General features: G+C 36.3%; 1 protein-coding gene across 1 annotated transcript; it reads left to right on the forward strand.

Annotated features, from left to right (window-relative positions):
• The first annotated feature begins 16,703 nt into the window (after window positions 1-16,703).
• On the forward strand, window positions 16,704-61,796 carry LOC134670641 (FK506-binding protein 5-like). The gene is made up of 6 exons (XM_063528450.1): window positions 16,704-18,511; window positions 39,887-39,954; window positions 44,159-44,317; window positions 47,474-47,638; window positions 59,166-59,267; window positions 61,452-61,796. The coding sequence occupies exons 1-6, from the start codon at window positions 16,864-16,866 to the stop codon at window positions 61,635-61,637; spliced, it is 2,328 nt and encodes a 775-aa protein (XP_063384520.1). The 5' UTR covers window positions 16,704-16,863; the 3' UTR covers window positions 61,638-61,796.
• The last annotated feature ends 63,762 nt before the right edge of the window (window positions 61,797-125,558 follow it).

The following is a 125,558-nucleotide window of genomic DNA, read 5'->3' on the forward strand; positions in this document are numbered from 1 at the left end:
TAAGAATATACCTATATAATATGTATTTAGAAATGTAATATTTAAGTATCACTCTATCAATAATACGGTAAAACATATTTCTTGTTCTTTCTAAAGCGCCGAAATTTTAAAACGTAACAAATATAAGAGCCTCGGTAGAGAGTACCATTTTGTACCATTTGGAGTTGAAACTCTAGGTCCATGTGGTCCCAGAGCGCGCATAAGTTGTTTGCAGTAATCGCGAAGCGTCTGGTTGACGTAACTGGTGACCGAAGAGCTGGCGGCTACCTCGCACAACGTATCATTGCGATACAGCGGGGAAATGCCGCCAGTATCCTTGGAACAATGCCTCAGGGGCCTATTTTAGATTTAAGCTAGTTATTGTTTTCGTTTAGTAGTACCACTGTATATATATTGTATGTAAATAAATGATTTGACTTTCTTGAATTATTTTTTGAAATTACACATACTTGAAGGACCCGTCAGGCCGTCATAGGGATCATTATGGTGTCAAGGTCTACTGACAAACTAATTTTACCTAACTAACCAATGCCAGAAACAGTTGCCAATATTTGTTAAAGTAATTTTTAATAGGTATTCAAATTGGAGTCAATAACTGTTTCAAATCGTCAGATTGAACGCGCAACTCTTGCGGGTGGCGCGTTGCAACATTATTTACTTACTTACCCGATCAAGAAGTTCATCAACTGCATTTAAAAACTCGGACGATTCTACACCTTATCGTTATACAATAAGGTGCAAAATTAAACGAGTTTTTAATGTAGTTGATGTATTTTTGTTTAGCGAGCGAAGTTGCATCCGACACGGCCTTCTAAATAGATGCTTGTTAAAAAAAGCAATAGTGTGTAAGTATAGGTATTTCATGTCAATCACAGTGTAAATATGGCGCAAGGAACATTGTAGGTGACACAGTAGAATATTGGAAGCTTATTTGGCTCGTCAAAGGTTGTATGTGATGCTCATAACAATAAATAGTTTTCGTTTTAGGTACCCAACACAATTTCTTGTACAAAATTTAAATTTCTTATATCTAGTATACCGATCATTCTTATCGTGCGTGGTTCAGTCAAGTGGTGGTCAAAAATATGTCCCATAGTTCTTAATTCGCTTGCATAAGAGCTATGGGATGGGACATATTTTTGAGTAGGTATGATGTGTGCACCCATATTTTTACACTTGACTTTACGTCTTAAAACGTCGTCATTGGCGAAATCCCTGCTGCCAAAACCCACAAGAAAGGAAAGCCATAATAAAAATAATTTGGCCAAGCCCGAGATAGCTCGAGGCATTTAGTGTTCCGTACGGCTACCATGAGTTTGGCATTGACATAAACGATATCGTGAACGTAATTTACTTCCTATAGGTACGAGTATATCTCTTTCGCACTAATATGTCAGTACGAGCGAGATGCATACAAAGTAAATTACGTTCACGCCCACGGTAGCGTTTATGTCAATGCCAAACTGATGGTAGCCGTACCGCTCGCATCGTTACATTTTACAGAGGTTGTTTGCCTGTTTTTAGGATACCGTATTCAACTACACACACAGAACAATAGTACAAAGTGTCTAAGTGCGAAGGCGAAGGCCGAGCTTTAGCAAAATGTCATCGCTTTAGCACAGAGCAATAGTACAAGTGTCTAAATGTGAAGGCCAAAGGCCGACCTCCGTGTAGCCCGAAGGCCCGAAGCGTCCAGGATGTCAGTGCTTTAACACAGAAAGTACAAGTGTCTAAATGCGAAAGCCGAAGGCCGAGCTCCGCGTAGGGCCGAAGGCCCGAAGCGTCCAGGATGTTAGTACTTAAACACAGAACAATAGTATAAGTATCTAAATGCGAAGGCCGAAGGCCGAGCTCCGCGTAGGGCCGAAGGCCCGAAGCGTCCAGGCTGTCAGTTCTGTGTTTAACCACTGGCATCTTGCAGGCTTCGGGCCTTCGGCCCTACGCGGAGCTCGGCCTCCGGCCGTCGCATTTAGACACTTGTATTAATTATCTGTGTTTAGAACTGACCTCCTGGATGCTTCGGGCTTTCGGCCCAATGCGACTTCAGCCTTTGGATCTTGCGACTTAGACACTTGTACTTAAAAGTACTTGGAAAAGTTACGGGAGGCGCGCGTCTGTCGGACGCTTCGGATCTTCGAATCGCTCCTTCGGCCTTTGCATTTAGTTAGATTCTTGTACTATTGCTTTGTGTTTGAATACCGAAGTCGAGCATCTCGCGAATGCTTGATGTATTATAATAATTTAGAGTAAGGCCAAGCGCGTACCACGATTTTTTGTCCTGCGATAATTTTGTCGCAGAAATGCAACGTATGTGTTTATATGTTAGTGCGCGCATATGCGACAAAAAAATCGCAACGATTTTAAAATTGTGATTTGTCACATTTTACCGCGATTGTTCGCGACGCGATTGTCGCAAAGTGAATTGCAGCATGCGGAGTTGTATGGCCCCGCGCGCACTATGATAATAAAATCGCACCCCGGCCGGACCTCAGTCGGCATTTCGCTCTCCAAACCCCAACATCTCGGCACCTGCATCTCCAATGGAGTCTCAAAATGAGACGCTAGATGTTGACCATTTAATTATGGAAATAGACGGGGATCACCTTTGTGTTATAAATGCTCAAAGTCATACAGCAATCGCATATTAAAGACACGTTTCATGACAAGCGACTGGTACGAAATCCATGTTGAGAATGAACAAATCGTCGACTTTTTCATCGCAGTGCGCGCAGTGAATTTTCTGCGATATATTACAGCGCGATTCTAAAATCGTGTCGCAAAAATTAAAATCGTGGTGCGTGCTTGGCCTATAATACCTTAAATGTATACTCCTTCAATTTGAATTTAGAACTCATTATTTTTTTTAATTTGATTTTGTTTCTAGTTCTATGCCATATAGACTTTAATATTATTTAGAACTGCTAAAAAACAAGATCGGCTTACTCTAAATATTTCGTCAATTTTACCTTTGTTTCTAAAAACTGTGATATTTAACTGTCATATACTATTAATGTCTCCCAAAATTATTTTCTCGTAACAGGACTGAGGGGCTACCGCGAAAACCGAAATTCGCAATTTGCGGGGATCTTTCTCTTTTACTCCAATGAAGGCGTAATTAGAGTGACAGAGAAAAATGCTCGCAATTTGCGAACTTCTATTTTCGCGGTTATAGCCCTGAATCTTGTTGCTCACCGATCCGTTCAATAATATAGGTACATAAGTACTGAATATAATTAATAGATATTATAATTATACAATTAATACAGAAATGTAATGGTACTTAATGAAAAGGAATATTGTGTATATTGTTTCGACGAATCAGATACTCTCAATAAAATCTATAAGTACATGAGGCCAAACCTGTTCATAAATATTAAATGACTTTATTTTCTCTATACGCCTTACTAACTCTATGTGTCCTATTGTGAAAAAAAAACACAACGACAATCAAGAACGGAACTCTTAATTTGAATTTTTCAGATTTTTGAGATGCCTAGTCCATTGGTTGGAAAGCCCGTTCGAAATTTAAACTTATTTGCAATGTAATAAAGTCGTATTTTGTAGATCTCTCTCATACTTATAGTAGGCTATTGAGATAAAATTAAATATCCCACAAAAATAAGCAAGCAGAATTAAACTTTGTGTCAAAGACATAAGTCATAAATTTCAATGCCAATAAAATTACTGCCTAATATGAATTGACCAGTGTAAGCATCAGTTAGCTAGCCCTAAGCAACCAAAGGTCAAGCTGCAGTTGAAAAACTAATAAAGATAAAGTTAAGCTGATAATTTTCCCGCCGTCTCCATGCTTCTTTAAGTTGGGTATTGACTGGTCAGCTGCCTGTTAGCTATAGTTTTCGCGAAAATCGCCAGGACAGAGGTGAAAAATTTTGTATGAAAACTTGCAACTTTAAATGCATTTTTTGACCAAACTATTGCAGTCTAAAATGAAGTCAAAATCAGTCCATCGACTCAATTTTTTGCAAGCTTTCTAATGGTACCCCACACGATTCTTACAAATGAAAAAAGTTTCAGCCTACCCCTCTCAACCCCCTAAATTTCCCCCTTTAATACGAAATAAGCAGTTTTGACTTATTTACAATATGAGTGGTGGTAATTGCTATAACTGTTCCAAATTTTAGGTATCTATGTCAAACGGTCTCTGAGAAAAACGTATTTAACTGATTTGCAAGACCGAAGTGATCCCATAAGTGTTCCGTAAACAAAGTTTTGTACGGAACACTAAAAAGTAAGAGAGCGTGTGACTTGACCACAATATATTATTGTACCCTATAGAATAGTTTAGATTGGTCGCTTAGCCACGTCACTCTTATACAGTCAGCAGCAATAGTTGCTAAGCGGACCAGGTATTCAAAATTATCTTGACGCGACTTTATTGTTAAGAGAATAAGAGCGCGTCAAGGTAATTATGAACACCTCGCCCACTTAGCAATTTCTGCTGCTGACTGTACATCCAACGAGTCGAATAGGCCCCTATTATTTAGTCCCTTTTGTAGGTACGATTAATGTCAAAGTAGGTGTATTTAAAGAGCAGAATTCGCTACCCGTTGCATAACAAATAAAAACTTTCATGTTAAGTTGACGATTCGAATAGGCCCTCCGAAGTACGAATAATGACAAAGGTAGACGTATTTTAACCTCCTAAGTCCCTACGTACAATTTTTTGTACATATTCCAAAATCTATTTTGAACTTTTATTGTGTAACTAAGGGTTCAAATTTCAAAAACAAAACAATTGTTTCTGGGTCTCAGGAGGTTAGAGTTCGTTGCCTGTCGTTGCCAAATACAAATGAAACTTACCTTATCTCCGGGTAACAAATGTTTACCCTTTTTACACTCGCTCCTTATTAGGGGAAAGACGAAAAAAAAGGGTGACGGGCGCAAGTTTGTAATTGAAACTATTTCTCAGTAACAATGTATAGATGTATTTACCTAGTGCATATTTTTTTTCCTTCGCATTTCCTCGGAAACGTTCGTATTTGTCACGCTTTTTCAGTCAACGCCAGTACTGTTTGTGCCGAGACTGGCAGAAATAGCACGACACGTGACACGTTCGTACGTTTACGTAAAAATACGAAGGAAAATAATTACTTATGCACTACACCTACTTGCTGGGCCACTTGCACCATCCCACTAACCCGGGGTTAAGCGGTTAAACCGTTAACCAAGTGTCAAATTGTACTGGTAACTATGGCAACTTCAGGTTTAACCGGTTAACCCTGGGTTAGTGGAATGGTGCAAGTGGGCCACAAAACATAGGTTAACGTTACGTTGAATTTGACGCTATTTATTAGTTTTGAGTGATGTTATAAAGATAGACAAACAAATTACTTTATTTAATAATTTGATGTGTTATTCGAACGTCGTAATAGCATTATACAAAGGATGACCCACGCTAGACCGGGCCAGGCCCAGACCGAGACGTCCGAGATGTCATTTTCCATGACGGCTGATAGAAAACTCCGGCCCAAATCCAGCCCGGTAAATACTCGTATGAAACTTAAAACACCGCATCCGTAAACAGCATGTGATAACCGCCTTTAAAAGACTTAAGAAATACGATGGATGAGTACTACCGTGATTGGGTGGCTAGGTTATGGCGATGGCCGCGAATGCAGAAGGCGCAGATTTTAATCGGGCAGCAAAAACGCCAACTCCACACCGTTTGACCTAGAAAGCTGAATTTTTCACAATAGGCTGTTTATATAACGTAAGCAAACATTCAAGTGCGCATATTGAAATATATTGTTTAAATATATTTTTTTCGCGATTAATGCAGCGTTGAACGCATGCGCTAACGGAACGGTATTAAAAATTACAATGCGTTTACCCCGTAAAAAATATATTTTAATTGATTTATTTAAAAGACAACATTGCCCCATAATGGTTTACTAACCATGAAACTATATTATAATATAATAGGCTAGATGACAAATTTTCATTAATGGTATCAATCGATCAGGTTTGTTTTTAGGATCAAATGTCTATATGGGACCCATTGCATTAAAGCAATACAAAAGTCGGAAATGATAGTCAAAGTCCGACAGTCGTACTTCTGGATCAAATGTCTATATGGGACCCATTGCATTAAAGCAATACAAAAGTCGGAAATGATAGTCAAAGTCCGACAGTCGTACTTCTGGATCAAATGTCTATATGGGACCCATTGCATTAAAGCAATACAAAAGTCGGAAATGATAGTCAAAGTCCGACAGTCGTACTTCAGGATCAAATGTCTATATGGGACCCATTGCATTAAAGCAATACAAAAGTCGGAAATGATAGTCAAAGTCCGACAGTCGTACTTCAGGATCAAATGTCTATATGGGACCCATTGCATTAAAGCAATACAAAAGTCGGAAATGATGGTCAAAGTCCGACAGTCGTACTTCAGGATCAAATGTCTATATGGGACCCATTGCATTAAAGCAATACAAAAGTCGGAAATGATAGTCAAAGTCCGACAGTCGTACTTCAGGATCAAATGTCTATATGGGACCCATTGCATTAAAGCAATACAAAAGTCGGAAATGATAGTCCGACAGTCGTACTTCACTCGCGAAACGCTCCAAACAAATCGATATGTGACCGTGACGTCACGGTCACTGAGAGCCCATCTTGAAGTATGGACAAAACAAGAAAATTGCGTTTTTGTCGGCGAAATATTGCGTTTATGTAGGTATATATAGTAGTATACCCTATAATGGGCGTGGAACCAGTAATGGGACAAAAAAACATAATTCCTCTAAAATAAGTATCTAAAAGTAGTTTATAAACACTGGCTGTATATTATCATAAATAAGAGTCCTAGAGCTGTTTCAGTTTGAAGTTTCATTAAATTAGGTTGCTTTTTAAGAACTTGGCGTCAACCCAAAAGTTGTCGTGTCACTGAAAAAAAATACCACTACGAATTCTTAACAACTTCGCTAAGAGAGGTGAGTTAATTTATTAAATTTCAATTAATTAATACTTGATGAAAACTAGAATGTGTTTTGCTAATTGAATTTACCAAGAGATAAGGTATACAACACACTAAGTATGTTGTGACTCCACAGATGTAAAAAAAATAGTGGTATTTGGCCCAATCCCATTATAGGAGCTGTAAAACTGCGTACCTCCTATGATGGGACAATTGACAGAATGATGCTTGCCATGCCATAATTTCATGTTTAAACAATACAGAAGTAAAATGTAGTTACGAAATATGTCAATCAGGAGGTATTCTCGGACTTCGGATAAATTAATATCGTTTTTCCAAACTTTTATTTAACTTGCCCTGTTAGTTAGTGTGGGTCCAATCTTGGTAGCTGAATTTGAGCCACTTTTCGATTTCCAATTCAGTTGAAATTTTGTGTAAGTACGTAATTAAGTATGCAAATCGGATGATAATGCAATATTATGATAACATGGACCTAATCTGATGATGGAGACAGGAGGTGGCCATGGGAACTTTATCGCAATAAACCCTAACTAATTGTGTTTGGGTATATTAGAATTGTCTCGATGGATCTAATACAATAATAATTGGCTGTGGAAAGAAAAATACATTCAGCGATAAAAGCTTATACCAAAAATTGATTTTTTTGTCGTAACTTATTCCCCATTTCAATATTTTATACTGATAGAGCAATGTCCATTATAGGGGGCCCATTACTGGATCCACGTCCATTACCGGGGGCCCATTACTGGAGCTTTGGTGTCCATGACTGGAGAAAAAAAGCATAGTTTTAATTTGTTAAATATGTGGAAACTAATTGCTGTATCTTTCATACTACACGCCTAAAACATGAAAGACGGATAGGACTTTCATCTTTTAACACGCTAAGCGGTAGACCATTTACATGTATACGGGAAATATCATAAATACTCCAAATTTTCTCTTAAATGTCCCATGACTGGTGCTGTTACTATAGTTGCCCTACAATTTTTTTGGATAAAATATAAGGAATCGAATGTTATCCTTACTTTTTTCCTTTTTGGAATTTAAAAAAATACTTAAATATTTGAAACTTTCAGGTTCTGTATTTTGGTACTATTTTCATATATTATTTTACTATCCACATTATTGTGATAAATTGCTATTTTACTTGATCATGTTATAAAATTCAACATGTGTCATCATCCCTATTATTGTTACCTACTGTAACAATTATAATATTCATTTTTCCTTCATTCCGTCAACGACGCGTTTATCAGTTTATCACAATACAACAACCGCGCGCTGTTGGTTAATAGGGAGATGAATGTTTGTGTTTTACAAATTTTATTTTAAGACGTCTCGCTAACGGAAGCGGCTCCTAAAACTAGTACGATAAGGACAAGGCGAAAAATCCTGCGTAAAAATCTCAAAAATCGAGGTTTCGTACTCGACTGTTTCCTCCTCCAAAACTTAACCAATCGTGACCAAAAATTTGAAAATCTAAATGATTATGAAATTATCCGTATCGGACTGTTTTGCTTTTTTGGCTAATTGATATCAGTTTTGAATACTACGCCTCTAATTGCGGCATAGTCAAAGAGGCCATTTTAGCCATTTTTGAAGGGTTCTAGCGCCTTAAAAAACAAAAATAAAAAAAAGCAAAACGGTCCGACACAGATATTGACAATATTAACCTGTGTTGAAAAAATCACTGCTCTAGCATTAAAACCCCCGGAGGAAAATAGTCGAGTACGTTTGTATGGAGAAATGACCTCCTGTTGGCTCTTAAGCTGGTAAAGTATACTAATGAATACCTAATATTAACCGCACGACACAGAAATAATATTATTTCAGATTAAATTAAATTAATAAAAATACTAACCCGCAAAACTGCGAGCAACAGATTTTATGAATATATTTTTTTATGAACTGGTAACGAAATTTTTAAATATCCGTCAATTTCGAAGGCAGGCCTTTATTTTGTCTGAGGGCCTACCGCGAACCACGTTCGAAGTGTTGCCTCCCTGTCAACCTTACGGACAAATTTACAAGTGCGATAGAGAGGCAACACGTCGAACGTGGTTCGCGGTAAGCCCTCTGTATCATAAGGTATTTATTTAAAAACGTATCACTCGCGTAATTAAGAGGACACCTCTCTAGGGAATTTTCTTGGGAAAGATGACAGTAAATTATGACTACAAAATTTACTTTGACAATACGCCTCTATTATCCCCCGTGTACTTGTACAAGTAAAAATTAAATTCGAGTTTTGAACCTACATAGAAATAAAAGAAAGTCCCAAATTCAAAAGCGCCAAAATTGTCCGGGGTCTGAGGTAAATTCTTTTTGATATTACCAAAGACATATGTAACTTCGTATAAGATGAATAAAGTCTAAGGAAAAAACGTGCCTCGAAAATCAAGAAAAAATCATTCTCGGATAGATGGCGCACACACCTTTGGCCTATGGTCGGCTAGATGGCGTGACGACACCGTTTCATATTTAACAATTTTAACACATAGATATGAGTGAATGAACATGGGTAAAAATGATATAAAAATAATAAAATCATTTATCCATATATACACATTTTTGATAATTGTATACGTGTTTATTTTGAGTTTTAGTCGTGTGTCGATAGATGGCAGAAATTTTACGGTGACTACAAAAATTACTATGACAGGACCCCTCTACACTATCTATTCTCTTTGGATGTAGTGAATATTTTTTTACTTCGTATATCCTCAGAATCGCTCGTATTTTTCATACTACTTCAGTCAACGTCAGTACTGTTTCTACCGAGACTGGCTGAAATAGCAAGACCGAGGCGTCCGACATGCGATTTACTATGATCAAAATGATATCAAAATATATGTACACATCCATATACACCGTGAAATTTTAGTGGTTGTCTTCCCGCAACGAAATGATTCTGCTATCGATATACAGTCGATGTGTAATCTTTTTTTTAAATAATGTTAACACGTTCGCGGACGCGGATTGCATAGCATCCGTTTTTGCACTACTCCTGGTGACGCGTATGCTATAGCATCCGTTAATCGTTTTAAATTTCTGCGTTGAAATGCTTATCAATCCGCTTTACCACAGTATAATATTATTCACCAACTTTTCCTCTACCAGTCACCAGAATCAAAGTTTGCATACTGCCATATTACATAGTTTTATCGAAGTTAAAAATTATCCTGTGACGTCTCCAATTGGGCCCCCCTTTCTGTGACGCACCTGTTATAGCATTCGTCTTTGTATGGGAGCTCCCTTAGTAGCCCGGCAGGTGCGTCTGGGAGTAGACACATGAAATTTGGGTGATTTTCGTGCGCGATAGCAATTTTGACGGATTTTTATAAAATCGTAATTAATGTTTTTCTTACAATTTCTTTAAGTTTTTCAATGTGTTTTAATAAACGAACATATTTACTAGTGGTTTATTGTGCTACAATCAAATTTTGATAACGGTGAATGTGAAAAAGTGAGGCATGAATGTGTATACCTAGCATTCAAGTAATTACGTTACTAGTCATAGTTTTGATGGTATAATTGTGAATTATAAGCCTGCTGGCGCTCGATCATCACCTCTTACAAGGTAAGAACCTTTCTGACAAGTATTGTGGCATAATTCTTGTATATTTCACGCCTTATGTTTGGTGCAGATGCATTCGAAAAATAATATAAAGTTGGGTGAATCATCGCCTGACAGGAAAAGTGGTGGACGCTTTACGTCCAGAACTTAACGCGGCGGTGCCTTACAGGGAACTCTAAAAGTGTAATGCGGACGAGATTGACGCTTTTGAGAAGTGGTGTTGGCGTAAAATGCTGCGTATACCTTGAACAGCTAGAAAAACAAACCACTCTATTTTAGAGAGCTCAACATTGCCCTTTCGGCTCTCTGCAATATGCCATGAGTGGGCCTTTAGATTCTTCAGACATATGATGCGGTCTCCAACGCAGGATGTGTAGTATCACATAATTTTAGGTCGAATGAATGGCTAAGGTGCTTGGGATGGGGCATGTATGAGATGGACTCAATATGACAATGATAAGCAATGAGGGAACAAAACAGAAGTAGAAAAATGTTTGAAGACGCCAGCAATGAGTCTTTAGAGCAAAGATCTTGACTCTAGGCAGTCAGAATTCTCAGCCATCAAGTTCATCGACCACGATGAATGAATGCTATAACATGCGATGTCACATAAGATCACATCTTGACTACGTCATGTGACAGACATGCTTATGCATCCGAATTGTAGAGCATTTGTTGTCATATAGCGTATAAAAAATATACTTCATATTGACGCGGATTGCATAGCATTCGCCTTGCATAGCATTACGCGTCATATACAAACCTAAAATATATATTTGCAGTGACAGGAATGCTATAACAGTCCCAAAATCTCCATACAAAATTTAGGTGTCCAAACGGTGTGACTGAGCGTCCGCGAACGTGTTAAGAAATGCCAGATTTATAAATGTGTCGAATGAAACTCGAAAGTGACCTAACACCAGTAGTAGCACTGCAGTAGTACCTACCTAATTCTTTTGAGTGAATGAAACAAAATAACCTAAAAAGTAGTTCCATTTATTTTTCCTTCACACTTTTTACGTGCAGTTAGTTTGCAGATCCTTAAAAGTAAACATAACAAGTTAAGATCAAGCTTTTAATGATCAAAAACTTACACAAACACTTAAACTTCCCGATACCGCAATAATTGTTCGAACTGCAATCCGTCACGTTCAATACACAATCTGGCACGTTTAATTTGATTTTATTTCAATGATATTGGTGTGTCTCTGTCACGTCTAATAACATCGAAAGCGTCGGTTATTGCCACTATTAACGCTTCTTGATTTTCGTATTCCCGCTGGTACACTAGGCGCTTTAGCTCAAACCACAAATAAAAGTCCAACGGAGTAAGGTCCGGGCTTCTCGCTGGCCAAGGCACGGGCCCAGCACGCCCAATCCAGCGCCGGGGAAACACGGCATCAAGGTGGGCCCGCACGGCGCGCTGATAGTGAGACCGGGGACCCGTCATGCTGGTAGTAAAGATCTACTAACACTGCTAGCGGAACGTCGTCTAATAAGTCAGGGATAACGTTCTGTAACTCCAAATAACTTCCCCCGGTCAAGTTTCCAACTATGAAATGAGGGCCAATAACGTAGCCATTGACTATCCCAGCCCACACATTTACACTAAACCGCACTTGATGAGTACACTCGCGGATTACATGTGGGTTATTAAAAGCCCAAAAATGTTCGTTGTGCTGATTAAAAAGTCCCACTCGCGTAAATGTTGCTTCGTCTGTCCGCAAAATGTTAGCATTCCTGTTATCGAGCAACCACCGACTGAAAACTACCCTAGCTGGCCCATCGTTTTCGTGAAGGGCTTGCACTTTCCGAAAATGATAAGGATGTAGTCCCTCTCGGTTTAGCACTTTCCACACGTAGTATTGGTTTACGCCGAAAAAAGCCGCAGCGATACGTGTACTACAACGAGGATCTTGTTCGAAGTACTCGATGATCTCTTCGTCGAGTTCTGCATTGTAAGCAGCCGGCCGACCTCTGCCCTGTGCATGTGCTGGCGTTTGAAACTGCCCGTGGCTAAGCAGCCGCTGTATTGCGGCGACAATTGTTCGTCCGTGTGGAACTTGGGGGTTTAAAATCCCCGAAGACGCAGCGACTGTAAATGGTCCGGTTCCGCGTAAAGTCGCCGGGCGGCGTGGGAGTCGTAGTTAGCCCGTAGCGTACAGCTGCACCATCGCGACGTACTCTAAATTAGAATATTCGTAATGTCGATCTATTTTACTAGAAATAGCATTGATGACATTGACAGGCTCTGTTATAACATTAGTTTAATAAGCGAAGAGGATGTAATTATTCTATTTACCAAAGTTGACACAACGTAATGGCAAGATCAAACTAATAAAAAGGTTTTATTTCAACTGTTAATCGTGAAGGAACCAAGAAGGAACAGTCTAAAGTGTGTTACTATTGTTTTTCGCTTGTTCGAGTTTAGGTTATTTTTTTTGTAATTTTTTTTTTGGAAAACAGTTTATTTATTAGTTTGTCTATCATAATTCGAAAGTACTACCGATAGCAAATCGCCCTGCCGCGGGAAAACAACCATTAAAATTTCACGGTGTATATACATTTTTTTGATAATTTTATACGTTTTCATTTTGAGTTTTAGTCGTGTGTCGATAGATGGCAGTAAATTTACTGTGACTACAAAATTCACAATGACAGGGACCCTCTATACTATCTATTCTTTTTGATATTACTAAACATATCCGTGTATGCGGTTATGCGAGTGGCTTAAAGAGCATACATACGCTGTCTCGTGTGTCCTTGTGTTGGCGGGAAAGCCGTGAAAAGAACAAGGCCCCTACGTTTTCTGTTCTCTTTGACGGCGCAGCAACTAGTATAATTTCTCTCTCCTCGCTCTTTTAAAATGCCATTTGTCAAAAAAGGACAACCATACTGTTGACAAGGTGAACTTCAAATCAAGTGTTGCCTTTTTTGATGCATCCACGCTGTGTATGTGTGCGTAAAAACGTGTATGTGTGCTCTTTTAGGGATGTGAAAAGTCGATTTTAATCATGTTATATATCGATAAACGCTACACAGCGGAACGAAATAGCTATTAATTGAAGCTTCAATATCTTCGTTAAACATATTTTATTATACATAATTGAAATGCTAATGAATAATAAATATATTAGAATATAATAAAAAAATATTTCAATTATTGCGAAACACATATCTTAGTAGGTATTTATGTATTTTAATTAAATATCTGAACTTTCCCTTGGTTCCCTGCTGGGGCGTGACGATAAAATTGTGATCTGATAACCACAATAAAGAATAAAAGCGTTTTTGTTCATTTTAGATATCGTCAAACCTTTGAAGTAAAATTAAAATTGTAAGAAATGTCGATAGTTTATCGATATGACTTTATCGACATGGCTACAGCAAGGTGGTGTTAAATTGTTAATCGTACAGTAAACAAAAGTGGCAACAGTGACAGCTCGCTGAGACACCGTCTCTATATATTATAGGTCTATGGAAAAGGACTTCACTTGTCTGTGGTACGATGGCCGCTGGCTACGTTTACTATCAAGGAATTGTGCGAGGGCATTGTCGAGCCAGTGTTGGTGATAGGAGTTATCAAATTACGGAATTAACATACACTATAATATCAGAAATATCTTCAGAGGTTAACCTATGACCGCTTTGAAATGCAACAGATGACACAGAACCAGGGGTCATTGGCATCTCGAGACGCGCGAATCGGTTCACTGGGCATGGCACTCCGTTTCATGCAGCCTTGACGGCACAGACCGGCAGAGATGCGGCGTTTAAAACGCCGCGTTTTTATGTTAAACTGCAGTTTATGTTAAGGAGTTCAGGCCTACTGCCGCGAAAATCGAAATTGGCAAATTGCGAGCATCTTTCTATTTTACTCCAATTAAGACGTAATAAGAGTGACAGAGAAAAATATCCGCAATTTGCGAACTTCGGTTTTCGCGGACTGGTCCTTCTTTTCGGTAAAAAAAAAATACTATTTTTAAAAGCAATTTTCATGTTAATAGTTAAACTAGTTAGTTAGCTAGTCTTTGGTGCATAAATTGATACAGAACTTTTAAGGTGCGTTTTAGATCTCGGGGCCGATTTTTGAAATGCGACCACTCGATTTCGTGTATTTTGTTAAATTATATCTCCACCACTAGGCATTTAAATTCTACTAATAAAATTGAAATCGCGTGGTCAATGCCAAAAGATTCCAAATTTCGATCGCTCGTATTTCAAAAATTAGCATTTCATCGTTTTCCATCGATTTTCGAGTGACGAAATCGAGCGCTCGAAATTCTAAAATCGGCCCCCTGTTTGTGACATTTTTCCTATAGAATGATAATTGTTCAATCTTGGGTTTGAATTCATTAAGTTACTATAAGGCCACAAGATTTCTATTTACGAGTATATATTTTGGCAACCGTATTATGATCTAATAGCGTTTCAAATTTTCTAAAACTCTGCTGGCTGAACCCATTGCACCTTAAGGCAATAACAAAGGGATCTTTTGAACTTAAGCCTTTATCAATAAAGATGACAGCCGGGTGTCATCTATTTGGCATTAGCATGTCGAGCACTAGGAGATTTACAAACGCTGTAAAATGCTAAATGACACGATTTAAAAGTGCTTGTTGGCAGGCCTATTTGAATAAAGAATATACTGACTTTGAATTTGATTTTACTACCCAACGCAAATGCTACACTTCCTTATTCATAAAACTCCCTCTCAAACCTCTTCAAACTTCAGTTAAATTTTGTCTCTTTCTAACAAACACAAATGTCAAAATGACAGATAGGGACAAATGATTATCAACGCATTTAACAGACGTTTATGAAATTCATAATATGAAGGTACATTGTCATTATAATAAGTAGTAAATTATGTAGTCACTAACAAAACTTATACAAACTATTATTAAAATTAAGTATAGACTAAATAAATTAAAACTAAAACTAATAAAATATATAAATAATATGAATAGGTGTTATGTCAATCAATAAATATGTTAATAATAGAAAAGTAAACGCCCGTCTACGTTGGAAATCGCCAGAGTGCTGTCCATTTCACGGAGCCTTCTCGTTCCGATTGAAAGACATAACATGGACAAGACAAATAGTCTAGTCTAAGAACAAATTAAATTACTTTCTATGAATATATATCAGTATAGAGGTATTTTAATATATTTCAAGTAGACACACTACTATTTTAATTACAAACCATTCAGCGGGGGTTTTGTTTTTGGGGGGGGGGGGGGTCGATTCGGCTAGAAGGTCAAACTATATTATTGTTCTACCTGAGGGATGGCCAGGGGGTCCCACAAGCGCTCAGGAAATTGTCATATAGTACTTGGAAAATATTGGTTTCGAGCCACATATTTTGTCTAAGTTGTAGAGTTTGTGAAGTTAGGACTTGTAGAGTTAGAAGCTTGGCTCTACAAGAGATCTGATAACTTTTTGGCTGCGCGAGCCTTGTGGTTTCGTCTTGGCAATATTTTACATGAAAATATTTATGGTGGGATTTATGTTTTCTTGAAACCAATTTTTATTAAAATCTGCCACATAGCTGATATAAATAGTTGTCTATGAAATAAAAGGGATTCCCACATAATTTAAGTTGTCAAAGTTCAAAGTTTTTATTGTATTTTGTAAGTACGGATATGATGGTCCTTCTTGTCTACGTGACAGCGTGATAAAACGGTGTCCGTCACTTTCTATCCCACTGTGTTAAAAAGTGACAGTTATTTTATCACGCGGATAAAGATGGATAAAGGCATCTATAATGTTTCGCTCCATATTGAGGAACATCCTTGGGGACAAGCGTTGGTGAACCGATGCAGACTGGAAATGAAACCCGTTGAAGATGCTCCTCATTATGGTGCGAAACATGTCGAGTAACTGACTTAAAATACGTGAGTGACCCGCTTTTATATATTTAACATGTCTGTGTCGCACGGAAATTTTGTTATTTTTAAAGGATTTTTCTCGCAGTCGATTTATTTAACTACCAACTTAAGATTGTCCTACAAGTGCTACACTTACCTAAGTTATCTTGGAAGAAAATTAAAAACCAATACAAAACAATTTGGTTTATGAGTGTCAGATAAACAAAAACACTGAATCCGAACAATAGAGATCCTATAAGTCTAAAAACACGGTGAAATTAGCCTTTATCTCTTTCACATTTCAGTTCTCAAAACACGCTTCTCAGATCGTATCCACTTGATTCAACGCACGCGCAGCCAGCGCGTCCGATCGTTTTGTAAACAATATAAATAATAGTCGTCATCTTGGCTGCGCTAAGTTAGTACGTCGCGAGCTGCGCTAGTGGTCGGATACCATGATACGCGCCATACTCCTCTGTGCCGCCATCGCCGCCGCCGCCGCCGGCGGTGACAACACACAAACAGACAGCACCGACAATGTCGCCAAACGCGAAATCCTGGAATTTTATCCCGACTGGGTCCCGTTCAAAAACAAACATGGTGATGAACTCGGTGAATTCGATGACGTTACTAAACCTAAAGCCAAAGTGAAAAAACGACTCGCATTACCAATGAATTTCTTAATAAAAGCCGTTGCCGATGATGAAGATTATCCCGGACAAGGAGAAACTGATACTGATGAGTATTATGATAAGAAGGACTGGTCGGACTTGCATAGGCCGGTGCATAATGGGAACGAAACTGTTCCCGAAGAACAACAACAAAAACCACAACAAGAACAACAAGAAAGCACTAATTCTGATATTGAAGGATTAATTAATATTATCACCCAATCATCTCCCAGTTTAGCAGATGATATAAATAAGTCCATAGCTAATCAAGAAGATGTAAACCAAGATGAAGATGAAAGTCAAGAAAAAAAAGCTTTCGTGGAAGATAGTAGCACGACCAAGCCTGAACCACAATTAAGCATTGTACTAACACCTAGACCTAATTTACAAGAGTATGTCGACGACGAAGAAGATTCGGAAAAAAGTCAGCAACAATCTGAAGAGGAGCCGCAAAAACTATCACCCGAAGAACAGAAAGAAAATGAAGAAAAGAAAAGAATTATTCTAGACAGTGTTGATCAGTTGAAACTCAGACATGAACAAGAACAAAGAGCTATTTCAGAAAAACATAAGCAAGACGAATATTACAACGAATTACGTCATAGAACTTTACAGAAAAAGAAAATTCGAAATAACAAACGATATCATATGAAATCTACGCCTCCTCCAAACTACGACGAATACGAGGATATATCTTGGACGGATAAATATAAAATAAATGTCGAAAAGAAGCCCAGTACAGAAGATTCAGTTATTATTGAACCAACTACAGAAGAAACAACGATTAGGACGACGACGTATAAACCAAGAGATCCTGAGCGATTCAAATATTCGTTGTTCAGAAATCCGGACCTTTACAGAGTTGATGATCCTGAAGATGTGAAAATATCACCCAAAAAAACCCCAAGCGCACCACGGCGTTTCTCTTCTAAATACAATAGCGCCGAAAACTCTATAGCCCTAGCGACCACGACAGAAAAAGAAGCGCCGATACTTTATTTCCCTAAACGAAAACTGAAGAAACCGAAGACCAGAACCACAACTGAAGCCTCAGATTCGTCCGTGGCAGAAACAGTGGAGGACAAACTAACAAATAAACAAACTACACAACCGGTCACGTACCCGGATATTACTTCTCTTGCTAATGATGATTATAAGACCACAGCTGTGGGTTATGATTACCCTACGACCCCTACGACTACAGTGGGTCTGTGGAAAGATGACACGTCCGCTGAAGATAATGGGAGCAGCATTAAGAACTTGCACATCGTCCGAGATACCACTCCGCGGTATGACACGACTGCTGCAGACGCACCAACCGGACCTTCAGGAGAAGCACAGGCGAGCAATAGTGAAACCGTGACTGATGCAGTGCCGGCGTCCAGCGACCACAAGAAGGAAGAAGGACCCAAGGATTACCATGTAGAGAAAGGTTAGTGCCTTATCTAATTACTGTAGGCCTAGGTCTAGCACATGACTGGCGCGAAGCGAAGTCGCTACAAAAGAGGGACGCGTAGTCTATCTCGCCGCAAGATACTGTCGCGCCAATCATGTGCTAGCCCGGCTGCATTGGTGCTATTTTACTTTACTTATTTTATTGCGATGTTGGTAAGCAAGAACGAACACGCAAGAATCGCACCAAGCTACTCGTAACTTCAGATGGCATTTATAAATAAATAAAATAAAATAAAATTAGTTTATTTGAGACCTTTAGATTGCAATGTTGTAATGTCATTATTAATGTTAATTTCTATGTAAATTCATTGTTATTTGTTCGTTCGTTGTTGTTATTCGTTGTTATTTTCGATTATAATGGCATTCACTCACTTTGCTGTCAGTCGCGGCAAAGTTTGCTTAAACGGACTCTTGTACTACTATTAGCAAGCCAATTCGAGTTTTAGTTAACTAGATGATGTTTGTCAAAATATATACCTATTACATAGTTAGACCAAGAAAAGTCTGCAACGATTTGTATAGCACACGCAGTGCATGTGTTATTTTAAACGTCTAACTTCTATGAAAATATGACGTATTAAATAACACTTGCACTGCGTATGCTATCAAAAGCGCTGCAGACTTGTATCCAGTTTTATCCAGTTTTTCACCTTACTGCATTGTAATAAAGTGTAAAAGTGGATACATCTCTTTGTACCGTAAAATGGGGTGAGTAGGGTCAAAACTGAAATTCAAACCTCGATAACATTTTATTTTTACATATGAAAACTGAATCGTGTATATAATAAGTGTTCGGGACGTTTGTATTTTAGTTTTTTATTTTATTTTGGGTAGTTCCATTTCATAACTTTGACGATAAAGAGGAAAACCCACCTCACCCCTTAGTGCCTCGTATTTGGAGTGAGAGGGGTTTTCATACAAAGGTGATTTTAGAAGATTGTTGGATCGATTTTTTTTATTATGCGAATTACGATAGCTCCATTTTAAATTGAAATATATTATTTTTGTAGCAGTAGCCTTAAAATCCCTTCTCACCCCCTTCTCAAACCTTCTCTCCCCATTCATAACCCACCTCTCCCCGCGAAACCTACTCACCCCGTTTTACGGTATTTGTAGATGAATGACTGTGTAAACATACCTACCATATTGGGAAGTGAAATCTCTTACGGCATAATCTAATAGCATGCTCATTTATTTAAATCATAATAACATGATGTCAACCTAAGCATTTTCTTTACAAATACTATAATATCTGAATGATCTCATTTAGTTATCATGCGCAAGCATTACGTACATAGATTGGTGATTGATGAATGAGAATATAATAATGTATGTTTTTACGCCAAATAAATATTTTCTATTTCTATTTCTAAATATTTTAGATATCATATTGATGTCGAAATGTAAGTTTCATTTGGTCTCCTACGGCCAGTGAAATTAGATCCAAAAAAAGCGTTTTGAGGAATTAATTCCCAGCAAGCTGGAAATCATTTTAATACATTCATTTGGTCCTAAATGCGTAGCATCTGAGTTTGTTCTATCCCAGGAGGTGTGGATAAATTTTGCGAGCCTTGGGAGATACATTTTACCATGAATTGACAAAACCACTCGATGTAGAAGGAACCCACCATCAATATCAATGCCAGTACCAGTGTTTTTGAACTATAGGTACAAGCATAAAACTGAAAAAGAGAAAATAAAATCCACAACTCCTGGAATGGAGCAAACTCGGATTTCACTAATTTAGAACCAAATGAAGGTATTAAGATGATTTCCAGCTTGCTGGAAATAAATTCCTGAAAAAAAAATCTGAGTAAATTGGCCTACCTACTAGATTTAGACCAATAAAAGTGTGCGGCGATTTTGATAGCCGCAAGTGTTATTTAAACGTCATAATTTAATATAAAAGTTTGCCGTTTAAAATAACACTTGCACTTCATGGGCTATCAAAATCGCTGCAGGCTTTTATTGGTTTAACTCTAGTTTGATAGGTACCCAGGCATTGAGATTGCTGTTTTATTGTTATGAAATTTAATCTGGCCGCTAAATACTTGCGTAGGATGCAAATATATATAAGAGTCCTTCAAAGGCGTACCTCAGCACTTTATTTTCGGATAGGACGCCTGAAGGCCAATTGAGGCTTAATCCCGATCTCTTGGACGATAGGCGATCTGGCATTGATAGTGGTTATCGCGGATACAAAATTACTATGATAAGTTATCATTCATCATCATCATCATTTCAGCTTATACACCGTGTTTTTATTGAATTCCGTTAACTTCGGGGTATGGTTAAGTACGTTTAAGAGAACTAAATGGCATAGTTAATTTTTAGAAAAAAAACATTTGTTTTGTTTTTTTTTTTAATATAAAATTAAGTTTAAAAAGTCATTAAATGTAGCATACAGCGTTGTTATAACACGGGCATTACATTTAACTTAACGAAACAATTGAAATCTGTGACATATCAATGTCATTTCGTACATCGATCGACCGAGATTGTACTTAAGTTTAATAGCAAATGTATGAACTCATTCTAAACACTAATCAATATGTAAACCGGCCCTAAGTCAAGTGTACAAGCTTGTAGAGGCCATATATGAAAAAAAAAAAATATTGGTTATCTCCGAAATGGAGTTAATTACAATATCGGTGTCTTTGAGAAAGTTACTAGATTTAAGCTCAAGAATGTACCCTTGAAATTAACGGAAATCAAAAAAAACACGGTGTATACGTCCCACTGCTGAGCACAGGCCTCCTCTCATGCGCGAGAGGGCTTGGGCTATAGTCCCCACGCTAGCCCAATGCGGATTGGGGACTTCACATACACCTTTGAATTTCTTCGCAGATGTATGCAGGTTTCCTCACGATGTTTTCCTTCACCGAAAAGCTAGTGGTAAATATCAAATGATATTTCGTACATAAGTTCCGAAAAACTCATTGGTACGAGCCGGGATTTGAACCCGCGACCTCCGGTTTGAAAGTCGGGCGTCATATCATATCCACTCGGCCACCACTGCTTCTATGGTATGATGAAGTTATCATTGATAGCATGTTATTTTTTAATTTTTTTGGATGTAACCCATTTTAGTTGGTTTTGTACTAAAAAAAGGTACAGTTCTATTTAGTAGATCAGGCAAAAGATGTCATAAAATGACATGTACCTCCCACCAATGGAAATTTTATGCGGTTTTTGATTGTTTATGTTATTTGTCTATAACAACTAAAGTGTTAACACTTTGTTACTCAATCACTTAAAAACGGCTGAGCAGGTTTGGGTCAAAATTTGTATAAAATAGTTTACAACCTATATTTTATTATTTATTTTATTTCTCTCAGCCGTGGGCGATAAAGTGCTGATATGATGATGATTTTTTTTCAATTTATTAGTTCTCAGATAATTTTTTTTATTTATTAAAATATAAGTAGGTACATAAGGCTAATGGTATATAAATAAACATACAAAAATAACTTAATAAGTGCTCAAATTGAATAAATAATATATTAAAAATAAAAACACTAGGTACATATATATTTTATAAGACTATGGATCCCGGAAAGGGTCTAAATCTAGGTAGGAATATTTCATACCAATAAATTATGTGCCTATGTCTATGTCAAAATAGGAATTCTAAGGAGAAAATTTAGCGATTGCCTACCCGTATCGACAGTTTGTGTAACGTAAAACATCCTTACAACCCACAAAAATTACGTAACGCGATAACTCACATCAACAAAAGAAAAACGCTTTAAATGTTGCTGTAGCGATATTTATTTTTTATCGATAATGGCTTAAAGCTGTTCCCGGAATACTTAAAAATTTTCAAGAATTTTCCAAGATTATACGTCGAAAATATGATGGATTATTCTCGGAAATAAGTCTATTCTAGGTTGGCTGAGGCTCAAGGGATCTAACACTTTATTCCAATAAGCGGCGATTAAATCTGCCGGCCTAGCCAAGGTGAAAATCTTTATTGCTTTGACAACGAATTTTGGGTCTCTCTATCACTCTTTCAAATTAGTGTGACAGTGACAGTTGAGTTTCGATCGCTACGGAGCCTTATGGTAACATTCAATTTTAACCGCAGCTGCACTACCGGTACTGAACGCGTCGCTGTCATTGTCAATTTCCATAGTAAAATTGACAGTAATGCAGCTGCGGTTAGAAATGGAATGTTACCCTTAGCGATTGGCATGTTGCAGGCCCCCTAGAGAGACGCCAAGCAATTCGATGGCGAAGCGCAAGCGATTGTCACCTTGGCTAGGCCGCCTGATCTACTCAAGGGTCCCTGTCAGCTTGATATTATCGAAATCTTTTACGTAAGTAAACGTCGGTGACACACAAAAACGTACTTAGTATACATTGTCTAAAGTCTAAAGTAGAATGGCAGATTTCATGCCATATGAAAACCAAATTCCTTGTACAACCTTGCCGGCATTACCTACTCGTTAATATTGCTTTGACCTTTGTTCCACTGGATTTAGATATCGATATTGTTTGGTGTGGCTTAAATGTGTCGCTTAGCTTCAAACTCGGGTAAATCCATTCGACCCTCTCAGCAAATATCTACCCTGTTACCTTTTCCTAATACCAAAATCGCATAATCTGACAAATGGATTCACCGATTTTTAACCCACGCGCCTGCCTGTGCGTTAAAGATGTCCCACTCGCTAAATCTTAGAACTTCGATGCTTTTTAAGCTAATATTCCTAGGTCTATGATATTGACACATTATGGGACATAAGTATGGTTATAGGTATGAATAAACTCTTTATCTTTATTTTTAGGCAATAGCCAAATCATTGTAAAAATACAACGCAATTGATAAATCGATAAGGACCAAATTAGGCGTTCTAAATAAACTTCGAGTATTGACTAATTTCTGGGATTCCGGTTCCTTTAAGTAATTTATGTAGAGATACTTATCTAGTTGGTTCTTTCTAAAATTTGACTTTCACAAATACCTATTATGTAAGAAATATGACGCCTATTTTTTACACTTTTAAGCAACTCCATTTTATCTACACTTTGCTATAAAAGTTAGCTATTTGTTAATCTGTCACGTTATGTCAAATTTCTATTGATTGAGCAAGAAACCGCCAAAATTTTACAATTTAATAGACCTAATCATTTTTAGTGCTATTTAGGTAACATCTATTCAAAACCTCTTGATGAATCTAAATTCAATTTTCCACCCTAATCGGCCACACAAAAACATGATCGTATTCAGTGCTCAAATTTCATGATAGCGAGACTAAATTTCAAATAAATTGCAAACAAATGGCGGCAATCAATCTAAAAGCTATTTGACGGACAATTGAAACTCACGATAGTTACGTAAAACCCACGTAAGTTAGTTTATTTAAGTTTATAATGCGTTGATAGCAAAGAAGCATATACAGCCTGCATGGAGTGCATGGAGGACCGCTTGCTATTCCAGGGGTGTCAAAAAATGTGTGCACACCTTTTTAGGGTTCCGTACCCAAAGGGTAAAACGGGACCCTATTACTAAGACTCTGCTGTCCGTCCGTCCGTCCGTCACGGACGAACGAATCTCACGAACCGTGATAGATAGACAGTTGAAATTTTCACAGATGATGTATTTCTGTTGCCGCTATAACAACAAATACTAAAAACAGAAAAAAAATAAAGATTTAAGTGGGGCTCCCATACAACAAACGTGATTTTTGACCGAAGTTAAGAAACATCGGGCGGGGTCAGTACTTGGATGGGTGACCGTTTATTTGCCTTTTTTTGCATTATGGTACGGAACCCTTCGTGCGCGAGTCCGACTCGCACTTGCCCGGTTTTTTTGACCTGCGAAGTTTATTGTGCTCCCACATTAGTGTTATAAAATGTTATATATCTAACGTTATTGACTTTTATGAAACATTTGTTGTACCTAGGTACTATATACAATTTTATCACAAATTGTAAACAAAGGTAACACTTTGTTATCATGTTATGTAACGTTGTATAACATTTAATGTTATTCAACAAACGCAACACTGTAACAAATTATAACTTTTGTTGTAATACGTTTTATGTTTTATACATATACATATTATGTGTAACATGAGGAAACCGAATAATTTTAACAGCGTATTCCTGATCATATTTAGAGACAAAAATGTCCTATAAACTTTTTTGAAATTCGCCTAGTTTCAGAGGTATTATTAATTTAAAAAAAAAACAAGTTTTTATTCTTACATAGTGTAAAAGGCCTTTTTGATGGTGATGTCGCTGCTATGGGACGTAGTCTAAATATCCTTATTGATAGATGTCAAAAAGTGACAAGTAACACTTTGCAAAAAGCAGGTTTTACGAAAAAAAAATGTAAAAATACATTTCAAGTGAACCACACCAACCACATTACCAATAACATTTATTTTTTATGTACAAATACATTCAAAGAATTAAGGATTTATAAAGGGAGTTTATTAATTTCCTGTGAGACAGCATACTAAAAGGCAATGCGGGCTTCCAGATTTGAACTAAGTATCTTTCTCTTTGACCGTGTCCATCGTACGCAGACTAACGGCCCAATTCGAACAATTATAATCATCTCAGCTATAAAGACACTGCTGAACATAGGCCTCCCCCTTATGGGGGGTGAATGCCATAATCGCCACGCTTGGCAGGCGGGTTGGCGATCGCAGTCGAGTACACTGAATTTGAGGGACGCTGCTGCCCGTCCACCGGTGGTCTTGGACGTAGTTTAAGGACATACCCGGGTCCGATACCGATTCGAACAATACCGACCTGTCATCTGTCAGTGTCAACAGATTTTTGGTTGAAGAAATGTCACCTTTGACACTGACAGATCGGTATCTTATCGCTGTGACATCTTATAAGTATAGTTCGAATTGGGGCCGTAAGATTTTGATCAGATAAAATTCGTAAGCGTTCCAAGCTTCAGATTCTGAACATTTTGCTTAGTGTGCGTCCAATCCAGTGTTGAAAGGAACTCGAGACTTTTGAGTCTAGTCCCGAGTTGAGTCTTTTTTAAGCGCAACTCATACAAAATCGAGCCTCCGAATAAAGACTCCATCAACAATTTTGTAGGTTTTATCTAACTACTAGTAGCAGTCAAGAAAATATTAAAATTGTGTATATGGTGTACCTAACCCACGAATTTTACATAAAGACAATAAATTTTGAATTTTATTGTTTTAAAATGGTATGTATAGTTTGTCAAGCTGTTTCCGTCAGTAAAAGCAAGCGGCAAATTTTAAAAATGTAGGCGCCCAGGATTATCGTCACATAGAAAATTTAAATTTCACGCCTTTTTCTACTGACAAAGTTCCTTGACCGGCTATAGTTCTCTGAAAAATAATCGTCTCTGTAAAAGACTCAGGTCTCTAACACATTGAAAATAACACCAGCACACCCGACTTTCGGCTTAGTTATAAAACAAACATTTTGTGTGAAATCACCGGCGCGCTCATTCTTTCTTCCGTGTGTGAAATAATTAATGAATGAATGAATGAGTGAGTCTGAAAAACACAGTCGATTCTTAAAGCAAAAGACTTAAAGGACTTGACTCATAACCAACACTAGTCCAATCCAAAATTAATGTAATGTAAGGGGTAACGATAAACTGCCCACTCGGCCTAAACCTGATAAGGTCAAGCACCCTCAAAAAAAAATTCCTGATAATAGGTACATTGTCATCTCTCTACACCATCTTCATGGCTCCTCTACACGATGGGCCAACGCCGGCCACTCCGGCCACGCGTTAGAGGGAGCAGGTGATATTGCTATCTCATTCTACCGCATGGCTGCGTCCCTTGGAGTGGCTGGCGCTGGCCCATCGTGAAGAGGAGCCATTAGGAGGTTTTAACCTTATAGCACTAAGGTTGACTTTTCTGTCAAAGTTGGGAAAGGTCAGGCGGGCTAGCCAAGGTGACGATCGCTTGCGCTTCGCCATCGAATCGCTTTGTGTCTCTCTATCACTCTTCCGTATTAGTGTGACAGTGAGAGTTGGGTTTCGTTCGCTACTGAGCGTTAGCGATTGGCATGTTGTCTACGGGGTCAGGACCTTGGTAGTAGTTATAGCTGTAAAAAAGTAGGCATTTAGCTGAAAATTTCAGCAGTAAAACGCATAATAAATAAAAGAGAAAGCGTAAATAACATTATAATAATGCCTGAGCTAAACTGGGTCCAGGCCAGGTCGAAATATAAAAACATTTTTCACAATGCAATTCGTTCTTTGGCGCATAAACTGTGGCAATTAAAGGATGACTCACGCTATATAGGGCCGAGGCCGGGCCGGAGCTTCCGGCGCTTCGTTTGTATAAAATTACATGCCGGACGCCTCGGCCCGGGCACGGCCCGGTCTAGCGTAACGTAAGTCATCCACAATTCAAGTATTTTCGGGACAAGCTCGACCGAAGATGAGTATGTAGTAGATGCATCTACTGGGTTATTTGTCTCCAGATATCACATAGCCCTTTTCACGGCGATGTATGTATAGTGCTTTTCTCAAACATGCAATGAAATAAACAGAGAAATCTCCACGAAATCAAAGTTTTATTTTTAGAGAAACAGTAAACTAGACACAAAATATTCCTAAGTATCTTTATCACACGTACCCACAGACAAAACATCCTCCAGACTGAGCATAGTCGCACCACCCCCTCTGCCACACATATGGTAATTTTACTCCATGTCCGAGTCGAAAGTGTCTTTGTGTGACGTCCGTGTCTTTAAACGGACCAATCACGGCACGGAATTTCGCTCACCTCGTCCCGCGCCCCGCATTTTTGGCATCGTCGGTTGCATGAAATAATTGCTCTAAACTCGGTGTAGATGATTCCTAGTATAGACTAGGTGCATAGGCACGTACCTATGTTTTACACGTGTAGTTTTTAGGGTTCCGTACCCAAAGGGTAAAACGGGACCCTATTACTAAAACTTCGCTGTCCGTCCGTCCGTCCGTCCGTCCGTCTGTCTGTCACCAGGCTGTATCTCACGAACCGTGATAGCTAGACAGTTGAAATTTCCACAGATGATGTATTTCTGTTGCCGCTATAACAACAAATACCAAAAACAATAAAATAAAGATTTAAATGGGGCTCCCATACAACAAACGTGATTTTTGACCAAAGTTAAGCAACGTCGGGAGTGGTCAGTACTTGGATGGGTGACCGTCTTCTTTTTGCTTTTTCTTTTTTGCATTATGGTACGGAACCCTTCGTGCGCGAGTCCGACTCGCACTTGCCCGGTTTTATTCAATTTATAAACGTGGCTTAAGCGTCCATATACTTCGTCTTTCATTTTGACGGCAGCAAGTTATTTTTAATCAATTCTGCTTTCGCTCTCATAATCGTAGGAGTACACTTAATAGGTATTCATTTCTTATTTTCGTCAGAACTCATATTAAATAACACAATCAACACCGCACAATAAATGCAATAAAATAGAATTACGGAATGAAAAATGTTCTTCTTCAGAACGATTCAAAAAATACCTGACGCGTGTCGCGTGACATTTTCACCGCTGATATTTAAGTGAAATATTTTAAAAAGTGTATTTGCAATTCACATTCATTGGCATTATTAATTTTATTATGTTCATGACAATTTTATATAAATGAAACTGCAAATACTTATCGTTTTTAAAAAAAAATAGGCGTAGTGGCATAATGTCATTACGAACAAAGAAAATACTGCCTATTTTTTATGGCCGAATGCGATGATGCTGTAGGTATCACAAATATCTGTGATATGGAAATTAAAAAAGAACACTTTGCCGGCCTAGGCCTGCAAGATTGTATGAAATTTAATTAAATTCTCTAGTCTAGCCGCGCCTAAAACGTGATACTACTTCGCAGCCATAATATCAATATTTCATTGCATGGTTGAGAAAAGAACACTTGCTATCATACTAATAGCTCCCATGTAGCCTATTGTGACGGAAGTGTAACTACGGAACCCTACACTGAGCATAGCCCGATATGCTCTTGGCCAGTTTATTTTAAATGAATTATTATAATTAAATTTTAAAACTGTTAGAACTATTTTAGACACTTCCAAGTTTGCGGATTACCTATAATCTTTAATTTCCGGGATCCTGCTACCTTAACTAAATATTAAGAGGAAATATAAATTAAATTTTGATGCATATTTATTACTTCGTATGCAACGTCCGTCCAATTAAATTATGTTCTCAAGCGAGATCATCAGTTTCCATCGAGATAAACTAATCGTTCGTCAGTCATATCACATTTAGGATACCGATATCACAAACTGACATAGATACGTTAAAATATCTAAGTCGGCTTTAACGTATATTAATTTGTTGAAGAGATAGGTATATTATAGCTGTATAAACTATGAATTACTGATAAATATCATGATCATCACATTACCTAAATTTTCTTTTATTTACTAAATATCTTTATTTCCGATTAAAAACTAATACTTTACAATATCATTAAAACTAACTATAAATTAAAGATTTAAAAACTAAACTAAAATTAAAATATAACTACTTAAAAATTAAACTAATACTAAATTTAATAAAGTAAACTAAAGTTAACTAATAAATTTTCTTTAATTTTAACCATATTTACCAAACAACATGGCAAATATTAGTTTGCCAAAAAAATAATTTTTGATACAAGCTTTCATCGATGACTACTTTTCTTTCAACGGACAAGTAATACTCATCGAAACAATTTTAACAAACCCAAACACAATTAGGTTGCTTTGTTTTATCACAGAATTCCTATGGCCACCTCCTGTGTCCCTTATCAGATCATCTCAATGTTTCTAGAATGCTGCATTGTCGCCCATCTTACATAAGTTTCAGCTCAATCGAATGCAGGGTCGTTTTTGGACCGTTAGCCATATTGTGCGAAGTGATTAGGTAGGCCATACTGAACAACTTTTTCTATTGGACCAACTCAGAAATCACAATAATTTTTTTAGCCGTTTCATACATTTTGGTCGAGTGAATGTCGACGTTTACTATGGGAAGGCCAAATTTGTTTTGGGGTTTCGGGGTTGGTGGAAAAAGTTGTTCAGTATGACCTACCTAATCACCTCGCACAATATGGCTAACGGTCCAAAAATGACCTTGTATATTAGGAAGTGAGTCTGTTTCTGAACGCAATTATAATTATAATCATAATATGACCGAATGGTTTTATTCATTCATCGACTCACTCAATCACTTCTTTCTCAACAACTCCCAAGGTTAACATCGCTCTTTAATTAATTTAAGTTTTATTGTGAAAATACACAGTTTTCATTAAATAAAAGTGACTTAATCATCCACCAATAGGGTCTAAATTTATCTAGCAAGAATTGACCTGAACAATATGAATTACAAACATTACAAATTAGATAAAAGCTTGTAAAATTGCCGTCACTACAACCGCATTTTACGGTGTACCGCAAACCAAAGGCCAAGCTGCAAGAAATTAATCAGTAAACACCAATTAGTTGTGGATTACTAAAGTCAGTTTTCTAATAGGTAGGTACGTTAATGTAGATTTGTTTGGATTCGGTTCGTCTTGGTTTGCGACATGTCGGCCTTGCGATTAGTGTTGCTTTAATCACTTTAGATTTTTGCTAGATTTCACCTTCTAGACTGGATCTAGGTATTCTAAAGTTAAAGACTTTTTTGAGAGAATTTTACTTAATTAACGTTACGGTGCCAGATGATTCAATTGAATTAGGAAATTGCTGTCTATTGGAAGCAATTAATATTCTAATACGTAAGAATTACCTATATTTTATCAAGCTAGTTGTCTATTAGATTTAAGCTAATAGTTATTATTTTCTTTTAGTAATATCACTGTATATATCTTGCTTTTAAATATTTTTAATAGATATGTATCCATTTTAAAAGAACTTAGGATAAGAGAGCGGATTTCGTCGACTGTGCAATTACGAATTCTTAAGTTCTTCGGCCATGTATCCAGAAATGTGGACTCATTGGAAAGGCTGGTAGTACAGGGCCAGATCGAAGGGAAAAGATCCAGAGAAAGATCTCCTCCGCGATGGACCGTAAATAATGACGAAGTCATCCGTAGTCGAGTGCACTCGCAACGCCCTCAACCGTCAGAAATGGAGAGACATCGCGAGAGAAAGTTTGAAGTCCACCAACATAGGTAACCGGGAATGAAGATCAGCCAGGTGCGTCATCCAAACAGCCACGACCACTCTGACAAGAGTGCGCGACTGAGAAGAAGAAGATTTATACATAGATACTTAAGTATAATAATTCCATCAAAGACAGACTAACCTTTAAGATATGACATTTGTTAAGACAAAGTGTGGCCAAGTCATCATAAACGTCAAATTTCTATAAAGTTTTTTTTTTGACATTTTTTACACAAATTGACTAAGCCCCGCGGTAAGCTCAAGAAGGCTTGTGTTGTGGATACTCAGACAACAACAAATTTCTTTGTAATTTTACATGTATGTAAGATGTATGGTTATTGGTGCAATAAAGAATATTTACTTACTTACTTACTTACTTACAACGATATATCTTCTTCGACCTAGCGTTTTCCCGGCCTAGCGCCAGGGTCCGCATTCCTGCTCAGTCTTCTCCACTCAGACAACGATATATGTAATATATAAATACTTAAATACATAGAAAACAACCATGACTCAGGAACAAAGATCTGTATCATCATACAAATAAATGCCCTTACCAGGATTCGAACCCGGGACCATCGGCTTCATAGGCAGGGTCACTACCCACTAGGCCAGACCGGTCGTCAAGCGGCCGGTTTTTAAAGACACTTTTACACTTTGTTCTGTCAAAGTCTGCGCAGAGTTTAGACCGACTCTAATAAACTAAGTATACCTATTTCAGACGTTCAACCTCTAATTGAGTTACTTTACAATTTTCTTAACGTCGATAAAAATATAAAACAATTAATAAATACAAGAACACTTGTCAGGCTGATCTGATCATTGTTGTCAGCTGGAAAAGAAACCAATTCCAGTGGATTTAATGCATCGACGCGCCCATTGACAAGGAAATTAGGCTCTTCAACGCAAATCTTGTTACGGTTGTTAGGTGCTTATTTATCATGGCCCGTATCGTACTTAACTTTCTATTTTTGTGGAAATGAGCATTGTCAATGTCATTACTTGGCGTAGTTTTTGGAATAGGATATTTCACTGTGTTTAAAATAAATTATTACACCATGCATGAAATAAAGCACCAGAAGATTAATAGAGAAACATAGGCAGAAGTTATTTTAAGAAGAATTAGAAATTAAAACCCGTATAAAACTATAATGAGTAGGTAATTTGATTGTGACGTCACATGCTAGTGTTTCATATAAATTCATAGTAGCAAAATCGTTTAGACAATTCGAAAACAGAAACTGATTTGACTCAAATACCCTATTAGCAATTTTGTACTTTTTTTTACAACATAAAAGTAAATAACATACTCATTATCAATTTATTACCATCATTTTCACTATTCGATATGAGCAAAAAAACTTAGGTATATGTATGTCAGTGTTGAAAATAATTACTTCCTCAAACGAATTAAAAAAAACCGAGTAAGAGTTGGCAATTTTCTGTTCGCACTGTCACTGTGGAGGTAAACTTATGGAATGCCATTTATAAATTGTATTTGAATTGGATTTACAGTTGTAGGTACCTACTCCAGCGTAAAATTCTCAAAGACGCCTTTTGGTACGCCTCAAGGCACAAATAAATATGTAGATCCCTGTGATCTAAGGCGGTTAAGATGGGAATAGAAAGTTAATGTTATAAAAAAATGTGCTCGGTTGGTTAAGGCTAAAATTATACATACTTACATAATTATGTTTTAATTTTCATGGCACTGAAAACCATCTCGTTTCAATTTGCGGTTCTATTAATAAAAACTAGGTTCCGTACTTTTTAATATTTGTTGTTATAGCGGCATATTATATACAGTATGTTTACTAAAACCATTTACTCAAGCCCGTTAATAAATGGGGCATACTGAGCAACTTTTACTATGATGGCACACCCCGAAATCGCGAAAAAAAATTGACTCTCCCATAGAAAATTTCAATGCTAGACCAGCAAAATGTATGAAACAACCAAATTATTTTTCGCGATTTCGGAGTCGGTGCCATAGTAAAAGTTGCTCAGTGTGACCCATTCATTAACGGTCCTTCGGCCGTAACGGCTTGAGTAAATGGTTTTAGTAAGTTTACATACCTATTGTATAAGATACGGGTGGCCTGGCCAAGCCTGTTGACAGACAGACAGACGGGCAGACGGGTCGGACAGTGGAGTAATAGGGTCCCGTTTTTATCCGTTAGGTACGGAACCCTAAAAATACACGCTGCATGAACGTATTCATTAGACAATTTTGAGTTTTCTTGGTCACCCAGATTTAAGTACTTAACGGTGATATGGAGATTGTTTAGCAAACATATTAGCAGGAACATAGTTCAGACTTTGAAATTAATTATTAGCGTCGGCCAGTTACAGTGCCGTGTCAGTCCAAAAGGGTAAAGATGCCCCATGGGATTAATGGGTAGGTACAACCACACATACACACACAGACAAAAATCATACTAAGGGCCCGATTCGGATTTTGAAATAGGCATCTATTAGATATCTTTTAGACATCACCAAGATACGATAACGATATCTTCAAGATCTAATCTGTCAAATTTGACATTTGCGCGATTCTGGAGATACTCTTGAACGATTTCCCCAGGATATGACTTAGAGATCCAATTCACATCTAATACATATCTTACTCTATCTAACGTAAAAGTGACATTGGTTGCCCGAATTGCGCTGCAAAAGAGAACTAGTTGAAATCGAAACTATAACGTATCTCGAATGGATCTAGTACGTGTCGTCTCTTGTGAATATCTTGAAGTTCGAATACGGCAGCTAGGCTGGTCGTAGATAGCTAGATAAAATGGATGCTTGGCCGTATCAATTTAAACAACAGGCACGTACACTTTAACCGAGTAAAATGGTTCAAATGATTGATAACTGATCTGCTACTTTCCATCGTTACACTTTCGATGTAATCACATTACAGCGTAAAATGATCGATCTAATTATCATTGCGTAAGACCTTGTTTTGTTGCATAACTTTACGGGTCAGGTTTTGCCCTCAGGATGGTTATGAATTATGATTCGTTGATTTTACGGTCATGTTAACGGGGGAAGCTTTTCTTGTAAAATGGAAATCGATATCATTTTAGTACGAAGTACGGCTTCCATCCCTCACAAATAATCAAAAGAATGATTCTATCCCATAGAAAGCATATTGACTTACATGTAGCTTAACCAGTAGGCCTAGCACGTGAATGGCGCGACATACTACTCCACACTCGACGTATACTACTCCAAATGGTGGGAAAATGCCGATGACAGGGTCGAGTGGAGAAATCAAGGGGAGGCCTTTGCCCAGCAGTGGGACACCAAAGTAGGCTAGGTAAAAAAAAATTAATTAAAGAGGAACGGGTAGTCTATCTCGCAGGCGAGATACTGTCGCACCAATAATGTACTGCCCGGCTGGGACGAAAAAAATGGATGTATAAACAACCCATCAAGTTTAGTGGTGATCCGTCCTTACCCTAATTTTCTATCCGATTTACTAAATAAAACTTGTGTTTAAAAATAACTGCTATCTATAGATGTGTTTCTAATAATTATCTGTTGCTTTATTTCATACATGGTGTTAAAATAATTCCCTATTGACAGTAAGAGTCAAATATACCCTATTGTTTTCTTTAAAGTATGTTGCTAGAGGACATATCGCGCAAATTTTGACAGCAATGTTGGTCTGCCATACCACACAGTACAGGCCAATGTTAGCTCCAGTTATTAAGGCTTAAAGCATAGTGGAACTCTGTTTTTTCTCACCTTTCCTGCAAGACTCCACATATGCTGCTAAATAACTTTTTCTGTTGGTATTTAGAAGACCCATAGGATTACCCTCAAAATTAAATTAAACTTTATTCTGATGTTTGCGCCGGTTCGTACCTGGCAAAGGCTGGCCATCGCTATCCAACGTGGTAACGCGGCAAGTGTGATGGGCACCTTTGCACCCGGTACAACTGGCGGAGGTCTTTTAGATTAAAATAATTAAATTAAAACATATTAATTTTAGATATATTTAAGTTATTTTTGTATGATTTTATATACCATTAACCTTTTGTATAAATAAATTAGTTTTGTATGTAAATCTTGAACGCCATTGTCAACACTAAATTTCTACGAAATCTTTGAAAGAAAGTTAGTTAACTATCCCCTGTAAATTTTCAGGGGACAGTTAACTAAAATCCTTTAAAGATTTTGCTGCTGAATCTATAGTTATTTACCTATCTACATAAATATTGACTTAACATAGCAACTAAAGTAATATCCTGTATAAACCTCACCATCTGAGCTGTTTATGCAGTACCATAGAGAAAAAATACATAGAGTGCTCACTCTATAATATCAGTTTTAGTACCAAAATGACTATTATTTTCATAGTCGACATCTAGCATCGAGTAGCGGTACTTGACAATAGATGTTACAACGACCGAAAAGTGTAATGCTCAACAATTTTCAGCTAATATTATAACCTTTAGCGGCCCAGAGACCTATAAAAAGGTCTCCTGTTCCATTCTAATTTGAACTTTGTTTTGACAAAATAAAATTTCATTTTGCTTGGCAAGGTTTAACGTATGGGCGGCTAAAGGATAACCGGATTAACCGGAACTTTATTTTCAACTCCTTCTGCTTTTAATATTAGTTGTAAATTGTTGTTCAATACAATTTTCGTGGCAACACTAGAGAATTCTAGTATCAAGTAGCGGTACTGATAATTCCGCTACTCAATGCTAGATGTCGACAGCGAAAATAATAGTCTCTTTGGTACCAAAACTGATGTATGGAGTGAACACTCTATTCTTACTATATTTCTCTATGGCAGTACCTAGAAGCAAAATAACTCTGAGAAAGTGTAGTTTAATAGAGCACCTCATAACGCAGGCGACTGGCTGTCCGGGTAAATGCATTCAGTCGCGATTCATTATGCCTTTAGCCTATATCCTGTGATACGCAAGTCTCGCACTGATGGGACTCCGCAATTCTACATCCTAATCCAAATAACATTAGCGGGTCTGTGCGCTGGAGATCTTGCGATAACCTTAGAAAATGTAAAAATAAAAAATACATTGCGCTACAGTGAGGAAATGCCGCCAGCATCCTTGGTACAATGCCTCAAGGGTCTATTTTAGATTTAACTAAGCTAAATTTTATATTAAAGGAAAAAAGTTACGCTTAAGGAAGGAATGGAAGGATTTGCGAGGTTCTGGTATTAGGTTCCGTGGCTCAATGGTTGAGAGCACGGACACACGGATTGCGGAGGTTGCGGGCTCCAGGCCTGCCGGAAGCGTATTTTTTTCCTTTAAGGCAAAGGGAACATATTTCCCACCTGATTACGAACTTTATTTCCAAGTGGTAGAGTTCAATTTTGCACAATTCCTGACACCGTAACGCCTTATAAAGGGTTAATATAAATGTTGGAGTATCGCTTCCAGACATATCTGCTTGTTAAAAAATTGGTTTACAGTACATATGGGGCTACTTTACCGCACTAGTGCGCAACACATTACGCAACTATGTTAAAAATTTCAAGGGCCATGTGTACTGTAGAACGTTGTACGATACATGTGCGAATAGGTAATTCACAACTCGTGTCGAGTCTAGTTATTAGTTTAGTTTAGTTATACCTAGTACGACTGTATTATGTCATTTATATCATATAAAATATATGTATTTTAAGGTATAAAAACAACTTATTTCGTTGAATTATTATCACAGCACTCACAAGTCTTAAATGACATACAACCTACTGCTGCTTAAGTCCATTAGGCCAATTTCCCCCATTTTGAAAATTTACCAAAAAACGTAACGCCAGAATAATTCTTACTACCGTAGATCTTCACAACATTTCCCGAATCGGTTAAGAAATGAAATCTGCAGAGGAGAACACTTAGGGAAAAACTTGATAGTATTTTTAAAGAATTTTGATTTTTTTAAACATCCAGCTGTACTAAAGCGTTCTTGCCCAAGCTGAAACGAAGAAGGGAAAAACTTGATAAAAATAAACGAATTTTGAATTTTTTTTGAACATCCGGCCATACTAAATCGTTTTTGCCTAAGCTGAAATGAAGACCTCGCTGACGCTCGGTCAATAATCTAAATATAAACATTCTCCTTTTATGGACACTGACAGACAATGTTGCTGCTGCAGATTACAATATGTACATCTAATTAAATGTACATATTAATATGTCTGTCTCGCTGAAGTTTTGTTATTAAAATATTCCTAATGTAAATACAGTGAAACCTGGTTAAGTGGGACCTGGATAAGTGAGAAACCTCTATAGCTGGGACTCATGGTGCGGTCCCAACACTTTAGCACTGAATTACCTCTGTTACTGAGAAAAAACGAACCTCTATAACTGGGATTCGTTGTGGTGATTTTATAGTCACATTTACCTCTATAATTGAGATAGAGAGTGTATTTTACCTCTTTTACTGAGACTATATTTATAAGATTACATTTTCCTAATTGTTTTTTAGAATTGTATAGGGAATTGACCTCTGTATCTGAGATAACGTCAATCTATGACCTCTCTAACTTGGACTTCATTGAACAATTTCCGTATTCTTACTAACTCTTAGTCTATCCACAAATTCCGCATTTGCCTAGTTGTGTCTAAACAACTTCAAGTTTGATTTAGTTAATTTATGTAAGTAGTCAAAACTATCGAAACGAAAGCTGAAATTTTGATAAGTAACACGAAAAAATATATTTTCATTTATTAAATTTCTAATACGCAATGAAGTCTGTATCAAATTTAATTTAATTTTGAAATATCTATCCTTTGAAGAATCATTCAAAACAAATTCAAAGAAATATTTAAACAGACTTAAAAAATATTTAGGGTCAAGGATTATTTTACCTTATTTAATTTTAAAGATAATCACTAAAACCTTATTAACCACCTCTATAACTGAAATATACTCTATTCTCACCTCTATTAATGGAACCCTCTATAAATGAGACAAAAAAATATTTGTACCTGGCTAACTGGGAGCCTGGGTAAGTGGTAAACCTCTTTAAGTGAGACAAATTTGCTCGTCCCTTGAGATCCCACTTATCCAGGTTTCACTGTATAAGTGAATACTTGATCTACATATAACTATGTCTATATAAGCACTGATCAGTGCCAACGAATTTATAAATAAATACCTATTGTATTAAGCAATGGACTTTTAAATTCATGCGCACTGATCAGATATAAGTACGAAGGTAAGAGTTAATAAATAAATAAACAATAATAAAAAATATATATTATGGGACATTTTTACACAGACTATACAGACTTGTATAAGACCCACGCTAAGCTCAAGAATGCCTGTGTTGTGGGTACTCAGACAACGATATACCGGGTGTTTCCTGTAACACGGGTAAATAATTAGACCATAATAATATATTGTACTCCTCACACGATATAACTTTTGATTAACAAGTTTTAAAAGTTATGAAATCTCGTCATTTTATATTTTTCAAACAAGTTAAATATTATTTTCAATGTACGCTGACATCACTCGTGTTTGACGTTGCTTGTAGTAGTAGTAGTAGTAAACTCTTTATTGTACAAAAAGACATATTAAAAATAACATACAATTAGCAAGAAGTACAAAGGCGAACTTATCCCTTTGAGGGCTTGTCACGCTTTAACCATAACAATATGGAAGGTAGAGGGACTTCTACACTCCATACATAACAATTTGCTTGCAAATACATTGCGTCTTATAATAAACTTCAAAGTGTAATAAAAATCTAAATATAAGTTATTTTTAAAAGTTGTTGAACAAATGTTGGTCAGTTTGAGGAGTACAGCCTACAGTTTAATTTATTGCTCCTGTTACAGGAAACACCCGGTATAGAAATATTTAAATAGGTACATAGAAAAACAGCCATAACTCAGGAACAAATATCTGTGTCATCACACAAATAAATGTCCTTACCGGGATTAGGCATGTCATAGGCAGGGTCACTACCCACTAGGCCAGATCGATCGTCAGTTGATAATCTTAAGTCATAGACTAGGAATCCTCTAGACGGAGTTTAGAGCAATTATTTCATGAAACCGATGCTGCCAAAAATACTGGGATGCGGAGGACAAGTGAGCGAGTCCCGTGCCGTGATTAGTCCGTTCAAAGACACGGGCGTCACACAAAGACACTTTGACTCGAAAATGGAGTAAAACAACTGTTGTTAACGCAACCTTTATTTGTATAAACCTAATGAAGTAGGTAGCTAAACGCAGCCATCGGGCTCGACTAGTATTTTGGAAGCTGTTTCTAAAGCACCAATAGGAGCACTCCACATACCCTGTATCGCGGCCAATTAGAGGCACCTAAATCTAAACCACCATTTTGTACTGTTCATTGTTCAAATTATGCAAATCACTCTTTCATCAGCCTTTATACAATTACCACACCACTCCTACATCTAACCGTTTAGTCAAGAACTCTTGTAAATCAGTACTTTGGAAAATTATGATAGTTTACTTCAAATCGAAGTTTAGAAAGCTTTTTAGGGTTCCGTACCTCAAAAGGAAAAAACGGAACCCTTATAGGATCACTCGTGCGTCTGTCTGTCTGTCTGTCCGTCTGTCACAGCCGATTTTCTCCGGAACTACTGGACCAATTAAGTCAAAATTTGGTACACATATGTAAGTTTGTCACCCAAATACGGACATATAACGTAAACAAATGAATTTTATACATGGGGGCCACTTTTTCAAACTATATCATGTTACATATCAAATGAAAGAGCTTATTGTAAGGATCTCAAATATATTTTTTTTATAATTTTCGAATAAACAGATTAGAAGTAATTCAAGAGAATAGGCAAAAAATTACCATTCCCTCCCCCTTTATCTCCGAAACTACTGGGTCTAAAATTTTGAAAAAAATACATTAAAATAGGTCTATACCTATAGATGACAGGAAAACATATTAGAAATGTACAGTCAAGCGTGAGTCGGACTTAATTACTTAGTTTTTGATCCGACCCCTACGGATTTTATAAAGAGATTTCACACACGTTTCACATAAAAAATACATTTTTAAAAATTGTGTAATGTACGGAACCCTTGGAACGCGAGTCCGACTTGCACTTGGCCGGTTTTTTTATTTGAGTCGTCAAGATCCTTACCTGCACGGCGGCTACAACTACCGTATATTTGTGGCAGAGTGGGTAGCGCTACTATGCTCAGTCTGGAGGATGTTTTGTCTGTGTGTTAAGTGGATTACGATTTCAAACACCTGTTTTGTTCCAGCGGCCGGCTCGGAGCATCATTCTTCCCACGAAGAAGAACACGAAGAACACGGCAAAAAGGCCTACGAGGTAACAATAAATAAGAATAAGAATAATTTTTTATTTATAATAAAATACGTATGCATAAAGGTGACCGGTAAGCCCCAAACTAGGCTGAGCCTGTATCTTGGGGCTTACAAAAGAGTAGGTAACAGTACTAAGCCTAATTAAAATTATGTGTGAGAGAGGGTGATAAGATGTAGGTACCGTAAAATGGGGTGAGTCGGGTCAAAACTGAAATTCAAACCTCGATAACATTTTACTTTTACATATGAAAACTGAATGGTGTATATAATAAGTGTTCCGGACGTTTGTATTTTAGTTTTTATGTTATTTTGGGTAGTTCCGCCATTTCATAACTTTGAAGATAAAGAGGAAAACTCACCTCACCCCGTAGTGCCTCGTATTTGGGGTGAGAGGGGTTTTCATACAAAGGTGATTTTGGAAGATTGTTGGATAGATTTTTTTTTATACATTATTTTTGTAGCAGTAGCCTTAAAATCCCTTCTCACCCCCCTCTCAAAACTTCTCTCCCCATTCATAACCCACCTCTCCCCGCGAAACCTACTCACCCCGTTTTACGGCATGCTTTTAGCGTGTGTATACGTGTGTGTGTGAAAGGTGTAGGAGAGCGAGTGAGTCAGGACTAGATGAAATGAAATGAAATGAAAATATTTATTTTTTCTACTCGTGGACTGTAATTCTTGAATTAAGATTTAAGTGTAATATTCATTTCGATACGGTTTAGTCAACTATAATGAAATTGACCAATCACAGCTCGCCGCGATCAAGAGGACGAAACAAAACCATAGCTCAAACATATAGTAGTATAGTAGAATCAAATTGCATCATAATTCAGAAACGCGCATGTGACATCCTTAATATAGCAACATCCATAGACTACGAAGACCACTAAGGCTGGTTTTAGTGTTATGCGGACCGTCTGTGCGGATCGCTCCGCACCGCCAAATTGTATGAGAACACATACAAATAAATTTACATTGATATAAAAAATACAAACATTATTACCTATTTATATGTATAACAAGGAAAACATAGAAAATTAATACACTAGTAAAAACCAGGATACAAAAAAGAACAATCACATGACATAGACTACCGTCCTTTTCAAAAATAAAATTTTAAGAGGGTAATACTTATTGATATACTTGGTCAAGTAGATCTTGTCAGTAGAATAAGGAGGCACATTTGAAAAACGTAGGCGCGAAGGGATATCGTCCCAAAGAAAATTTGAATTTCGCGCCTTTTTTTACTGACATGATTTGCTTGACCAGCTATATTTGGTGTGGCCACACCAATTCAAAGTATTTGTAATTTTTAAGTATTTAAATCTATTCGTTCTAATATTTTGGTAATTATATTTGCACATTCACTCATTGTTATGTCCGCATGACACAACCGCTTCTAACAACATTGACAGTCTCACGTTATACAATAGATTGTAGGGTAAAATTTGTTATCAATATTGAGATCATGGACAATCATAGAAGTGATTGTTATTTAAACAATATAATTGTTAGGGAGTCTATTTAAGGAGGTACTTACGTTGATAGCTGTGTTGCTATACTTCTTTTTTATTTAATTTCGGAGCGGAGAATTTTTGATTGGGGTTCAATGAAATTCGTAGCAAAATCTGGGCATATCAAAATTCGTATCATAAAAGTTTTATACTTTTCCATTACAGATTTTGACTACCGAAAAATAATCACGAACCGAAATGAAATATGTTTTTAACTTAATATATCATTTTAGTTTTTAATTTTTAAACAGAGCGTCATTCCCTTTTTTAGAAAATGTATTTGATTGCTGTCATGTAATAAAATATCCATATTTAATCTTTCACATGTGTGTGGTGGTCAAAATCGTGAGATCAAACCTCGATTGTGCCGTATACTGTAGAGCAGAAAAATCGTTTTCGGAAATAATTAAAAAAAGATAAAGAAATATTCAATCAGGATCCTTATCGTACAAACAAGAATTTAAACTAACCAATTTAGAACATTAAGTTTTTGGCAAAAATTTCATTTTTGGTACAAGATTTTATCGCTGACTGTACTTTTCTTACGACAGATAACTAATACTCATCGAGACAATTCTAAAAACCCCTAACACAATTAGGTTGCGTTGTCTCATCTCATAGCTCCTATGGCCACCTCCTGTCTCCATCATCAGACCAGCTCGATGGTACCATAATATTGCATTGTCATCTGATTTATACATGCATGCAAAATTTCAGCTCAATCGGAAACCGGGAAGTGGATCAAATTTAACTTGCAAGATTTGATTACAGACAACGGTCAGGTGAAACTAAAAAATAAAAGCTTGTAAAAACATAGCATCGCCTTTCGTTACAGGAGAAAAAAGAAAAATGCTACAGAATGAAAGACAAAAGATCTTATACGTGCTTTACAGTAATAAAATAAATGATGTAGTAGGATATATACGGAGCAGAAAATTTATTTCAATCATAAACTACGAGGAAAGAATTCAGTTTAATATTTCCTATTAACTACCTATTTATGTCATATTTCTTTGACGTAAACCAAATTGGAAGTATTGCATTTACAGGGGCTTTTGCGTAGGCGGTCAATATAGATTACGCTATTTCATTTCTCAATAGTTTAGCTATATGACCTTTGACATAACAAAACAAAAGACAGGGTTATAAATAAATACAGGGTGCCTCTGGCATCGGGCATTTAAATAGAATAACCGTTTCTCGTCTTCAAACTAAATACCTACACACCTTATTTTGCACTTTTACAATTACTTGTTTGCACCGTCTGGACCCTATTACTTATACCTAACCCTTATTACTAAGTCTGTCTGTTTGGCATTATTTTAAAAGGCAATACCTACCGTACCGCTACCCTATGTAGATGATAGGGATCACGCATAGCAATGACTAACTGAAAAAAAATCCATATTGGTTTTTAGCGGCAGAGACAAAATGTGACGTTCCATTGATAAAGGTACCTTATGGTGGTTGGTGATTACGTCACCTAGTATCGCATTAGTATTGAAGCGTCGTTAACAACAACGTAACCGCCGACCGCCATAAGGTTCCTTTTACTATGGAACGTCACAAATAAAGCCTATGCCACGTTGGTAAAACTGATCTTCGGCGAAATAAGAAACACTCTAAGGTACAATCAATAGATTATACGATTCTGATTCATACCTGGTCATATATTTATTATTTATGGACGACGTCGCTTGATTTTGTCTCTTTTTTTTATTATAGTTCATAAATGATAGAAATTAATTTATAAACATTTCAAAATTTAAAGCCTATCCTGGTCAAAGGTATCCTGTATATAAATTATAAACAAGAGGGAACTCGAAGGTCTCGAAGTAGTGAGAACTTCAGAAGTCAATTACGACCCTGTATTGTACGGGGTGCCAATTATATGTCGAATATGCATATATTAAACATTTCAAAGGATATCTCGTTAAACATACCATTCATTTGAATATCGGTGTATGACAATACATAATGTAGGTAGTCATGTTTAGAAGGTCTTGCATGGGAACATAGCTGGTTGAATATGTACGAGCGGCATAGTGCTCAAATATATCTAAACACGACTTTTGACAAGATATATCTAAACTTGTCAAGGCAAATGAGTAGACATGCTCAGATAATTTTAAATCATTATTAACCGGAATAAAATACCTACATAGGTAAATACATACTGTTTTGTAGATTATTTGTAGGTATATTTAGGGATACCTCTCGTACCTACGAACTACGAACGCAAGTGTCGAAATCGGGATGCTGATAAAACATCTGACACAGATGATAAAGGCCTATTATTATTATATTTTAAGAATGCCTAACCTTAAAGACGACTCACGTTAGACCGGGCCGTGTCCGGACCGGAGCTTCCGGCGCTTACTTATTATATTTGACATATATTTTATATATTGTCTTCGGTTACCTCGATAGTTACTCATGAAATAAAACTATTGAAACGGATTATAACGCATTGAATTTATATATTGAATCCCGACGTTTTGAACCCTTTACAGCGTTCGTGGTCAACGGGTGACTGAAGAAGAACTACACTGTGCAAAACTACCCACTTACAAAATAATGAGTTGATGATATAGTATAAACAATACGCGATATAATCCGTTTCAATAGTTTCATTTCATATTTTATTACGTTTGTTACCTTTTACGTTGTTGTTGATGTATTTTTTTGTAACAGGGTCTTCACAAGGAAACGAAGAGCAAAAAGGGTCACCACGACAAAGAGGACCATCTTGGCAAGTATGAGGACCGCGGGGGCCACAATAAGGAGCACCACGACGAGTCCGGGCACTACGGGGAGCATGAGCACGAGGAACATGGCAAGAAACATGCTAAGGTATGTAATTAAGAGCCGTGCGTGTCGATTAGTCGCCGGCGACTTGGTCTTTGGTCTCTCCAAAGCATAGGCCCTAGGGCCAGGAGGTCAACAGGCCGATTTTTAGGGTTCCGTACCCAAAGGGTAAAACAGGACCCTATTACTAAGACTTCGCTGTTCGTCCGTCCGTCCGTCCGTCCGTCCGTCTGTCCGTCCGTCCGTCCGTCCGTCTGTCTGTCACCAGGCTGTATCTCACGAACCGTGATAGCTAGACAGTTGAAATTTTCACAGATGATGTATTTCTGTTGCCGCTATAACAATTTTTTTATTTTTTATTTATTTATCATAAAGTACACAACACTTTTATAAACATTATATTCCTCGCCAAACTGCAATTGCAGTTTGTTGGCGAGATCGCGCTCATCTTCACAAACATACATATTATGCTATGCACTAAATACTAAACTTAACTTAACAACTAAATTCAGGTAAAGGTATATTTTAGGTACAGTTTAAATGTTAGGGTATATTATCCAATAACGTATTTTTTAACTCGGTTTTAAATTTAGCCCTACTACTTTTATTTTCTTCCCTTAGGTAGTTAATTTCGTTATACAATTTTGGTATCAAAAACAAATCAGTTCTTTTGCCATAATAGTTTTTAGCAGTATTTTGTACAATTTTTTTAAGCCTTATGCTCTTTGTTCTATATCTACTTTGTTTCAACACCTTAAATTTATCATCAAAACAATTTTCTACTGCTATCAAGTATTGCACCTTTTGATGTATAGGAAGTATTTTACATATCTTGTACAATTTGTCGTAATTCCCTTTAAGCCTATTTTTAATTTTTTTATTAACTAGGTATTTCATAGATCTTAACTGTATTTTTTTAATTTCGTCTAAATAAGTATGAAAAGTTCGACCATAAACACTTAGACCATAATTAATGATTGAGTCCACTAACGCGTAATAAACAACGAGCATTGTTTTTTTATTAATTAATCTATTTAAGTGATATAACTTACTTAGGACTGAACGGAGTTTTGAACAAACTGCAGTAACATGTGTTTTCCAGTTAAAATTGTTATCTACATGCATACCTAAATACTTGTATGTACTAACATATTCTAAAGGTTCACAGCTACAGCTATAGATATTATTTATTCGGTTGTGCAGACATTCGTACCCGTGACCTATAATTCCATACTCATTGTAATTAACAGTTTTCGCCTTACGATTGTATGGGGAATATATATGCATACACTTCGTTTTTGATAAATTGATAATTATACCGTTATCGTGGGCCCATTTCACTACATTTGTTGTTGTTGTTGTTGGTTGTTTTACCCTTTGGGTACGGAACCCTAAAAACAGAATAAAATAAAGATTTAAATGGGGCTCCGATACAACAAACGTGATTTTTGACCAAAGTTAAGCAACGTCGGGAGTGGTCAGTACTTCGATGGGTGACCGTTTTTTTTTTTGCTTTTTTTTGTTTTTTTTGCATTATGGTACGGAACCCTTCGTGCGCGAGTCCGACTCGAACTTGCCCGGTTTTTGAATTCCGATCACTAGATTTCGTCACTCGAATATCGGTGGAAAACGGCGATATGCTAATTTTTGAAATACGAGCGATCAAAATTTGGAATGTAGTGGTATTGACCACTCGATTTCAATTCTATTAGTAGAATTTAAACGCCTAGTAGTGGAGATGCCATTTAACGAAATACACGAAATCGAGTGGTAGAATTTCAAAAATCGGCCCCCAAGTCGAGCGCAAGCATCACTAAAATATGTTGTGTTTTTCACAACTATGTTCAAGAGAGAGACGGATACAAATTGGTAATCTCGACAGTTGCTCGCAGTGTGAACGCTTCCATTCGAACCCGTGGTCCTAGTGGTCGCCGGCGACCAGCGCCCTGTTTATCAAAAGCTTGTAACTTGTAATACACGTGGAAGCCCCTTTCTAACAAAAGCTGTCAAAAAGGGACTTCCCCTTGTATTACAAGTTACAAGCTTTTGATAAATAGGGCACAGCAGCAGTCGCTTGTGCGTCGCCACTATGCAGCGAATCAAAACTGACGTTTTTGTTTGAAGAAATGTCACTGTTGACATTGACACATCTAATCCATATCGGATCTAGCCGTAATATTTGACGTATCTTAAAGTTAGTCCACGAACTGGGGCCCATTTCTCGAACGATAAAAGACTAAGGGCCACTTGCACCATTCACTAACCCAGGGTTAACAGGTTAAACCTGGAGTGTCACCATGGTTACCAGTACAATTTCACACTAGCTTAACGGTTTAACCGGTTAACCCCGTATTATTAGTCCACGAACTGTCAAATCGTATGGGTTGCCATGACAATAGGCACACCAATAAGGGGTCATCCATTAATTACATCACACGTTTAGGGGGAGGGAGGGGGTCAAGAAAATGTGACATTGTGACATGGGGGAGGGGGGAGACACAAACTTTGTGACGTCACTTTAACTTCATCAGTAACCGAAAATTTATTTAAATTATTTTATTCGCTGTAAGTACATTTAAATAACAAGTTTTTAAAACGATAATCGTTTTTATTCCTTTAATTTTCATTCCTAAGCAGTTTTGGGTTATAAAATTACTAATATTTATATCGTCAAAAATATTTTGATAATATATTAATAATACTTAGGTACTTACTTAATTCGATTTGGTGATTTCGTAGAAAAAATGTGACGTCACACTAGGGGGGAGGGGTTTGCCAAATGTGACCAAGTGTGACAAGGAGGGGGGGAGGGGTCAAAAAACCTAGAAATTCGTGTGACGTAATTAATGGATGACCCCTAATATTAGAATATCGTTCGAGAAATAGGCCCCTGTCAAGTCGTATGGGTTATGAGAATTGGCCCCTGGGGCCTATTTCTCAAACGGTCTCTTCTTCCTCGCGTTTGAGGAGCCTGGGGTCCGCTTGACAACTAATCCCGTGATTTGACGTAGGCACTAGTTTTTACGAAAGCCTATTTCTCAAACGGCGGAGTCTACTAATATTAATGGTGTGTTGTCACGGAAACCCATACGATTTTACAGTCCGTAGACTCATAATATTAGTCTAATGCCGTGTGAGAAATGGGCCTAGTTAAATGATTCTATTTCATACTATCCCATTCTGAACTGTATTTGACCCCAGTACGAGGAGTCAGGCAAGCACTCCAAGGGGCACAGCACGAAGGGAAGCCACGACATCCACAAAAAGGAGGAGTATGAGAAGAAAGTGGAGTTCTTCGAGGAGGAGGGAGACTCGGGGGAGGAGGAGAAACACGGCGGCTACCACAGTGAGAAGAAACATGGGGCGGTAAGTGAGAAGAAGTTAAGAAAGAAGTTTACAATTTCATAATAACCTTGTCACCCTTAGGGCCCCCCCACATCCAGCGTCTTTCGAGCGTCGGCGTCTACAACTGTATGGCCGCGCTCGACGCAACGTCGACGCAACTGCGCAGCGACGTCATTTTCCATAGCGCTGACCAGACGCCGACGCTCGAAAGACGCTAGATGTGGGAGAGCCCCTTATGGCTGATTTCACGGCGCTCGAACTTGCATGGGGTTTTAGTTACATTGCGGACTGTTAAGTCCAATTCAACCGACCGATCAAAAACCGCAATGTAATGAAACTCGCATGCGAATTCTCGCGTCGTCTAAATGAGCCCTTATTCGTGAAACTTAGCAAAACTCTGTTAAATTTTGCCCCATTCTAACAAACAATTTATTTATTACATAAATTGATCAAATGCTTATTAAAATTGACACGCATTTATGAATAGGTATATTATACCATACCGTTATATTATATTATATAACGGTATGGTATAATATACATACCTACCTTATATTACATTATACCGTTACTATACTTCCAACCCACATTCGGGGATAAAAAATATCCGTTGTAATTGATAAAATTACAACGGATATTTTGTAATTTTATTTGACTACTTGTTGACTATTTGTTTCCAAAATACCTATAATATTTATAATTAAATCTGTTCTGCCGTTTTTGCGCGACTGAGCTACTAATAAATAGAGCATCATTTATTTTACCCATATTTTTTACACTCAATAATATTTTCCTTGTATTTCTACGAAAAAATTACCTCAATATACTTCTTAGGCCCTATGCTAACCATCATGGTTTAAATATTCGCCCGTATTGAATTTATATACCGTATTATACTGTCAGCGAACCTTAAAATAAGTACTTTCACGTGCAAATTGAGAGCCTATTTTAAACCCTGAGGGCCTACCGCGAACCACGTTCGACGTGTTGCCTCTCTGTCGCACTTGTAAATTAGTACGTAAATGTGACAGGGAGGCAACACTTCGAATGTGGTTCGCGGTAGGCCCTCTGTATGCTAATTGCTAACCGGCTCGATTGGCCAACACGATTGGATTTCCCCCGATGGAATCTGTATTGAAACTGCGAGACGTGAAATCTGCTGGCACCGCTAAGTTAACAATTCGGATTAGCCGTCACGTAGCTAATTGTTAACCGGGTCAAAAAGGAGGTAAGTACATTTGTGGCAGTGAAAAGGGAGCCTAGTCGGTGCTTAACTGTCTCACCACTCAAAATAACTCTAACAGCTAAATTGTAGAATTATATTATTAAAACATATAATTTTTTTTAATAAAGTTGTAAAAAAATTAGTTTTGTGAAATCGTATATTATATTATTAAATCATATTTATAATCGGGTCTATCGCGAATTTATTTTGTTAAGGAGGTACCTTTATTTACCGACGTTTCGACACAGGTTTCACTGGTCGTGGTCGCGGCTAACTGAAGTTTCAGCAAATGTCAAAACATTCAATTATTCGTAAAATCCATTGAATTAGTTCCAAAATTAAAATGATTTTGTAATGGCGATAATGGCTGTTATGCGTGGTTAACACTTTCGCAACCGGGCAAAAAACGGCGCACTACCCCAGAAACCGGTCATCTATATCTGCGTACAAAAGAACCCGCTGGGCGGGTTGTCCGGCATCTGAGCAAACATTACGAGTGCCTACCAGGCGAGTTCTCGGTAGTCAAAGTGTTAAGCTGTAGAATAATCGTGAAATAGATAACGTACGAAGTAATGGTACCTAAACGCTAATTAAGGCTTTGAAACGGAAGGTCGTTAGTTTAAACCTTAGCAATGAGTTTCTCGAAAAGTAGTTACGAAAAGTAGTCACTATACAAGATGTCACAAAAATGGTGGGGATTTTTTTCTACTTCAGAAGTAGGAATCAGAATACGATACCGAATATGCCCCTCTTTTTTTACACCTATAATTCAATGGTGTAAAAAAGTTGCTTTCAATAAAAAAACATTGTTAGAACCATAAACCTATGTTTAAAAGACTATGTTGAAGAGATGTTTTAAGTAATATAAGACTAAACATTATTGGTATGGGAATACCTTGAAATAAAGAAGATAACACCTTCTGTAACAAGGTTCCTTTTACTTAGACGACACGTCTATTAGATTTAACACTGACATAAGCCGTTTATTTATTTATTTTAAACTTTATTGCACATACAAAAAGTACAACAGGCGGACTTAATGCCGGTATAGGCATTCTCTACCAGTCAACCATAGGGCGAAACAGAAAAGCGTCCATGTGGGTGCAGTGAGAAATAAACAGAAAAAAAAACGTAACTTTTGAGCGAAGTAAAATATCAACATTCTAAATACCTACTATTTACATATAATTATGTTATACCTTATGACTAAGAGTACACTAAATACATAGATAGATACATGGATACATAGATAGTTTCGTACCTAAACGGCTCAGGTGATGTCTGACCAATTTGGCGTGACTCGAACGAATCGCAAACAAACAATTAATTTGAAATATTTTACAAACTTTTATTTGGCTTCTGTAATCTAAATAACCTTGTATGGATGCTTCAAAAACTTTGTTTGATTGTCGAAAGTACAGGTATGATAATAGAGGCACTGAATTCCACTTTGATAGGTATAAAATAACACAGCTTGAAACATGACGCGTGAGGAATACCTACATATTTTTGTATTACTTGCATGCATTTACGACCTCGACGAACACGACGAACGAACAAACGAAGAGGTCCTGAGCATGGAAGGAGAGAAGAGATGCCTGTTAGACACAATAGCTAAGAGAAGGGGCAAGATGGTTGGCCACCTGAGCGGCTACCGCGAAAACCGAAATTCGCAAATTGCGGGGATCTTTCTCTTTTACTCCAATGAAGGCGTAATTAGAGTGACAGAGAAAAATCCCCGCAATTGACGATTTTCGGTATTGGCGGTAGCCCTACTGATATGGCACGACAGATTCTTTTTAAACATCCTGGAGGGCAAGATTGAGGGGAAAAGGCGCAGAGGAAGGCCCAGGCTCACATATCTCAGCCAAATAAAAGAAAAAGTTTCTGTCATGTCGTACGAGGGAGTTAAAAGGCTGGCCCAGCAAAAAGATGAGTGGCGATTACTCCACCTACAAGAGCATAGCTCTTAAATACTGATGATGATGATGACATGCATTTAATAGCAATCACTAAGTTTAAATACATACATTGAATTTTATTGGTACAACGAAATACAAGTAAATAAAACATCCTTACCTTATAAACACTTAATAATAAATTAATAAGTTTAAATAGATATAGCGAATTATCTAAAGCTCGCTGTTATTTTAAATCAACATACCGCTCAGCTTTCCGACCAGTTTACAAACACTAAAATAAAATCAATAGCTTTTATAAACCTGTACACATAAGAAAGGATTACTCATTCTTACTCATACAGGGTGATTCATGAGACGTGAGCAGGTCTAATCCTGCAAGCTCAGTAAGTGATAATTGATCGATCACCGTTGTATTTACGCAAAACAACCACACTTTTTCCTATTTTTTAACTTTTTGGTGAGGGCAAATTTAATTATCTACAATCATGGTCACCCTACAAGACCTAATTAATAAACATAAAACCTCTTGAACCGTAATGACAGCATTTTGATTACGAAGAAAATAAACTGTCAAACTTGAGTGAGATACGAGTTTTCAAAAGTAACCAGACCGTGATGACAGTGATTTCATTCAATTTGACACAGAATATCGGTACCTAGTTTAGTATTCTAATTTTAGGGTGACCATGCATGTCGTAAATTAAAACTTTTTTTTTTCAACACGACTAGAAAATTAACGTTAACCTCACTAATACTAATACGAAACAGTTGCTTATAATTTACGAAATGCGCAGTGTTAGTCCTGCTGACGTCTCCTGAATCATCCTGTATATGTTGTATGATGAATGAAATGCTTTCTTTGCACCCCTTTCTTTTGTGTGTTGTGATCCTTTTAATAATACAACATGTTATTACCATACATGAATGTATGTATGGTGTGGTAAGAGTAAAAAGCGGACGTAAACCAGAATATTTTGCAATATAAATGTACATCTTGTAAGAGATAGCTTGTCTGGCATCAAATATTTAAAGTTTATTTTTATTAAGTTTTTGTTTTCTCTAAACTTAATATTAGCTTCATATAATGATAATCGAAAATATCTAAATTTGTTTACTTTATATCCCATTTCACATGCGAATTACTTTTTCCAAAGTATGAAAACCTAGATTTCAATATGCCTAAATATATTTACCTGTCAACTAAAAAAGAATGATAAGGTGGCTTCACTCAGAATTCGAAAAGATCTCAAGCAATCAGAATTCCGAACACCCACAAGCGAGTCTAGACATCGGGATTGGATTAAAAACTCCAGATTAGCCTTTCTTACCTTATCTTTGATTATCTGTGAATTTGTTTAGGATAATGAGGGTTTTCTTAAGTTCGTTAGCTGATTGGAGATACACAGTTTTTCACGTAACACAGAGTTCACTCGGTGAAAGGATATTTTGCCTGGTTCGGTTGCTAAGAGAGCTTTTGTTTTTTACACACTCCAGTATCAATTCATAGATCAAATGACATCAAACGTTGAACATTTTCCGATACCTACTCGCATTGGTTGCAAAATTACCTAAAGGTTGAATAGAGTTAGAGGATAATTAAAAAAAAAAAACACTAAATATAGTAAAGTATTCACCTGTACCTACCCTGTCCCCAGTATCTACTTCTGTGCCTTCAATTCTAATTTTAATTTAAACTAGCATTAGTAAGTACCTAACTTTTTTAAATGGCAGGGGTGTATTTTAAGGGGCCAATCATTGGGTGGTATATCCTACTTTATACATAGTCTATCAAACAGACTTTGCCTATAAAAACTATGACAGTTCCTATTTTTTACAACGAACCTCGAAAAATGGCAGCAAATGTTGAAAGAGTCGGGTGCGAATATTCAATATCCAATTTTTTTATCGCATGTTTTTACTTAAAAAAAAGGTTTTGTTTACGTATAAAATTAGATATACGACCAGCATTCAATAAAATGCAGTCGTATGCTCCAAAAACTCTCGTTTACCACGCTCAGTGGATGAACAGACAGTTGAAATGCTTTTAAGGGCGAATACTGAGATGCATCCCTATGCAACTGCATCGCGATCTCATTGCCCAGTTTCCGACCGGCACACCGCCACCTGTTGGAAAATTGGGCAGTTAAAAGTGCATTTTAATGCATTTTTAAAGGAAATGTTTATTTTGTTTCGATTTGATTTGTGGCCAATACGTTCATTTTGAGTGGGTGGATAGTAGGTAGTCGCTTTGTATCTTCGGAAATCATTGGAAAATTTTATTGAAAACTGTGTTGGCTGAATATTATCGTAGGAGATTACTTTTCAGTAGCTATATATAGTAATACCTATAGATATGTATTCTTTAAGTATTTTTGATAAAGCTTTTACTTCATAGTCATTAACAAAGTCTCCATCGGATTATTTACTTACAATTACGTATTATCTATCTGAAACGCTAATATTTACATTTACCTATGCAAAATTGTTTTACATTTGAACCAAATCTTTTACAAAAATAACAAAATTTGATCAATTTCATCAGATATGTTATATTTTATATTTATAGAAATAACGGATCAGGAACAAAATCAGACAAGGGAATATGATTATACGAAACGTACCTAAATATGTATGGTTTGCACACAATAACTAAAAGAAACCTAGACTTAGGTCTTTCCGGACCTAGGTATCCTGTGCGAATCACTAGGGTTGCCTACGGCATCTGTGATCAATTCGGAGAACTAAACTTTCACCTTTCTTTGGCACTGAATTCTCCCATTAATATTAGTTTCCAACTAATTAAAAAAAACTTATGCTGTCAGTAAATATGACGATACGTTTTGAACCTGTACCCTTTACTATTAAAGAAGTAGAGTTTATGAGGTATATGGGTCAAAATTCTTTTCGTTGTTGTGTTTCTAGTATGTTACGTTACGCTTCTATTTTTGTCTTTTATCAAATAATTAAAACGTCTTTCTAGCTGTAGATCATAATTCTCTTGAGTAACCGGAGACGCCTTGTCTGTAATTTTCTGCATAAAACAGTCTGCCGATTTTTGCGGGGGAGGGGCACGTCAAATGTATGAGATAAACGTCAGTCCATACAAAAGTATACACAATTGTGCAGGGTTTTCGGCGGAGGGGTAAGCTTTTAAAGGCGACTCCGGTTATTAAATGCTCTAATGTTAACAAGCATATCATGACAAATGGTCCCACCCACTTCCCGATTAATTTCCAGGTCGTCCTGGCTAAGAGTTATTCAAATTTCGAAGTAGCAAGTTACTAACAAGCAAAAGTTGGGTCGTGCTTAATTGTACACCGTTTTACATGACTTGTGACATGACCGCTATTGCGATGTAACGTCTTATTTCCACTTTGGCATTTTATAAATGCCTTGACTGACTTGCAACGAGTGTGATCGCACATTCGCTGTAAAAATTGGCTATGTCAGTCACCTGTGCAAAAGTCTTTCGGTGCAAAAATAATCCTTGCACATAAGTGAGTCAATCCGTCCCAGTTCATAAATCACTTTGCAATCGCCATGTCGCGAATTTTCACCGAGCCAAGTCGAATTCGCCTCACGTTGATTGAAAACCGTGACAATACCGCAAGAAGTCAGTGTCAATTTTGATTAAATTGGTCAGCCAGCGTGATAGTTTCACTGCCAGCATTCAATTGATTCCGCTTTAGCAAACGTCATTAGATTGACAGTTGGCTAGTGAGATAATGTGGTAATAACGGGTTTTGTCGTCATCGTCATTTCAGCATATAATCGCCTACGGATATGATAATTACAGTTTTATCATCTCGGCGGTTGTATTGACTTGTGAAACAGCCCTTTAAGCCTACTTACAGAATCGAATAAGGACGCTAGACCGGGCCGTGTCCAGGAGGGCTATGATGGATTTATCACCATATCATTAATCATTTAATGCAGGATATGACGACTATCTGATAAAGGATATAATTCGGTAAAAAATCGCGAGGATAACGTATAAGTGACTAATGATAGCGTGATATGTTTTGAGGTTTATAAAAATCAATTTTAAACTCGATGACTTAAGGTGTATTTTAAAGAAAAGATGGTTAAATCACATTCTACCACTTATCCACATATGTCATTGAGAGTGAAAACTGTATTTTTCAGACCACAAGAGCAATTATCGAGACCCAGTGAGCACGACGATAAATTAATCAAAGGCTAGCTGTCAAAAGTCGACTATACGTCTAATTATCCAACAATCGTAGCCATTTACCGTGTATTATTGTCAAAGTGGACAAAACGGTATGAATGTTATAAAACTGTATAAATCCACTTATCCACTAAGTTTAAGTTGGAAATGTAGACAAAAGACACATTATCCAACAACCATGTTATGCAGTTAATCGTTTAACGACTATCGCTGTCAAAAGTGGAAAAGACGACAAATCAATAAAAACTGGATAAAATGTTAGTTTTATCATCATTTATACGCAGCCCTATCATTTATACAGTCGACCATCATAGTCTTGCGGCCGAGGCGTCCGACATGTCATTTTCTATGACGGCTGATCGATGTTCACGTGGTGCTTTCCAAAAAAAACGTAGGGGCTGGAAGCTCCGGCCCGGTCTAGCATGAGTATGACTCCTTCCTCCTTTAGTCTCTTTGTTTCTAAGTACAGTTAACCCTCACTACCCCATTTTTAATTTCATGCTAGAACAATAATAAAACCCAGACATACATTAGCAAAGTTAATATAATTTATGCAGACGATGCAAAGTTGTATTAAAGAGAACGGCTTTTACGAGCCGGCTCAGTGTTGCCGCTACTAATTGTACTTTTCAAATCTAGCTTTAATACTATAATTTTAGACGTTTAAAATACAAGCTAGAGCGAATTATATTCATAAGTTTTTAATTTTGTTGTCATTTTTAGGGTACCGTACCCAAAGGGTAAAAACGGGAGCCTATTACTAAGACTCCACTGTTCGTCTGTATGTCTGTCTGTCTGTATGTCACCAGGTTGTATCTTATGAACCGTGATAGCTAGACACTAGATGACTAGACAGTTGAAATTTTCACACACATGAAATACTAAGAAGTTCGCCAAGAAAGAAAGAAAGTGGTCTACCACTTTTCGACTCTATCAATCAGATGATAAAGTCGAAAAGTGGTAGACCACTTTCTTGGCTGACTGTACAATACTCTTTATTGCACACCTCACATACACGTAGTTTACAATAAATGTACAGTAACATAAACAAAGACAATAGAGGTAGCAACAGGCGGTCTTATCGCTTAAGAGGGATCTCTTCCAGACAACCTTTGTGTATCGGAGACAATAGACTTAGAATATACGGTAGGCGGCGCAAAGAAAAAATATGAAAAGTCCAAAGTTAGTTGCTAGGTACCTTCAATCGTAGATAATTCCTAGCAATGGATGTGAAAGAGAGCATTTTATTTGACTTACCCTGTCAATCACAAGAACATTTACCCCATTTCTCTAAAAAATCTGTCATTATTTTTAGCCTAAAAATTGCAATAAAGTTATTTACCTAAGTCCAATATTTTTGTGGTTATTATATCTTTTTGATTAACGAAATAATCTTGCCTATGCATTAAATCGTTATAAATTTAGGTAAAATTGTATACATTCGATTAAAAGTTTATGTCATATTATCATGTGTAAAAAATGAGTAGGAAAACTATGCTTCCAAGTTTTCTTTGGACCTGTGTCTTAGCCTGTTGTTTAAAAGTTCCTTAGTTTCTTGGCTTATCGTGGGACTTAATTAAAAATTGCACTGTTGGTTCCCCTGTACCTGATAGCATACTATTAAAACTATTAAATTACTTGAGCAAGTTACCCCAGAAGGGTTCCTTTCTACTACGCCAATGTATGCCTGTCAGCGCAGTCATGATATTTTTCGCACACTATTTATATCTATTACTGTTATGACAACGAAAAAACCCGCCCGCCGGCAACGCACTTGCAACCCTACGGCTCGGCCACGACGTTGCGCGATCGGCGGCGGCAACCATAGGTGTCAGCGAAAAATCCGATCGATGTCTCGCTCCAATATGATTGCTGCCGCCGCTGCTGCCGTACGCGCAATGACATGGCTGAGCTGTCAGGTTTTGCAGGGGTCAGGCGATTCTTCTGCTCATTCGTCTTTCATATCATAAAAAATACATATGTGATATAATATACATATGTTCTCTGAGCATCTGTATTTAAGGCTTAATGTTCATTTATGTATTTTTTCCACTGTGTTAAGTATCTTCTCACTAAATAAATAAAATGCATCGCCATATTACAAGAAAATATTTTTTTCATTGTTTTGTGTCTATAGGTACCAGGAGGAATTTTTAGTGTTATTTCTCCGCTCTGTGTTTAATAGACATTTTTATAAACAGGACGTATTTTTACACAAAGTGGCCGACTCGCACTTGACCAGTTATTGTTTAACGGTGTCCATTACCGGCATTAGAGGTAAAGTACTTATTGTTCTACTCGATGCTGTCTATTAAACATGATATTCTTGGACTTGTTGAGAAGTTTACGGCAATCTTTGATAAAATGAGTGAGTTGATTGTTCCAGTCTATTTAGTTATTGTACAGTCAACGTCAAATATATGTTTACACTTTTTGCCTTATTACAAAGGAGTAAGGAGCAAAAGCGTAAACATATTTTTGACGTCTACTTTACAGTGAAATCGGATCTGAAATCAGAAATAACCCTTTGCAGACTTTGAACAATGGATATAATACCTAGGTACAACTATTTAGATATAACACTGATTTAATCTTTCACGATTATTAAACATTATCAAACTGCAAAACGTTCAAACTGATGAAAAAGACCAGCTGCGGGTTCGAAAAAATCGCGCGGCTAGAAGATGTTGGTGTCAACTTGAGCCAGTCTTCTCCGAGACCACGGGGACAACGCCGTCCTCGAAACGTCGGAGGTAAATCTTAAAACTTAAATACGCGATTAAGTCCCGTTGTGCAGTTTGATAATATTTAGATATAATCATTCAAACATCATAGACGCTAGTGTGGAGTAGCCTTAACAATACCTTCATTTTGTTGTGTATTACTTACGCAACCAATAAACAATATTTTCCAAAATATATTTTATAATATAGCCTTAAGAAGCTTAATTGGTATTAAATTATACCTCATTTTTTTTAGCATTATAAATTAGGTAAACAATCTTGATGTGTCTTTTAATTGAAAAACACATTTTAAAAATAAGTTACGGCAAATATGTAACAATTATGAATCTAAAACGATCATTTATATTCTTCTGCTTTCATAAGTAATCGCTTTTGATTTTTAAAAAGCGTTTTTCAATTAAAAGACATGTCAAGATCGCTTACCTTCTTGCAAGTTCTTTCTAATGCTAAAAAAACGAACTATAAGGTAAGGTACCTTTAGACATATTTCTGAAAATATGCTAATTTTGATTTTATTGATACTTAATATAGAGATACGAAATACGACGTATTCAGTAGGTCACCTTAATAAAACACCTAAATAGCATGCATTAGAGAAAATTACTAGAATAAGAACTTTTTCTCGTCACGCAAAAACGGCAGATCAAATTAGGGTGAAATTTCTGATTTCTAACTTAAGTAGAAAATCTGTAAACTAATTAAGTTTAAACTGTAAAGATGAGTGTTTCGCAACGTTACACAACCCCTTTGCTTTGCTGGCTTATGAATACCCGAATTTTAATAGTTATTTGTTTTACAAGGGGACAAAGTTGTTGTTTAACCTTTCGTGGTATAAATAAGCAAGCGAAAGTTGAGCGTCGCGTTGGCGAGTGTTAAACAAAATTTTCTTCCAAATGAAACACTAAATTTTTCAGCACACCAACAAGAGAAAAATACTAACTGTAAAACAATCCAAATCAAATGCAAGTTAAAGTTATTATGTCAAGTTATTTTCATTAACAATTATCACCTAAAAGTAATTTCTACCTAACATGAGGATTGTGGGCAAAATGCAACTTTCTCATCCGGTTTTATATGTACAGTCGCCATCATATATATCGGAGCGGCCAAGGTGCTCACAATGTCTGAACGCGCACTCTAATGCCTTGACAATAGAGGCGTGTTCAGATATTTGTGAACACCTTGGCTGCTCCGATATATCTGATGGCGACTGTACTATAACGAGAGGTTTTACGAACTGGTATGGTGGAAATTTATTTAGGTACCTACTTCCACTGGTTCGTGTGAAGAGCTGATTAAAGTAAAGTAGTAGTGATTAAGTTCGCCATTTGTACATTATTTTTATGTTTTATGCAATAAAGTTTAAATAAGTCTAAATAAATAAAGTGATACCTAAACCTAACTAAAGTTCATCTTCAGCAGTTTCACATATTTCACTTGCTTACCGACATTTCTCATTCAACAGGGCGGCCATTTCAAGAAAGGAAAACTCCACAACGACCACCATGAGAATAAGAAGGGCGAATCCGGACACTTCATCAAGGGGGGCCACCACTTCTCTCACAAGGTGAGTGGTCGTTGTCGTATGATTATGGTCAAGTTCAGGGCTCTTTAAACCCTGGCCCGCGGGCCAAATCCGGCCCGCGAAGCGTTCCAATCCCGGCCCGCCGACAGCGGTCCAATCCGGCCCGCGGGATCCAGGCTCCAGGTGTTCAGCCCTATCAGTATCAGTTCAGCAGCAACCAGATACACCCCCCTTCCTCGATGCCGGGTGTCATTCTGAATCCTTAACAACGTTTGTCCTAAAAGTCACTTGCCCTAACTGGTTTGTCCTAATGGGCATGTGCCCTAACAATCAATTGTCATAACGATTATTTTCCATAATGTAAGGTTCTGAAAAATGGTTAGGTTTTAGAACTTACTGCCACAAAAGTAGATTAGGTTAGGGTTAGAACTGCGACCCTCGCAAAAAAGAAAATATGCTTAATAACATTAGGATAAGTAATCAATAATTAGGGAAACCAAAATTAGGGTTTTTAGTGTTAGGACAACTGATCATTATGATAAACAATATTAGGGAATGCAAAGATAGGAGGAAAGACTTTAGGGATTCAGATATAGATCCCTCGATGCCAACGGTGGCCCGCGCGAAAATTCTGAGGCGCAATATGGCCCTCAGGAAAAAAAGTTTGGAGACCTCTGGTCAAGTTTATGTAGTATTCTTCTTTTTGTTTTTGTTTATTGATTCAAAAATGCACGCAGCATTACAGCGAACTAATACACTGTAAGATTTATAATAGACAGTAGGTATTTTTACTGCACTACTATGTACCTGTTAAGGGGGAGGCCTATGTTAAGGGGGAGGCCTATGTTAAGTGGGAGGCCTATGTTCAGCAGTGGACGTCTTATGGCTGAGATGATGATGAAGATGATGACCATGCACCTACATAGTCAAGAAAGGACAAACAGAACAAATGTAAGAAAGAAAAACTTATACAAGACAGAAGATAAAGATGGAACTAGAACCAACTAATGCCGTAATCACCTAAAGACATTTGACTGTCCCATAGAAGTCTGCGGTATCACGTCAGCCGGAATGTATGGACCAACCAATTTTTTAGGATTCCGTACCCAAAGGGTAAAACGGGACCCTATTACTAAGACTTCGCTGTCCGTCCGTCCGTCCGTCTGTCACCAGGCTGTATCTCACGAACCGTGATAGCTAGACAGTTGAAATTTTCACAGATGATGTATTTCTGTTGCCGCTATAACAACAAATACTAAAAACAGAATAAAATAAAAATTTAAATGGGGCTCCCATACAACAAACGTGATGTTTGACCAAAGTTAAGCAACGTCGGGAGTGGTCAGTACTTGGATGGGTGACCGTTTTTTTTTTTTGCATTATGGTACGTAACCCTTCGTGCGCGAGTCCGACTCGCACTTGCCCGGTTTTTTTTTCTCGAAATCGCCATTAGTCTTTAATAGAAGTTGTTCAGTATGACATATAAAGTCACATTAGGCAGAGTATGGCTGGTGGTTAAAATTTCACACTGTTTAGTCCTTCTTCTTCTTCTTCTCGTAAGCTTTTTTCCCATCATCTGGGGTCAGCTCTCCTTGTCTGTCTTTTCCATTTTTCTCTATCCTGCGCTGTTGCTGCGTCCATCTCGGTCTCCTTCAGATCTCTCTGGACCGTCGTCAGCGGGGGGTCTTCAGCGGCGACGCGTCGTGGATGTGGTCTGTAGGGCGGCGAAGTATATGGCCATACCATCGCAAGCGACGTTCCTTGACCTTGTCAATGATGGGAGCGACTTTGTAACTGCCTCGGATGTGTATGTTTCGGACTTTGTCTCGAAGTGTTAAGCCCGCTGACCAGCGTAGCATGCGCATTTCTGTCACGTGAAGTTTTGACAGATGTTGCTGTGTAGACGCCCAGCACTCTGTACCGTAAAGTATAGCTGTCTTATCGCTGTTTTGTACAGTTTACCTTTTAGTTGGATGGATGGATTTTGTTCACACTGTTTAGTTAGATATACAAATATTCTATGTATGTGTAACCGTAGTAACCTCATACCGAATAAAATGTATTTAATACGTGGGCCATACTGAAAGTTTCTGGATTCTGATATATGAGACGACTTATTTTTTTAAGTGGCCAGTCCAGGAATTTTTAGTATGCCCTAAGTACCAGTTAGAACCAACCCTATACCTTTACAATGCTTTACTCTTATTAATTTCAATATGTCCCCAGGGTCACAAAGCCGCGGATGGTCACGACGGTCACGGCAAGCACCACGGGGCGCACCACCACGGTGGCGGTCACCAGAGCGGCAAGAAGTGGGTGTACCACCACGGGTACCCCGCGAAGAACGCGAACCTCATCGTCATAGACCGCCGGGCCGATCGGTACATGCACGGACCTAACTACTATGGATAATTTGAGAAAAACGTGTGGTCAAAATTCTTTTCTGTCTTGTTTTTTGTCTCCGAAAATGTGACGGAGTGGAGATTTTTGTATGGGGTTAAATTTAGTTTTAAATTTTTCTTATAAGAATTATAATTTACAGCTAGAAAGACATGCAATAGCGCTCAATTTTTTTTTTGATATAAGACAAAAATAGAAGATCGACAGGAGTGGTCAGAAACAAGAGAACGAATAGAATTTTGACCCAATCATAATACAATGTTTAACCTAGGTTTGGTAATACTTATAAGTGCCACTTGCACCATCCCAGTTAAATTCAGTTTCGATGAACGATGTCCTATGTTTTTTAACTGTTAATGTAGGGGTTAAACACTGTATTTTTATATTTTAATTTAATGTCATATGACTCACTATAGATTTTTGGGTTCGCGTTTTTCTTAGAACGGGAAGGCGTATGGAAAAATTACGGCGAAAATTGGAGTCATTAGATGTGTAATTGAATTATATGATCGGATTATTAATTTAATAGAGATGATTTTCGAATAATGTTAGTAGAATTCGTCATTTTCTTTAAAGAAAGAACAGAAATTCCTAAGATGTGTATACTGTACTTGCAAAATTGTATTTAGTTTGTCAAGCTATTTCCGTCAGTAGAAAAATACGGCAAATTTAAAAAAAAATTAGTTTCGAAGGTAATCGGTAATCGTCCCAAAGAAAATTAGAATTTCGCGCTTTTTGCTACTGACAAACTTGTTTGACCGGTTTAAGTCTGCAGTGACCGGTGTTCTCACTTTACATAAATAGCTACTTCAAAGATATTTTTATAAAATAAAATGTAACCTAAATAAAAACCTGTTTGTTATGCTTCAGTAATTCTCCTTGCATGAAAAATACGATTAAGATTAGTATCGAAAATTGTAATCCATGACGCCTAAGGGCCACCCCCACAGACAAAACATCCTCCAGACTGAGCATAGTCGCGCTACCTCCTCTGCCACGCATACGGTAGTTTTACTCCATTTTCGAGTCGAAAGTGTCTTTGTGTGACGTCCGTGTCTTTGAACGGACCAATCACGGCACGGGACTCCGTTCACCTCGTCCCCCGCAACCCCCTTATTTTTGGCATCATCGGTTTCATGAAATAATTGCTTTAAACTCGGTCTAGAGGATTCCTAGTCTATGCCCCCCCCCCCCCCCCCTCTAGCATCTCCCGAGCGTCGGCATCTAGTCAACTCTATGGCTCCTGTCCGACGCAACATTGGAGGGTCATACAGAAAACTGTGTTACGTCTTTCCTGTAGACATGCACAAGTGTTGAGGGCTATAAAGGTTAATTTTCTTATTTAACCCTTATCCACGTGAAAAGGTCCTCCTTTTATTTAGAGAACTATAATAAAATCATTACTTACTTGCCTACAAGCTGTTGACTATTGCCCACAGAAGAGAAAACTAGTGTCTTCGCGCGAACTGTACATTTTACTCTTTTGACCCTGGAGCTACTGCGCAGTGACGCCATTTTCCATAGCGCTGACTAGACGCCGAGCCTCAAAAGACGCTACTATGGCACCCCACACTAGCGTCTTTTGAGTCCTTAATGTTATGTTATTCTTAATTGTGTCTACGATCAAGGTATTGTGTTCTTATTAATTTGGTACGGACAACAGAACGCGGAGAAGTGTTACGAAGGAGCTAATTCATAAAAGAGCCGCTTGGATATTTCTAACATTACGATTCTAAACGGGCTCTTTCATTCCAATTACCTCTACAGAACCTCTAGTGTAAATTATATTCGATAGCGTGATGAGCGTTCGCGTTCGCATTATGTCTATTTTTGTATAGGATTTTAAACAGCGCGCCATCGCCACGAACGTTTTGGATACTCAAAATCCCACACAAAATGACACTTAACGCGTACGCCAAGTCACGTTATCGAATGAAATTTACACTAGGGTACTGTTGTAACGTGATACTTTTTATATTTGTGTATCGTTACTCATTTAAAATGATTTTATTATTGAGTATTTTACTTGTTTAATATGGTGGGTAAAGTATAGTAAGTAATTTATAAGCATTTTTTGCACTGCCACGTGTAGGTAGTATCTATATTTCTAACTATAATTAGACAAATAATACTTGTTAATTCACATTTATAGACGGGTCTAACGCGAATTTTATTCAATTACCTTGATTTACCGACGTTTCATATTCAAGTTCCATACACAAATCTCTGTTTTGACATTTTGCTGGGACATCCGCGACCACGACCAGTGAAACCTGTGTCGAAACGTCGGTAAATCAAGGTAATTGAATAAAATTCGCGTTAGACCCGTCTATAAATGTGAGTTAATATGTGTTCAAAACGCGAAAGTTTAAAATATTAAATACTTAATACTTGCTTCAAAAGCCATTCTGTATTGATCTTGTAAGTGTAAATAATTTTATGTAATTCTTTGTGTATCTAGTTAATGGTATAGTTATATTGTAAATAGTATTTGTTTTTTTACTTTGTAATAAAATTATATGTTGGATATGTTGTTTTATTGCAAATTAAATGACCAACCAAGAATATTGTAAATAGTTGATGAAAACTAATCCCCTTATTCATAAACGTAGCCGATAATAATCGTTACGTAGGTATAAGTATGTACTTAACGCCAGATTCTATTCTTTCTGCCGTATTCGAACTTCAAGATATTCACAAGAGACGACACATACTAGACCCATTCTAGATATGTTATAGTTTAGATTATAACTAGTTCTCTTTTGCAGCTCAATTCGGGCTACCAGTGTCACTTTTACGTCACTATTAGATGTGAATTGGATCTCTACTCGTAAGTCATATCTTGTATCTCCAGAATCGCATAAATGTCAAATTTAACAGGTTAGATCTTAAACATATCGTTATCGTATCTTGGTGACGTCTAAAAGATATCTAGTAGATGTCTATTTCAAAATCCGAATCGGGCCCTTTATTTGAAACATGTCGAATTAAAAGCGATCAAAATTACGTGAGTATCCCGTTTAATAGTACATTATTGTCGAGGCTCGGAAGTAGCTACTTGCAGGCTGAGGATTCGTTTTAAACGGACGACCTTGGGAGTCCGTTTAATTGAATCCGAAGCCAGCAAGTAGCCTTCCAGCCGAGTCATATATAGTGCTTTTCTCAAAAATGGTGCAAGAAACATAAATATCACAGAAATATTTTACAAAAGCAACGTTCTTACGTATATATTTTCACAGAGAAAAGCCCTTGCCGCCTTTTTATTTTTTTAATAAAAAAATAGAAGTGTATTTTTCTGCCGAAAATACGCCAACCTATTTGAGACAGCTAAATAGTCGCGGTATTAATCATCTGTTTGGCTGTTTAATGGGCCTGTGCCTTCATTTGATATGGCCATTTGAACTTTTAAAAAGTTTGGAACTCGACAAATAATGGAATTTGTATGCAACATTGCAGTCCCAAAATCGAGACTGCAATGTTTTTAACTTTTTAATTTTTGACTGACCATAAACTCCGCGCTTCGCGACCTATTTTTTAGTCGGCAAAGTCGACTTTGCCGTCCATTTTTGAGAAAAATAATTTTAATATACACATATTAGTCTCACGGCAGTTTTATGCTCGTAGGTTTTATATTTTATGGAAGCGTTTCAATCCTAGGTTTTTAATATAGTGTTCTCGCTATATTTTTATTAACCTAGAGGAGTTATAAGTAAATATTAAATGATTAATACGATATAACCTAACCATAAATAGGGGTTGACTGGTAGGTTGTCCGGTCATATAAGCACTTGTATTACTTGTATTAAAAATTTTAGTCTTTCATATGTGTGTGACGATCAAAAAACATGGGTTCAAACCTCGGTTGTGCTGTATACAGCGGAAAAATCGTTTTTGAAAAAGAAAATGCAAAAAAATTACTTAAATTTCGGTCAGCGTAAAACACAATGTTAATCATTAGTGACTTAGGGCATTGCACCATTGGATTGCACTTGCACCTTGCACCATTCCACGAACCCGGCTTTAACCGGTTAAATCGGAAGTTACCGTGGTTACCAGTACAATTTGACACTGGGTTAACGATTCTTCAACTTTTTATTTCCGAGTTAGTGGGATGGTGCAAGCGGGCCTAAATTAAAAAAAAAAACGATTTTATACAAAAGACGTATTTCAAATTAATTATACGCCATATAATCCGTTAAAAATGATTTTTATTTATAAGGTAGATACAAATATTAAAAAGAAAAATAAACTAACTTATCTGTAAAATAAAACTAAATTAAAACTAAAACTAAAAACTAATACTAAATAAAATAAAATTAAAATATGTCTATCCGTTAAAATAGTTTTATTTCTGATCATTTAATTCTTAACACACTACCGTTATGACGTGATATCTGTTCACAAAATGGTTTACTTTTCACAGACATGTATAAACATTGAACTTAATTAATTAAGTAGGAAATATAAGATACATGTTTACCTGACATTTGCTGCTGGGAAATAATTAGCTCCAATTAACCCAGCACGTTCATTACAGTTCTCGTTTGTAATTGCAAAGATGGATATTTAAATATTGGAACCTGATATTTTAAATGATTTGCTGTTGTATTTTTAGACGCTATATTAAATGAAGGTAGGTTACTACCTACTTTACCTACTGGTGAAGTTGACGAAATATAAAGTGAGCCGAGATTGTCAAAAGATTAAAATTAAAATATTTATTTCAGACACCGGTATCTATATTTAAACTTGTTCGAGTTCGGCTCACGGCTTCGCTTTAATATCTCTTACACACAGATATTTTAACATATTTTATTCCTACTTAGAATCACGAGACCTCCGATCCTAATAGAAGAAAAACCGGGCAAGTGCGAGTCGGACTCGCGCACGAAGGGTTCCGTACCATAATGCAAAAAAAAACAAAAAAAAGCAAAAAGAAAACGGTCACCCATCCAAGTACTGACCCCTCCCGACGTTGCTTAACTTTGGTCAAAAATCACGTTTGTTGTATGGGAGCCCCATTTAGATCTTTATTTTATTCTGTTTTTAGTATTTGTTGTTATAGCGGCAACAGAAATACATCATCTGTGAAAATTTCAACTGTCTAGCTATCACGGTTCGTGAGATACAGCCTGGTGACAGACGGACGGACGGACGGACGGACGGACGGACGGACGGACGGACAGCGAAGTCTTAGTAATAGGGTCCCGTTTTACCCTTTGGGTACGGAACCCTAAAAAGATGTTCCAAGATTTTTTCACTTTTCGTCTCGTCTTTGTATGCCGGTAACGGAATGGAAGGGACGAGAAATGTATGAAAATTGTGGGTCAATTAGCTGTATTCTCTTTTTAGTATCGAATTCGTGATTTTGAGTAGAAATAACATAAAAAATTCCCAACAGTTGAGGACTGCCAACCATCAGTGGTGAAGTTGGAAATGTTGCATAGTTCGGTTTAAACTGGGTTTAAAGAACTTTATTGTCTAAGCGCCACTTGCACCATTCCACTAACCCAGGGTTAACCGGTTAAACTTGGAGTTACCATGGTTACCAGTATAATTTGACACTAACTTAACTGTTTAACCGCTTAATCCCGGGTTAGTGGGATGGTGCAATTGGGCCTAACACGTTATCTGGTTAAACCTGGAGTTACCATGGTTACCAGTTCAGTTTGAGACTGGGTTAACGGTTTAACCGCATAACCTCGGGTTAGTGGGATGGTGCAAGTGGCCCTAGAAATGATAGAAACTTCACTTACAAGAGAACTTATAAAACAAACAGCTAACTTAGAGTAATTAAAATTCACAAAAATATCCAACCTAAGTATAGCTTTTTTTTTTTATCTAACTGCTATATTTTATTTCTGGTAATTATAATTTTAATTAATATCTTTTTTAACTATCATTTTCCATGAATCCGGCATCCAACAAAAATATTCTATATTTGTATTTACCTTGTATACCTATAGTCCTCCTTTATGAACGCAGTTGTAGGTAATTCATGATAAAGCCAGGCAAGTAGGTAATAGTTATTTGTTTCACTCGGGGGCAAAGTTGTTGTTTAACCGCTCGTGCTAATATTGATACCCGAGCAAGCGAAAGATTCCAAAATTGAACCACGAGCGTAGCAAGTGGTTCGAAAAATGGAATCTTGAGCGTTGCGAGGGTTTCAAAGCACGAGGGATAAACAAAATTTGCCCCCGAGTGAAACACAAAAATTTTCACCACACCAACCCGAAGCAAATATTACATGTAAAATATCAAACAAAATCAAACCAAATCAAATACAAATGAATGTTATTATATATGTCGACGCTCAGGTGATGTAATTGGTAAATTGAAAATAATGGGCGCTTACATGACATACTTACGATTTATCAAAAACACTTGTAAGCGACGTGGGTAATAAAGATGTCTGTTCAAGAGGCTATGAGAGCGTATTAGAGGCGTCAGGGGTTTTTGTAACGTCTGAATGTGTTCTCGGAAATTGCTCTGTTTGATAATTAATTAGCTTATGGTTTTTGTGGACTAAAGTGAGTGGGATAGCCAGGCTGCAGGCTGGCGTCACTCTGGGATTGAATCTCAATCTGGTCGGACAGTAGCAATAGAGACTGCATTACGCCTCGCGTACTTGTTCTCGCGTTGAATATCTACGCCCTACGGATGTACCACCTATTGCATCTAGCCATTCCTGAATACCTAAACCTACATTAAGCCCCGACATCAGATCGTGGGATCGTAACGCGAAAGTACTGCGGGGTACTGTACCTAAAGAAAATTCGATGCATTGTGAATGTTGTAATTTGTGATATCGTGGAATTATAAACTGAAGAGTGAATATTTCAATTCGTGCAAAGACGTAAGGTGAAACTGGTGGTTTCCTGTAAATCCTGTTTGGAGTGTCCTGGACATCAAATCGGGTCAGTTCGTTCCATTATGATTTATGATTGTTACCTTGATGATTTATCATTCATGTCGTTAATTTGCCTGCATGAGGTTGATCCTTAAAAGTGGATTGTTCCGTTTTACTTATAAGCGGAGATGTTATTCTTGAGTATTTATTATGAAATTGAATCGAGTACTTTATCTCTACTTAAAAACGTTGTGGCATTTGTCCGACGGTGATATAGTATGTAGCCTGTTAGAATTTGTAATAATTTTCCACGACTATTTAAGTCGATGTTTTATGTTGATTAATAGAGAGATGATACGAGTGAACTTGAAATTAAATTTGAAATCATTTGCGATAGAGATTGAAGAGTAATAATCTTCATTAGCTATTTCCCTGTCTGATGTTTGCCTGGAGGAGATCGCTGTTTGGCGATGAGTCCGCCTGTTGTTACGTACCTACCGGTTTCTATTTGTCCCCGATCCTGTACTATTTTGTGTAGTGAACGATGGCGCATTTTTATTGTTTTTATAATAAAGCTGTAGATGGGCTAACACTATCGAGATAATATGAGATTCGATTAGTTACCTACTAATATTTTGTCTATTTCTAGACTAGAGTTTTGAATGAGGTATTTAAATTGAGTATTTTCAAATTACGAAATTGTTGCTTTTTGTAACCTGTTATGGTATCCGTATTTAGTATACCTACTTTATAAACTAAAACCATTGAAGTTAGTTTCTCGTTTAATCCGTTACTTCAGAATGCAATAATGTTCGATGCTTAATTCTAAGCAAGTAATACGTAGTTACTACGTTGTAATAAGAAGACATTTCCTAGCAACCTAAATAATTATTTAGTTATGTTGTTTAAATTAAAGGATATTGGTTGAATATTGATTTTATAAGGAACTAGAGATTATCTACTTTAAACTTGATTTGAATGTTTCGACGGAACAATTTTTATGGGCTTTATATCTTGCATAGTTATTGCATTTTAATAGTTGAATTGAAATCGATAAAAATAGTTTTGTCCGTTCTTAAGTATCTGACTGGTATTTTGGTTTTGATAAACTTGAATAATACGTTAAATTAGAAGAATGCAGTGATCAATGAGTATGATGCAAGGGATGGATTGAAGTTATTCGGTTAGTAACCTTTTGTGAGGTAATTGTTTTTATGGCGACTGGAGAGTTCATAAATGATTATCTTCTACTTAGTCGCCTAGTTTTCGATAAGTACCTAAATTAAGATTGAAACTTTCAATCTGATTATTTTGGTCTAGGTATGTCTTACAACACATTACTTATCGAAGTGTAGTCAAAGTACTACAACCGGTAAATTACGAGACTTAAGATGTACGCCCATTTCTGTGAAGGATTCAAGTCTTATTATCGATTAAAATAGAGTCTATAGTATTTTGGCGAAGAATGAGTGAAATACAGTGTTGAACTGTAGAGTGGTGCTAATGGGTCCATTATGGGTACCTACCTGCTGTTTTTTTGTCTATGGCCATATTATGGTGCACAACTTGCACAAGTGTTGTTGTTTGACTTTTTGAAGTACCCAATAATTTGGGTCGAGTTTTTTTTTGGTCGTCAAGATGACGACAATTGACGTTGTTTGATAACGTTGTTTGGCAATAAAAAAAATACTGCAGAAGCGCTTTTGAAGAGACGGCAAAAACATTAACAAAAAAGAATATCAGCTTTGAAACAGAGTTAATTTAAATGAGGACTACCCAGTATTGATTAATTAAGGTACATTGATAAAGTACAGTGATGTAATATGAATATTGAAAGTGAATTGATTCTTTTTTAATGTTAAATTTTGAATTATTTGGTATAGTACACAAGCGCAATTTAATGCAAATTCTGTTTGGATTAACTATTTGATTTTGTTTAAGGAGGCTAAACTAATTTGTATGTGTGTAATGATGCAAATGCAAATATTATGCTGTAAAAATGTTTGTGAATAAATGATTTCTCAATGAAGGATCCCTAGTAAATGTGCCTTCTGATTTTTTTTTGTGATCTGCAACTCGAATGATAACTAAGTGCAGTTATAATTGTGTACGTTTACGCGTTTTGTAATTTTTTTTCCAAGATAAGTGAAACATTGTAAGGAAAAGATGTGTTATGAAAAGTGTTTTCTGAAACATTTCAGTAGTATGTATGTTCGAGTATGTTATGTTTTATTTTTATTATGGTATAATTGTGGATTAGAACATTTGGGTCAAACTTTATTTTAGAAACTAACCTAGGTATATAGGTAAACACTGAAATCTTCGTGCTCATATGATGTGTCAAAATGGCACACTAGTTGTGTTAACCCAATTAAGGGTGACTTGTGGGTTGGAATGTTAGTGCATGACAACGTCCAATTATAAGTAATAACCTAAAACGATAAAATCTATTATATTTTTGGCTTTAAAATTATTGTGATTTCGGCGTGATAAGAAAAATTAACAAGTTGCATTGATAATTGTGTAATTTATAATAGTGGTAAAAATAAGTTGGAAACATACCATTAATACCTACTAGATGAACTGTAAATCGGAATTGCAACTTAAATTTGTAGTAGGTATGTGTTTGTATGATTGTGGCACTCTTTGGTGGAGGCCTGTGTCCGGCGGTGGACGTCCTCTGGCTGATATGATGGTGATGATGTGTTTGTATATTATGTTTGTGTACAATTAAGACACATTTTTGACTGGAGCCAGCAGTCGGATTTTTGTTTTTAGACTGACATTTAAGTCGGAAAATTGGGTGATTGGGTGCGCAGAAATGCGTACACTGGATGTGTTATGTACACCTAATTGTAAAGATATGTGAAAAATGTGCATTTTAACAACGAATGAAATTCTGTGAATTTAGTGATATCGAAATAAAGTATTTGAGACACTGAATTGCTAATACAAAGTAAATATTCCTGCTTCTAGTAAAAAGTAAAAGTAAAAAAGTCATTCATTCAAGTAGGACTTTACTATCTCTTTGAATTGAATCGTCAAAAATTCGATTTCTTATTTGGGTGATAGTGAATGTACCTAAGTATTACCTTTTATTTTTGTCGTTGTTGTGCCTGGTATTTTGTGTCAATAGTGGCTGAAACTCAAACTGATGTATGCTTACTATTGGTACAATTATCAGTTGAACGGTCAATACATATTGAAGTGTGAATAATAAATTGAGTGATTTTCAATTCAATTTAAATTTTCAATTTATTTCAATTTTTATCTCACTGATATTGTTTGATGCCTTTACTTTTGATTTCCTAATGTTATGTTAGTTTAGGTTAATTGTCACCTACTGTTATATAAACTTACACAATATATGTTAGTTCTATGCTAGTTTAAGTTATTTGTAATATTTTTTGGTAATAAAGTAACAAAGAACAGTCAGTTAAAGCCGTTGTCGACGCATAAGATATTGTTTGAATAATTTGGATGGTTGAATATTGGAACTTGGAACTGAAATTCAGTTGGTTAATGTGACTTAAATGCAAAGTTATTTTAGAAGGTGAGAGTCAATGGAGTATTGATGACTTTGTCGACTTAGGTGCATCACTTTGTGCCTAATTTGCTGGTCGATCGTAGGTCACATATTACCTGAATCAGATATATCGTCACGTGTATGTAGTGAAAATGTATTTGGTAAAGGAGGCTGCGCGGCGACCACAGGTGACGGTACATAGTGTTAGGGATGATGATGACACCCGTGGTGGTGTTGATGCCTTGTGTGGCATGGTTTGGGTTCCTGTGTGGAACCGTTGGAGTGATCGGTGTATCACTTTGGGAGTGGCCTGAGTGCCTCTGGATGTTATGATGGTGGTCAGTGGACCATATGACTGTGTTGTGATGTGACACTGGTTGGAATCGTTGATGGTTGAGATGTGACAGTTTGTCACAGATGTGGTCAGTGGACCTTGACGGCTGGTGTGCCGTGTGATAATGTCTATGAGAGACAGTGATATTTACTGCAAGCCTTAGTATCTGTAGACATGTAGTGGTGGTGCCCGGATGTGGTGCGGGCCACAGTGCTATTTGAGAAGTCACATAAATGTTTTAACAAGAAGGTGTTGTTTTGATCAACGTAATTTTTAATGAAATTAATGATGTTCTTATAATAAAATAAACTGAAACTGTTCATTGTTGCTTGTTACTTTGTATTCGTGCTAGAGTTCATATAATTCCTGCCTAATATAATTGCTGCCTGTTGTTACCTCTATTGTCTTTGTTTACGTTATTGTTCATTTATTGTAAACTACGTGTATGTGAGGTGTGCAATAAGGAGTATTGTATTGTATTGTATTGTATTCGAGCATTTATGTTTGTACTCTTAATGATATTAATAGCCGAATGGATCTTAGTGATCTGTAGTAATATTATAGCCGAATGGATCTTAGTGATCTGTAGTGATGTTAATAGCCGAATGGATCTTAGTGATCTGTAGTGATATTAGTGGCAGAATAGCCGAACGGTAAAGTTGAATTAAAATTTGCTGAGTTGTCATAATGACTATTAAATGTCTTATTGCACACGAGGACGTGTGACAGTCAGGATCGCCGTGTCGACGCTCAGGTAATGTAATTGGTAAATTGAAAATAATGGGCGCTTACATGACATACTTACGATTTATCAAAAACACTTGTAAGCGACGTGGGTAATAAAGATGTCTGTTCAAGAGGCTATGAGAGCGTATTAGAGGCGTCAGGGGTTTTTGTAACGTCTGAATGTGTTCTCGGAAATTGCTCTGTTTGATAATTAATTAGCTTATGGTTTTTGTGGACTAAAGTGAGTGGGATAGCCAGGCTGCAGGCTGGCGTCACTCTGGGATTGAATCTCAATCTGGTCGGACAGTAGCAATAGAGACTGCATTACGCCTCGCGTACTTGTTCTCGCGTTGAATATCTACGCCCTACGGATGTACCACCTATTGCATCTAGCCATTCCTGAATACCTAAACCTACATTAAGCCCCGACATATATTTATCATCCAAAATCATCATTTAAAAGTCAATTCTATCAGCAAACATAAGAAAACAATCCCAAATTTGCATTTGATTACTTTGCCTCACATGTGAATAAAATGCAACTTTGCTATCAGTTTTTGAAGTGCAAAGTAAGCCTTTCCGAGCTGGTGTGGTGAAAATGAATAAAGAGTTTCACAATATTTATAATATCCTCACAGAGAAGGGTCGGAATACTCAGGTCGCCATGGGAACTCTCAAGCACAACCCCATTGAAATTGGACACGTTAAATTAACTTTGTAGAAATAAATTGACGACCGCTCTGGCCTAGGTAGTGACCCTGCCGCCGAAGCCGATGGTCCAGGGTTCGAATCCCGGTAAGGGCATTTATTTGTGTGATGAACACATCAGATTGTTTATGTAAATGTTAAATATTTTAACAAAAATATTTAACATTTACCTAAAATAATTTTTGACAAACGTGGGAGCCGATTATTGAATTTGGAGCGCTCGATTTCGTCATTCGACAATCTGTGGAAAACGGCGAAATGCTAGTCTTTAAAATTCGAGCGATAGAAATTGGGAATCTAGTGGTATTGATCACTCGTTTTCAACTCTAAGTATTAGTAGAATTTTAAATGCCTAGTAGTGGAGATAGTATTGAAGGGAGCCACACGAAATCGATCAACAACACTCGTGTGCGTGTGTACTTCAGCGTCCATAGGCTATGTTCGCTTACTACTTAGCTTTGTGCTTATTTGCCATTTTATAAAAAAAAATATTCGAAGCAAACGGACTTTTAAATAACCCCTCCAATAAATATATATTCTCTATCCTATCATAGCAATAGCTTCCGATAAAACATTATTAGTTATTCATTATTTACGGCTCTTATCGTTGCAATAACTGTTTGTATTAACCACATTACCGTTATCCAAAGGCAAACAACTGCGTAGTTACTACCTATTATTTGAAGTGTTTCAGAAGTTTAGCTTTCCTTTGAAATGGGCTTTTGCCGACTCTCTGCGGTCGCGGGTTCAAACCCCGGCTCGTACCAATGATTTTTCGGAAATATGCTTCTGGGTCTTAGGAGATTAGAAAACTATAATACAAAATCACGACGTTCGACCGCGACCTGGCGTGGCTCACTCCGCGATTTCGCCTTACTTAGCCATTAGCTGCGCGTGGCGCTGGCGCCACCTAGCGGCCATATCTGTCCTGATCGTAACATACGCGTTTTGTTAGAGAGCGAGTCTTCTGTACCTAGTACTATTATTTATTCTGTGCCGCGACTGCAAAAAGCAGCCACAATTTTATTCTGACGGTAGGTACCTTAAGGAGTAATTGTATTTTAGACAATAAAAAATGTCCAATAATCAATTTGCGCCGATTAACCTATCACGCTTGACTGCCTTTCGTAAACGAATCAATATCAATAAAACATTTCAATAAAAAGTAGTAAAAGTGTAATTTACCGCATTACGGAATGACGTTATATTTGTCATGGAAAACTTGTGGCTTTTGTCACGGTCTAATGATCACATAGTCGATACTGCAGGCATATAATTAAGTGGATCACCCCAAGGGCATTCAACCGGAACGCTGTTGCATCGTCACTGCTGATGCGTTGACGCGGCCATGTTACTGACAATTTACTTAATAAATTGCGTTGTACAACTGACGCTGTTAAAAAGTGCAATCCGTCAATCTTTTTATCAATGAGACAAACAATGAATCGCCCGCGTCAAACATTGAGCAGTAATGTTGCAACTGCAGCAGCAGTTGCGATCCGAATGTAATCATACTAATTTATTGTATGCATCCATGGAATAAATTTATTGAATGTAACCGTAACTCTAATCTGAAAATTAGAGAATGGGAAGGTGAAGGTGAGGTTCCTTGGGCCTAGCCGTTTTCGTTTTAGTATGATTGCAGCTCAAGGAATTTACATGATTTAAAAGTATTTCGCACAATACAATACAATTATTCAGTTAGAGCCACCCCACATCTAGCGTCCCTCGAGCGTCGGCGTCTGGTCAGCGCCACTCAGCGCTATGGAAAATGACGTCGCTGCGCAGTTGCGTCGACGTTGCGTCGAGCAGCGGCCATAGAATTGTAGACGCCGACGCTCAAAAGACGCCAGATGTGGGGTGGCCCTAATAGCGTCTCCTGAGCGTCGACGTCTAGTCAACGTTGTTGTAACTGCGCAGCGGCGCCATTTTCCATAGCGCCTAGACGCCGACGCTCAAAAGACGCTAGTATGGGATGGTCGACATCGATATAAGATATGTCTCGCGAATGCACTATGTCATTAAAGAAATTAAAGCGACTAACAAGACGCTATGCTCAAAGAACGACATAAAGCTTACCTTTCTTTGCCTTATTATAGTTTATTATGTACGTCCTACAAGTTCGTTATTGGACATGTCTATGTACATACAAGTAAATAATAAAGTCGTCCAACTAAGGAATACTAATGAGAAAAAGAAACGTAAATATACACCGTGTTTTTATTGAATTCCGTTAACTTCGGGGTATGGTTAAGTACGTTTAAGATAACTAATTGGCATAGTTAATTTCCAAAAATAAAATTAAGTTTAAAAAGTAATTAAATGTAGCATATAGCGTTGTTGTAACACGGGCATTACATTTAACTCAACCAAACAATTGAAATCTGATATGTCATTGCCAGCATTGATCGACCGAGATTGTACTAAGTTTAGTAGCAAATGTATGAACTCATTCTAAACACTAAGGCGGTCGTCACACTGCTCCGCATCTCGCAGCGGCTTCCGTTGATGCGTTTTTTAACTTTGTATGTAGAATCTTGATTTTGTATAGAAAAAACGCATGGTACGACACACTGGCTCCGCGTCGACGCGCGGAGGAGCGAGACGCACGGCGACTCGCGCGCTCGGACGGAGACGCGGTGCTTGCCGCAGGGATTGTCACACCGAGCTCCGCAGTGCCGTACGGGTTTTAGTGCAAGAAGGACGTATGCGCAATGGATATCGACGTCGATAAGTTTATTTTTGAAATTGAAAGTCGTCCAGCAATTAGGAATATTAAATGCGACGAATATTTTGCTTAGCAAATAATCAAATGGCGCGGTTGACATACGGGTGCAATTAAAAAAAAATTCTTCATGTTGCCTTAAATCTTGGTAATCTCTAGGAAAAAACCCATTTATAGGTCTGGTTTGTAAATAGGGATGTACCCATGAAGTGTCTTCTGCGTTTTATGACTCGATTGTACAAAAAACAAACTGAAAGTACCTATCACCGCAGCGTTCTGAATAAGTTCCGTTTCCATTTTATCAACAAATAGGGACTGTTTTCACCTTAACGTTCGAATGTGAAATGAAAGCGAGACGGAAGTAACGCGGGACGTCGCGCATCGCAGCTCTGGACGGAGATGCGGAGAAAACTCGGACGTTGGTGCGTTGTCCCCGCATGCGAGTCCGTTGCTCCGCGTCTCGCAACGAGACGCGGCGGCAGTATGACAACCGCCTAATCAATAAGTAAACTGGCCCTAAGGCAAGTGTACACGCTTGTAGAGACCTTAAAGGAAAAAAAGAAATTATTGAATGTTGTAGTTTGTAACCTTCTTTGTGTAGACAAACGTTAAGTCTTCTATTTTCTATTTTTGATATATTTTAAAATTGCTTAGTTACCTTACTTCGAATAAAACACTCGTGTCATAAACATCTCTTTCTTACGTTATTTTACAAATACCTAATTTTTACAACACGTTATCAGCACGAATGCTTTAATTTATAATGCAAAGTTTAGTGTAAAGTGTAATTTCGTAAAATATTGAGTTGTAGTGATTGTGTGATTGGAAATAATAAAAATCGTAAATATGTCACACGAATCGGGAGATGCTTCGAGTGTTTCTAATTCCCGTTCAAGCTCTATTCCATCTTTTTGCCTAAGGAGCAAAGATGGATACCCTGCGTGGAAATTTAAGATGCGCAATTACCTATTGCACGAGGATCTGTGGGAGACAATCGGTGGCTACCCTGAAGGAGACACGACCCCTGCCTCTACAAAGGTACGAAAAGATTCGAAAGCCCTGGCAAAGATATGTTTGACAGTAGATGGTGCGGCAATCATTCATGTTAGATGTGCGAAAACCGCAGCCGAAGCATGGAAATCTTTGCAGAAAGCTTTTGAGGACAAGGGAATGGGACGAAGACTTGCTTTAGAGCGAAAATTGTACAGGTTGAGTCTGTCGGACTTTTCGAATATGGAACTGTACATTAACGCAGTTATGTCAACCGCACAGGATCTGGCGGATATAGATGTAGTCTTAGAGGATAAGTCTATTGCTGCGATACTTTTGGGAGGTCTCACTCCAAAATACGAACCTCTCATTATGGCTTTAGAAAACTGTAATGTCGATGTGACTACAGACTTAGTTAAGACAAAACTGCTAAATGAAATGTCCAAGAATGCGGCTACACCATTAGAATCGGTTTTTCATGCGAAAGGGAAGCCGAAGTCAAAGAAGAAGGATCTGGTTTGTTACGAGTGCAAAATGCCTGGACATAAGCGTCCAGACTGTCCGATGAGAGGCAAGAAGGAGAAAGCCAATGAGATAACTGTCAACGATACGACATTTACAGCTCTTAATACTTCTGGCAGCTCAAGTAAGGACATCATTTATGTAGATTCGGGCTGTACTAGACACATGACTTCTAGACGAGATTGGTTTCAGAGTCTTACGATACAGAATCAAGGTACCGTTACTGTCGCAAACGGAGAACAGATTAAGTGCTGCGGAATTGGAAACATATCAATAAACACACCCGAGAACGTGGTCAACAAGATCAGTGACGTTGATTTTGTACCAGATTTAAAAGCTAATTTGTTGTCTGTATACAAAACTGTTCAAAAGGGTTTTATATGTGTTTTTGATATTAATGGATGTAACTTTTATAAATCTGATAATTTTCGTTTTACAGGTGAATCTGTTGCTCATGCCTCGCCCTGTGGTGGACTGTACGTTTTAGACGGTACTGTCAATGTTCCCGAGAATGTGGCAGATAATTATATGACACAGGATGTGCACTCTGACTGTCAGGATAGTTATCAACTTTGGCATAAGAGGCTAGGACATTTGTGTCGCATAGGCATGAACCAACTGAAGAATCACGAGGTAGGCGTAAAGTATTCAGTAGTAGATAAAAATAGTTGCATCGCTTGCGTGGAAGGTAAACTAGCGAGGAAACCTTTCAAGAAGGTAGCGTTTAATAGGGCTACTTCCCCGTTAGAGCTGATCCATATGGATCTCATGGGACCAGTTTCTACAACCTCTTTTCAAGGAAATAGGTACATGCTAACGATAGTAGACGATTATACGCGAAAGGTGTTTGCTTATTTCATTTCTTCCAAAACAGAGGTAAAAAATAAATTCTGTATGTTTCAAACTTTTGTTGAAAATCAATTAGAATCAAAAAGAAAATAAAAGCGGTTAGGACTGACGGAGGTAAGGAGTTCGTTAATAAAGAGTTTGTTGATTATCTTGCTTCGAAAGGTATCGAGCATCAAACGACGACGCCTTACAGTCCTCAACAGGTAGGAGTAGGAGCGCACACATCGTTCGATTACAGAAAAGGCGCGGACGTTGCTAGCTGAAAGCACACTGTCAAAAGCATTCTGGGAAGACGCATTCCAAGTTGCCGTGTACCTAAAGAATAGGTCTCCTCATCGAGCCTTAGGTGGACAAATTCCGTATGACAGGTGGTATGGTCGTAGAGGTGATCTTAGTCACCTGAAAGTGTTCGGATGTAGAGCACTTGTCCATATACCCTCGTGTCACAGAAGGAAATTAGATGTCAAGGCACAGGAAGCGATTTTCGTAGGTTATTCAGAAAATCCAGGTACTTATATATTTAGGGATCCTGCTTACCCACGAAAAATGTTTTTGTCCAGAGATGCAACCTTTTTTGAGAATTGTTTTACAGAGCTGAAGCAGATGTCACCAGAACCTGAGGTACAGTCAGACTCTATTTTATTGTTCGAAGATAAAAGAGAGACCGAGTCTGAAAACTGTCAAGATTGTCAATTTTATGACTGCGACGAGAGTAATGACCCTGCACCACCGCCTTCGCCGATAAATCTAGAAACTGCCGAAGATTTTGTATCTATGGAAGAGCGAGAGTCCTTCAGTGGACCACGGCTACCTAGTGCGGATGAAGAGCCAGCAAGTGTGGAAGAAGAATCTCATACTGAGCCAAGATACCCCTCAAGAGATAGGAAACCACCAGATTTCCTAACTTACAACGTGTCTACGGCTGATTCTCGAGAACCTACAACATATCTTGAAGCTACTCAAGCCGATGATGCAGATAAGTGGAGGCATGCTATGGCTGATGAGTATAGTTCATTGAAAAAACTCCACACATGGGACCTAGTAGATAAGCCTAATAAAAAGGTGATACCATGTAAATGGGTTTACAAAATTAAAAAGGACGCATATGGTAATATAACCAAGTATAAAGCGAGACTCGTCGTGAAAGGCTTTCATCAAGTGGAGGGAGTAGACTACGATGAGACGTTTGCACCTGTGATTCGCCATTCTTCCCTCCGCACTTTATTTGCTTTAGCTGCAGAGATGGGGTTAAAAATGAAGCACTTGGATGTCGATACCGCGTTCCTAAACGGAGATTTAGAAGAAGAAGTTTTCATGGAGCAACCTCTTGGTTTCATCGAAAAGGGCAAAGAAAACAAGGTTTGTTTGCTGAAGAAATCCCTTTACGGCCTTAAACAGGCACCGCGAGATGGAACAAAAAGTTGAATGAAACACTTTTGAAAATAGGTTTTACAGGAACTCCTTCCGAGCCTTGTGTATATACGAAACTTTTTGGTAAGGAACTCGTGATATTGGGTATTTTTGTCGATGACATACCTAATTGTCTTCTTTAAATCTGATTCGACGTTTGACACTGTCAAAACGAATTTGTCGAAATATTTTTCTTTGAAAGATCTCGGAATATTAAAATGTTATTTAGGTTTACAAATTGAATGCGATTCCGAGTGTGTTAAATTAAATCAGCGGAGTTACATTCTTTCCATACTGGAAAAATTTAACATGAAGGATTGTAAGACTGTGGATACTCCTCTAGTTAAAAAGAATATGGAAAGAAGAACTGATGGTCAAGAAGGTGAGTCTTATCCGTATCAAAACTTAATAGGATGCCTCATGTATCTTACGGTAAACTCACGACCCGATATCGCTTACGCTACGAGCTATTTAAGCCAGTTTAATACGTGTTTTACTAAGGAACACTGGAATGCTGCGAAAAGGGTTTTGCAGTACCTGAAGGGTACTTTAAATTACTCCTTGGTTTACAGAAATAGTGGAGAACCTTTAAAAGGCTTTAGTGACTGGGCAAATTGTCCGATTGACAGAAGGTCGTACACTGGATACACTTTCAAGTTAAGTGGAGGTCCAGTATCCTGGGAGTCCAAGAAGCAGCCTACAGTGGCTTTATCTTCAGCCGAATCGGAATATATGGCACTAGCGTCTGCCACGAAGGAAGCATGCTACTTACGACGGTTTATCTATGAGATAACAGGTAAATTGCATATAGTTAATTTAGCTTCTGACAGTCAGAGTGCCATCAACCTCGTTCGAAATCCTGTACACCACAACAGGACTAAGCATATAGATACCAGATTTCACTTTATTAGGGAAAAGGTGTCTAATAATGTTGTTAAATTAGAATATATTAAAAGTAGTGATATGCCTGCTGATGTACTAACGAAGCCACTAGGACCTATAGTACATAAACGGTGTATACTTAACTTAGGATTAGAGACTTAAGTTTTTTTTTTGTTTGTGTTTGTCTGGCACAACTTCGATTAAGGGCGGCTGTTGTAGTTTGTAACCTTCTTTGTGTAGACAAACGTTAAGTCTTCTATTTTCTATTTTTGATATATTTTAAAATTGCTTAGTTACCTTACTTCGAATAAAACACTCGTGTCATAAACATCTCTTTCTTACGTTATTTTACAAATACCTAATTTTTACAACATTGAATATCTCCGAAATTGAGGTAATTAGAATATCGCATGCGAGTCCGTTGCTCCGCGTCTCGCAACGAGACGCGGCGGCAGTATGACAACCGCCTAATCAATAAGTAAACTGGCCCTAAGGCAAGTGTACACGCTTGTAGAGACCTTAAAGGAAAAAAAGAAATTATTGAATATCTCCGAAATTGAGGTAAGGTAAGTACCCCTATTAACGAGGGGGTTAAGCAAGTTTCCCAAAAAGAGCCAAAAATTAAGCATAAACCGGCGGTGTATGGACCAAGACATATTTTTTTACGTTAGTTTGTTAATTAAAGTTTATATTATTTTAGTTTCTGGCCTTGTTTTAGAAAATTATAAAGGAAAAAATAATTATCAAAACCAAAATGTCGAAATCGCCTATTACCGTGGTAATGGACCGCTGTTACCCAAATACCGCGGATGTGGGTTCCTTTTTACGAGGGTAGATAACTCGTTGCATTTTTAGTTCCATAATTATGATACATATTATTTATTTGACAATAATGGATAAAATATGGTACCTATATTCAATACATACGCTTTTCATATTATAAGACTTATTTAATTATTGAATTTTAAATAGAAATAGTTGGTTCCTTTAACGCTAAAAACATCGTGGGGTACCCTTTACGAGCGAGTGTGATGCTGTCGAAATTTTTGTTTAATTTATTACCTATCTACGTCAAATAAATAGGTACATACTTAATTATTTCAACCGGACGTGGAGGGGCAAATTGCGCCAAAACATTCAAGCTATCACAATTATATTCTACACAATACATATACAAGATCTGTGTAAGTTAATGTTAATGTTGTATGTTTGTGTTGTGTGTCTATTTTAACATAAAATATATTTTACTACTCCAGCACTTCTATTTGTCGTTTAAATGACTGCCAGTGATTTCTAAACCAGCTACATTTGAAGCGCGGTGACTAGGGGGCCGTGTCCTTTATCTATATGATCACTAATATCACAATAGCGAAAAGTTGTATAACTGACTGTATTAAAAAAAACTATTTTCTAGACAGAGATCTAAAAACCAATATTTACTTTGACTTTATATATCATTTTATGTTTGCTGCCTTATAAAAAATATTATGTGCAACGGTACAACATTAGGTCTGAAAATTCTCGGGCCTTTCTTCGGCCCTTGAATTTTAAAAACCCTTTTATTGTCTACCTGGTATACCAAAGAATATCAAAAGTATTAGGTATTTTAAGAACCTATTAATTTCGAAGTCATGAAAGTTTTGGGTGGGTCTGTATTAGGTTCTTATACAGCTGATTACCGAGTGATGTCTTTTCTAACCATCGTTAAACGGTTCAATTCAAATAATTTTAAAACTCATTTACGACTAATCTAAATAAATAGTTATCTTGTATTTTTTTAATGCGATCAATATGGATGATTCCAAATATTACAAAACAATGGTTAAAATAAACTTTAAAACCATACTTCTGTTTTTATATCAATACTTGAACGAGTTTCTCATATAAGGGTTTCTAAGAAAACGTCTGAGAAGGTGTCTAAAATTGTAATCAAAATTAAGAGTTCTTGCATAGATTTCATACCACGTTAATAGCTCTTTAGTTTTATAGGAGGTTAAATAATGCAATAACATCAAAAGTCAAGGAAATGTGCATTTATATATGAATATAAGATCGCTTGAATCTAAAATACCGTTTCCGTTATTACCGAGGTATACCTAGAAATTAGGTGTCACACAAAGAAAATGGAACCTAACACCGAGGTTTTTAATTTCCTATTTTTTCCCTATTGGCGAGCAAATATCGCAAATAAAGTATTTGGGAATCATAAAGATAATAACTAAGAATCAATCTCAAGTCTTAGTCTTTCCATAATATTTACCATTATTACGCTAATCACTAAATAGAATACGCGTTTACTTACTTGAGGTGTTGCGTGTTAGTATGGAGCAACCAAATCTTGCGCTCTTGATACGCTAGTTTACGTTTTTCGACTTGTTTGTGTGATGTTTCCGTAGTAGTGTTATACTTATTCGACAGTCAAAAGATAAGGCTTTATTTCTGTGTTCTTAGATTCAAAGAAAGTTAATAAGCTTTCTTATTAAACGCTATTTTGTACATACCGCGGTAATGAATGCCAATTTTGATGGGGTCGTTAATAGGGGTACTTACCTTAATTAGAATATCGGTGTCTTTGAGAAAGTTACTTGATTTAAGCTCAGGAATGCACCCTTGAAATTAACGGTAATAAAAAAAAACACGGTGTAGAGGAAAATGTAATAGTGAGATTCGCATTAAGTATAGGAATCTTATTACTTCAATACAGATGTAGTGCATAATTATTTTCCATCGTATTTTCTTACCACGTACGAACGTGAGTCAGTGAGTCTCATGACAAATACGAAAGTTTCCGAGAAAATACGAAGGAAAACAATTATGCACCATCTGTACCTGCAGGCCTGTTACGGTTTTTAAGCCTAATTTAGTATAGTCAGCACCAAAAGTAGGTCAAACAACGCGTCAAAAGTATCTCCTAGGGTAGAGGTCCTTAAAAGTACCGAGCTCGCGCAATAAATTCCAAATTCAAACTGTTTTACCTATCCCTGTTGTGCGTGGTGAAGATAAGTAAAACTAGTAAAAGTTGCATAAAACACGAGTGTGAAGTTAGCAGCCTAAAGTAAGCTGCCTAAGATAACCCGGCCAAATAAAGAAGTCGAGATTTATGAATTATACAAAACAGTAAAATATACCATTTCAAGGTCAAGGATAAACTTCAATAAGCAAATAATGACTTTTCTGGTGTCCTAGCCAAATGTGTGAGATAAAATGTGAAAATATTGCAACAATAACATAGGCAGCTAACTTCACAAAATGACATCCTTACAAATACGAACCAATTTCCACATGAAGCTGTCTAGATTACACTTTGTAGTTAGTACCATTAGAACCGCCTTGTTACCAGTTATAAACGAGGTAAGTTTCATAAACTTTGAAACAAAACTACTAGTTAAAACTGACTGAAAAAACATATCTGCCTAAGTAAAAATGACAATTTTCTGGAATTTCCACATGAAGGTGTCTAGATTACACTTTGTGGTTAGTACCATTCGAACCGCCTTGTTACTAGTTATAAACGAAGTAAGTTTCATAAACTTTCAAAGAAAACTACTAGCCCAAACTGACTGAAAATACATATCTGCCTAAGTAAAAATGACAATTTTCTGAAATTTCCACATGAAGGTGTCTAGATTACACTTTTTAGTTAAAACCATTAGAACCGCCTTGTTATCAGTTATAAACGAGGTAAGTTTCATAAACTTTCAAAGAAAACTACTAGCCCAAACTGACTGAAAATACATATCTGCCTAAGTAAAGATGACAATTTTCTGGAATTTCCACATGAAGCTGTCTAGATTACACTTTGTGTTTAGAACAATTAGAACCGCCTTATCACCAGTTATAAAGGAGGTAAGTTTCATAAACTTTCAAAGAAAACTACTAGCCCAAACTGACTGAAAAAACATATCTGCCCAAGTAAAAATGACAATTTTCTGGAATTTCCACATGAAGCTGTCTAGATTACACATTGTAGTTATTACCATTAGAACCGCCTTGTTACCAGTCATAAACGAAGTAAGTTTCATAAACTTTCAAAGAAAATTACTAGCCCAAACTGACTGAAAATACATATCTGCCTAAGTAAAAATAACAATTTTCTGAAATTTCCACATGAAGCTGTCTAGATTACACTTTGTGTTTAGTACCATTAGAACCGCCTTGTTACCAGTTTTAAACGAGGTAAGTTTCATAAACTTTCAAAGAAAACTACTAGCCCAAACTGACTGAAAATACATATCTGCCTAAGTAAAAATGACAATTTTCTGGAATTTCCACATGAAGGTGTCTAGATTACACTTTGTGGTTAGTACCATTAGAACCGCCTTGTTACTAGTTATAAACGAAGTAAGTTTCATAAACGTTCAAAGAAAACTACTAGCCCAAACTGACTGAAAATACATATCTGCCTAAGTAAAAATGAAAATTTTCTGGAATTTCCACATGAAGGTGTCTAGATTACACTTTGTATTTAGAACAATTAGAACCGCCTTCTTACCAGTTATAAACGAGGTAAGTTTCATAAACTTTCAAAGAAAACTACTAGCCCAAACTGACTGAAAATACATATCTGCCTAAGTAAAAATGTCAATTTTCTTGAATTTCGACATGAAGGTGTCTAGATTACACTTTGTGTTTAGTACAATTAGAACCGCCTTCTTACCAGTTATAAACGAATTGAGTTTCATAAACTTTCAAAGAAAACTACTAGCCCAAACTGACTGAAAATACATATCTGCCTAAGTAAAGATGACAATTTTCTGGAATTTCCACATGAAGGTGTCTAGATTACACGTTGTAGTTAAAACCATTAGAACCGCCTTGTTATCAGTTATAAACGAGGTAAGTTTCATAAACTTTCAAAGAAAACTACTAGCCCAAACTGACTGAAAATACATATCTGCCTAAGTAAAAATGTCAATTTTCTGGAATTTCGACATGAAGGTGTCTAGATTACACTTTGTGTTTAGTACCATTAGAACCGCCTTCTTACCAGTTATAAACGAGGTAAGTTTCATAAACTTTCAAAGAAAACTACTAGCCCAAACTGACTGAAAATACATATCTGCCTAAGTAAAGATGACAATTTTCTGGAATTTCCACATGAAGCTGTCTAGATTACACTTTGTGTTTAGAACAATTAGAACCGCCTTATCACCAGTTATAAAGGAGGTAAGTTTCATAAACTTTCAAAGAAAACTACTAGCCCAAACTGACTGAAAATACATATCTGCCTAAGTAAAAATGACAATTTTCTGAAATTTCCACATGAAGGTGTCTAGATTACACTTTGTAGTTAGTACCATTAGAACCGCCTTGTTACCAGTTATAAACGAGGTAAGTTTCATAAACTTTCAAAGAAAACTACTAGCCCAAACTGACTGAAAATACATATCTGCCTAAGTAAAAATGACAATTTTCTGGAATTTCCACATGAAGGTGTCTAGATTACACTTTGTGGTTAGTACCATTAGAACCGCCTTGTTACCAGTTATAAACGAGGTAAGTTTCATAAACTTTCAAAGAAAACTACTAGCCCAAACTGACTGAAAATACATATCTGCCTAAGTAAAAATGTCAATTTTCTGGAATTTCGACATGAAGGTGTCTAGATTACACTTTGTGTTTAGTACCATTAGAACCGCCTTCTTACCAGTTATAAACGAGGTAAGTTTCATAAACTTTCAAAGAAAACTACTAGCCCAAACTGACTGAAAATACATATCTGCCTAAGTAAAAATGACAATTTTCTGAAATTTCCACATGAAGGTGTCTAGATTACACTTTGTAGTTAGTACCATTAGAACCGCCTTCTTACCAGTTATAAACGAGGTAAGTTTCATAAACTTTCAAAGAAAACTACTAGCCCAAACTGACTGAAAATACATATCTGCCTAAGTAAAAATGACAATTTTCTGAAATTTCCACATGAAGGTGTCTAGATTACACTTTGTAGTTAGTACCATTAGAACCGCCTTGTTACCACTTATAAACGAGGTAAGTTTCATAAACTTTCAAAGAAAACTACTAGCCCAAACTGACTGAAAATACATATCTGCCTAAGTAAAAATGATAATTTTCTGGAATTTCGACATGAAGGTGTCTAGATTACACTTTGTGTTTAGTACCATTAGAACCGCCTTCTTACCAGTTATAAACAAGGTAAGTTTCATAAACTTTCAAAGAAAACTACTAGCCCAAACTGACTGAAAATACATATCTGCCTAAGTAAAAATGTCAATTTTCTGGAATTTCGACATGAAGGTGTCTAGATTACACTTTGTAGTTAGTACCATTAGAACCGCCTTGTTACCAGTTATAAACGAGGTAAGTTTCATAAACTTTCAAAGAAAACTACTAGCCCAAACTGACTGAAAATACATATCTGCCTAAGTAAAAATGATAATTTTCTGGAATTTCGACATGAAGGTGTCTAGATTACACTTTTTAGTTAGTACCATTAGAACCGCCTTGTTACCAGTTATAAACGAGGTAAGTTTCATAAACTTTCAAAGAAAACTACTAGCCCAAACTGATTGAAAATACATATCTGCCTAAGTACTAATGAAAATTTTCTGGAATTTCCACATGAAGGTGTCTAGATTACACTTTGTAGTTAGTACCATTAGAACCGCCTTGTTACCAGTTATAAACGAGGTAAGTTTCATAAACTTTCAAAGAAAACTACTAGCCCAAACTGACTGAAAATACATATCTGCCTAAGTACTAATGACAATTTTCTGGAATTTCCACATGAAGGTGTCTAGATTACACTTTGTAGTTAGTACCATTAGAACCGCCTTGTTACCAGTTATAAACGAGGTAAGTTTCATAAACTTTCAAAGAAAACTACTAGCCCAAACTGACTGAAAATACATATCTGCCTAAGTAAAAATGACAATTTTCTGAAATTTCCACATGAAGGTGTCTAGATTACACTTTGTAGTTAGTACCATTAGAACCGCCTTGTTACCAGTTATAAACGAGGTAAGTTTCATAAACTTTCAAAGAAAACTACTAGCCCAAACTGACTGAAAATACATATCTGCCTAAGTACTAATGACAATTTTCTGGAATTTCCACATGAAGGTGTCTAGATTACACTTTGTAGTTAGTACCATTAGAACCGCCTTGTTACCAGTTATAAACGAGGTAAGTTTCATAAACTTTCAAAGAAAACTACTAGCCCAAACTGACTGAAAATACATATCTGCCTAAGTAAAAATGACAATTTTCTGAAATTTCCACATGAAGGTGTCTAGATTACACTTTGTAGTTAGTACCATTAGAACCGCCATGTTACCAGTTATAAACGAGGTAAGTTTCATAAACTTTCAAAGAAAACTACTAGCCCAAACTGACTGAAAATACATATCTGCCTAAGTAAAAATGACAATTTTCTGAAATTTCCACATGAAGGTGTCTAGATTACACTTTGTAGTTAGTACCATTAGAACCGCCTTGTTACCAGTTATAAACGAGGTAAGTTTCATAAACTTTCAAAGAAAACTACTAGCCCAAACTGACTGAAAATACATATCTGCCTAAGTACTAATGACAATTTTCTGGAATTTCCACATGAAGGTGTCTAGATTACACTTTGTAGTTAGTACCATTAGAACCGCCTTGTTACCAGTTATAAACGAGGTAAGTTTCATAAACGTTCAAAGAAAACTACTAGCCCAAACTGACTGAAAATACATATTTGCCTAAGTAAAAATGAAAATTTTCTGGAATTTCCACATGAAGGTGTCTAGATTACACTTTGTATTTAGAACAATTAGAACCGCCTTCTTACCAGTTATAAACGAGGTAAGTTTCATAAACTTTCAAAGAAAACTACTAGCCCAAACTGACTGAAAATACATATCTGCCTAAGTAAAAATGTCAATTTTCTTGAATTTCGACATGAAGGTGTCTAGATTACACTTTGTGTTTAGTACAATTAGAACCGCCTTCTTACCAGTTATAAACGAATTGAGTTTCATAAACTTTCAAAGAAAACTACTAGCCCAAACTGACTGAAAATACATATCTGCCTAAGTAAAGATGACAATTTTCTGGAATTTCCACATGAAGGTGTCTAGATTACACGTTGTAGTTAAAACCATTAGAACCGCCTTGTTATCAGTTATAAACGAGGTAAGTTTCATAAACTTTCAAAGAAAACTACTAGCCCAAACTGACTGAAAATACATATCTGCCTAAGTAAAAATGTCAATTTTCTGGAATTTCGACATGAAGGTGTCTAGATTACACTTTGTGTTTAGTACCATTAGAACCGCCTTCTTACCAGTTATAAACGAGGTAAGTTTCATAAACTTTCAAAGAAAACTACTAGCCCAAACTGACTGAAAATACATATCTGCCTAAGTAAAGATGACAATTTTCTGGAATTTCCACATGAAGCTGTCTAGATTACACTTTGTGTTTAGAACAATTAGAACCGCCTTATCACCAGTTATAAAGGAGGTAAGTTTCATAAACTTTCAAAGAAAACTACTAGCCCAAACTGACTGAAAATACATATCTGCCTAAGTAAAAATGACAATTTTCTGAAATTTCCACATGAAGGTGTCTAGATTACACTTTTTAGTTAAAACCATTAGAACCGCCTTGTTATCAGTTATAAACGAGGTAAGTTTCATAAACTTTCAAAGAAAACTACTAGCCCAAACTGACTGAAAATACATATCTGCCTAAGTAAAGATGACAATTTTCTGGAATTTCCACATGAAGCTCTCTAGATTACACTTTGTGTTTAGAACAATTAGAACCGCCTTATCACCAGTTATAAAGGAGGTAAGTTTCATAAACTTTCAAAGAAAACTACTAGCCCAAACTGACTGAAAAAACATATCTGCCCAAGTAAAAATGACAATTTTCTGGAATTTCCACATGAAGCTGTCTAGATTACACATTGTAGTTATTACCATTAGAACCGCCTTGTTACCAGTCATAAACGAAGTAAGTTTCATAAACTTTCAAAGAAAATTACTAGCCCAAACTGACTGAAAATACATATCTGCCTAAGTAAAAATAACAATTTTCTGAAATTTCCACATGAAGCTGTCTAGATTACACTTTGTGTTTAGTACCATTAGAACCGCCTTGTTACCAGTTTTAAACGAGGTAAGTTTCATAAACTTTCAAAGAAAACTACTAGCCCAAACTGACTGAAAATACATATCTGCCTAAGTAAAAATGACAATTTTCTGGAATTTCCACATGAAGGTGTCTAGATTACACTTTGTGGTTAGTACCATTAGAACCGCCTTGTTACTAGTTATAAACGAAGTAAGTTTCATAAACGTTCAAAGAAAACTACTAGCCCAAACTGACTGAAAATACATATCTGCCTAAGTAAAAATGAAAATTTTCTGGAATTTCCACATGAAGGTGTCTAGATTACACTTTGTATTTAGAACAATTAGAACCGCCTTCTTACCAGTTATAAACGAGGTAAGTTTCATAAACTTTCAAAGAAAACTACTAGCCCAAACTGACTGAAAATACATATCTGCCTAAGTAAAAATGTCAATTTTCTTGAATTTCGACATGAAGGTGTCTAGATTACACTTTGTGTTTAGTACAATTAGAACCGCCTTCTTACCAGTTATAAACGAATTGAGTTTCATAAACTTTCAAAGAAAACTACTAGCCCAAACTGACTGAAAATACATATCTGCCTAAGTAAAGATGACAATTTTCTGGAATTTCCACATGAAGGTGTCTAGATTACACGTTGTAGTTAAAACCATTAGAACCGCCTTGTTATCAGTTATAAACGAGGTAAGTTTCATAAACTTTCAAAGAAAACTACTAGCCCAAACTGACTGAAAATACATATCTGCCTAAGTAAAAATGTCAATTTTCTGGAATTTCGACATGAAGGTGTCTAGATTACACTTTGTGTTTAGTACCATTAGAACCGCCTTCTTACCAGTTATAAACGAGGTAAGTTTCATAAACTTTCAAAGAAAACTACTAGCCCAAACTGACTGAAAATACATATCTGCCTAAGTAAAGATGACAATTTTCTGGAATTTCCACATGAAGCTGTCTAGATTACACTTTGTGTTTAGAACAATTAGAACCGCCTTATCACCAGTTATAAAGGAGGTAAGTTTCATAAACTTTCAAAGAAAACTACTAGCCCAAACTGACTGAAAATACATATCTGCCTAAGTAAAAATGACAATTTTCTGAAATTTCCACATGAAGGTGTCTAGATTACACTTTGTAGTTAGTACCATTAGAACCGCCTTGTTACCAGTTATAAACGAGGTAAGTTTCATAAACTTTCAAAGAAAACTACTAGCCCAAACTGACTGAAAATACATATCTGCCTAAGTAAAAATGACAATTTTCTGGAATTTCCACATGAAGGTGTCTAGATTACACTTTGTGGTTAGTACCATTAGAACCGCCTTGTTACCAGTTATAAACGAGGTAAGTTTCATAAACTTTCAAAGAAAACTACTAGCCCAAACTGACTGAAAATACATATCTGCCTAAGTAAAAATGTCAATTTTCTGGAATTTCGACATGAAGGTGTCTAGATTACACTTTGTGTTTAGTACCATTAGAACCGCCTTCTTACCAGTTATAAACGAGGTAAGTTTCATAAACTTTCAAAGAAAACTACTAGCCCAAACTGACTGAAAATACATATCTGCCTAAGTAAAAATGACAATTTTCTGAAATTTCCACATGAAGGTGTCTAGATTACACTTTGTAGTTAGTACCATTAGAACCGCCTTCTTACCAGTTATAAACGAGGTAAGTTTCATAAACTTTCAAAGAAAACTACTAGCCCAAACTGACTGAAAATACATATCTGCCTAAGTAAAAATGACAATTTTCTGAAATTTCCACATGAAGGTGTCTAGATTACACTTTGTAGTTAGTACCATTAGAACCGCCTTGTTACCACTTATAAACGAGGTAAGTTTCATAAACTTTCAAAGAAAACTACTAGCCCAAACTGACTGAAAATACATATCTGCCTAAGTAAAAATGATAATTTTCTGGAATTTCGACATGAAGGTGTCTAGATTACACTTTGTGTTTAGTACCATTAGAACCGCCTTCTTACCAGTTATAAACAAGGTAAGTTTCATAAACTTTCAAAGAAAACTACTAGCCCAAACTGACTGAAAATACATATCTGCCTAAGTAAAAATGTCAATTTTCTGGAATTTCGACATGAAGGTGTCTAGATTACACTTTGTAGTTAGTACCATTAGAACCGCCTTGTTACCAGTTATAAACGAGGTAAGTTTCATAAACTTTCAAAGAAAACTACTAGCCCAAACTGACTGAAAATACATATCTGCCTAAGTAAAAATGATAATTTTCTGGAATTTCGACATGAAGGTGTCTAGATTACACTTTTTAGTTAGTACCATTAGAACCGCCTTGTTACCAGTTATAAACGAGGTAAGTTTCATAAACTTTCAAAGAAAACTACTAGCCCAAACTGATTGAAAATACATATCTGCCTAAGTACTAATGAAAATTTTCTGGAATTTCCACATGAAGGTGTCTAGATTACACTTTGTAGTTAGTACCATTAGAACCGCCTTGTTACCAGTTATAAACGAGGTAAGTTTCATAAACTTTCAAAGAAAACTACTAGCCCAAACTGACTGAAAATACATATCTGCCTAAGTACTAATGACAATTTTCTGGAATTTCCACATGAAGGTGTCTAGATTACACTTTGTAGTTAGTACCATTAGAACCGCCTTGTTACCAGTTATAAACGAGGTAAGTTTCATAAACTTTCAAAGAAAACTACTAGCCCAAACTGACTGAAAATACATATCTGCCTAAGTAAAAATGACAATTTTCTGAAATTTCCACATGAAGGTGTCTAGATTACACTTTGTAGTTAGTACCATTAGAACCGCCTTGTTACCAGTTATAAACGAGGTAAGTTTCATAAACTTTCAAAGAAAACTACTAGCCCAAACTGACTGAAAATACATATCTGCCTAAGTACTAATGACAATTTTCTGGAATTTCCACATGAAGGTGTCTAGATTACACTTTGTAGTTAGTACCATTAGAACCGCCTTGTTACCAGTTATAAACGAGGTAAGTTTCATAAACTTTCAAAGAAAACTACTAGCCCAAACTGACTGAAAATACATATCTGCCTAAGTAAAAATGACAATTTTCTGAAATTTCCACATGAAGGTGTCTAGATTACACTTTGTAGTTAGTACCATTAGAACCGCCATGTTACCAGTTATAAACGAGGTAAGTTTCATAAACTTTCAAAGAAAACTACTAGCCCAAACTGACTGAAAATACATATCTGCCTAAGTAAAAATGACAATTTTCTGAAATTTCCACATGAAGGTGTCTAGATTACACTTTGTAGTTAGTACCATTAGAACCGCCTTGTTACCAGTTATAAACGAGGTAAGTTTCATAAACTTTCAAAGAAAACTACTAGCCCAAACTGACTGAAAATACATATCTGCCTAAGTACTAATGACAATTTTCTGGAATTTCCACATGAAGGTGTCTAGATTACACTTTGTAGTTAGTACCATTAGAACCGCCTTGTTACCAGTTATAAACGAGGTAAGTTTCATAAACGTTCAAAGAAAACTACTAGCCCAAACTGACTGAAAATACATATTTGCCTAAGTAAAAATGAAAATTTTCTGGAATTTCCACATGAAGGTGTCTAGATTACACTTTGTATTTAGAACAATTAGAACCGCCTTCTTACCAGTTATAAACGAGGTAAGTTTCATAAACTTTCAAAGAAAACTACTAGCCCAAACTGACTGAAAATACATATCTGCCTAAGTAAAAATGTCAATTTTCTTGAATTTCGACATGAAGGTGTCTAGATTACACTTTGTGTTTAGTACAATTAGAACCGCCTTCTTACCAGTTATAAACGAATTGAGTTTCATAAACTTTCAAAGAAAACTACTAGCCCAAACTGACTGAAAATACATATCTGCCTAAGTAAAGATGACAATTTTCTGGAATTTCCACATGAAGGTGTCTAGATTACACGTTGTAGTTAAAACCATTAGAACCGCCTTGTTATCAGTTATAAACGAGGTAAGTTTCATAAACTTTCAAAGAAAACTACTAGCCCAAACTGACTGAAAATACATATCTGCCTAAGTAAAAATGTCAATTTTCTGGAATTTCGACATGAAGGTGTCTAGATTACACTTTGTGTTTAGTACCATTAGAACCGCCTTCTTACCAGTTATAAACGAGGTAAGTTTCATAAACTTTCAAAGAAAACTACTAGCCCAAACTGACTGAAAATACATATCTGCCTAAGTAAAGATGACAATTTTCTGGAATTTCCACATGAAGCTGTCTAGATTACACTTTGTGTTTAGAACAATTAGAACCGCCTTATCACCAGTTATAAAGGAGGTAAGTTTCATAAACTTTCAAAGAAAACTACTAGCCCAAACTGACTGAAAATACATATCTGCCTAAGTAAAAATGACAATTTTCTGAAATTTCCACATGAAGGTGTCTAGATTACACTTTGTAGTTAGTACCATTAGAACCGCCTTGTTACCAGTTATAAACGAGGTAAGTTTCATAAACTTTCAAAGAAAACTACTAGCCCAAACTGACTGAAAATACATATCTGCCTAAGTAAAAATGACAATTTTCTGGAATTTCCACATGAAGGTGTCTAGATTACACTTTGTGGTTAGTACCATTAGAACCGCCTTGTTACCAGTTATAAACGAGGTAAGTTTCATAAACTTTCAAAGAAAACTACTAGCCCAAACTGACTGAAAATACATATCTGCCTAAGTAAAAATGTCAATTTTCTGGAATTTCGACATGAAGGTGTCTAGATTACACTTTGTGTTTAGTACCATTAGAACCGCCTTCTTACCAGTTATAAACGAGGTAAGTTTCATAAACTTTCAAAGAAAACTACTAGCCCAAACTGACTGAAAATACATATCTGCCTAAGTAAAAATGACAATTTTCTGAAATTTCCACATGAAGGTGTCTAGATTACACTTTGTAGTTAGTACCATTAGAACCGCCTTCTTACCAGTTATAAACGAGGTAAGTTTCATAAACTTTCAAAGAAAACTACTAGCCCAAACTGACTGAAAATACATATCTGCCTAAGTAAAAATGACAATTTTCTGAAATTTCCACATGAAGGTGTCTAGATTACACTTTGTAGTTAGTACCATTAGAACCGCCTTGTTACCACTTATAAACGAGGTAAGTTTCATAAACTTTCAAAGAAAACTACTAGCCCAAACTGACTGAAAATACATATCTGCCTAAGTAAAAATGATAATTTTCTGGAATTTCGACATGAAGGTGTCTAGATTACACTTTGTGTTTAGTACCATTAGAACCGCCTTCTTACCAGTTATAAACAAGGTAAGTTTCATAAACTTTCAAAGAAAACTACTAGCCCAAACTGACTGAAAATACATATCTGCCTAAGTAAAAATGTCAATTTTCTGGAATTTCGACATGAAGGTGTCTAGATTACACTTTGTAGTTAGTACCATTAGAACCGCCTTGTTACCAGTTATAAACGAGGTAAGTTTCATAAACTTTCAAAGAAAACTACTAGCCCAAACTGACTGAAAATACATATCTGCCTAAGTAAAAATGATAATTTTCTGGAATTTCGACATGAAGGTGTCTAGATTACACTTTTTAGTTAGTACCATTAGAACCGCCTTGTTACCAGTTATAAACGAGGTAAGTTTCATAAACTTTCAAAGAAAACTACTAGCCCAAACTGATTGAAAATACATATCTGCCTAAGTACTAATGAAAATTTTCTGGAATTTCCACATGAAGGTGTCTAGATTACACTTTGTAGTTAGTACCATTAGAACCGCCTTGTTACCAGTTATAAACGAGGTAAGTTTCATAAACTTTCAAAGAAAACTACTAGCCCAAACTGACTGAAAATACATATCTGCCTAAGTACTAATGACAATTTTCTGGAATTTCCACATGAAGGTGTCTAGATTACACTTTGTAGTTAGTACCATTAGAACCGCCTTGTTACCAGTTATAAACGAGGTAAGTTTCATAAACTTTCAAAGAAAACTACTAGCCCAAACTGACTGAAAATACATATCTGCCTAAGTAAAAATGACAATTTTCTGAAATTTCCACATGAAGGTGTCTAGATTACACTTTGTAGTTAGTACCATTAGAACCGCCTTGTTACCAGTTATAAACGAGGTAAGTTTCATAAACTTTCAAAGAAAACTACTAGCCCAAACTGACTGAAAATACATATCTGCCTAAGTACTAATGACAATTTTCTGGAATTTCCACATGAAGGTGTCTAGATTACACTTTGTAGTTAGTACCATTAGAACCGCCTTGTTACCAGTTATAAACGAGGTAAGTTTCATAAACTTTCAAAGAAAACTACTAGCCCAAACTGACTGAAAATACATATCTGCCTAAGTAAAAATGACAATTTTCTGAAATTTCCACATGAAGGTGTCTAGATTACACTTTGTAGTTAGTACCATTAGAACCGCCATGTTACCAGTTATAAACGAGGTAAGTTTCATAAACTTTCAAAGAAAACTACTAGCCCAAACTGACTGAAAATACATATCTGCCTAAGTAAAAATGACAATTTTCTGAAATTTCCACATGAAGGTGTCTAGATTACACTTTGTAGTTAGTACCATTAGAACCGCCTTGTTACCAGTTATAAACGAGGTAAGTTTCATAAACTTTCAAAGAAAACTACTAGCCCAAACTGACTGAAAATACATATCTGCCTAAGTACTAATGACAATTTTCTGGAATTTCCACATGAAGGTGTCTAGATTACACTTTGTAGTTAGTACCATTAGAACCGCCTTGTTACCAGTTATAAACGAGGTAAGTTTCATAAACGTTCAAAGAAAACTACTAGCCCAAACTGACTGAAAATACATATTTGCCTAAGTAAAAATGAAAATTTTCTGGAATTTCCACATGAAGGTGTCTAGATTACACTTTGTATTTAGAACAATTAGAACCGCCTTCTTACCAGTTATAAACGAGGTAAGTTTCATAAACTTTCAAAGAAAACTACTAGCCCAAACTGACTGAAAATACATATCTGCCTAAGTAAAAATGTCAATTTTCTTGAATTTCGACATGAAGGTGTCTAGATTACACTTTGTGTTTAGTACAATTAGAACCGCCTTCTTACCAGTTATAAACGAATTGAGTTTCATAAACTTTCAAAGAAAACTACTAGCCCAAACTGACTGAAAATACATATCTGCCTAAGTAAAGATGACAATTTTCTGGAATTTCCACATGAAGGTGTCTAGATTACACGTTGTAGTTAAAACCATTAGAACCGCCTTGTTATCAGTTATAAACGAGGTAAGTTTCATAAACTTTCAAAGAAAACTACTAGCCCAAACTGACTGAAAATACATATCTGCCTAAGTAAAAATGACAATTTTCTGAAATTTCGACATGAAGGTGTCTAGATTACACTTCGTAGTTAGTACCATTAGAACCGCCTTGTTACCAGTTATAAACGAGGTAAGTTTCATAAACTTTCAAAGAAAACTACTAGCCCAAACTGACTGAAAATACATATCTGCCTAAGTAAAAATGTCAATTTTCTTGAATTTCGACATGAAGGTGTCTAGATTACACTTTGTGTTTAGTACAGTTAGAACCGCCTTCTTACCAGTTATAAACGAATTGAGTTTCATAAACTTTCAAAGAAAACTACTAGCCCAAACTGACTGAAAATACATATCTGCCTAAGTAAAGATGACAATTTTCTGGAATTTCCACATGAAGCTGTCTAGATTACACTTTGTGTTTAGAACAATTAGAACCGCCTTATCACCAGTTATAAAGGAGGTAAGTTTCATAAACTTTCAAAGAAAACTACTAGCCCAAACTGACTGAAAATACATATCTGCCTAAGTAAAAATGACAATTTTCTGAAATTTCCACATGAAGGTGTCTAGATTACACTTTGTAGTTAGTACCATTAGAACCGCCTTGTTACCAGTTATAAACTAGGTAAGTTTCATAAACTTTCAAAGAAAACTACTAGCCCAAACTGACTGAAAATACATATCTGCCTAAGTAAAAATGACAATTTTCTGGAATTTCCACATGAAGGTGTCTAGATTACACTTTGTGGTTAGTACCATTAGAACCGCCTTGTTACCAGTTATAAACGAGGTAAGTTTCATAAACTTTCAAAGAAAACTACTAGCCCAAACTGACTGAAAATACATATCTGCCTAAGTAAAAATGTCAATTTTCTGGAATTTCGACATGAAGGTGTCTAGATTACACTTTGTGTTTAGTACCATTAGAACCGCCTTCTTACCAGTTATAAACGAGGTAAGTTTCATAAACTTTCAAAGAAAACTACTAGCCCAAACTGATTGAAAATACATATCTGCCTAAGTACTAATGAAAATTTTCTGGAATTTCCACATGAAGGTGTCTAGATTACACTTTGTAGTTAGTACCATTAGAACCGCCTTGTTACCAGTTATAAACGAGGTAAGTTTCATAAACTTTCAAAGAAAACTACTAGCCCAAACTGACTGAAAATACATATCTGCCTAAGTACTAATGACAATTTTCTGGAATTTCCACATGAAGGTGTCTAGATTACACTTTGTAGTTAGTACCATTAGAACCGCCTTCTTACCAGTTATAAACGAGGTAAGTTTCATAAACTTTCAAAGAAAACTACTAGCCCAAACTGACTGAAAATACATATCTGCCTAAGTAAAAATGACAATTTTCTGAAATTTCCACATGAAGGTGTCTAGATTACACTTTGTAGTTAGTACCATTAGAACCGCCTTGTTACCACTTATAAACGAGGTAAGTTTCATAAACTTTCAAAGAAAACTACTAGCCCAAACTGACTGAAAATACATATCTGCCTAAGTAAAAATGATAATTTTCTGGAATTTCGACATGAAGGTGTCTAGATTACACTTTGTGTTTAGTACCATTAGAACCGCCTTCTTACCAGTTATAAACAAGGTAAGTTTCATAAACTTTCAAAGAAAACTACTAGCCCAAACTGACTGAAAATACATATCTGCCTAAGTAAAAATGTCAATTTTCTGGAATTTCGACATGAAGGTGTCTAGATTACACTTTGTAGTTAGTACCATTAGAACCGCCTTGTTACCAGTTATAAACGAGGTAAGTTTCATAAACTTTCAAAGAAAACTACTAGCCCAAACTGACTGAAAATACATATCTGCCTAAGTAAAAATGACAATTTTCTGAAATTTCCACATGAAGGTGTCTAGATTACACTTTGTAGTTAGTACCATTAGAACCGCCATGTTACCAGTTATAAACGAGGTAAGTTTCATAAACTTTCAAAGAAAACTACTAGCCCAAACTGACTGAAAATACATATCTGCCTAAGTAAAAATGACAATTTTCTGAAATTTCCACATGAAGGTGTCTAGATTACACTTTGTAGTTAGTACCATTAGAACCGCCTTGTTACCAGTTATAAACGAGGTAAGTTTCATAAACTTTCAAAGAAAACTACTAGCCCAAACTGACTGAAAATACATATCTGCCTAAGTACTAATGACAATTTTCTGGAATTTCCACATGAAGGTGTCTAGATTACACTTTGTAGTTAGTACCATTAGAACCGCCTTGTTACCAGTTATAAACGAGGTAAGTTTCATAAACGTTCAAAGAAAACTACTAGCCCAAACTGACTGAAAATACATATTTGCCTAAGTAAAAATGAAAATTTTCTGGAATTTCCACATGAAGGTGTCTAGATTACACTTTGTATTTAGAACAATTAGAACCGCCTTCTTACCAGTTATAAACGAGGTAAGTTTCATAAACTTTCAAAGAAAACTACTAGCCCAAACTGACTGAAAATACATATCTGCCTAAGTAAAAATGTCAATTTTCTTGAATTTCGACATGAAGGTGTCTAGATTACACTTTGTGTTTAGTACAATTAGAACCGCCTTCTTACCAGTTATAAACGAATTGAGTTTCATAAACTTTCAAAGAAAACTACTAGCCCAAACTGACTGAAAATACATATCTGCCTAAGTAAAGATGACAATTTTCTGGAATTTCCACATGAAGGTGTCTAGATTACACGTTGTAGTTAAAACCATTAGAACCGCCTTGTTATCAGTTATAAACGAGGTAAGTTTCATAAACTTTCAAAGAAAACTACTAGCCCAAACTGACTGAAAATACATATCTGCCTAAGTAAAAATGTCAATTTTCTGGAATTTCGACATGAAGGTGTCTAGATTACACTTTGTGTTTAGTACCATTAGAACCGCCTTCTTACCAGTTATAAACGAGGTAAGTTTCATAAACTTTCAAAGAAAACTACTAGCCCAAACTGACTGAAAATACATATCTGCCTAAGTAAAGATGACAATTTTCTGGAATTTCCACATGAAGCTGTCTAGATTACACTTTGTGTTTAGAACAATTAGAACCGCCTTATCACCAGTTATAAAGGAGGTAAGTTTCATAAACTTTCAAAGAAAACTACTAGCCCAAACTGACTGAAAATACATATCTGCCTAAGTAAAAATGACAATTTTCTGAAATTTCCACATGAAGGTGTCTAGATTACACTTTGTAGTTAGTACCATTAGAACCGCCTTGTTACCAGTTATAAACGAGGTAAGTTTCATAAACTTTCAAAGAAAACTACTAGCCCAAACTGACTGAAAATACATATCTGCCTAAGTAAAAATGACAATTTTCTGGAATTTCCACATGAAGGTGTCTAGATTACACTTTGTGGTTAGTACCATTAGAACCGCCTTGTTACCAGTTATAAACGAGGTAAGTTTCATAAACTTTCAAAGAAAACTACTAGCCCAAACTGACTGAAAATACATATCTGCCTAAGTAAAAATGTCAATTTTCTGGAATTTCGACATGAAGGTGTCTAGATTACACTTTGTGTTTAGTACCATTAGAACCGCCTTCTTACCAGTTATAAACGAGGTAAGTTTCATAAACTTTCAAAGAAAACTACTAGCCCAAACTGACTGAAAATACATATCTGCCTAAGTAAAAATGACAATTTTCTGAAATTTCCACATGAAGGTGTCTAGATTACACTTTGTAGTTAGTACCATTAGAACCGCCTTCTTACCAGTTATAAACGAGGTAAGTTTCATAAACTTTCAAAGAAAACTACTAGCCCAAACTGACTGAAAATACATATCTGCCTAAGTAAAAATGACAATTTTCTGAAATTTCCACATGAAGGTGTCTAGATTACACTTTGTAGTTAGTACCATTAGAACCGCCTTGTTACCACTTATAAACGAGGTAAGTTTCATAAACTTTCAAAGAAAACTACTAGCCCAAACTGACTGAAAATACATATCTGCCTAAGTAAAAATGATAATTTTCTGGAATTTCGACATGAAGGTGTCTAGATTACACTTTGTGTTTAGTACCATTAGAACCGCCTTCTTACCAGTTATAAACAAGGTAAGTTTCATAAACTTTCAAAGAAAACTACTAGCCCAAACTGACTGAAAATACATATCTGCCTAAGTAAAAATGTCAATTTTCTGGAATTTCGACATGAAGGTGTCTAGATTACACTTTGTAGTTAGTACCATTAGAACCGCCTTGTTACCAGTTATAAACGAGGTAAGTTTCATAAACTTTCAAAGAAAACTACTAGCCCAAACTGACTGAAAATACATATCTGCCTAAGTAAAAATGATAATTTTCTGGAATTTCGACATGAAGGTGTCTAGATTACACTTTTTAGTTAGTACCATTAGAACCGCCTTGTTACCAGTTATAAACGAGGTAAGTTTCATAAACTTTCAAAGAAAACTACTAGCCCAAACTGATTGAAAATACATATCTGCCTAAGTACTAATGAAAATTTTCTGGAATTTCCACATGAAGGTGTCTAGATTACACTTTGTAGTTAGTACCATTAGAACCGCCTTGTTACCAGTTATAAACGAGGTAAGTTTCATAAACTTTCAAAGAAAACTACTAGCCCAAACTGACTGAAAATACATATCTGCCTAAGTACTAATGACAATTTTCTGGAATTTCCACATGAAGGTGTCTAGATTACACTTTGTAGTTAGTACCATTAGAACCGCCTTGTTACCAGTTATAAACGAGGTAAGTTTCATAAACTTTCAAAGAAAACTACTAGCCCAAACTGACTGAAAATACATATCTGCCTAAGTAAAAATGACAATTTTCTGAAATTTCCACATGAAGGTGTCTAGATTACACTTTGTAGTTAGTACCATTAGAACCGCCTTGTTACCAGTTATAAACGAGGTAAATTTCATAAACTTTCAAAGAAAACTACTAGCCCAAACTGACTGAAAATACATATCTGCCTAAGTACTAATGACAATTTTCTGGAATTTCCACATGAAGGTGTCTAGATTACACTTTGTAGTTAGTACCATTAGAACCGCCTTGTTACCAGTTATAAACGAGGTAAGTTTCATAAACTTTCAAAGAAAACTACTAGCCCAAACTGACTGAAAATACATATCTGCCTAAGTAAAAATGACAATTTTCTGAAATTTCCACATGAAGCTGTCTAGATTACACTTTGTAGTTAGTACCATTAGAACCGCCATGTTACCAGTTATAAACGAGGTAAGTTTCATAAACTTTCAAAGAAAACGACTAGCCCAAACTGACTGAAAATACATATCTGCCTAAGTAAAAATGATAATTTTCTGGAATTTCCACATGAAGGTGTCTAGATTACACTTTTTAGTTAGTACCATTAGAACCGCCTTATTACCAGTTATAAACGAGGTAAGTTTCATAAACTTTCAAAGAAAACTACTAGCCCAAACTGACTGAAAATACATATCTGCCTAAGTAAAAATGACAATTTTCTGGAATTTACACATGAAGGTGTCTAGATTACACTTTGTGGTTAGTACCATTAGAACCGCCTTGTTACCAGTTATAAACGAGGTAAGTTTCATAAACTTTCAAAGAAAACTACTAGCCCAAACTGACTGAAAATACATATCTGCCTAAGTAAAAATGACAATTTTCTGGAATTTCGACATGAAGATGTCTAGATTACACTTTGTGTTTAGTACCATTAGAACCGCCTTCTCACCAGTTATAAACGAGGTAAGTTTCATAAACTTTCAAAGAAAACTACTAGCCCAAACTGACTGAAAATACATATCTGCCTAAGTAAAGATGACAATTTTCTGGAATTTCCACATGAAGCTGTCTAGATTACACTTTGTGTTTAGAACAATTAGAACCGCCTTATCACCAGTTATAAAGGAGGTAAGTTTCATAAACTTTCAAAGAAAACTACTAGCCCAAACTGACTGAAAATACATATCTGCCTAAGTAAAAATGACAATTTTCTGAAATTTCCACATGAAGGTGTCTAGATTACACTTTGTAGTTAGTACCATTAGAACCGCCTTGTTACCAGTTATAAACGAGGTAAGTTTCATAAACTTTCAAAGAAAACTACTAGCCCAAACTGACTGAAAATACATATCTGCCTAAGTAAAAATGACAATTTTCTGAAATTTCCACATGAAGGTGTCTAGATTACACTTTGTAGTTAGTACCATTAGAACCGCCTTGTTACCAGTTATAAACGAGGTAAGTTTCATAAACTTTCAAAGAAAACTACTAGCCCAAACTGACTGAAAATACATATCTGCCTAAGTAAAAATGATAATTTTCTGGAATTTCCACATGAAGGTGTCTAGATTACACTTTTTAGTTAGTACCATTAGAACCGCCTTATTACCAGTTATAAACGAGGTAAGTTTCATAAACTTTCAAAGAAAACTACTAGCCCAAACTGACTGAAAATACATATCTGCCTAAGTAAAAATGACAATTTTCTGGAATTTCCACATGAAGGTGTCTAGATTACACTTTGTGGTTAGTACCATTAGAACCGCCTTGTTACCAGTTATAAACGAGGTAAGTTTCATAAACTTTCAAAGAAAACTACTAGCCCAAACTGACTGAAAATACATATCTGCCTAAGTAAAAATGACAATTTTCTGAAATTTCCACATGAAGGTGTCTAGATTACACTTCGTAGTTAGTACCATTAGAACCGCCTTGTTACCAGTTATAAACGAGGTAAGTTTCATAAACTTTCAAAGAAAACTACTAGCCCAAACTGACTGAAAATACATATCTGCCTAAGTAAAAATGTCAATTTTCTTGAATTTCGACATGAAGGTGTCTAGATTACACTTTGTGTTTAGTACAGTTAGAACCGCCTTCTTACCAGTTATAAACGAATTGAGTTTCATAAACTTTCAAAGAAAACTACTAGCCCAAACTGACTGAAAATACATATCTGCCTAAGTAAAGATGACAATTTTCTGGAATTTCCACATGAAGCTGTCTAGATTACACTTTGTGTTTAGAACAATTAGAACCGCCTTATCACCAGTTATAAAGGAGGTAAGTTTCATAAACTTTCAAAGAAAACTACTAGCCCAAACTGACTGAAAATACATATCTGCCTAAGTAAAAATGACAATTTTCTGAAATTTCCACATGAAGGTGTCTAGATTACACTTTGTAGTTAGTACCATTAGAACCGCCTTGTTACCAGTTATAAACTAGGTAAGTTTCATAAACTTTCAAAGAAAACTACTAGCCCAAACTGACTGAAAATACATATCTGCCTAAGTAAAAATGACAATTTTCTGAAATTTCCACATGAAGGTGTCTAGATTACACTTTGTAGTTAGTACCATTAGAACCGCCTTGTTACCAGTTATAAACGAGGTAAGTTTCATAAACTTTCAAAGAAAACTACTAGCCCAAACTGACTGAAAATACATATCTGCCTAAGTAAAGATGACAATTTTCTGGAATTTCCACATGAAGCTGTCTAGATTACACTTTGTGTTTAGAACAATTAGAACCGCCTTATCACCAGTTATAAAGGAGGTAAGTTTCATAAACTTTCAAAGAAAACTACTAGCCCAAACTGACTGAAAAAACATATCTGCCCAAGTAAAAATGACAATTTTCTGGAATTTCCACATGAAGCTGTCTAGATTACACTTTGTAGTTATTACCATTAGAACCGCCTTGTTACCAGTCATAAACGAAGTAAGTTTCATAAACTTTCAAAGAAAATTACTAGCCCAAACTGACTGAAAATACATATCTGCCTAAGTAAAAATAACAATTTTCTGAAATTTCCACATGAAGCTGTCTAGATTACACTTTGTGTTTAGTACCATTAGAACCGCCTTGTTACCAGTTTTAAACGAGGTAAGTTTCATAAACTTTCAAAGAAAACTACTAGCCCAAACTGACTGAAAATACATATCTGCCTAAGTAAAAATGTCAATTTTCTGGAATTTCCACATGAAGGTGTCTAGATTACACTTTGTGTTTAGTACCATTAGAACCGCCTTCTTACCAGTTATAAACGAGGTAAGTTTCATAAACTTTCAAAGAAAACTACTAGCCCAAACTGACTGAAAATACATATCTGCCTAAGTAAAGATGACAATTTTCTGGAATTTCCACATGAAGGTGTCTAGATTACACTTTTTAGTTAGTACCATTAGAACCGCCTTGTTACCAGTTATAAACGAGGTAAGTTTCATAAACTTTCAAAGAAAACTACTAGCCCAAACTGACTGAAAATACATATCTGCCTAAGTAAAAATGACACTTTTCTGGAATTTCCACATGAAGCTGTCTAGATTACACTTTGTGTTTAGAACAATTAGAACCGCCTTATCACCAGTTATAAAGGAGGTAAGTTTCATAAACTTTCAAAGAAAACTACTAGCCCAAACTGACTGAAAATACATATCTGCCTAAGTAAAAATATCAATTTTCTGAAATTTCCACATGAAGGTGTCTAGATTACACTTTGTAGTTAGTACCATTAGAACCGCCTTGTTACCAGTTATAAACGAGGTAAGTTTCATAAACTTTCAAAGAAAACTACTAGCCCAAACTGATTGAATGAAGTTTATGAAACTTACTTCGTTTATAACTAGTAACAAGACGGTTCTAATGGTAATAACTACAAAGTGTAATCTAGACAGCTTCATGTGGAAATTCCAGAAAATTGTCATCTTTACTTAGGCAGATATGTATTTTCAGTCAGTTTGGGCTAGTAGTTTTCTTTGAAAGTTTATGAAACTTACTTCGTTTAAAACTAGTAACAAGGCGGTTCTAATGGTACTAACTACAAAGTGTAATCTAGACAGCTTCATATAGACATTCCAGAAAATTTTCATTTTTACTTAGGCAGATATGTTTGTTTCAGTCAGTTTGGGCTAGTAGTTTTCTTTCAAAGTTTATGAAACTTACCTCGTTTATAACTGGCAACAAGGCGGTTCTAATGGTACTAACTAAAAAGTGTAATCTAGACATCTTCATGTGGACATTCCAGAAAATTTTCATTTTTACTTAGGCAGATATGTATTTTCAGTCAGTTTGGGCTAGTAGTTTTCTTTGAAAGTTTATGAAACTTACCTCGTTTATAACTGGTAAGAAGGCGGTTCTAATTGTACTAAACACAAAGTGTAATCTAGACACCTTCATGTCGAAATTCCAGAAAATTGGCATCTTTACTTAGGCAGATATGTATATTCAGTCAGTTTGGGCTAGTAGTTTTCTTTGAAAGTTTATGAAACTTACCTCGTTTATAACTGGTAAGAAGGCGGTTCTAATTGTACTAAACACAAAGTGTAATCTAGACACCTTCATGTCGAAATTCCAGAAAATTTTCATCTTTACTTAGGCAGATATGTATATTCAGTCAGTTTGGGCTAGTAGTTTTTTTTGAAAGTTTATGAAACTTACCTCGTTTATAACTGGTAAGAAGGCGGTTCTAATTGTACTAAACACAAAGTGTAATCTAGACACCTTCACGTCGAAATTCCAGAAAATTGTCATCTTTACTTAGGCAGATATGTATATTCAGTCAGTTTGGGCTAGTAGTTTTCTTTGAAAGTTTATGAAACTTACCTCGTTTATAACTGGTAAGAAGGCGGTTCTAATTGTTCTAAACACAAAGTGTAATCTAGACAGCTTCATGTGGAAATTCCAGAAAATTGTCATCTTTACTTAGGCAGATATGTATTTTCAGTCAGTTTGGGCTAGTAGTTTTCTTTGAAAGTTTATGAAACTTACCTCGTTTATAACTGGTAAGAAGGCGGTTCTAATGGTACTAAACACAAAGTGTAATCTAGACACCTTCATGTCGAAATTCCAGAAAATTGACATTTTTACTCAGGCAGATATGTATTTTCAGTCAGTTTGGGCTAGTAGTTTTCTTTGAAAGTTTATGAAACTTACCTTGTTTATAACTGGTAAGAAGGCGGTTCTAATGGTACTAAACACAAAGTGTAATCTAGACACCTTCATGAGGCAATTTAAGAAAATTGTCATCTTTACTTAGGCAGATATGTATTTTCAGTCAGTTTGGGCTAGTAGTTTTCTTTGAAAGTTTATGAAACTTACTTCGTTTATAACTAGTAACAAGGCGGTTCTAATGGTACTAACTACAAAGTGTAATCTAGACAGCTTCATATGGACATTCCAGAAAATTTACATTTTTACTTAGTTAGATATGTTTGTTTCAGTCAGTTTGGGCTAGTAGTTTTCTTTCAAAGTTTATGAAACTTACCTCGTTTATAACTGGCAACAAGGCGGTTCTAATGGTACTAACTAAAAAGTGTAATCTAGACATCTTCATGTGGACATTCCAGAAAATTTTCATTTTTACTTAGGCAGATATGTATTTTCAGTCAGTTTGGGCTAGTAGTTTTCTTTGAAAGTTTATGAAACTTACCTCGTTTATAACTGGTAAGAAGGCGGTTCTAATTGTACTAAACACAAAGTGTAATCTAGACACCTTCATGTCGAAATTCCAGAAAATTGGCATCTTTACTTAGGCAGATATGTATATTCAGTCAGTTTGGGCTAGTAGTTTTCTTTGAAAGTTTATGAAACTTACCTCGTTTATAACTGGTAAGAAGGCGGTTCTAATTGTACTAAACACAAAGTGTAATCTAGACACCTTCATGTCGAAATTCCAGAAAATTGTCATCTTTACTTAGGCAGATATGTATATTCAGTCAGTTTGGGCTAGTAGTTTTCTTTGAAAGTTTATGAAACTTACCTCGTTTATAACTGGTAAGAAGGCGGTTCTAATTGTTCTAAACACAAAGTGTAATCTAGACAGCTTCATGTGGAAATTCCAGAAAATTGTCATCTTTACTTAGGCAGATATGTATATTCAGTCAGTTTGGGCTAGTAGTTTTCTTTGAAAGTTTATGAAACTTACCTCGTTTATAACTGGTAAGAAGGCGGTTCTAATTGTACTAAACATAAAGTGTAATCTAGACACCTTCATGTGGAAATTCCAGAAAATTTTCATTTTTACTTAGGAAGATATGTATTTTCAGTCAGTTTGGGCTAGTAGTTTTCTTTGAAAGTTTATGAAACTTACCTCGTTTATAACTGATAACAAGGCGGTTCTAATGGTTTTAACTACAAAGTGTAATCTAGACACCTTCATGTGGAAATTCCAGAAAATTTTCATTTTTACTTAGGAAGATATGTATTTTCAGTCAGTTTGGGCTAGTAGGTTTCTTTGAAAGTTTATGAAACTTACCTCGTTTATAACTGGTAACAAGGCGGTTCTAATGTTACTAATCACAAAGTGTAATCTAGACACCTTCATGTGGAAATTCCAGAAAATTGTCATCTTTACTTAGGCAGATATGTATTTTCAGTCAGTTTGGGCTAGTAGTTTTCTTTGAAAGTTTATGAAACTTACCTCGTTTATAGCTGGTAAGAAGGCGGTTCTAATTGTACTAACCACAAAGTGTAATCTAGACACCTTCATGTGGAAATTCCAGAAAGTTTTCATTTTTACTTAGGCAGATATGTATTTTCAGTCAGTTTGGGCTAGTAGTTTTCTTTGAAAGTTTATGAAACTTACTTCGTTTATAACTAGTAACAAGGCGGTTCTAATGGTTTTAACCACAAAGTGTAATCTAGACACCTTCATGTGGAAATTCCAGAAAATTGTCATTTTTACTTAGGCAGATATGTATTTTCAGTCAGTTTGGGCTAGTAGTTTTCTTTGAAAGTTTATGAAACTTACTTCGTTTATAACTAGTAACAAGGCGGTTCTAATGGTTTTAACCACAAAGTGTAATCTAGACACCTTCATGTGGAAATTCCAGAAAATTGTCATTTTTACTTAGGCAGATATGTATTTTCAGTCAGTTTGGGCTAGTAGTTTTCTTTGAAAGTTTATGAAACTTACTTCGTTTATAACTAGTAACAAGGCGGTTCTAATGGTTTTAACCACAAAGTGTAATCTAGACACCTTCATGTGGAAATTCCAGAAAATTGTCATTTTTACTTAGGCAGATATGTATTTTCAGTCAGTTTGGGCTAGTAGTTTTCTTTGAAAGTTTATGAAACTTACCTCGTTTATAACTGGTAACAAGGCGGTTCTAATGGTACTAACTAAAAAGTGTAATCTAGGTACCTTCATGAGGCAATTTAAGAAAATTGTCATCTTTACTTAGGCAGATATGTATTTTCAGTCAGTTTGGGCTAGTAGTTTTCTTTGAAAGTTTATGAAACTTACTTCGTTTATAACTAGTAACAAGGCGGTTCTAATGGTACTAACTACAAAGTGTAATCTAGACAGCTTCATATGGACATTCCAGAAAATTTTCATTTTTACTTAGGCAGATATGTTTGTTTCAGTCAGTTTGGGCTAGTAGTTTTCTTTCAAAGTTTATGAAACTTACCTCGTTTATAACTGGTAACAAGGCGGTTCTAATAGTAATAACTACAAAGTGTAATCTAGACAGCTTCATGTGGACATTCCAGAAAATTTTCATTTTTACTTAGGCAGATATGTATTTTCAGTCAGTTTGGGCTAGTAGTTGTCTTTGAAAGTTTATGAAACTTACCTCGTTTATAACTAGTAACAAGGCGGTTCTAATGGTAATAACTACAAAGTGTAATCTAGACAGCTTCATGTGGAAATTCCAGAAAATTTTCATCTTGTCTTAGGCAGATATGTATGTTCAGTCAGTTTGGGCTAGTAGTTTTCTTTGAAAGTTTATGAAACTTACCTCGTTTATAGCTGGTAAAAAGGCGGTTCTAATTGTACTAAACACAAAGTGTAATCTAGACACCTTCATGTGGAAATTCCAGAAAATTGTCATTTTTACTTAGGCAGATATGTATTTTCAGTCAGTTTGGGCTAGTAGTTTTCTTTGAAAGTTTATGAAACTTACCTCGTTTATAACTGGTAACAAGGCGGTTCTAATGGTACTAACTAAAAAGTGTAATCTAGGTACCTTCATGAGGCAATTTAAGAAAATTGTCATCTTTACTTAGGCAGATATGTATTTTCAGTCAGTTTGGGCTAGTAGTTTTCTTTGAAAGTTTATGAAACTTACTTCGTTTATAACTAGTAACAAGGCGGTTCTAATGGTACTAACTACAAAGTGTAATCTAGACAGCTTCATATGGACATTCCAGAAAATTTTCATTTTTACTTAGGCAGATATGTTTGTTTCAGTCAGTTTGGGCTAGTAGTTTTCTTTCAAAGTTTATGAAACTTACCTCGTTTATAACTGGTAACAAGGCGGTTCTAATAGTAATAACTACAAAGTGTAATCTAGACAGCTTCATGTGGACATTCCAGAAAATTTTCATTTTTACTTAGGCAGATATGTATTTTCAGTCAGTTTGGGCTAGTAGTTGTCTTTGAAAGTTTATGAAACTTACCTCGTTTATAACTAGTAACAAGGCGGTTCTAATGGTAATAACTACAAAGTGTAATCTAGACAGCTTCATGTGGAAATTCCAGAAAATTTTCATCTTTACTTAGGCAGATATGTATGTTCAGTCAGTTTGGGCTAGTAGTTTTCTTTGAAAGTTTATGAAACTTACCTCGTTTATAGCTGGTAAAAAGGCGGTTCTAATTGTACTAAACACAAAGTGTAATCTAGACACCTTCATGTGGAAATTCCAGAAAATTTTCATTTTTACTTAGGCAGATATGTATTTTCAGTCAGTTTGGGCTAGTAGTTTTCTTTGAAAGTTTATGAAACTTACTTCGTTTATAACTAGTAACAAGGCGGTTCTAATGGTACTAACGACAAAGTGTAATCTAGACACCTTCATGTGGAAATTCCAGAAAATTGACATTTTTACTTAGGCAGATATGTATTTTCAGTAGTGTCCGACCGAAACATGTTTTTTTGCCGAAACCGAAACCGAAACCGAATGTTCGGCTTTGGCTCTAGTTTCGGCCGAAACCGAAACCGAAACCGAAACTTTTGTAGACTTGTTAAAATCGTTGAAAAAATGTCATAAAACCCCTTTTATACACATATGGGGCATTATCTATGAAAAGGGACCTTATTGTCGATGGCGCTTACGCCGCACAGCGTCGCGCGGCATTGTATTTATATCGGAGCATCGTTAATAATGGCGTAAGCGCCATCGACAATAAGGTCCCTTTTCATAGATAACGTCACATATTATGGGGCTGTCAACACCCAATATACTTGAAATTGATGTTACTTATAGTAGTTTTTTAAGAAAATTACTAGAGTTAGACCAAGATAATTCTGCAACGATTTTGATAACACACGCAGTGCAAGTGTTATTTTAAACGTCAAAACATCTATGAAATTATGACGTATAAATAACATTTGCACTAGTTGCACTGCGTATGCTATCAAAATCATTGCAGAATATTCTTGGTCTAACTCTATTCATTCACCAGTCAAATTAACATGTAGATACAGGGTCAACCAAAAATGCGAGCGCGAAATTTTTTGTTGACAATATCGCAAGGCCAGGTACCAATCTTCACCTGGGCCTAAAAGTCCGAAGTTCCCCAGTGAGGCGGACTTTCATGCGAAGTCAAAGCCGTGCTTCAGGCTTCAGGATAAGTAGTTGAGCACAGACTCCAACCAATGTCCATTGTATTAAAAAGCGAGACAGCAAGGCCAAAGGCTAAACTGAAGTAGAGGACATGTGGAACACAAACCAATAGTAAATTGAGGTAAAATCACTCATTCACTCCGAAACAATTAGACAGTGTGCGCGTTATAGGTATTGACAGCCTCTTAAGACTGCGTCGGCCGTCCAGTGGCGCCCTCATTAGTGGATTGTGTTTTATAATAAACCAATTAATTTCTGTAGGTCAGTCACTGTACATGAATCAGTATAATATGTAGGTATTAATTTTGTTGTCCTACTTATTCCCCAACTTTTGGTCTTATTCCGAAGTACCATTTCGTAAGTTTCGGCCCGGCCGAAAGGTTCGGCCGTTTTTTGGCCGAAACCGAAACTACAGCCGAAACATGATTTTTTGGCCGAAACTGGCCGAAACCGAAACCGAAACCGAACCTTCGGTCGGACACTAATTTTCAGTCAGTTTGGGCTAGTAGTTTTCTTTGAAAGTTTATGAAACTTACCTCGTTTATAACTGGTAACAAGGCGGTTCTAATGGTACTAACTAAAAAGTGTAATCTAGACATCTTCATGTGGAAATTCCAGAAAATTATCATTTTTACTTAGGCAGATATGTATTTTCAGTCAGTTTGGGCTAGTAGTTTTCTTTGAAAGTTTATGAAACTTACTTCGTTTATAACTGGTAAGAAGACGGTTCTAATTGTACTAAACACAAAGTGTAATCTAGACACCTTCATGTCGAAATTCCAGAAAATTTTCATCTTTACTTAGGCAGATATGTATATTCAGTCAGTTTGGGCTAGTAGTTTTCTTTGAAAGTTTATGAAACTTACCTCGTTTATAACTGGTAAGAAGGCGGTTCTAATTGTACTAAACACAAAGTGTAATCTAGACACCTTCATGTGGAAATTCCAGAAAATGTTCATTTTTACTTAGGAAGATATGTATTTTCAGTCAGTTTGGGCTAGTAGTTTTCTTTGAAAGTTTATGAAACTTACCTCGTTTATAACTGATAACAAGGCGGTTCTAATGGTTTTAACTACAAAGTGTAATCTAGACACCTTCATGTGGCAATTTCAGAAAATTGTCATTTTTACTTAGGCAGATATGTATTTTCAGTCAGTTTGGGCTAGTAGTTTTCTTTGAAAGTTTATGAAACTTACTTCGTTTATAACTAGTAACAAGGCGGTTCTAATGGTAATAACTACAAAGTGTAATCTAGACAGCTTCATGTGGAAATTCCAGAAAATTGTCATCTTTACTTAGGCAGATATGTATGTTCAGTCAGTTTGGGCTAGTAGTTTTCTTTGAAAGTTATGAAACTTACCTCGTTTATAGCTGGTAAGAAGGCGGTTCTAATTGTACTAAACACAAAGTGTAATCTAGACACCTTCATGTGGAAATTCCAGAAAATTTTCATTTTTACTTAGGCAGATATGTATTTTCAGTCAGTTTGGGCTAGTAGTTTTCTTTGAAAGTTTATGAAACTTACTTCGTTTATAACTAGTAACAAGGCAGTTCTAATGGTACTAACCACAAAGTGTAATCTAGACACCTTCATGTGGAAATTCCAGAAAATTGTCATTTTTACTTAGGCAGATATGTATTTTCAGTCAGTTTGGGCTAGTAGTTTTCTTTGAAAGTTTATGAAACTTACCTCGTTTATAACTGGTAACAAGGCGGTTCTAATGGTACTAACTAAAAAGTGTAATCTAGACACCTTCATGTGGAAATTCCAGAAATTTATCATTTTTACTTAGGCAGATATGTATTTTCAGTCAGTTTGGGCTAGTAGTTTTCTTTGAAAGTTTATGAAACTTACCTCGTTTATAACTGGTAAGAAGGCGGTTCTAATTGTACTAAACACAAAGTGTAATCTAGACACCTTCATGTCGAAATTCCAGAAAATTGACATTTTTACTTAGGCAGATATGTATTTTCAGTCAGTTTGGGCTAGTAGTCTTCTTTGAAAGTTTATGAAACTTACCTCGTTTATTACTGGTAAGAAGGCGGTTTTAATTGTACTAAACACAAAGTGTAATCTAGACACCTTCATGTGGAAATTCCAGAAAATTATCATCTTTACTTAGGCAGATATGTATTTTCAGTCAGTTTGGGCTAGTAGTTTTCTTTGAAAGTTTATGAAACTTACTTCGTTTATAACTGGTAAGAAGGCGGTTCTAATTGTACTAAACACAAAGTGTAATCTAGACACCTTCATGTGGAAATTACAGAAAATTATCATCTTTACTTAGGCAGATATGTATTTTCAGTCAGTTTGGGCTAGTAGTTTTCTTTGAAAGTTTATGAAACTTACTTCGTTTATAACTGGTAAGAAGGCGGTTCTAATTGTACTAAACACAAAGTGTAATCTAGACACCTTCATGTCGAAATTCCAGAAAATTGACATTTTTACTTAGGCAGATATGTATTTTCAGTCAGTTTGGGCTAGTAGTTTTCTTTGAAAGTTTATGAAACTTACCTCGTTTATAACTGGTAACAAGGCGGTTCTAATGGTACTAAACACAAAGTGTAATCTAGACACCTTCATGTGGAAATTCCAGAAAATTGTCATTTTTACTTAGGCAGATATGTATTTTCAGTCAGTTTGGGCTAGTAGTTTTCTTTGAAAGTTTATGAAACTTACCTCGTTTATAACTGGTTACAAGGCGGTTCTAATGGTACCAAACACAAAGTGTAATCTAGACAGCTTCATGTAGAAAATTGATCGTATTTGTAAGGCTGCATTTTGTGAAGTTAGCTGCCTATGTAATTGTTGCAATATTTTTCCTATTTTATTTCACACATTTAGCCAGGACATCAGAAAAATCATTATTTGCTTTTTAAGTTTGTCCCTGACCTTGAAACCGTATATTTTACTGTTTTGTTTAATTTATAAAACGAGACTTCTTTATTTGGTCGGGTTATCATAGGCAGATAACTTTAGGCTGCTAACTTCACGCCGATGCATAAAACAAGGTCCCCTTGAGCTGAAAGACGCGTAGGGAAGCAGTGGGTGTGTTAGTCAAAGTCTAGCGGCGCTATTCTGGAAATTAACTAATTAATTAATTAGAGATTAACTAGATACGATACAGTAAAGATATGTGACGTCCCACGGGTAAAGGTACCTTATGGCGGTTGGCGCTAACGCTGTTATTAACGCCGCTCCAATATTATTGCGGCGCTATGTGACGTAAGCGCCAGCCGCCATAAGGTACCTTTTTCCGTGGAACGTCACATATCTTTACTATTTCATATCTAGTGAGTCTCTAATTCATTTCCCGAATCGAGCCGTAGCTTGGCGGAGTTATCGTATTACATTTCAAGCGTTTACTAATGCAAAGGCACAGGTTTATTACGATATTATTGTGCCAGACGGTTCGCGAATACGACTACATGTTGTATAATGATAGACGAAGCATTTGATCTCATATGGGGTATAGTTTCTTAGCATTTGAGTTTCTTTAATCTAGACTCTAACGTCAGTCATCCTTAAATCTTATTATTTTCGGACCAGTTCGGAAAATTTATCGCAAAAATAAATATAGTAGGTATGGAACATGATACAATTTTTTAACAATTTTGAACTGCAGTTTTTGAGTATAATCTGGAAATTTTATAATGATACTGTGTACATAATATGAGTTTAATAAATCTTGTCCTATTTTGAGATATAAATGATTTTTGATGGTTTTGCGATGATTTATCCGATCACTGCTTATGCCTCCTATATTTATGTAAGCACTCTAAGCTTACCTGCATGTTTCTCTATGGTATGGTGGTTCGTTAACTAGGAGCGTATGTACTACGGCATTTATTACCTCGGTGTCTTTACTCGAGGATGACTCAATAGAATGACGCCAGTCGCCAACATTGAGACACCCGCTAGTAAATGGAATCTAAGAAGTCACTTCGGAACTTGGCTGATACGCTAATGTACCTATACTTACTTTGTAAGTTTAAAGAAAATAGTGATTTTTATTTGATTATTACATGTTTTAATTTTCATATATTATTATAAAAAACTGTTGGCGCACAATTACCCAGTGCGGAGCAAAGTAGGCACGTCAGTACTACATTCAAGTTTAACGATATACGATGGGGTCGATGGGGAATATTTTAAATGGCCATATTATTATTTTTTGCTAATTTTTACCAACTTATCCCCTTACCGCATACAATGCCATATATGGTGGATATGATATTCAACTCTATTGACAGCTATTAAAGTTCAAATTTATACAAATATTATTTATTACATGCAGTAAGGGGGAAATACCCGAAATAAATTGAGGACCAACCGCAAATATCAAAATTTCGTTACCAGCCTCTCTATCACTTTTGCATATTCGAGCGATTGAGAGGCAGATAACAAAACTTCGGTTTCCTATATAGGTATAGACCTATTTGCGGACCCTTGGCTCATTTTACAATTATCCAGTTAAGAATACACAATGCAGCAAGTTATTGACGCCCACTTTACAGGAATCTTTCATCCGAGAACGCGTTCTATAACTTTGAGAAACAGTATCCTGGCGTAGAGTAGACAACAGAGGCTTTATTGTAAAAATAGTAGATTGTCTCACTAGGGAGCAAAATTAAATATTTACGGCGAGGGATTTGACATGGACTGCTATAGTAATTGCAGGCCACTAAAGAAACAAGCCAATTGAAACCTTATTGTTACGAAAGGCCAATTACTATATAGGTATTTGCCAATAACAATAGCGGTCACCCTAGTTACAGCAAATAATTAAGTGTCTGCCGTCTTCGAAGGACGTCAATCCAAATTTGCGTGTCACATTTTGCATAGAAAAAAAATTATCAGGACCCCTATTCGACAAGCGGCGTTTGACGTATCGTGTTGATATCCCGTTGATGTGGGAAAAATCATAAGTTCTCGAATACGTACAATGTCAAAATTTGACATTAACAATCCACAGTTAGGGTGACAAGCAAACCAAACCGAACCACCCTTAGTTTAGAGTTGAGTTTTGGTTGTACCAAATGATATTATCCACCGTTGATGGAATCAACACTCAGTATGCAATAAAATCAACTGTTGATTTGACGTGGATGCGAAATCTGACAGTTGTACATGTCGAATTTGGCCCCAGAAATTGCAACATCTGTATTCTTGCGTTACGTCTTATTCCGTATCAGTTTCCAGTGAAGGCGGAACTCGAACCCACCTCGATAAACTGCATCTTATGATAATAGGAATAAATTCAGGATAAACGAATAAAATTCTGTTTTTTTATTGTTTTATTATTTTAATTATTAAACTTTACACACAAGTTAAGTATTCATTACACGAAACTAGTTTTTACGAATGCAATTGCCATCTGACCTTCGAACCCTGGGGGTAAACTAGGACTTATTGGGATTAGTCAGGTCACCTCACGTGTTTTTCCATCACCGAAAAGCGACTGGAAAATATCAAATGCTATTTCGTACATAAATTCCGAGAAACTCATTGGTACGAGCCGGGGTATAAACTCACGGCCTCCAGATTGAAAGTCGCACGCTTATACCGCTGGGCCATCTGACCAAATTGGTTATAATAATATCATCGTGTCGTGGTGTCAAGCACTTTACACCACGAATCCATGCAAAATGTATTGCAATAGCACATTTCATATCTTACAGCTGAAGCGCTACTGAGATCATGAATATTAGATATTAGGTTCTGAATCTGTATTTAGACGGATTACTGCGCCAATTCTTAGGATTAGCTTGCCAAAAGCGGACTTCGACCCAAGCTCGTAAGATGCAACGGGAAAGCACTAAGATGGGTAATGTGGAGGGGTGAGGGACGGGGGGGGGATTAGTATTGTATTTGCAGACTGTAGCTGTTGGGATGACGTGATAAAATGAACGTAAGTTGGATTTGTGACATAAAACAATTTGATTTACCTACATCGCGTATATACGCGAGTATATATATGTATAGAGTCTGTTCGGAAAGACATACATTCCACGACGACAAATCCCAAATGAATGTTATTAAATATTTATCATTTTGTAACGGTTTGCTTAAAACCTCGTTTGCGCTAAGCGTTTTGTGCTGGCCGGTTGTAAATAAAAAATAAAAACCTTTTTTAAATAGTTTTGGAATCTGTCACTTGAAGAAAATTGATGAACTTTTACGACAATTTCTTGCAAATAAGATACTAAATATCTCAAAAACAATATAATTTACCGAACTTAATCTATCTAGATCGTGCCTTATTGGTATTATGCTGTGTACATTTCCCCGGATCGGTTTGGGGTAGAAATTGCCTGCACCCTGCCTGAAAACCCTCTATCCTGCACTACCCCAGGTTGCGCTATGCGCAAGCTCTGTATCATGTTCTTAGTTAAGGCGTTTTGGAACACACTACGATCACGTGACTATAACGTGACCGACGCGTCCAAGCAAAAACTGTAACGAACAAACTGACTTGTGGAATACACGGAGTTCTCAATTATGTTATTGTTTCATTGAATACTAATTGGTAATTGCTTAACACGATACATGGCGCAGTCGCAGTCTACTCCGTCAATCATGTCGATGTTTAACATACCTGAAAAGTTAAACGTATCAGGAAATCTGTCGGAGAATTGGAAAACGTTTGAACAGAACCTGAAAATATATTTGGTGGCGTCCGGCTTAGACAAAAGCGATGACACAAGGAAAGTGGCGATCCTTTTAAATGTAATTGGTGAGGATGGCATTAAAATCTACAATAACTTTGCGTTGACGACGACGGAAGACGTAAAGTTTGAAGATGTCATGAAGAAGTTCAAGGACTATTGTGAGCCTAAAAAGAATGTTCTTCATTCAAGGTTCCTTTTTTACACCAGAAAGCAGGAGGAGAGCGAACCATTTGACAGCTTCCTAACTGATGTAAAGAGGCTAGTTAAGAGTTGTAAATTTGGAGCGGAAGAAGATGATGCTGTTCGCGACCGACTCGTATTGGGTACCAATGACCTGCATACCCAGAAGAAGATAGTCATAGAAGGCGATGCAGAATTGGACATGGTAATTACAAAGTTGCGACTTGCCGAATTAGGACGTCAACATGCTGCAGAGGTCCAAGGCAAAGTCAAGGTTGATAAGGTGATTGAAAAAAAATCGAACAGCAAACCGGTACATAATAATAATATGGTACTGAAATGCAAATGGTGCGGAGAACAACATGAGCGTAAACTCGAAGTGTGTCCGGCTCGTGGCAAATTATGTACAAAGTGCAATCGGTACAACCATTATGCTACAGTGTGCCGCAGCAAATATGTAAAAGCTATTGCAGACAATCAGGATAGTGATGGCGAATTTTATTGTGGCAGTGTTCAGAAGGTACGTTCTAAAGAATGGACACAAGCATTATTAATAGAAGACACCAAGAGTATCAAGTTTAAGCTTGATTGTGGTTCAGATGTTAACTTGATTCCGTTCAGTGATTATCAAGCGATTAAACAAAGAAAAAACCTGAAGTTGGAATCTTCTAAATGTAATCTCTATGCTTACAACAATACAGGGATAAAAGTATATGGCTCTATATTGTTGGAAGTCAAATTAATGAGTAAATGCTATTTTATAGAATTTATTGTTACAGATTCAGAGTTTCAACCAACCCTGGGCAGAGATGCTTGTTCCATGCTAGGTTTGGTTGAAAGAAAATACATTAATAAAATTGACTCACTGGAAAATGACATTGTTACAGATGATCCAAGGAAAATTGAATTAATTGCAAAGTACCAAGATGTATTTACTGGGACAGGGAGATTTCCAGCTGAATGTCAAATACTACTAAAAGAAGGGTCTGTACCAATTTCAAAACCACCTCATCGTGTTCCTCTAAAATTAAAAGAAAAACTTAAGTCTGAACTTGAACGATTGTGTAAAAAAGGTGTCATATCAAAGATGGATGAAGCCACAGAATGGATCAATAGAATTGTGATAGTTGAGAAAGACCAAAATGCAATCCGTGTGTGCTTAGACCCTAGGGATCTAAATAAGTGTATTCTTAAGAAATATTATGAAATACCAACTATAAATGACCTTAAATCTAAAATATCTGACGCTAAATATTTCTCGGTCCTAGACTTGAAAGAGTCTTTTTGGCAAATTGGTCTTTCTGAATCTAGTAAAAAGCTTTGTACATTCTCAACAGTCTTTGGCACATACAATTTTAATGTTTTACCATTCGGATTAGACATTTCAGCTGAAATATTTCAAGAAAACTGTGAAAATTGTTTCAAAAACATAGAAAATACATTTATATACATTGATGACTTTTTAATATATGGCAAAACAAAAGAGGAACATGATGTGGCTTTAGAAAAAGTCTTATTAAGGGCACGAGAATTAAATATTAATTTTAATCTTAAAAAATTTCAATATCTCCCTGAAATAGTAAAGTATTTTGGTCATGAGATAATTAATGGTTGCCTGATGCCTGATAAAAATAAGGTTAAAGCTATAATGGATTATGACTCGCCATCCGATAAACAAAGTTTACAAAGGTTTCTGGGCATGGTAAATTATATGAGAGATTACATCCCAAGATTGTCCGAATTAACAAGCCCGCTAAGAGAACTTTTAAAAAAAGATGTTATGTTTCAGTGGGGAGCGACTCATGAAAAGTGTATTGAACAAATCAAAAACATTCTTATTAGTCCACCTGTTTTAAGAAATTTTGATCCCAAGCAACCTTTAACTATCCAGACTGATAGTTCAAAAAATGCAATTGGCTGCGTTTTGATGCAGTTTAAACAACCAGTTGCATTTGCATCTAAAAGCCTAAGTAAAACTGAATGTGAATATGGTCAAATAGACAAGGAATTTTTAGCCATTTTATTTGCTTGTAAAAAATTTCATTATTATATATATGGTAGGCATACTGTAGTCCAAACTGATCATCAACCATTAGTTGCATTAATGAAAAAAGAAATTTATTCCATTGCATCACAAAGACTACGAAAAATTAGATTAAAACTAAATATATATGATATTGATGTCCAGTATGTTAAGGGTTCACAGATGTTGATTGCGGATGCTATAAGTAGAGCCTCTTCTAAAGCTGATGCTAGTACACTTGAACAATCTTTGGACCATGTTGTTCATACTGTGAATGTATGTGATAGCTTTCTCATAGAGATTACAGAAGCCACATGTAAAGATGCAGCACTATCCCAAATGATAGAATACTGTAATAATGGTTGGCCTACAAATATTGATAAAGTTACAGATCTTGTCAAACCTTATTGGAAATTAAAAAATAACATTGTAGTTGAAAATAATATTGTATATTTAGATAATAGGATTATAGTTCCTTCATCTCTTAAAAAAACTGTTATGGAAAGAGTACACTCTGCACATTTTGGTATCACTAAAACGCTGGGTAGAGTAAAGTCACTTTTCTTTTGGCTAAACATGAAAAGTGATGTCATTGATACCATAAGTAAATGTCATTTATGTGAAAAATATAGTACTAGAAAAGTAAAGGAATCCTTATTATTAGATGAAACTACACCATCACTCCCATATCATAAAGTGGGTTGTGATTTTCTAAATTATGGTAATGAAAACTATCTAGTAGTGGCTGACTACTATACTAAGTGGTTTGATCTAATAAAAGTTAACTCTATGACTGCTGCAACAGTTATAAAAATATTAAAAACCTTATTTGCTACTCATGGTATACCAAACATTCTCAGAGCTGACAACATGCCATTCAACTCAATTGAATTTAAAAACTTTGCAAAAATGTATAAATTCTCTGTTGTTACATCTAGCCCGCTGTATCCTAAATCGAATGGATTTGTTGAAAAATATGTTGGTATAGCAAAGAATATGTTAAAAAAATGCAAGGATGAAAATTTAGACATACATCTTGTTATCTTAGAATATAGGAATAGCCCAGTGATAGGTTCACCATACTCTCCATCTCAATTGTTGTTTAGTCGTTTTACTAAGTCTACACTGCCAATACACAACAACTTGCTTGCACCAAAAGTAGTCACTGATTTTGATAAGTATCAAGAAAAAAGAAACATTATGAATAAAACTAATTATGATAAAACTGCCAGACATTATAATTATACTCTAGAAAAAGGGCAAGATGTTGTATATCGCAGAGAAAATGTATGGTTGCCAGCCAAAATAGTGGACTCTCACAGTTCGCCCAGGTCTTACTTGATCCAAGATGATCAGGGTTCTATGTTAAGAAGGAACTCTTCGCAACTGAAGCCATCAGCAACTTCCAATATACCATCAGATGTTTCTGTTAGCTCGCCGAGGCGATGCGTTATACCTGAGGATGGGGACTCGGAGTTGCCTATGGGTTCTGAACGAATGATGGAACCTGGACCTTCGGCTAATTGTGAAGGCAGACCTAAACGTGTTATTAACCCTCCAGCTTATCTTAAAGACTATGAGACAGACTTATCACATAAGGGGGAAGATGTATCATGTTCTTAGTTAAGGCGTTTTGGAACACACTACGATCACGTGACTATAACGTGACCGACGCGTCCAAGCAAAAACTGTAACGAACAAACTGACTTGTGGAATACACGGAGTTCTCAATTATGTTATTGTTTCATTGAATACTAATTGGTAATTGCTTAACACGATACAAGCTCTGTATCCCGGAAGGTTTCCGTTCCGAGCTGGGGATCCTGAACCACAGCGGGAAGCCATCCTAGTCTACTCTGGACCAACTGGGACTCCTGCGCTGTACCGCGGAGCCATCTACAACGGCCCGCCCGCGATGTAGAGCCTCAGGAAAGTTCCTTCTTTTAAGGTCCTGTTTCTATATTTCTTTCTGTGTCAGCTCAGTTTTACGGACTCACGACCTAGCTAATTTGTTTTAATTTTAATTAATATTAAATACCTTTTCTAAACTAAACTTTCATTTCTAACCTATCTATCTCTATCTACATGTGACGCTAAACGTCACATTGGCGCCCATACTAGGTTTAACTGAGCTGAGCACTACCGAAACAGGTCCTTAGCATTTTATTTTTAGTTTTCACTGATGTTCATGTAGGTTCATTACTGTCATTAGTCATTCTAGTTTCTGTACATTCATATCTGCCTAGTTTAAGTTTGTTTTGAGTAGTTCCTTGGTACGTGGTTATCTTTATCTATTCATTTTTGTTTTTTCTTACTATAAAGTAGCTTCTACTATCCTACCAAATTTGTAAACCACGTACTACGAAACTAAAACTGTTTTTTTTCTACCTGTGTAATCCTGTAACCTGTGTAATCACAACACTCACCTAATTCGTGTGATCATGGCTTATCCCGTTAAATTTCTATCTCTGCAAAAGGCCGAATTAGAATACGAGGTTATTCTAAGGGGTGGTTCAACTGGCTTAGTACAAGATCTTCGGAGCCAGATTGTAAAATTAAATATACCTCCTGAAGATATTTTAGAATCTCACTTAGAGCCTGCAATTGATCTAAATGGTGTCAAAGATAGCCTTTCTAAGTCTCAGACTATGCTGTCGTCCTTAAAGTGTTAAAATTAATTTCTTCCGTTATTGCTATCTATCTCTACGTCTATAATCTAATTCTCTAAAACTACCCTCATGGAACTCATACTAACTAAACCGCTATCATGTTCTTTAAATTTTCTAATTATTAGGTACAAATTAATTTTTTATTAACCCTACCGGTTAACGAACTTCTACAAAGTTCGAAAAATTAATTTGCCATTAATCCCTACCGGTTAATGAGCTGTTTGCCTATTATATTAGGATATAAGACTTCTACAAAGTTTTAACATAAAGAATTGTATGCGTGAACAACTTGCATACTGAGGTTTAGAGTTAGACGAATTTAACATCTATTAATAGTTATATGAGAGTATTTTATACTAGCTTAAGTAAAATACTCAGTCTGTATGGACGCAAAAACACTTTTCTATGGTGTTTATTGCTTGTTTGTCTGTGTGTTGTATGTATGAAGAGGTATCTTGTGATTGAAGCCTGATTGATAACTTGTATTTCTATTAAGTAAAATAGAGACTTAGCAGCGGATTTTCTTAGCAAAAATCCTAACCTAAAAAGGGGGGTATGTAACGGTTTGCTTAAAACCTCGTTTGCGCTAAGCGTTTTGTGCTGGCCGGTTGTAAATAAAAAATAAAAACCTTTTTTAAATAGTTTTGGAATCTGTCACTTGAAGAAAATTGATGAACTTTTACGACAATTTCTTGCAAATAAGATACTAAATATCTCAAAAACAATATAATTTACCGAACTTAATCTATCTAGATCGTGCCTTATTGGTATTATGCTGTGTACATTTCCCCGGATCGGTTTGGGGTAGAAATTGCCTGCACCCTGCCTGAAAACCCTCTATCCTGCACTACCCCGGGTTGCGCTATGCGCAAGCTCTGTATCCCGGAAGGTTTCCGTTCCGAGCTGGGGATCCTGAACCACAGCGGGAAGCCATCCTAGTCTACTCTGGACCAACTGGGACTCCTGCGCTGTACCGCGGAGCCATCTACAACGGCCCGCCCGCGATGTAGAGCCTCAGGAAAGTGCCTTCTTTTAAGGACTTGTTTCTATATTTCTATCTCTGTGTCAGCTCAGTTTTACGGACTCACGACTTAGCTAATTTGTTTTAATTTTAATTAATATTAAATATTTTTTTCTAAATTAAACTTTCATTTCTAACCTATCTATCTCTATCTACATGTGACGCTAAACGTCACAATTTAAAAGTCAATTCAACCAGCAAACATAAAAAAACAGCTCAAGATTTACATTTGATTAATTTGCCTAACATGTGAATAAAATGCAACTTTGCTATCGGTAATTGCCTTTACCAGTTGGTTTGGTGAAAAATTGTTTTCCTTCATATTTCTCAAAACGTTCGTATTGTCATGTTACTTCAGTCAACCTCAGTACTTTTTGTACCGAGACCGACTGAAATAGCAAGACACGTTCGTACGTTTCCGTGAAAACACGATGGAAAATCATAATGCACACATCCGTACTGACTGTATGTGACTGTGTTTGTATTTAATAGACACAGTTATGTAATAAGTACCCACTTAATGCCGTATCACAAACACATTTACTATTAATTAGGTACTAGGCTAATTAGAAGGGAATGCGGTCGAGATCCCTTCTCACCCTGCATTTGTCCCATTATAATGTAACGAAGCTTTCTGTTTAAACAGGTATTTACTACGTCATTGTTTGTCATAATGAGGGGACATTCATTCATTAATTTTGCCAGCGACGGACATCGCTGGTTAAATAACCCTACCTTAGCCTCTAGCCGCCCATACGTTAAACCTTGCCAAGCAAAATGAAATTTTATTTTGTCAACACAAAGTTCAAATTAGAATGGAACAGGAGACCTTTTTATAGGTCTCTGGGCCGCTAGA

This window comes from Cydia fagiglandana, chromosome 14, assembly GCF_963556715.1.
Source record: "Cydia fagiglandana chromosome 14, ilCydFagi1.1, whole genome shotgun sequence".
Lineage (NCBI taxonomy): Eukaryota > Metazoa > Arthropoda > Insecta > Lepidoptera > Tortricidae > Cydia > Cydia fagiglandana.

Excerpts from the sequence above, each read along its gene's own strand:
- LOC134670641 (XM_063528450.1), top strand. The coding sequence starts at position 16,864 with ATGATACGCGCCATACTCCTCTGTGCCGCCATCGCCGCCGCCGCCGCC. Across the intron at positions 39,955-44,158 it reads ACGGCAAAAAGGCCTACGAG|GGTCTTCACAAGGAAACGAA; the intron begins GTAACAATAAAT and ends TTTTTGTAACAG. Across the intron at positions 59,268-61,451 it reads GCCACCACTTCTCTCACAAG|GGTCACAAAGCCGCGGATGG; the intron begins GTGAGTGGTCGT and ends ATATGTCCCCAG.